The sequence below is a fragment of the Manacus vitellinus genome, unplaced genomic scaffold (assembly GCF_001715985.3).
Source record: "Manacus vitellinus isolate BGI_N305 unplaced genomic scaffold, ASM171598v3 scaffold_50_pilon, whole genome shotgun sequence".
NCBI lineage: Eukaryota > Metazoa > Chordata > Aves > Passeriformes > Pipridae > Manacus > Manacus vitellinus.
Window position 1 is genome coordinate 4,633,919 of NW_021940612.1, and position 144,179 is coordinate 4,778,097.

Sequence of the window (144,179 nt, forward strand, 5' to 3'; positions counted from 1 at the left end):
GACCCTGCTGAAAAAGATAAATTTTGGACCGACCTGTGCCGCCTTACCCAGAAGATTCCTGCAGATGATAAGATCATTATCCTTGGTGATTTCAACACCAGAGTAGGAAAGAATTTTGAAGCCTGGAAAGGAATACTAAGCAAGCATGGTATTAGAAACTGCAACAATAATGGTCGACTTCTGCTAGAATTCTGTGCAGAGCAACAGCTCACCATCACTAATACTATCTTTCAGCAGAAAAATAGTCTGAAGACAACATGGATGCATCCCATATTCAAACATTGGCACCTCATCGATTATGTCTTGGTGCGACGGAGAGATGTCCGCAATGTCCACCAGACCTGTGTGATGCCCAGCGCAGAATGCCAAACAGACCATCCACTGGTGTGCTGTAAACTCACTCTTAAATTCAAACCTAAAAGGGGCAGCATCCCAAGGAGGAGACTCCAAGTTAATGATCTCCAATCAGCCACAGTGAGAAACAAATTCCAGGATGATCTTCAAACTAGGCTTGAAAATCATTCCACAGATACTACAGATCCCTCTCCTGAAACACTCTGGCACCATATGAAAAACAGCATCCAGCAGTTCTCTGAAGAAATCTTAGGGTTCTCCCTCAAGAAGAACAAGGACTGGTTCAATGAAAACAATCAAGAGATCCAGGACTTGTTGAGGAAGAAGAGAACCACCCACCAAGCACACCTTGCACTACCATCCTGTCACGCAAGAAAACCAGCTTTTCGCATCACATGCAGCAAACTCCAACAGAAACTCTGTGACATCCAGAACAAGTGGTGGATCAGTCTAGCTGAAAAAACACTATTATGCGCAGACACGGGTGATCACAGAGGATTCTATGAGGCCCTGAAAACAGCATACGGGCCTACATATCAAGCTCAAAGTCCTCCACTCAGCACTGATGGTCAAACACTTCTTACAGATAAAACCTCCATTCTGAATCGATGGTCTGAACACTTTCAGACTCCTTTCAGTACCAACTGTGTAGTCCAAGACTCAGCCATTCTGTCCATCACACAACAACCAGTGAAGTATGAATTGGATATTGCCCCCACTTTAGGAGAAACCCTCAAGGCCATACAGCAAGTGAAAATTGGCAAGGCAGCTGGGACTGATGGAATTCCACCTGAAGTATAGAAACATGGGGGCCTTCCACTCCATGCTAAATTTCACGAGTTCCTACTACGCTTTTGGGAACTAGGCAAACTACCATCAGACCTTTGAGATGCAGTCATCATCACCCTATATAAGAAGGAATTAAATCAGACTGTTCAAATTACGGTGGTATTACTCTGCTCTCCATTGCTGGCAAAATCGTGGCAAGAATACTCTTAAACAGACTAATACCAACTACAGCAGAAGGAATTCTACCTGAAAGTCAGTGTGGTTTCAGAGCCAACAGGACTGTAAGAGAAGTGTAGGGAACAGAACAAAGGTCTCTATGTAACCTTTGTTGACCTCACCAAGGCTTTCTATACTGCGAGCAGAAAAGGTCTATGGCAGATTTTGGAACACTTAGGTTGTCCCCCCAGGTTCCTCAAAATGATCATCTCACTTCATGAGGATCAGCACGGCCAAGTCAGATATGGCAACACACTTTCTGAGCCCTTTCTAATAACCAATGCCGTGAAACAAGGCTGCGTTCTTGCACCAACCCTATTCACAGTCTTTTTCAGCATGATGCTCCAAAGGGTCACAGCAGACCTCGAGGATCAGGACGGTATCTACATTCGATATCGTACTGATGGAAGCCTTTTCAACCTAAGGCGACTGAGGGCCCACACTAAGACCTTAAACCATCTTGTCTGGGAGCTGCTTTATGCTGATGACGCCGCCCTTGTTGCCCACACAGAAGCAGCTCTGCAGCGTTTAACATCCTGCTTTGCAGATGCTGCTGAGCTCTTTGGGCTGGAAGTCAGTTTAAAGAAAACAGAAATTCTCTGTCAACTGGCACCTCAGGAAGTCTTCCATCATCCCCATATCACCATTGGCCAATCAGAGTTCAAATCAGTCCAGCAGTTTAATTACCTGGGTAGCCTCATCTCCTTGGATGGTAAGATTGATGGGGAGATAGACAACAGGTTAGCAAAGGCATATAGTGCCTTCAGAAAGCTTCATAAAAGAGTTTGGCAAAATAAACACTTGAAGAAAAGTACAAAGATCAGTGTTTACAGAGCCATTGTGCTCTCTACTCTCTTATACGGATCTGAATCATGGGTCATCTACCGCCAACACCTGCGACTCCTAGAACACTTCCATCAACGCTGTCTCTGCACAATCCTAAAAATCCACTGGTCAGATTATGTGACCAATACATCTGTTCTTGAACAAGCAGCAATCACAAGTATTGAGGCCATGCTACTGAGAACACAGCTGCGCTGGGCAGGGCATGTCTCCAGGATGAAGGACCACCACCGCCTCCCTAAGATCTTGCTCTATGGTGAATTTGCCACCAGCTGCTGCAAGAGAGGAGCCCCAAAGAAAAGATACAAGGACTCCCTGAAACAACATCTCAGCCTTGGCCAGATTGATCAACATAACTGGTCTACTCTGGCCTCCAGTCAGGAGGTCTGGAGACACACCATTTATAACGCTGCTGATGCCTTTGAGAACGCACGCAGGATCACTCTTGAGGAGAAAAGACAACGCAGAAAGAATCGTGCCTTGCAGAATTTACCACCTAAGGAGTCTTTCTGCTGTGCCTTTTGCAATCGGACATGCCTGTCTCGTATTGGCCTTTTTAGCCACCAGTGTGCTTGTGTCAAATGTGGGTAGAGACCTTTCCCAAATCTTCATCCGCGAAGCCCAGCCATGATTACTACAACATTTGAAATACATCATCCCTACCAATAAATAACGTATTCGCTGGATTCTCAAGTATTAACTAGTAACAGTATGCTTCAAACAGACGAAAATTGATTCATATTGCTCAATTTCTAGCAATTAGTTTAACTGAAGATGACAGACATTAACAGGAAAATTTCCAAAAACTTTTGCAAAAGGCAGCCTTCAGGAACTATGAATTATCCACCCCTAAGAAAGATCAGATATTTCCCTCTTTTTACACAGATAACTGCTTTTCAAATTCATAAGACATATAAGACACCACACAACTGTGTGTTTCAAATCATCAGGTCTTAAAAAGAAGGAGATGATGCTTAGTAGGAGACTACCACATGTAATCCATATGCACCATCTTCCCTCAACAGATCATTTCTGCTCAGAAACTTTGTACAAATTGAAAAATAATTTGGCTGTTTGTACAGGATTGCCACATTTCGGGCAGCCTGATCAAAGCTGCTGTTCTGTATGGTTACCAGACATCAGGTACGTTTCAGACTTCTCCAAATATCGAGGTAGCACACGCAGTGAGCCTGCAAATCTTCCATGCACTGGACCCTTTGCATATGTTGTACTCAATCAGTATAGCTAACACAGTAGGTTTAAATCTTTTTGCATTTTCTGCCCATGTCCTGACCACTATAGAGTGTCTGTGCACATGTACCTAGTATTTCTCTACTGAACTACAAGAAACTTAGTCTCACCCTACCAATTAACATGCCTGAGTGAGTAAAATATACTAGCTATTAACATTAGTTAAAAATAATAATTTTATGGTGTGCTATCTGTTGAATTTAAGGTAATGCAGGTCTTTTAATGTGTATTCATTTATATGTGTGTATATGTACATACATATTTGTATATATTGATGTAAAAAAATTGTAATTTTACACCTAAACTGGACAAAAGTGGTCCACATGGTCATAAAAGTAAGAAAGAAGTTTCCTTACAGGACTTCACTTAAAAATATGTATATGAATAGGACCATTTGACTACTACTCAACTTTTGAGTAAGTTAATAAGCATGGAACTACTCTGTATTTGTCATATCCACAAAGATACCCCAAAAGCAACAAGAAAAAATAATAAAGCAATTCCCAAAATCCTGAAAATTTTAGAAATCCTGCCAAGAAGAGATGAATAAAAAAGACTTACATGACAAAGTCATATGAGGCAATATGCCCAGGGAGGTGGTGGAGTCACTGGTCATGCAGATTTTTAAGGAAAGATTGGCACTTAGTGCCATGGCCTAGTTGACATGGTAGTGTTCAATCACAGGTTGGACTCAATGATCTCCAAGGTCTTTTCCAACCTAATTGATTCTGTGAATCTGTAATGTATGAATCCAGAGGGGGCAGATGGTTGGCTAATATGTGAGTTTAAAAATCGATAGCTGTCATCAGTTTCCAGCTGACTTGCCCCTTCAGTTGGAAGAATTAGTCCAAAGGGAAGAAATTATATGTCCCACGGTCCTGTACATATCCCATGTGTGCAAAACCAACAGAAATCATCAGTTCAGACTGTGCTCAGTTCAAAAGCTTCATTCAGGCAACTCATGAGACTGACCTTCACCAATATTTTCACCCATTGCCCAACCACCATCAGAGAACTTTCTTGTCCCTTGAAGTCAGGCAGGTGCTGGAATCAAGACTGGATTTCATGAGTGAATTTTAATTCATTCATCTTCATTGTACACTGAGGACATTCTGAAGTAGTTTAACAAACTCCTTATTAAAAGGAAAGGCAGAGAACATTTCCTCCTAACATTCCTCTCAACAAATCATAGTAAGAAATTTACTGTTGAATAAAATATATTGACCTTCTGAGATATCATCTGCCTCCTCTCCTGCTAAAAAGGTTTTTACCTGAAACTCAGATCCATTACATTTCAGAAGAAACCAGCATCGATATCTACATAACTCTTAACTTCATTCACAATTATTTTTTATTTGCTGCCCTCCACCCTATGCAAACATCTGAGGAAAATCACTGGCCACTGGCTATAAACAAAAGACAAATATGTCTCATCAGGCCGAGCTTCTCCGTTCTCAGCATCACGCTTATTAGCAATTATGAATGGAATGTCAGAAACACACATACAAAAACCCCAACAGATTTAGATGTTTTCTGACTCCATGTATTAGAAGGAAGTTCTAAGGTGGCAAGGTTGCTCCAGAGTACACTTTGTCTAGGTAGTTAAAAAATGTCACAATTCATGCCCTAAATTTTTCTCTTTATTATTTAGCTACCACTCAGCCAAGATTTCCTTTAATTGCAGTGTGACATATGCATTCTTATACCTTACTGCCAAAAAGTTTTATGTAAATTATTTTTTTGGTTTTTTTAACTAGTAACATGTGTAATGCACAGATGCAGAATATACTCCTTCCACTTCTTAGATTTGCGTATTATAAAAAATACATAAACACTGACCTATTGCAAAAATTAGCTTGTTTTCTCTCATTCTCATGCATCTTGTTGCTTTATTTCCCCAAATATCATGTTAACAAAGCTCTTACTGTTCATAAACACTATGTTTCACAGGGTTTGCTATTCTTCGTAGCAAATCATTTGAATCTAATGACTGTTATATACTCCCAAACATAAAATTCAAGGAGGTAGACGTTGAGGTCACACAGCATATCAACAAACTGAAATTTATAAAGCCAGGAAATAAGATATTCATACATTCAGTTCTACTCTTCCAGGTTTTATTAGCTCTGCTACAGCACAGAATCCTCACATAGAAAAATATGTGTGGATTTAAATTTAATTGTCAGATAGTAACATACTCAAGCAGAACTGATTCATGTTATGACTCTGTGTAGTTTCAATGTATAACTCATAAACACAGCTGGAATGAAACTTGGTCTCTCTCAACTGGATTTAAGTAAAGAAAAGAGGAAGTAAATGGACTATCAGAGATACTAGAGAGTAAGGAAATTAGTGAGATTTTGCCTTGTCTCTTGATTTGTCTCAAACCCATGGCCAGGTCACTTACTCAAAGCTCAATTTACATTTCAAAGTTCTGGCATAGCTGTTTGTTCTTGGAGTGTCCATCTCCAACAAGCTGCAGTGATTAATGCCCTCAGGTAGACACAACCCTGCTGTCAAAACCACTAGTTTATCACCATAACCATATGACCAGGTTATTCTGCATAGGATACAGCTTTATTCTGCAAAACAAGCACAGTTTTGCAGTAGCTACATCCCCATTTCAGGAATAGTTATGAAAAATTTTCCAACACAGTGCACACCTTTGCTGAGATACATCAATACATTAAGTCAAAAGAACTGCACTGTCAAAATAAAGTGATAATTTTACTGTACAAGGTCATTTGAACGGCGGTTACCTTTTACCATTCTTTTCATCAGGATATTTAAAGTGTCATCAATAATCTGGAATCCCTTAGCAGAAGTACCCTGAAAACTGAAATGCAAAAAGTAAAATGTATTAAACAAAAAAACCAGAAGCTGACAATTTCACTGGTTTCAGAAGATCAGACTAATTTACTCCAGCTGCTTCCCCATACTTAGGAGGCATACAGGGCACGGGAACTGGACACAAAGAGGCATTGAAAACTTTCAACTTGAGAAATATTTGGGCCCCTTGTTTTCAGTCCTATAAGCAGGAAGGCTCTAATGGCTCCATGCAAAAAGAACATACAGAAGGAAGCAGTACCACTGAAGTGAGAGCTGATCACAGAATTCTCCTATTCCCAAGGGTGGGAATGGATTTTAGATCTGGAAAGTTAAGAGTGAAAATTTGTTATCTGTCACCAAACTCTCCTTTTGTACATAACGAGTAAAACTCCGGTATAGCTGAAAACCAAAAACCAAGTCAATACATCAGATTTTTAAAACTTATGTCACTGAACAAAATAAGATGCACAGGTGAACTTTAATAGCATGTAATGATACTACTTGATTTACACTTTTTCTTAAACATTTCTCCTGCTAGATAAGTGATTCCTAAATAGGTAAATCCTTCCCAGCTACTTATCCACAGAGGTAAGCTGTTTAGAAAAGGTGCTTGCATGCTGCAGGATTCTGATTCTTCTCATCATAGGACCCCTACATTCAATATCTAGATATAAAAGGAACAAACAACTTCGTTGCTGAACAGTGCTGAATGATTTTAGAGGAAGGCTTTGACAACGTTTATGTCATTAAACATGAAGTTGGAAGAATTCTCAAATTATAATTCTTATCCTCCTGCTATTCTTGAAATGCAACTCTTCATCCTCATTTTAATATTTGTACAATTAAAAAATCTTTTATTGCACTCTAGATTTTTTAAATAGAATTCTAGTAGCACATTTAAAAATATATGTATATATATATATATAAAAACCTACATACTTAGTGCACTACATATTTTCTTTATACAAAGAATATGTCTAGATGTGAAAAAATGTCTGTGTTTGCAGTAGCTTATGTGTACATGTTTTTATATGTTACAAAACTAAATAAGTATTTCTGTAGGTATGAATAGGGTGCACCTTAGCAAAATATCATCTATTTATTGGTGTGGCTAACTGCAGCTGAGTTTCACTTCAGTATGAGTTGAAGTTCTTATGCTTGAGTGTAATATTATAGCAATGCCCTTATACTCTATATTCTAGGCCAAAATAACGTCTTCATTAATTAAAGTCACAGATGTCGACAAGTAAATAATGGACAGCAAAGATAATTTTTGTTTCCTTGGTCTACTATTACAAATAAAATGATAAACTGAAAGAAGCTGGTGGATTCATATTTGGTTCTATCAATTTTAAAAGTTCAAACCCTCAGATATAAGTTGAAAGCAGTTTTAATCCAGTTAAAAATAAATTAATTGTAATGAATTCTATATTCCTCTCCAGCCCCTCTCTGTTTGTGAACAGCAGGTCTAGTGGAGCCCCATCCCCTGCTAGACCTGCTGTTCACAAACAGAGAGGGGCTGGTGGGAGATGTGGTGGTTGGGATCAGTGCCTGCCCCTTGTCTTCCCCTCACAAAGAAGTTGTGACTGCAATGAGGTCTCCCCTCAGTCTCCTCTTCTCCAGGCTGAACAGACCAACTGACCTCAGCCACTCCTCATACAGATTCCCCTCAAGGCCCTTCACCATCTTGTTGCCCTCTTTTGGACACTCTCTAAGAGCTTAATATCTTTATCATATTGCAGTGCCCAAAACTGCACACAATGTTCAAGGTGAGGCCACACCAACGCAATCTCCAGGAATATGACTCAGTCTTTCACAAATCTAGTGGACATCTTGCTAATGCAGGTATTGAAGATCAGCTGCAGCAAAAGCAACCTAGTTAACCTTACATCTCCAAGTGTTTCCAGCATCAAGGTAATACTTATGGTAAATTTTCAGAAATTCTCTCTTGTGTAAAGTCCTTGTGAGCACATCTACAGCAAGGAATGCAGTACTATACTAGGGGAACAACTGATCTAGCTATTAATGAACTGAAACACCACATTGCCATGCAACAATATTAGCTTATTTACCAAAAAGCTGTATAATTGCATCAGCACAATGCTGCATCCAGGCTAATTAGCTCTAACCATCAGCCTATTTAGCATAGGACAGAGCCATGCTGAAGTGGCTATACTGATTCTAACTTCTGAACTACTAATCACAGCACTACTACACAGTGTACACCAAACAATAGGTATCATTTAAATATATTTAGCAATGAAAAATTCTAGAATTCTGTCCATTCCATAAGTATGTGTAAAATTTTTAGAAAAACTGTTTTTCTTGCTTTTCAAAACAGACATTTTTAGTAAAAGGCACATATGAGACTATTGCAAAAAATAATTTAAGGATTTAATTTACTTTGCAGAATACTGATTAATTTGCATGATGATTAGGTGCTATAGCAGATTTTAACATCTCTTGGAATCATGTCAGTTTGTTTCTCTTAGAAGGTGAACCTATGGAAGGGCATTTCATAAATGAAATTTTGTTTCTTCACGTAGGGTGTTCACAATGCTCTGTCTCCTTTAATACCACTGACATAAAAGCACCAGTCACTTCTCCGGTTTTATACTATCACTTTCTGTAAAGTGTTAGTCCTAATTTTTATCTGCATGAGAAAAAAATGTAATATTTTCTGCTGTTTGGTAAATTCCTGTATTTGTTTCAAAATGTTCTGATAAAGTTTAGGCTACCATGTATTTGCTCAAAAAGTGAACCTATGTTAGCAATTTCCTCTAGGATATATTTCAGGCTTGCATAAAGAACAGCTCAGCCTTGGTCATGCTCTGCTTACTTCACCAGAAAACGAACATGTTCACGTGGCTCATATTGACTTCATCCACTTCCACTGATATCTTTGATATCAGCTAATTAATTCTGCACTGTTCAACAAGGTCTGTGTATCTGAGCTAACACAGGAAGCATAGTAAAAGCTTTCAAGAAAAACTCACTATCTAAAGTACACTCCTCAGGTCATACTTGAGAATGGATTCCACATTCCAGATTTGTATTTTGAATTACCCCCTCAACACGGTCTTGATCTGTCAGAGGTTTCCATCAAGGCAGGGGCTTTCTTGACTTGAAAAACATTTTCTTAATCTTGGTCTTGGATGGATTCTAACTCCCAAGATTTCACTTTATTTCTTTTTAGCTGTGACTCTTTACTTTGAGCTGCACATTTGTGAAAGTGCTTTTTTGGTTGACTGACTTACAACACACACAGAGGACATCACCAAGGCAAAATCTGAGCAGAGAGGAACCTGACTTACTTCTGGCATGTATCTAAATACAGTAATCAAAATACTTGTAATACATGCTCCAAAGCTAAGGATTTGTTATAGCATATGCTAATTTGATGGTTAACTGCTGAAAAAATGACCCTTAAAAGTTCAACATTTTCCAGGTTACTGAAACTTATTGCTAAAAAAGGGCCCCCTGGAAAGTTCAGTCCTTGTCTGTGTTTGCAGCACATTGTATAGCAGTGCCCATAGCAACTGTAAAGAACTACTGCTCCTTGGCAAACTTCCACACAGGCCTGCCCAAAGCAGTGGGTGAGGCAATGAATTAATAAATGTCCCCTCCCCTTCTTCTCTGTTTTAAATGTTGCTTGGCTGATGATCCCACATCAGGAAGTACTCAGTATAAATACCTGAAATACAGTTTGAATTAGCAGCTTAATATCAAAAGTGCTATACAATGCACAGCAAGAAAAAAAAGGAAGGCAAATCTTCCAGACCAATAAAGAAAGGATTAAATTATTGCACTTCGTTAAGCTCAGTGCACAAGAGGATGCAGAAGAAAGAAGTGCAAAAATGCAGAAGAAACAAGTGCAAATATACAGAACAGATGCAAAAAATAAGTCATATTTTAGTTGTGAAAAGGAAAATTCAAAATGAAACTGCTCAGTAGTGGTAATTTGTGACAAAGTGATCTGGCATGGAGGGCAAGGACACCAGCTGCAATAAGGGGATAAAGGGGTTGGAAGCAGGAATGCCAAGGACAGAAGAACTCCTCGCAAGGGAATAGTTTCCCTTGGTGCCAGAATAAGAACCAAGCCCCAGAGTTATCTTGTAGACCATCCTGGAATCACAGGCCTTTGGGAAACAGAGCTGGACTGGGGGATGGACCCACGGCCAGGCAGAGGTGCCCCATGAAGGTGCACAAGGGAATAGTGCTGGTACAAGTGTCTATGAGGAATCTGCTTGTGAAGCATCTTTGTAGACTTAGTATGGAACCATATATTACAGTGGGATTCACTGTTCATTAAATTTTTCTTTCATATTTTCAGCACAAACATGTTTAATACCCCTTGAAGGGTACCATAAAAATTCTCTAACAGTTGTCAAAATTGTTTTAAAGAAGTTACTTAAATCTTCAACATGCAATGGGTTCAGCTGGTAGAACAGTTCTGCTAATGTACACCAATCTACACGCTGCATCCAACTAAAGCAATACAGAATAATTTCATATAGCTTTTCGTATTATCATTATTGCATAGATCTTCAATGTAGAGCAGCCTGAGTTTACACTCTCCTTCAAAACTGTCCCACAGTCTGTTCTTCTAATGGGAAATATTTGAGGACACTGTTTAAACAGCCATTTTTGAGTTGCCCATTTTCTCCATTTTAGGCACTTACAGCTTAGGATTTCATAATGTCACAAAACTATATTAAGATCCAATTATGCCCTCTTATTCACTGTCCTTCGCTTCAAGCATCATTAAGCAAATTGAGAACAAAGCTAAAATACTTTACTTAATCATCCAAAGCATATCACATGCATGTCAGGTGGTGTATAAATAGCACAATGTCAATAATAAACTTCATTCACAGAAGAACTCGAGTCTGCTATTTCTCACTATGTGTATTGTCTTACTCTAAGTTAATCACCTTAGTGTCCTTTTCTGTGTGCCAAAAGTCACTGTAGGATTTGACAACAAAACTTAAAGCAGTTAAAAGTAGTTACCTCCATTAATTTAAATTGCAGCTCCAAAAAGAAGATACAAAACAGATTCTGTGTTAAGTGACTTGACAAACCTTAGCTATTTCAATTAGCTGATTTAATCTCCTTCTTCTCATTCTGTGGCGTACATCAGGTCAAACTGTATATAGAAATCACTGATAATGTATAAATTATATATATAGCATAAATGACTGTATATATAAATTATATTATATATAATATATTGACAAGAGACAGCTTTGTTTAGAGATTATGGCAAAATTCCCCAGTCTGCATTCATGTCCACAGAAACTACTGGTATGCCAAGACTTGGCCAAGAGAACCTCAAAATCCAAAAAGTTAAAGCAATAATAATTAATTTTTTTTAAATATAATACTAATTATGAGAGATAGCTTTATATACAGAAAAAGTATGGATTGCTCTAAGGTTGTGGTGTATATAATTTGCTGCCAGAGTTCAAGAAGCATTTGGACTATGCTCTGAGGCACATGTGATTTGTGGGGTTGTCCCGTGCAGAACCAGGAGCTGGACCTTGATGATCCTTGTGAATGCTAACATATATTAGAAGATTTAATTGACTACAACTTAATAAACTCAAGAGACACACAGTCCCTTTTATCTAAATAATGTATACATGAAAAAGCACTTTGCTTTCTAGAGCTTGGAACTCAAAGGTTTTTTTCTTCTAATATTACTACCTCTATGGCTGTTACAAATATATATGTATATACATCCATTCATGGGTTATATTTAGGAGAGTTTCATGCAAAACTTTAGACAAAATCCTCAAGTTTTGTTAAGACCCATTTTCAACTCTTTCCTTAACAAGAGGTAGGGAAAAATATAGATGGCCTAAACAAGCCAGCTGCTTTAAACAGTCAAATACAATTTAGTCACTCAAGTAAAACCATTTCCTAGAGGACTATCTGATTACATGATATTACTGCATGCTCAGTCTCCAAATCCTAGCCTGACAATCACTTCAGAAAATCACATTTATCATTTCTACAGACTAATAATTATTATAGCTAAATAACTGGTTGGGAACAAAAACAGAGGGTATGAGCTAAGCATTAGAAGCAGAAAAAGGCTTGATTTTCAGGGACATAAACTCTAAACACTGAAGAGCAGGAATTATGGAGAGACATGCCTCCCACTCCCCTCTTGTTGTGTGATGGAGTATTTCAGAGCCAGCTGAGACACTATCAAAGAGCCCAGAGCAGCTGTCTGCACTTACGACTACTGTGCAGCTAAATGATTTAATTATTTCTAGTTCAGCCTGATGAGATAGTATATTTGTCTGCTTATAAAATACCCATGATAAGCTAATCTAGATCTGCAGTTTTTCTTAAAATAAAGTAGTTCTAAATATAAAATACATGCTAATAACACTAGTGACTGAAATAACACACAGCTGCTGAGTAGAGCAGAAACCAAGAATCTTCACATCTTAGTGCATTCAGAATACTAGCTCTGCCATCCTGCTGTACTTTTTATTCTAGCAACTGAAGGGGATTTTTTTAAGACCCCTGTTTATACTACTATGAATCTTTCTGTCAATATCGCCTTGGTGCTAGCAGGAAGATTTTTAAGTAGCTGTCATTGGATTGGCTACACCTTTTTATTTCCCTATTCTTAATTATGCCAATTAAGATAGTGGAATTATTAATGTGAAAAGTACAGCCATCAAACATATGAATACAGGAATGTATGCAAATTTTAAAAATAAGAAATAAAGTACATAATTGTATTGCCATCATGGGCTGAATATGATTTTATATAAGTATGAAATGTTAAGGCAAGATAAAGGCAGGCTAACCCTTAAAATTCCTTCAGGTCAGAAAATAGTTTCAGTTATAAGAGGCTTCCTGGCAGGCTAACAATGATTAGCATTATTTTCATATTTGCTAACGTTGCGTATTATTAGTAACAGAGTACTGATAGCATGAAAATGTATGTACAGAAGTATCTACTGTCAATCATAATAGTATACCTTTATCAGTCTTGAAAATGGAATACATATCCTGTCTTTGGAAGTGCAGCATAACACTGCATCCTCACTAGGTAGAAGTTGACAGCCTTTCTTATGTAGTTGACCATGTATAACTGAAAAAACCTCACTGAGCTTTGAAGTTTTGGTTCTTCATGACATGCACGACAACCAAAGAGGACTAAAGCACAAGAACCAAATGAAAAATCCCAGACTCTGCCTTTGGTTTTTCCATGCCTGCCTGATGAGTTGGGTTTACCTATCTGTACGTTTACCTATAGTTAATAGTTTGTGACACAGGGCAAAGATTCTGCACAGAGGCCTTCTTTCTCTGTCAGAAGCTCCTCAAATGATACATCTGGTGTGAGCCAGGACGTGCATGCCAGCCCGCAGGGACTCTCTCACCCGCTGGTGCTGCTGACAGTGCTGCCACCATCTCAGAAGGAACAGCACGCTTGGTTGCTGGAACATTTTTTCAGCACTGCTGAAATGCAACACCTGATGTTTGTTTGTGCAAGGTGCAAGTATTTGCTCAGGAATTTGCTGTAGGAACATGACATAAGCTGTGACAGAGCTACCTGCAACAGGTGACCTACAGTTTTGTTTGCTTCTTTAGTCACAGCCTTGAGTTTCTTCTTTTTTTAGAAGCCAACTCCCATATTAACTATTCAGGTCATTCGGTGCATGTTGGTTTTCTTTTGCTTTGTTTCTGAACTGTTACTCTTTAGCCTCTGGATAAAAGTTTGCTGTATTTTTATTTATTATATTTTTTACTTAAATTCTTAAGAAGAGTGAAACAGAAATATTCATTCTCAGTGAAAAATCTTTAATTTTCTTTTTTTTTTTTTTCTGTGATAAGTTAAATCTTCCCATGTGTGAAAGATTCTGGAAAACAGTACAAACAAACTGAAGAAACCTGGGTTCACTGACTAAACCTAGCCATAAACAAAAATTAGTGGCAAAGATCTGAATCCAGATGTCCCTTATCACAAACCTGGAATTCCCCCACCTACATATGCATATGAGTTCAGGTGGTCAAAATCTCTGCTGAAGAAGGAGAGTAAGAAGACTTTTTTATTACAGAAAACTCTTTCAAATAATGTCTGTCATATGTAGGATATGGATTAGATATAATGGGATGGCAAATATTTATGTGTTCTTTTGTAACAATAAAAGCAATTCTTTTTCATAAGTGTACACACTTATGTACACATTTAGCTGCTTGCTTAGGGAAAAAATTCAGCATAGACTCAGTAAAAATCACTTACTCCTCCTATAGGAAATATCAACAAAACTTTTGCAGGGACAGTGTTGCGTTGCATTTTACACAACACAGATAATTAAATTATGTATCTAAGTGCTACACAAATAATCCTGATCTATCTGGTTGCTATTCCAGTTGCTTATGTGATCCAAGAAGGCTAGAGAAATGAGTAAATGGGAATCTCATTGAGTTCAAAAAAGGGGAAGGAAAAGTCTTTTATCTGGGGAGAAATAACCACATGCACCATAACAAGCTCTCTCCCCACTCTCTACAACTGGGAAGAAAACTGAGACAAAAAGACTATGGATAACACTTTTAACATGAGCTGTCACCATGCCCTTGCTGCAGAGAAGGTCAACAACCACCTGGGTTGCATTAGGAGAAGCATTACCAGCAGGTTGAGGGTGGTGTTCCTTCCTCCTTACTCAATGCTGGTGAGAGACAGCTGGAAAACTGGATCTAGTTCTGGGCTCCCCAGTACAAGAATGACGTGTTCATACTGGAAGTGATTCTTCCCCTGTACTCAGCACTGGTGAGGCCACACCTGGAGTGCTGTGTCCAGTTCTGGACCCCTCAGTTCAAGAAGAATATTGAGGTGCTGGAGCAGGTCCAGAGAAGAGCAACAAGGCTGGTGAAGGGACTCAAGCACAAGTCCTATGAGGAGAGGCTGAGAGAGCTGGGGCTGTTCAGCCTGGAGAAGAGGAGGCTCAGGGGAGACCTCATCACTCTCTACAACTTCTTGAAAGGAGGTTGTTGCCAGGTGGGGGTTGGTCTCTTCTCCCAGGCAACTATCAGCAAGACAAGAGGGCATGGTCTTAAGCTGTGCCAGGGGAGGTTTAGGTTAGCTATTAGGAAGAATTTCTTTACAGAGAGGGTAATCAGGCATTGGAATGGGCTGCCCAGGGAAGCGGTGGATTCTCCATCCCTGGAGGTTTTTAAGAAGAAACTGGATGTGACACTTAGTGCCATGGTCTAGCAACTGCAGCAGTAGTGGATCAAGGGTTGGACTTGATGATCTTGGAGGTCCCTTCCAATCCAGCTGATTCTATGATTCTATGAATGACTCTAGCAAACAGCCACAAAGGAAAGTGACTGCAAAGCCTCCGCCCTTGGACATATTGAATACCCAGCTCAAGATGGCCCTTAGCAATCTGCTCTAGTTGGCCCTTCTTTGAGCGAGGACATTGCATGAGGTAGTCTCTGTATGTTTCTCCTACTTCAGTGACTGTGATTCTGCATTCAGCCAGAGGCCTATTTACTCTCCCAGTTCTTCAGGAAGTTCTCTGCATTTTACTCTTTATTAAGACTTATCTTAGCAGTATAAAGAATAAAATGCTTAGTTGAAATAATCTTGTGATAAATGGAATGACACTACTTGGTATGTTTAAACCTACAAGCAAAGCACAGAGCACAACAATTTGTGAATGCTCTTCAGCAAGAATATGTAGACAGTAGAATAATGCCTCTCCAAAAGGATGGAGAATAAAGGACTAGGAACATGTGCAAAAGAATGAAGAAAACAAGCTCATAGATGACATGTAGAAATCATATACGTTTGAATTAACAACTTTCTGAATTACGTTTTCAAGGTGAATATTGTGTGTTCGGTTGTCCAGAGTCAAGCTTTCCGTAACTTTGTCTACCAGATAGCAGAGGTAATTGGCAATAAAGGAAGGGTAATAGTCAATACAGACCCACAGGGTCGAAATCCAGTGTGGCAAGAAAGAAACACAACGTGATTACAACCAAACTGTGGGATGAATCACTGGTCTAGTTTTGTACTAGTTGAATATTCCAAGGCATATGTGTAATCCAGTTCCACTTTCTAAGCTGATAAGAGACAAACTATGCTTCCTTTTCCCCACTTCATATTTGTTCATGTAGAAGTGGGATGGAACCTACTAGAACATCACATTTAATTCAGAGAAGGGAAACAGGAAAGAAATAAAGTGAAGAATATTGAGCAATTCCAATGCATCACTTCCTCTTTAATCAAAAAGCCATGCTTTTTTCCCGTTCTTAATTAGAATATGAAAAAGGATTTTAAATCTATTTTCATCCCTCCATGAGGTTCAGTAAGGCGAAGTGCTAGGTCCTGCACTTGGCTCACAGCAACCACATGCGGTGCTGCAGGCTGGGGGAGGAGTGGCAGGAGAGCTGTTCAACAGAAAGGGACTTGAGGTTGACAGCCAGCTCAATATGAGCCAGCAGTGTGCCCAGGTGGCCAAGAAGGCCAATGGCATCTTGGCCTGTATCAAGAATAATGTAGCCAGCAGGAGTAAGGAGGTGACCATTCCCCTGTACTCAGCACTGGTGAGGCCACACCTCTAGTGCTGTGTTCAGTTTTGGGCCCCTCACTTCAAAAAGGACATTGAGGTGCTCAGAGAAGGCAACAAGGTTCATGAAAGGTCTTGAAAACATATCTTGTGAGGAAGAGCTGAGGGATCTGGGTTTGTTTAGTTTTGAAAAGAGGAGGCTCAGGGGGTGTCCTCATTACTCTCTACAGCTACCTGGAAGGAGATTGCAGTGAGGCAGGGGCCGGTCTCTTCTACTGTGTCTGCAGTGAGAGGACAAGAGGAAATGGCCTTAACCTGAGGCAGGGGAGATTCAGATTAGATATTAGGAAAAAATTTTTCACAGCTGGGGTGGCCAGACATTGGAATAGGTTGTCCAGGGAGGTGGTGGAGTCATCATCCCTGCAGGTGTTCAAGAGGCGTCTGGATCTGGCACTGGGTGATATGGTTTAGTGGTTTAGGGGTTACAGTGGCAGTGCTGGGTAGTCAACTGGACTGGATGATCTTAAAGGTCTCTTCCAACCTTGATGATTTTATGATTAGATTTGCCTCCAGGGTAAATGCTGATCTGATCTGAGGATTTTGAACAAAAAAAGCAACAGACCTTTTACACATTATCGTATTGCTACTTTGATATGTTACAATTCAAACCACAACTATGTTCACAATCATACTTAAGTGAGTTACAGTACGCAAAACTCCAGCTTGCTATCAAATCTGTAAGTTTTCCATGGGCCAAACAGGATCATATTGCCTGATTTGAAAACCAAATCAGAAATTCAAATGATACAACAGAAACAAAACTATGAAACACACTATTTCCATAAAGAATATTCTAGACTAGAAACTTCATGTAGGCTATTAAATAAAATTGATATTTAGTCATCATATCAGCTGTGGAGCTTAAAAAAGGCAGTAAAACCTAATTTTAAAATAAAGCTCTTAATCACAGCTCGCTATTCCAAGAGTCAGACGAGTAAGGTTCTCTGTGAAGAAAAACAGAAAGGAAATTTTAATACTCTTAGATATTCAACAAACTCATCAACATACACATATATGCCTCTGCAAAACTCTTTTTAATGTGTGATCTGCTAAAGCCACATGAAACCCCAACAACCTTGAAGGTGAAATCCTGACTTCATTGAGATCAGTAAAAATATTACCACTAATATTAATGTGAATCCACAGTTTTGTTTGTTTCCAAGGTCCATCTGAGTCTGGAAGGCACAGAAAAATTAAACTAGCTCAGAATCGGGGAACACTGCAGTGCTGTAAGATAGTCTTAATTCATATGAAATATATAATTTCATTTCAGATGAAATTTAGCAATCAAGATGTCATTCAAAAAGATTTGTAATATTTTTGTTTGCTTTTAAACTTAAAAAGCACAATAATGTTGATATTTCATATATATTTTGCTGTAAATCTATATCTGTATGAATTTTATTGGAGTAAAAGAAGTAGTAATGTAAATAGCAGGAAATCTAGTCCATCCATTTTTCACTTCGACTATCAACTTCAAACATATAGTATCCTAGGTTAAATGGAAAGGTGCTCTCTTCTCTCTTTTACAAATTAATGCAAACATTTGTCTTCCAGAGTGTTCATGCAGTCAAACAAGGAAATGTTGCTATCATCCTGCATGTGAATGAGTATATTAATAAGATCTGAGTAAGGGTTAATCACAAAAGCATTTTTCAGTGGTCACCTCTGTAATCATGAATTCCTCTTAAGATGAAGGAACTTTAACAATGCCTTTCTCAGGCTGAAGTTCTCATTTGAAAAAATAAATGCTTTCAAGTAGATGCTATTTTTAAGTATTTTCCTTGAGTACTTGAACCCTCAGAATCATCTTGCTACTTTTTTTACTTTAGGAAACAAGGCCATAGAATATGCTACAAGTTAATAAATTGCAATTTTAATGATAAGAAAAAAAGAAAGGATGAAACAACTGAACTGACAGCACATCCAAGACTGACTTCGTATTTCCAAAGGTCAATTCTCCAAGTTAATATAATCAATGAAACAAATTCATTCAGAAGCTGCACTTAGGACAAATTTTCCCAAGGCTAAATTTACAGGAGATGCTTTAAAAGCAAGACAGATTCCTTAAAATCTGAAGATTCCACTGGGTTTAAAGCTGCTAAGGTGAATTGATACAGATTATAAAGAATTACAGTTCAAACACTGCATTCTTGGACTTCACCCTGATGTTAGTCCTTTGCAGAAATAACGCACCTAAGCAGGCTGACTCATATTGAGCAAATCAAAAATAAATCAGAACTCACAAGTCATATGATATCATTTTTCAGGTTTGCCTGAAAACCCACATTAGACCCACCTTACTACTGATGCAGATCTTCCACTTCCTCCCCCTTTGGCCATTCTGCTTATGGAGCAGGGGACACAGAGGTTCAGATACCAAAAGAGTCAAGAAAAAATTACTATTCCACTGAGTCTCTCCTCTAACAAAGGGTTCCTGCATACCTGATGGCCTCAGGAACAATATTCACATCAGCAAAGCCACTGGAGTGAATCCAAGCAGTTTGCACAGCCCATGTGATTCCAGCAGAGCAGGTGACATGAAGCACTACAAGACCATTAAAAAGACAGCTGAATAAAAATGATAGCCAACAGTTAAACATAGGAAAATTCCTGTAATATTTACAGAAAATGAATGATGTATATAACAAAATAGGGCCCAAATGAAATCTCTAATAAGTTAAATGTCATAATATGGTTTTGTACAATACAGCAGATATATACCTATAACTAGGCAGTAGTTAGTTATAAGCAAGCTATGTAAAGTACAGCAGGAAATAAAAGATGGATTACAGGGGAGACTGCACAGAAAAACAGGTCTTCTTGTTCAAAAACTTTCTTGGAGCTCCTTACAAGAAAGTACTTACTCACCATTTCACAGACTAAGTTTTCCTTCTATGTAGTTTTTAAGACCCAAAGACTTGACATTCCCGGTACGTATTAAGGGTGTACGTATTAAGGGTTTTTTCTAACTATTTCTAAGTTCCTCCACTGTTTTCTATTCTCCACTTCTAATTTAGACAACAAGAGTAATAATTACTTTGTGCATTTTTACCTTTTAAACATTACCTTTGGGCTGATAAGCATTTTCCCAGTTGCTAAAGGTAAGAAAAATAATTAATTAACATTTGAGTCCAAATCTTAACTGGTACAGCAAGAAATGCAAGCTAGACTCGTGTAAGTTTTTGAAAAGCAATGTAAACCAAACAATATTCACAAACTGTTTACAAATAATATGGGCACAGAAACAACACCTAAAAGCACGGAAACTAACTTCATCTTGTAAACACTATCTGAACAGTTCAGAAAATTTTATTAGGCTTATTTATAATAACTCTTCTTAGAAACTTGGTTTCCTGGTTATCATTCACAATAATTTTCAAAGCAAGCCTTCCCACATGCTTTTGCTTGAATCTTCTCAAATATTCTTTGATTTTTTCTTTCTTCCTAAAATGAAGTTTAAAACCAAACCTCTCTGTCTCAGGTCAAATTCACTTATTTTTTGTGAGTACATCCTGTTCTTACCCACTAAGTATTAGAAACTGTTACTTTTGTATCACCTCAAGGCTTTTTTAGGGACTAACAGGACACCAAGACAATTTTATCCACTATAGTTTTTCCATAAAATTCGAGAGAGCAGCACATAAATTGATGCAGGTGAAGATCTTCATTTTTGACCATTTGGTGAAATGTAGCAGAGAGCCTTGAACTATCCATGTGGACATGAACAGCAATGGCAGGAACTTTTCAAACCAAGCTTGTCAGTGAAAAACACTGCAAGATTTTGGTCTTTTTTAAGTAATTAATTGTTCAAGAAAAAAATTCCCTTATAAATTTTTTCATCTTGGCATTTCATGCCTTATCAGCTACACAACTGAATTGTCTTCATTTCAGTTCTCTTTTTTTCCCATGTTTACTCTCTGACACCGTGTTAACCTATTTTCCAACTTGGTATAAAACGCTGGAGGTCTCCCTTCCTGCTATACACTGCTCAGTAGCAGCTGCCTACACAGAAATGCAGCTGTAGTCATTAGAACCTTTTAGAGTAATCAATAAGGTGAACACATAGCAGAAGTCATCAGCCCAGAATGGACAGATTTCCCTTCTGTGATGCTGCACATCATCAATGTCCCCATTAACTTCCGGGACACCTGAGCTACAGCAGTCCTGCAGTGAACTAAAAATGACCCGTGATTATTTTGTACTTGGTACAATAAGTGAGTTCAAATGCACAGGAGGGGCAGGGCAAAAAGTGACTAAAGGTCTCCCATTTGAATGAACTGGAAATACCTAAGCTGTGGTTAGCCTCATTTATCCATGATACCATCAGGCAAACATGATTATATATTTAAATACTTTTCCAAGCGGGGTTGAGAGGCATGGCCAAAGGCAAGCTTGATCTGCAGAGCAATGCATAGTGCCAGTGAGAGGGTCATTACAACCACAGGAGCCCAGTCCAGAACTTAAATGGAGCTTGCTCTCACTTTACCTCACAGACATAACACTATATGCATACTATATAATGTAAATAAATATAGGGAGATACGTGTGTCCATGTACCTGCAGAAGTGGCAATGGCAGAGCTCTGAGCAGGATGGCTGTGCAGTCACAGCCCCATCCCCTCAGAATGGTGAGAAGAGATGCCACTGAAGACCTTTGATATTGTGTTTCCCTGAACTGGTGTAAAAGCTTATTCCCAGATCAACAAAACCTGAAAACCTTTTTCCTAAAACTATAAATACCTAATTCAAAATTTTTTGCAAATATTTCTATAGTATCCTTTAAAAAACAAAGAACAACAACAAAAACCTCATACAAACAAACAAAAAGACATAACAAAAAACCCCAACCAATACCAGAATCCAATTCCTAAAAAAGTGTTTCTGCACAGGGTAACTTCATATGGATTATTCTGTAATGCCACAAGAGGACACTCTTGAACACCTTTTTCTTTTAATGAGTGCTTTACAAGTCATTTTGTATTCAGTGGTAAATACAGAGGTCTGATCCCCACAACCCAGATCATAAGGACAATTCTTCGTATTCACCCAGTGTTCCTGAAGTTTAGATTTCAGGTAGCAAATAATTAATTTTTTTTTCTATATCTGCTTTAAAATTTTGTAAAAGCTGTAGCACTTTATATAAGCTGGATCAGCCTGGGTTCTTAGAGCTTTTTCTTATATTCTGCTCATAACGTTTCTCTGAAAGCATGAAACATATTTTACACTTTAGTTACAATATTGTTGGAATCTTTCTCTTTCCATATATATGTAAAGATTTGGAACCAGTACTCATGTACCTTGTCTTTAATTGCTAGAAGCAATTAGACATCTATACTTTTTTTAAAAAGTTACCAAAAATTTCATTTTGAGGAATGTAAAACTGTGTTCTTAAAACTAGTGGTTGTATTAAAAGTATTGAAATAACTACAATAACCTTGCCTTATCATTGTTTTAGGGACATTAGGTTCATGTTTTCTAGATAGATGTAAGCAAGTGATGAGCATATGTGAATTATACATTAAAAACACTTGAGCTGATGTAACCCAATAATCAGTTTGCGACAAAAGCAACACAAGTAAATAAAATATCTTGCTTCTTTATAGTCAACTCTTGTAGAACAAGAGTTTACAACAAATACATAGGATCTACCTCCATTCTGCTCATTATATTACTTGCAGTAAGTCCTGTGGCCTGAACAAGAACAAAAAAAAAACAGTTAAATGAATTAGTTTCTTCATACATACATCTCAATAATAAACTCATTAGAAAGAGTAGAATTTAAGATAGCTGGGGATGCTGGTTATGTTTGTATTAAGCATGTTTCATTAGTAACTTCATTTTAAAGTTGTAATGAAGTTGAATGATACTGTTATCCAAGCTGAGTAGGACTTTAAGGCTATTATAATGGTCAGTTGATTTGGGGGAGGAGAGGAATGTCAAATTGTTATTCAGTTGGGGGGGGAGAAGAACTTCACATTGTTATTTGGAGGCACAAAGTTACACATTTAACTTTGGCTTTCATTGTAGCAGCAATTAAGTGGATGCAGGAGACCCTGATTACCTTAGCCTTGACCGGTATGTCTGGCTCTGGGATATTTTGCTAAGTCTTGCTTGGGTCCTCCTCCCATCAGTCAAACACTTGGATAAATGTAGCTGCAAATAGGACTGTAGTCCTTACTCTGTATATCTTTGGAGAGAGTATAAATACCATAATTATGAAGGCTTTCTTGTGTACATTCAGAGCTATAAAATATTTTCGCTAGATGTGAGGTCTGCTTTATTAACACTCAGTAATGGTTACAAGATTTTAGATTTGCTATATTCCTTTCTCTAAGTTGTTATTTTGTGATTAATAACTTCAGCCTCTTCAGGGCAGTATCTTGTGATTTAGAGTTCTGCTAATCACTTTTGCTAAACACTCTTCTTGATGTCCTGCCCAGGGAGTCCTGAAAACACCAGAAGTCAATATGCAAAGTAAAACCATAAAGCCAGAGCCGTTACTCAAAAGTAACATAGGCACCCACAGAGCCAAAATCTTTGAAACAGATGCTATTTTACTTTATAAAAGTCCTGAGTGTGCTGGATTATAGGATAATTTTCCATAATTGTAGATTTTTAATAAATATGTAAGTAAAGTGAGTGCTGCAATGCAAGTCATAAAAATATGCACACATTAACCCACTGTAAAAAATTGCACAAACTTCAGCACACAATATTGAGGAATAAGTTGTACATGTTTTACAGCTCAGGAGAATTACTAGTCAAAGTACTACTGAACTTAAAGGGATGAGAAAGAAACTGACAACTGTCTCTCACTTTAATGTTATTAGCTGTGCTTATTGTAAATAAGAAGAATGAGAAGGAATTAGACATTTTAATGCATTGCCAAAGATTTAGCCTGCCCTGTTAGTGACAAACACTGCTACAGCTGTACTTTCCCTTAAGGCAGGATGGCCAAACTGCAGTTCACAAACAGTGTAAAGCTGGTGGTCATGCAGCCAATGGGCGGGGCTGTGGAGTGATGTGGCAGCCAGTGTGGACGTCGGTGCCTGAGAAGCCCCTGGTGCTGGTCTGGCCCTGTCACTGCTCTGCAGCCCCCCAGGAGTGGCAGAGGGACAGCTCTGCAAATGCAGTGCAGGAAGCACAGCCTCTGCTGTGGAGGCAGATGAGTCCCCACCTGATCTCAGAGTGTTTGTAGTGCAGTGTTTGTAGTGCTGGGTGTTCAGGGACTGCACACATCTGCACAGGGGCAAGAGAAGCCGGAGGGACCTGGATATGCAGAGTGTTCTGGGGACAGAAAGGGTGGACAGAGCTATGGGCTATACTGAATTTCAGTGCAATGGTTTGGATGTCCAGGATGTGTACTAAATTACACATGAGAGGTGAAAGAGGAAGAGAGGCTTTGGAAATGAGTATTTTGACAGGAGGAGCTTGGTTCTTTGTCAAAGGGGATTGCCTAAATCAGAACAGCAAAGGAGACATTGATCAAAAGGACAATATACACACAGGAGTAAGTCATAAGTATATGGCTGGCAATAGAAATTGTTTTCAGTTTCTGAGCTCCCTTCCCACACAAAACATGCCAGCTATGCTACTGTAAGGGTACTTAAAATAGCATAGCTGTAGGGCAGTATGACAAGGGCACTGCTCGCACATTAGAAGAAGAGATCAGCCCTTCCTCTGAGCAGTTCACGCTCTTTAGAGTCATGATGTTTTATCTCATTTTTGAGGTTCCAAAATAACTTTTGGGCAAAGCAGTGTGTGTGGGAGAGGACAGGGGGAAGAAGGCAAGAGAATTTTCCATCCATCTGAGATAGAGACAGTTGTGCAGATAGAATAATGGTCTCAAATATATAGTAAGTAAGTGATCCTTCTGGTGAGCTGTCCAAAGAAAATACAGGATAGCTATTCTGGCTTAACAGTAAGCTGAAATTGCACAGAGAGATAGGCAGCTATGAAGCGAAGTTGACTCAATCTGTTTTTTACTGGCAGTTGATGTTTATTTTGGATTTAAGCCTATTATCACAGCACAGAATATATCCTTACATCACCTTTATTTTTACAGTTCCCTGTGGACATACCAGGATCCCAGAATGAAATGGCACATGCCATCAGCTAGGCAAAACCCATAAAGGAATAGTGATGGTCATGAGAGGATCATGAGGCTGTGCTACTGAGTTTGGCATTTCCAGTGGTTATACATCTTCTGAGTGAGGATTACAGCTGTTGGCTTAGATCTCAAGAACAAGATTAAGCAAAGTTTATGCTCAGAATAAACTGAGCTTTGCAGAAGTCTTTTTTGCCATACCTAAAGTTTATATCTTTGTGTCCATCCAGCTCTATCTGTGTGAAGAAGAACCTGAATATTTGAGAACCTGAAGATCTGAGAAAAAAATGGGGACATATAAGGTGACATTGAAGTTTTTAGTGCCAGGTTCATTGCACTAGAATTTAATTCAAAAATACCTGCAGCCCTCTCAAAACTTCTCTTTAAGGAGCTATTCATGCGCATAATACTGAAAATCAGGAAATACTTTAAGGTGGTTTTAAAACCAGACTTTTCAGGAGACAGTACATGCAGTAGAACTTTTCATTACAGATTTGAAATAGGACATATAGTATTACATTTGAGAGGTTTTCTATCTTCTTCTGTCTATCATCTGTCCAGAAATACATGCCCTATTAAATCAATATATTTAATTATTCTTTGATCAAATCAATATTTATTATATAATCAGATACTTTTTACTTATTTATTTCTACATAATTAAGTAGATTCAAAGAATACACTTAATTATTCTTCAATCAAAGAAATGTAACATATTTCACCTTGATTTCTAATCCATTTAAACTTGTTCCCTTCATCTTTTGTAACTAGCAGTTAGTAGGTGGCATTTGTTCATTAGGACATGGATGAAGATTCTAGGGAGATACTTTGATTCTCTAGAGTACCTGCCATTTCATGCACTCAAAACACCTATCTTCATTGAAATGAAAAGTGAGCAAAAATGGGAAAGGTCAGAATGAAATAAATAGAATAAGTAATTTTTCAAGCATATGTTGAATTTTTATTTTTATAACTATTTTTTGTACTCCACCACTATATGATGCTGAAGTAGAAATTAATGTCTTATTGTTCTTCAATGTAATGCACAAGCACTGAGCTTTGGTTGGTTATAGCAGGAAAACTTTCGTGATATGTTATGCCACAGCTTTAAATTCATACTACATCCTTAAGCATCACTTCATAGAGACAGATAGTGCCCATGATTTCTAGGAAGTAGCTACAAGACCTGTAAAGGGCAAGCTGTGAATTTTTGTAACAGTGTAAAATAAAATTGCTGTAGGGAGTTCATTTGGCTGAGATGAACATCAATAACCTACCTTAAAAGAAAGCAACTGCAAGCAAGACAGCTTCTAAGTGTCAGAACATCTCCTTCAGATTGCTAAGGACAAGGTTGATGAAGAATTCAACTCTGTAAAGGGGCAGAGTGAAAGATGTAAGACTATGGGATCAAAGTCTTGTAAGATGGACATCTAACAGCTGAATCAGCAGAGATTACAAGGTGACTCAGACCCTCTTCCATGTGGAACAACAGCTTTAAGAAAATCTACAGCAAATCCATGCAAACAGAAGAGACAATTATTTCCTTTGGGATTTAAAAACAAACAAAAACCAACAAAACCAAACAAAAAGTTAAGAAACATACCTTGACTTCCAAATAAAATTTCTTACCTACCAGTGATCTCCAGTTTGGCCAACACAGCTGTTGTCAAGTTTCTACAGCAACCATTAGCACCAATTAATTGCACTGATTAATGCAGCCGGATTTCTTCAAATGCACATCTGGCGTGACATTTCAGTGAGTCGTAATTTTAGAGAAATTTGCAGGTAATTCATAAAGAATTCATGACAAATGCTGAATTTCTACTGAAACTAGAAATATTTTGTTTCATAAACACTAGTTTCATTGTGGTAAGTACTTCAGAATGCAAACAGTGTTGATATACTGTGTTCTTATGTTAAAGCAGGAACACAAACTCTTTTAAGGCTGTGTTATAAGCTACACCATTTTAACTGAATCATTAGGTCTACCTGCACTATATAGTCCTGTCCCTTTACATTTCAAATTGCTGGAGTCTATGTAGATTTTCTTTCTATACAGTACAGTGATATGTGCATCTAAGTGTTTTATGTGCTCAAGAAACTGCTTCTATTTCTCTTAGCTCCCCAAAATGATATTCAATTGCCTCACTGCAGACTGTACATTTCTTACCAAATACTTTTGCACTGTCTGAGCTCCAAACCAACTCAGTGTAAGCAAGCTCCCTCCAAAAGGTGCACAGCTTTGCTTGTATAAGAGTCTAGCCAGACCTGCCTCCAAACTATTGCAGCCACAGGTCACCACGAGGGCCTGACTGTAGAATCAGCCTCTCAATTTGTATTCTGTGCACAGCAATTGTATTTGGGGGCAAATGCAAGACTCTTACTAACTTTTATGTGGTAACTAGGCAGACCAATAAGCTCTTGATTATGAACCTAAAGCTACATTAATAATATCTTATCTTAAAGTACTTTTAGTGTCTCCCCAGTTGATGAATAAAAAAAGCATGCAAAAACATTGCAAAAGTTCTAAGAAATCTGTACTATACTATGTACTATACTATGTACTATATACTATACTATGTATTTCTTGACAAAAGCTGTTATTTATAGAACATCTTTTGACCACAAGAACTGTCATAACTGCAGAAAGCTTTTCTCCAGTGTAATTTTATTAGGGATTCCTGCCATCATATCAACATACAAAACAATCAGGATGCTGACATATAGAAATGTGAAATTCACCGTACAAAGATAAGGCTCAAGTTACAGGTATATTTTCCCCTTACACTCCATGAAATAAAACCATTTTTAATTCTTCCCAGAGTTGTGTTTATAAATGGTAGACAAATCACAAAATAGATTTCAAGTACATAACATTTTACAATATAAACCAAGCACAGACAGAAATACACAATACTGTACCTATAGATGCTGCATTATCCAAGTCTGTCATCCTTACTAACAAAATACGATACTGCTACTTTCTCTGAATATACCCAACTATACCCTTCTGTGCATATGACATGGTCCTGGCCTTTAAGTTACAAGAATCCCATGACTTTCAGTTAAATTATGTTGATAGACCAAAGAATATCAGGAAGGAAGGGAAGAATTTTAAAAGGCCAAGCCTGAATGCACATGGTTAGTAAATGTAAGGATATGTGCACACACACTTGCATTTAATCCTACATAAAACTTCACTGCACTGCAGATTAAGTTTTCATGCAACTGAGCTATTTTCTGATAGAGTTAAATCAAGCATTACAATACTCCTACTTCTGGAGTATTCAGGGACAAGACTATAGGATCTAACTTTTTTTTTTTCTAAGTTGTTGTCAGACTTCATAGGAGCCTGTATGGAACAATGTCTCCACAGTGCAGCAGGATGTCAGCTCTCACAGCCTTTACTAGTCAAAACACCTTTTGTGATGCCTTTGTTTAGAAAAAATGCAAGTGAATTATTTCCTGTGAAGACCAAATATCTGGTTAGTTCACTCACCATTTCTATTAGGCTGAATGATTATTACATCATGGGAAAGGATCATTTAGCTGCAAGTAGCACAGTAAGAAATACATATCAAATAATTAATCAATAATGATTCTGCTGGGGAACAGATTGGCAAGGACAAGGACATGAGAAAAAAAGCAGTTATTTAATTTAGCCTTTGTTGGTGGGGAAATGAACAGCAATCCAAAAGTTTTCAACTGAGAAAAGGAACTCCCAAGCCCTATAACTGTTCTGTTGTTTAAAAACTGGAGAAGATTAGAAGGGAAGAGAAATCCTCTAAGCAAATCTAGATACTTGCAAAGTCTTACATGAGAAAATCAAGCAAAACCAATTCGCTGATATTGAAACTAAAGGAATTTATTCAGTAGGAATTAGACATCTGGTTATAATGTGTTAAATGTGTTAAATCTAATAAACTAGCCTCAAATACGTCTCCAATTCATAAATATCTAAGCTGGAGTAAGACTTTGAAGCCAAAATCAGAGCTCCCTAGTTTAAACAGGAAACAAATCTGCACTAAGACAGGGAAGGGAGACGAATAAAAACTTCCTAGTTTTAAATACAACCTCTGTGATATATTTGAGGGCCTTCAAATGTTCTCAGCATTGACAAGATTTTTACTTAAGTATATTCTCTAAGCTACATTGGAATACCTTTAGATATACAAATCCATGTTACACAAAACAGCATTAGATCTTGTAACTTGGCTAATAGTAACAAGGGTAAGTATGCTGTCATATGTGAAAGGAAGCATATTAGTATACACAAAATTTGTCTTAGATATTAGTAATAACGGGCATCAAGGATGAAGATGCATCTCAAAGTGTTTAAGCCTTTAACTGTGAGCCAATAGAATACTTTATGTCAACTGTACAGCCTAATGTTTTGCTTTTAAAAAGGAATATGAAAAATTTATTCCTTTTCCTCCTTTTCCTGTTCTTTATAATTCTCAAAAGTAAGTCTCTCACCTACTGATTTAGTTTTGGCTCTTTTTTTTTCTTTTTTTTTCCTACTTACTATTATTGTCTTCCATGTTATGTACAATAATCTACATTTAGACTGAAAACTCTATATCCTTCTAAATGTACTTGGACTATCTTGTAATGACTTTCTACAGCACTGATAAAGTGGAACACAACCTAACAGATAAGCGGAAGGATCATTTCAGTTCTGCTCACTTTCACAAGCTTTACAGCAGTGCCTTTCAGAACTTCTCCTGTGTACTTGCTGTCTTTCACCTCCCCCAGGCAGCCTCTACTGAACTTGAGTGAACTTTCTATGTGTTTCCCAAACAGTCCCTCCGTATAGAGATACATTAAACTCATTCATTCTCCAGCCAATAGTTTAAAAACAAATAATTGCTAAAACACTAAAAACACCCTACATGCCCTTGTGTATTGTTCTTACCAATGGGTACATTTAAATAACATCATAAGTTGTCTTTTGCTAAAAATTTACCAAAGTATTTTAAACACATAAAAATGTAAAAAACAAACAAACAGAAAAACAAACAAAGACCAAAACCCAGCATAAACATTGCTTGTATAGGCATTGGTTAGAAGAGATTGTTGCACTAAGGAGTATATTCAAAAAGATTTTCTTTCAGTATCATCAGTTTTAGTGTCATGGATTGAAAGGTTAAGGACAATCAAACTTATTGTGACCCTCTCTTATATAATGTAATAGATAAGCAGGAATTCTGAAATGTAATTAAAATAAAGCTTCTTTTTGGTTATTGAGAGGTGATTGTATAAGCCTGTAATGAAAATGGCAATTTATATATGTAAAGGGAATTTCAGAACCCGAAGAGTCTGTAACAAACTGCATATGAAGGCAGCTATCAACTGATGGGTCCAGGGGCATTATGGAAAGCTGGAACTAACTGAAATTTTGAATATAGCCCTTAGTTATATCATATTTATGCAAAATTTAAAAGCTGCCCAGCATATCACGCATGAAGTTTATTTTGCAAGCCACCCACTGCCTAAGGGGGCAGTAATATTCAATATGAAACTGCTGAAACTCCGGCGTCTGACGGATTTCATGGAGGAAAGAGATTTGAAGGTCCGACTCCAAGAGAACAAGAAAAAGAGGGAACACAAACAATAACAGTCCAAGGCCTACAAGGAAAAGTCTGGAGAAACTCTTCACAAAAGCATTCACCTCTATGTTGCCCATTAGAAAGTCATAGCTCCACCTAAGCGCTCTCCGAGCTTCTTTCAGTTCTTCCTCCTCTGCAATTAAAAATGCATTTTCATCCACTTCAAGTTCCTCAAATGAATCTGTATCATCTTTCTCATTTTCTGCTCTCAGACAGGTATCAAAAAGCATGTCAATCTCATGATCAACAGGGGTGGGCAGTAAGCTGGCGCTAGGACTGTATATCAGTTCTGAGATGGCTAATGGTTCCTCTTTCATCCTCTCTTCCTGTTCAGTGTCAAGATCAACATTCTCCTCAGTATCCTTAATTGGGGAGCTTGAAGTCACAGGTACTGAAATCTCATCTTCCTTTGACAGTTGGATACCTGAAAAAAATGAGATTAAAACAATGATCCTAATTTCTGGTGCTCTGGTGGCAAAACTCAGCTTTCCAATAATATCTAACAGACGTTTGAAAAGAAGATTCTGCAATAATTTTGCATGTTGAAACCAGTCCAAACAGCAGAAATTGAAAAAACTCTTTATGAGGGCATCTTTACAACACTGCAGTACAACAGATCTGCTTAACATTGTCTGATGCAGCTAATGGCATAGTGCAAAACAGAAAACAGAACAATTTATTTCTACTGGCAATCTGACTTCTGCTATGAATGGATGCCTACTACATACGTGAATTGGTGCTATTTGGTGAATAATAACAACAACCACCACCTACGTTTATTTCTTTGAGAAGAATGAGTGTGATAGATAATAGCTGAGGTTGAGAGCTTTTAATAGGACATGACATCAAAAATAGGCACTAGATTATCATGATAAATTCATTTTAACAGTAGAGAGGACAAAAGGAAGGAAGGTTAACACACGATATGAGGATTAGGTATCATTGAAATAGAATGAAAATGCCTCACCTGTTAAATAAGCTCCTTCTTATGTCTCAGGTTTTTTTTTCCAGTCATCTAATTCTTCATACTCAGGAGTCTCTTTTCTCTCTCCTCTTTAAATTTTTTTCTCCCCTTTATAGACCAGTCTTTCTTATGACCCCACTCTCTGTCCAAGCTCTTTCCTCTCAAAGCTTACTGTCATTTTTCCAGCCCACCACTAACAGCAATAAGTCTGAAAAAAAGTCTAGCTGTTTACAGCTACATCAGCACTGCAGTGACTGCTGTTAGTTGTCAGTTGCAGGAGAGGAACAGAGGAGAGATGGGCACAGACCTCCCTTACAAAGTGGTATTAAGACACTCTCTCATGGAAATTTTTCCTTTTACATCTTCAAAATGACCCAGACAGATATCTCCCCCTGTAAATTGTTATCTTTTCCTGCTCTCTAGACCTCACTGGTCACACCTCCAGGTGAGGATGCACATTTTGGCTAAATGACCAAAAAGACCATTTCTGCTTCCTCTCATTTCATTCCTGAGCAAGGCAGCTTGTAAAGCTAACCCAGGAAAATAAGGGGTTTTCTTATCAGGTTAGCTATCTGATGTTTTTTCTGCCTGAAGTGGCTTGTCATATATTCCCATGAAGGCAAGGATTATTACTAGGGGGTGAAGAGAGAGAGCAGGAGAGCTCATTTTCCCAGCAGATGTGCAGAGCTGAAATGAAACCTTGTCCTCAATAAAGAAAATTCAGGTTTCTCCTCATTAATTTAATTTGATTACCTAGCTAATAATTCCTTGCCTCAACTACTGTGTCCTCTCACAGCCAATTTAGAAATTCATCACATTTCAGCATGAAAAATGTTTTCTGCTAGAACTTAATGGTTACATGAGTCTTTACATTAACAAATACACTTGCCACAGTCAACAAGGGGAGGACACAAACTGACTGAAACTAGACACAACAGCATATGAAGACGAGGAAGTAAGAACAGAATTGGGGGATCTTTCTCCTAAGCATACTTTAGCAGTAGGTAATGCTGGATCATCAAACCATACTGAGTCCCTTGAGAGTGCACTTCTGATACCTTAAAATAGAGAGGCCAAAATTTTTAAAGTCTGGAGCCCAAATACACCTATCTTTAGATATGAAAATACTGCAATTGCATTTTCAAATGTGCTTTTCACTTAACAGGAGTAAAATTTACTCCTGTTACTTAGACACTTCAAAATGGTTTAAAGAACCTAATTTTATTCTCCCAGTTTTGAGAATCCTGGCCATAGGCCTCTCTATACCTGCTTAGGTGCAAGGTCAGTAATATATCTTCATCATGTTTCTCATCATAGATAGGACAGCTGCAGCTACCGCAAAGAAAGGACACCCCAATTTTTGATTCTTGAGCTTTCTCTTCTTCCCCAGAGTAAATTCCAGCATGCATATAATACACAGTGAACACGAACAAGATCATATTAACTTTCATTAAAACTATATTTTTCTCAAATAACTGGCAAACTTCTGACTTTGAGATTAATTTGCTGATAGCAGGCAGGAGAGGAACTTTTCAGATCAATGTTTCCTGAAGGGGCTGTATTAAAATTGAAATGTGTTGCAATTCTGAAGTAGACATCAAATTGACATTCCACTATTTAATTTCAACTGGTAACAAGAATTTTCAACTCTTTATGTGTTGTTAAGACAATATTAAATCAAAGTAACTGCATTTTACATCAGCCATTACAAGTGTCAATAAATTATATATAAACATTTGAAAATTTAAAATGGGCATTAACTGCTGCTGCAAGCTCTTTTCCTATTAAAAAAAATATGTAAAGCTGTTCTTTTTATTCCTTTATATTCCCCATAACACCGCAACATTTCTTAAGTCTAAAACCGAGGAAATAATTGGCTATTAACCACAGTCAATTAGATTCCACAGTAAAGTTCCAGTCACGTTACAATATACAGACAAGTATGTTGGGTGACTTATATTTTGATGGTGTCAAAAGACACAACTGTAACGTCATTATGGCACATATAATTTATGGCACATATAAACTTATGCAGGCACAAGTACATATTAAAGCACTGAAATTCAAAATCATTCAAGAGTAATGAATGATTATTCATTATTCCAGTAATAATGATTATTACATTATCCCAGTAATACAAATTTAAGAGAAGAGCAAGTTTTTCAGATTATTTACTTTTTGAATACCCTTCAAGAAAGCCAGCTATCTGAAGTAATAAAAATAAGCTAAAAAACCCCAAAATTTTCAGTGTTCCAAAGAAAAAAGAGAATATAAAAGCTAAAGCAAACCCAAAGCCAAAAACTCTTTAATTACTCTACAACGCTGTTTCAAATTCTTTACTCCTATTCATATACAACAATTATTTTGCTACTTCTCTTATAAGGTATCATTTTATATATTTTGTTGGCAAGATTTTGAAAAGTCTACTATTCCTTTAATAATAGTTAGAACTTATATTGTGTTTAGATTTAAAAGAATATGAATTAACTGTTAAATTACCTTTGAGAAGAACTTCTTCCTTCCATTCTTTATTTTATATTTTTACTGGTAATTTACATTACATAAATCAGAATCACTTAATATAGATTACAGGAATATCAAATAAGTTAACTCAGTTTTATTTCTGATATTATATTCCCATAGCAAAAATTTGCTACAGTTTTCTGGCAACCGGACAAACTTTACAGCGCTAGAGATCTCATTCTGCTAGCCAAAATTCAGTATTTCCCTTCCACCAAATACTGGGATTGCTCCAAAACTCTAACTTGCGAGAGCAGACAGGAACATGAACAGCTGAATAAGACATGAGATTACTCTGTTCATCTGTTGTGAACATGAACGTGCAAGATTATCAGCTGCTAGTATTTCAAAAGGGGCCAGAATGAGCAGCTGAGGATTAGCAGGATGAAGGGCAGCTCCAGCTCCATCATTCTTAAGAAGGTGCAGTTGCTGGAAATACAGCACCCCAGAAAAATGTATCCTCTGCTTATTAAAAAATTCAGTTCACAGATCGTCTGGTGGCCGGATATCCTTCACACAGCTTTACTTACCAGACATGCAAACACAATTGCACATCCGTAACAGCTTTGCATAGTGGAGAAAGGAACAAATGTGAATATATGCTTATTTTAAATAGAGAAATGGAAAATAGATACAGCCCAGAAAGAACAGCTCCAGGAACAATTCATACATACACATAAACAAATAAGGTCAGCCAGGCAATTAGGACAGATCCTTCCTATCCATTTTACTACTTCCTCTAGAAACATTGTGTATTCCTTTGCTTATTTTCAAGTTGACAAAATTTACATGTACTATGAAAAGAATCACCTCTTAGAGGGAAGGATCAAGTGACTTTCTCACATAAGCAAAGTGCCTAAATGTCACCAAAAAAAAATGTAGGAGAATGAAACAGAATCTAGAATTGCACTAAACTCAAATATTTCCCTACACAGGATCTATCTCAAAGCAGGATCTCCATCGCAGCCAGACCTCCTGCCCTCAAAAATAGGAGGTAATAGATTTGTACCATACCCACATCCTGTGCCCATAGAAGACACCTGTTCTAGCTTTGCAAGGAGAGTTAATCAATGACAGTTTATAGCAACTGCCTTTTAGGTAGTGACTTGGCCTTCCTGCTGGCCATTACTGTTTGTTTTAGTTTTACGTGAACTTCTAGAAGGGAGCAAAGCTCCCAGTTGCCAGTTCACATCAGTTGCATGTTCTGTGACTCTGTGGTGTTACAACTCACCTCTCAGCTGTGTTGTGTGTTTCAGTGTTCAACTAATGTCACAGCTAGTGCAGCCACTGGAGACAACTGCTCTGCTTTTCACACGCCACAGAGGGCACCAAAAGCAGAGAGACAGGAGCAGAACAGAGCATGGAATACAGCAAGCATTCTGGGATGTCTGCTTCCAACTTCCCTCTTCCCTGGAAGGAGCTCAACCCAGACTTGTTGACCCCCTTCTAGAACCAGGATTAAGGAGCAAAAGGATCGAATGGAGTAGGAGGGAGAGAGAACTGGTATCATGGGAGAAGGAATGAGAAGGCAAGATACATCTGTCAGCAGCTGAGAGAAAGAGCGGGACTGGTGAAGGGACTGCAACGATTTAGTATCTAGCACCAGACAAAGGAGAGTGAGGCTGAAAAAAGCTGGACACTGATGTGAAAGCTTAGCACCCAAGCAAAAGGGCAAGTTGGACATTTCAGCATGCCCACTCAGCTGGGGTGAGCCCTCCTGGCACAAGTCAGCATTGTTCTGAAGTGGTCACAATCACAGTGGGGTTTTCCCAAGGAGTTATACCCTGTGCCATGAGTTTTGCATAACCTAAGTCCTCTCTTTAGGTGCTGATACACAATTTTGGTATGCTGAAATACATATTTTATGCATTTGTACCCCAAAGGGAATAACACACTACAAACACTACAAATAAATCAAGGGGTTTAAGAACCATTGTAGCCAATGCACTAATCTGTTATGATTGGTGTCATATTAAACCAACAAGATGACTTGTACCTATTTGAAGCCAGTATTTAACCTCTCATATGTAAGAATATAAAGTAGAAATCAATATTAATGCTTTTAAATGTTGCTACTATTTTTGAATAAAGGGAATTAGGTGCCTTCTCACAGACGCTTGTTTCCCCTGAGAGATGAATTCAAGAAGCAAAGGCAGCCAGGAGCTACTGCTACTCAGAGACATATTGCTGCAAGAAGCAGCTTCTCATATATCTGCTACACTAAGTGCTTTCTGATTTTCAGATGCCAAAAGAGTGAGAACATTCTAGTCTTTGCCAGGACTTAGTTAATTCTTGCCATTAGTTAATTCTTTGAATAAAACCTCATTTCTGAAATGAAGATTCAATACAAAAGCATAGGTGCCTCATATATAGGTGCATAAAAACTGAAGTAATTCAAAAGTAATCAGTACCAGAGTATCAAAAGTAAGCAGTACCAGAGAAAGCATGGAAAAACAAATTTTAAAATGGCTTATGAAATTAAGGAAACAGACATATTCATTAATTGAAGGGCCAATTGATCTTTGGCAAAGTGATTTCCTAAAGAAACACCACTTTGTTTTGGTTGCAGTCTGAAGCAATACTGAATATTTTTTATTCCTTGGGTCACACTCCTTTTATGTGTAGTGAAAAAGAGCTGAATCAAACTCTGCCCATGTCCCACCTTCCTCCACCACCCTCAGTACTTTATGAAATTATTCAGTATCTAGAGCAATAAACCAAAGACATTTACAATATGGCAGCCTCAACAGCAGTAAAATGCTGAGCTGTCTCCACTGCTGTATTCAGTTCATATTCAAAATCTGCTACTAGCCTATCTTAGTTTTGTCAGAAATTATCACTGTTTCAAAGCATTTGCCCCCGCCCCAGTCCAAAAAATATACAAGGTCAAAATTCCAGTCCTTCATTTGTTACCAATTAACAAATAAATCCCCAATTTTGTCTAAGACAATACAATAAAAGTCAAATTTAAGCTTCATCTCATTCATTCTCCATTTACAACTTTGTTCTTATCAGTAATTTTTCCTTATTCTCTGCTGTACTTGGTCCAACATTGACATTTAGAGTACAACTGCCTTTGCAAGACACTACTATTAACATAAGAAACTAGGGGGAGGGGGGTTAAAAAAAGGGGGTTGAGTAAAATAAATGTAAATTTACCAGCCCTTCTGGCTGTGATCTTGGAGCCATGCCGCAGTAATCGAATGCATACTTCCTTGTTGCAGTGGTTAACCATCCGCAAATGTATGCTTCTCTTCGTTTGGATTTTTACAAGACATTTCACCATTTTGACTATTACTTCCTCTTCTCAAAGTCTTCTAAAAGCTCTGACCTTTTATATTAAGTTCCACTGAGTTTTGAGAGTCATTCTCACTGAATCAAATGACAAGCTTCTAATATGGCCAACAAAAATATCCCAGTAGGGAATAGAACCAGAAGTTATTTTTAAACATTTCCAAATGTCTCATAACATACAATACAAACTTTCACAGCATCCATCTCAGTTAGCAGTTGCTAGTGTAACAGCTGAACCACACACGCAAGCATAAAAATATCTAAGGCATCAAAACATGATGCAGTGAAAAAAAGAGTCCAGCATTTACAGTCTGTTTTTCACAGAATAAATGACAGTATCCCCAATATTTTTCTAAACAGCTTCAATTTGGCCAATGATGTCAGTTCCCCATCACTGTCTGGAAATTATTTGTGGAACATGTATAGATACAAAGAAAAATCCTATGCTGTGCTTACAAACCTTAGTCACAAGGCAAACCAATGAGATGAGAATGTTGTCATAAGCCTAGAATGAAAGCCAAGCTGCCTGTGTATAAACAAGAAGAAAAATTTCTAAGTCTAGGAAAAATTTCTCTCCTTACATATTTGCTCCAGTTCCCACAAGTGGACAACTACTGGACACATTCACATGCACCAGAAAGAAGAGTTGCTTCAGAAGGCTGGGCACTTCTCTGTTCCTGTCCAGTTGAGGTAAGCAGGTCCTTAAAAAAGCCATGACGCATGTATGCTGGCTGGTGATAACTCACTCCAGCTGGAAGCTGGAAGACAACCACATTACACTGTCCTAGTGGGAAAGAAGTTCTTCTGGGTACACTGAAACCACAGAGAGAAGATAAAAGAGTCTTCTGGTGGGGAGGTAGTCTCTCACTTCCCAGAATATTCACTTGTAATGTCTACAACATCTTTGTAAATGGATACAGATAGCACAAACATACATATTCTTCATGAGTCTTCATTACCTGATGTCCTTGTTCCCTCTGCATGAAAAAAAATCAATGACATGCATGCAAATATGGGAGGGGGAAAGGGGTAGGAAAGGGGTTCCTGCAAATATATATTTTACACCAAGCAATTTCTCCCGTGAAAGACACCTGCTTCAATGGAGCTTCTAGAAAACATCCTTATGGTGGTTCCTTTCCTCTCCTAGCCTGCATAGTACAAATACTCAGATGTGGTCCTGTTTACTCCTGAAGAGCAAACATTTCTCTCTTCCTTTCCTTCTCTGCGTGCACTTTCATGCGAGTGTGAGCAAATCAACTGCGCCTTCACTTTCTATGTCCATTTTATCACCACTTCAAAAGTAAGATTTTGTCTGCTTTTCTCATCTTTATTCTCATAACTGTTGTAGCAACCAAAATAGAATCACTAAAATCTCACTAAAAAGGGTTGAGTACCCAGCTACAAAACCTGGAAAGCATAAATTCTTACAGAAGTCTAACCACCAATGTGTTCAATACACATAGAAAAGCCTAAACAAGGACACAAGTGTCACCTGGACAAGGCTGTGAAATATTTCCAACATCTGAAACATTTCCAAATGCTTCATAATGTACCTTACAAACCTTCATAGCACCCATCTCAGCTAGCAGTGGTTAGCATAACAGCTGAACCACACAAAAGCATAAAAACATTCAAGGTTACAAAAATTAGTGCAGTGGAAAAAAAGGCCAGAATGAGCTACTGCATATCCATGTTGATGAATAAATATGTATCATTTATGTTTCATGTGACCATGCTCATGCAAAAGAGAAATGACTGTGTGATTTCAAGTTGCTTTCCATGAACCATGTATACGCAACTAAGAGAGATTTATGTTGAAATCTTACAACTAAATCAACAATTCCCTAACTCTACTATCTGTCAGCAAGAGTGCCTACAAGAAAAAAAAAAAAAAACAAAACAAAAAAAGCAAAAAAAAACCCCCCACAAAACCCCCCCCAAAAAAACAAAAAACCCCAAGTTGTTCCTATAAAAGCTCCATATGCCTCTCCTCTACAATCAAAGCTTACAGAGCTCAGAACTCACACACAAACAACTAGACTGATGGTAGTGTGTTCTCATTTCCATAACTGAATCATTAAGGTTGCAAAAGATTTTTAAGATCATCAAGTCTAAACCCTAACCCAGCATTGCCTTGTCAATTAAACCATATCCCAAAATGCCGCATTCACACACCTTTTGAACACTTCAGGGGTGTTGATTCAACCATGTCTCTGGACAGTCCATTCTAATGCCTGACCACCTTTATGGTGAAGAAAGTTCTAATATCCAAACTAAACCTCCCCTGGTGCAACATGAGGCTGCTTCCTCTTGGCCTATCATTTGTTACGTGGGAGAAGAGAAGACCCCACTTGGCTACAGACTCCTTTCAGGTAGTTGTGGAGAGAGATAAGGTCTCCCCTCAGCCTCATTTTCTCCCAGCAAATGACCCCAGCTCCCTCAGCCACTCCTCAGAGGACTTCTGCTCCAGACCCTTCACCAGCTCTGTTGCCCTTCCTGGACACACTCCAGCACTTCAATGCCTTTCTTGCAGTCACGGGCACAGAACTAAACACAGGATTTGAGGCACAGGCTGACTAGTGCCGAGCACAGGAGGTCCTTTCCATGGTCCTTGCTCCATGCATAGTTGAACACATTATGTTTCTTTAGTACTGCTATAGGGATTCTGTGGCTGCATTCTTTTACCATCTGATTTGGGTGAGACAGCTTTCTGCCAGTCCTGATCACTTGGCAATTATTTTGCAGGTGGTAGTTCATTATCTGGATCTTTTAGCACTAGATGCTATCAGGGCTTCACATATTTGAGCAAACTGTATTGTATTTTTAAAAAAAGGCAAAACCATACCTCTTGAGCCACAGGATATTGAAGGGGTTTCAACAAAGTGATGAAAACTTCTTTTAAGTCACATGATACTTTTGCAGTCAGATTTCATGAATGAATTATTTGGCTAATAACATTGACTTTTGCCTTTGGAACAACAAAAGTGAAAGTATGCTTCAGTGGGCCCAGTCATATAGAGAGACACCAATGCTGTTTCGTGTGTGTAGCAGACTAAAAGCAGTCTTTCAGTTGAGTCTCAGTGCAGTTGTGTCAGTCTCAGGGCTAGATGTCTCTCCCCTCCCCACCTCCTGCTCATGCCCTTACCCTCATACAGGACCTTGCCTGACACTCTGATGAGCCACTCAAAGGTTGACTCAGGCAGTAGCAGGGCACTGTAAAGTTAAGGGGTTGTTGTTTTGTTTTGTTGTTGTTATTGGGAGGGAGGGGTTAGTTTGGGGTTTTTTGTTGTTGCTCTGAATTTGTTTAAATTTACTTTTTTTTTGAAACTCCTTCTCCCAGATCACTTTGGGGTGATTAGTGATGGTGCAAGGGAGAAGATGGGAATCCACAGAAGTAGATTAAGTACATGCTGGGGAGAGAGCCAACATCAGCGTTAGAGAACTGTGAGATAAGTTCAAGCTGCACTTGATATTATAGCCAAGTTTGCTGCAGGAAAATATTGTAAAAGGCAAAATACTGTTAACTTAGCAGTTGATGATATTTAACTACACATAAAAGATTCTACAGGAAACCCAACAGCAAATATTTCTATTAACTCATAGTAGTAACAACAATCTGTCTGAATAAAAAGAAATAAGATTTTCAACTTACATATTACAAACATTTAAAACAAGCACTGTCTGTTGAGCCTTTAGCAATAAGCCACCAGTTTCAAAAAATGGATTTCATTGCTTAGAGTTGTAAGTGAGGTGCAGCAGTCTTATAAACAGCAAGCTGTTGTTACTCTGCAGTGAGGGCAACTGCCTAGCAGAAACACAGCGGTGCTACTTGGCTGCAGGAAAGTGAATTCTCAGATATAAGTATTTCACAGCAGAGGTAAACAAGTAATTGTTAAAATTAACAGCTGCTACTACTGATTATAACAAGCTATGCACACAGACTAATTCACCCTGTTCTCACTAAATTCAGTGTTAAAACGCCAAAGAATGAACAAAACATGTTCATACAACTATTATAAAATGAAATGAAAATGAAGATACTTGCTCAGCTGTTTTCTGTTTCCCATTTCCCATTAAATGACCATAACAAGGAATCAGCAAGGTCAAATTTCCCAAATTCTGAAGCACTTAGCTCACTACATCTCAAGCAAAAACCACTGTCAGGTTTTCTTGGTTGGCTTCCTTTTTTATTAGGAAGAAGGCAATTATCCTCCTTTTAATTCACATCATTCTTTGTAATGACTGGATCTCAAAAAGAAAGGAGTTAAATGTGATTTTTAAAATACCAATAAATAAATAAATACATGGAAAACCTTGTTCTACAAAATGCACTCAAACTGAGCTTCCAATAACATCCCTTTTTGTCAATGGGATTAAATTAGCAGAAAATCCTTCCTAGCTGACCTTCAAATAATGTCCTTTTTGTCTGTGGAATTAAGTTAGCAGAGAGCTTTTCATAACATTAAAACAGAAAGAAAGAAATGTAAAAGTAAAGGGAAGCAAGATACCTAGCAGTAAACCGACAGTTTTCACTGCAGTCACTATTTAGTAAAATGGTGCTATGTTGAGGTTATTTATTTCCTAAGATCCTTTTGCCCAGCAATCTGAAAGAAGATTTTTGAAACACAAATCATAACAGAAGTAACCTTCTTCACAATGAATCTCACATAAGGCTTGTGCACAGTTTCTGAGCATGACATGTAGGGACATAATGGTGTACTAAATGACATTACTAGATTTTTTCCTGCATCCCTGAGTCACTAGCACACCTTATTCCACATGTTTTATAACAAATATTGGCAGGAATTGGGTCAGTGACTCACCTTCATCTAGTGGAACATCTTCCTCCTCACAGGGAGAAGGAAGGAGAGGCTGCAGAGGTTCCATATTGATTATGAGTTGCTTGTTTAACAAGGGAGAACTTCGGCTCTGGGTAATGCTGGTTCTAAAAAAATGGGGGAAAACAGGGCCAGTTTACTCACAGGGAAACAACTGCAGTCCAATAGGTCTAACTTCAGAATCATTTTGTGTAAATTACACTAGGTCTTGAGCTATCATAACAAGCTTTCCACACTGAACACTGCTTTCAGTCATGTTATGTTGCACCTTCAGCAAATACAAACTTTTCAACATCCAAAGGGTAGGAGAAGTTTTGTGCTGGTTTAATTCTTTTACAAAGCCTGACTTCCTTTCTTCTTAGGCAGGATCTCAGTGTGTTGCTCCTCTCCACAGTGCACAGCATACATCAGTATTTGGCTTCAAGGAAGGGGGAGAGGATACAAACAATTTTCCTGACTTTGTTCCATTGCTTTTAGAACTGGGTAAAGGATTTGTTATGGTTTGAGCACTGCAGACCAAAGACTAAAGCAGGAACAACTTCATCCCTTCATTTACAGATACAGAATGGTCTCTCTCATTCCCACATATCCCAGACCCTGCATCTACACCAAGCCTCCAGGTAATCAGGCTGGTTTTCTTTCTTATCTTACTTGGCACTAAGAGGCTTTCCTAGTAGCAGGTGTTTGACATTCTCGGGAAAGTCTCATGAATGCTGTTGATCTGCTTCAGTCATGAGGCTTATTAGCCTATTATCACTGAGAATATAAATTGGCTCTTTTGAATAACTTATCTAGGACTTACATGTTACAGGCCTGAAGCAAGAGTCCTGCAAAAAATCTGAACCATTATAATATAAAATATTTACTTTTGACAAAAACAAAGATGAAATGGAAGAGGATTCTACTTCAATTTAAATATAGCTACAGTGCTGAAGTTTCACAACATGCATTTCAAATTTGCGCAAAGACTCAACTTAGAATTTGACATAAACAAACTAAACAAAACACCTCTTGCAAGTCAAAAGATGAAACTGTGTGTTGCTGAGAGGTTAGGTAAACTTGGAACACAGATGTCCAACTCTAAGCTACATTACATGTCATTAAATATTCTGTGAGAATAAAGAAGGTTTTCTGCTCAATTGCCACGATTTCTTGCTCCTTAACATACACTCAAAGATACTTATATCCTCATTTACATTCTCTGAACAGTCTCTGATAACTATTTAGTTTATATTTTGTCTCAGTTTGAGACAATTTGGAGGGGTGGAGACCTCAGACAGAAGTCTCTTCCCTTGGATTCAATACTCCTGTTTTCTTCAGTACAAAGAGAGAGACCAAATACCCCCAGATCTAAGTGAAGACATAACTCTTTACCATGAAAAATGCTACTAAAAATACTGATAAAACTGGGTTAAACCAACTGTTGAGGAGAAAATTCCCAAGCTCTGACCAACAGACCAAACTGAGATGGCAGTTGGCCTCCCACACATGGAAAAAAACACATGGCCACAGAACAGAGACAAGTTGGCCACCTCTCCGTGTGGTTCACCTCTCCCACACAGGAAAAAGCTGGCAAGAACAGTTTGAGAGTCAGCACTGGCAGGAAATGGCAGATTGCTGGGATTACATAACAGCAGACATTTGCGTGGCACTGCAGTGAGGCTGCGGTGCTGGTACAGGCAGTCGGAGCAGGGCTGCGGATCCCCCGGGTGACTGGAAGGACCCGTAAGACACTGTTGGATCTAGCAATGAGACTTTGCTGCAATTTCAATGTTCATTGGTCAAAGTAGTGTCACAGACCTGTTGAAGTGGTGGACAGGTCCGGATCTGTCATGGTGGTGGTGGAAGCCCCAAGTGGGTAAGGGAAGCTCCAAAACTCAAGAGTTAAATATGCTAAGGTTCAGATGGGAACACCTCTGGTACCTTCCCTGAGACAGGGAGGTCTATCTCTGGCTGATGTAATACTGTGAGTCATGAGATACTTCGGGAGTCTTTGACACCTTCTAAGATGTTCCAGCTGTCTCTTAAGTCAGTGCAACTGAGTCCATTATGGCCCATTATGGTTCATAAACAAGAGATAAAGTCCTTCAGGCTGGGTGTGAATGTTCTGGGGAGTTATCACAGCTGAGTCACCTCTGTAAGGAAAAGAATCCCACCTCACAGGATTTTCCTTTTTCCTTATCTAGTTTAACACCCAGCTTCTAGCCTGAGTTGTTGGATGTGCACGTCTTCAGCCCCTGGCTTGAGTGGCCACTCTGCACGTTGTCAGCAAAGCATGCTGCTGACTGAGCCATCAGCACCAATAGTCCAGTCTCTTACAGCACCTGGCTGATCACTGCAGGTGGTCAAATGTTTGAGTTATTACTCACTAGCAGTTCAGTCTTTTTAAAGAAGACAAAACACTAAAAAGGCAAAAAAACACAGAAAAAAAGAGAAAACAAAAGGTGGATACCAGAATTTTTGTGTAACTCAGGACAAATTTGCTCTGTCTAAAGAAGGGTTTCATTCAGATTATTGTCATTACAGTCACTCCAACCCAACAGTACATCCAAAGGCTTGTTATGCAATCCCTGGATCTTTGTGCTTGCTGTAAAGAGTTCTCAAGCAACTCCCTAAATAGGATTTGTGCCTGAGGGCACATATAATGCTTCTACTCCATACTCATATACAAAGATATGCCTCCTTCAGGCATGCCCTGGAAGCAGAATACTAAATTATTCAGTGCATATTTGTCAGAAGAACTTGCCACTGCATTAATCCTGCATGACTATACACTTCAACAGTATAGACTCAGTCTGTAGTGCCTTAAGTGTAATATACAAACACAAAGATACTGAACAGTACCGCCCTCTCAACTGCATGTTTCTTTTTCAATGCAGACAACTGAATTGACTTTGAGGGTGGGAGCACAGGGAGAGAAAACTTCATATACGTTTAGATACACATATATCTACCTTCAGTCAAATAATTTTCACTTAATGTTTTGTATCTAAAAAGCTACCATTTCCTATCTTCAAATCTTTTTTCATAGAGGAACTTGTTTCTAAAATCTGCTCTTTTTCTGAGTTAAAAATTTTCTACACTTTTTCCTACTTGTGCTATTAGAAGGACGTTTCTTCCTGTACACTAAGTTTTAAATAGCATGTTTAAATACTTAAAGCAAGGAAAGTAAAATATAAGATAAAAAATAATTTTACGTGAAAATCTTTTCATATAAACCCCATTGAAAGTAGACAATAAGATATTTCCTTATTTGAACAACTATTCTCATTAAAATATATTTGTGTTCCCAAGTATTCTATCCTGCCTCAATGATACATCTATATTTTGCCTTCTGTGTTCTCATTCAACACATTCTAGACCTTCACTTACTCCATTTTAAAATGTAATCTGGAAAAGCGTCTTCAAAAGCATCCCTGCGTGGCCCTACTAATTAATTAAATTCTAGGGTTGGACAACACATTATAAATATTTACTACAAATATATTCCTACTCTTTAGTAAAGAGAATTCACTTTTATCTCAAATATAGACAAAATAGTGATATTCAATTAAAAATAAACCAAACTCACACACCCCAACCCTGAAAAAAAATCCCAGCAAAAAAAAAAGGATATGTCTGTAGAATGCTCAGAAAGTTAAGTAACCTTTTTAAAAAAAGGTTTTAAATAGCTTTACCTGCTGGCCTCTTTCTTCTCTTCTGAAGTCCTTTAATCAGGTTTTTAACAATTTTCACTGTCACTACAATGAGTGATAAGGACCTGAAAGCAGTAGTTTGCTTGCAAAGTCTAGCTGCTTATGTCTTATAAGCCACATTTTTTTCTGAAAAAAAAGATTCTCTGATTTGTTTTTCTCTTTACTGAATGAACTCCACACTTTTTAATCTGACTGCACTATCCAGTATACTTTTAAACATATATAGAACAGAACCTTTCAAACAAAACAAGAACTAGAAATGAAATGAGAGTGTACTTTTCTGTCAGGATCATGTAATAACAGTTTACAGTATAACACAAAAATGATACAAACTGTCTATCTGACTGATTGATTAAGCCCAGTTTCAAAGCAGCACAGATTAGGTTCCCTTGTGTAGGAGAAAATACACTACTGTCAGAATTTTGTAAGACTGGTAACACATATTTCCCAAGGCTTTCATGCATCATTATGGAAGCTCAGAATGACAGCCATTACACCTGAGAGTAAAAGAAAGAGAATTTCTCTGCAGAGAACAATAATTGTCCTAAGTCCTTAAACTTTAATACTGAATATCAAGACATACCTGTGAACTTCAGGAGGTTCCCTCTGGATTTTAGAGCTTGCCTCCACAACCTCTTTGGCTACTTTTCCACTGCATTAAAAGATGATATAAATATTCCAGTAAGATATATGCCAAGAACTACATATACATGAACAAGTAAGTTACATTCAGAAAAACAAAGGGGAAAAAAAAAAAATCCTATGAAGTGGATATATAATGTCCCAGAATAAAATTGTGCTAACTACTTGCCTGTAAAGCTACTGAAGAAAAAGTAACTTTTTGTAGTAGAACACTAAGAGTGAGACTGTACTATTTCTTTGATGCACTCCTGTTTCACAGCTGCCCACTTGCAGGGGGCATACAATCTCTGCACTGGCCACACATCCTTGTTTTTACAGAAGCAGCAGCAAAAGTGGAGCTGTCTGCTGGTGAAACTGCTCTTGACAGAAATGTCTGTGTGAAGACTATTTATTTTGTAAGTGACACTGAAGAGACAATAGAAAATCTTTCAAATCCTGACCTCAAATAAGTGTGAACAGACCCTTCAGCAGGAAAATCCCTCAATTTGGCATGACTAATTGCTCACACTTTCTTACTTTCTGAAATGACTTACTGTGAACAAGAAACAGCAAACACCCACCTATATCGAAATCTACTGCCTTTAAAAAATATCTTGCTGCTGGACATCGTTTTGATCTGACTGGATTTTGCATACCTTGAAGAAAAAGAACAGAGGCTCTCAGATTTTCTTGGGTATGATAAGCAAAAATGAACAAGGTAAACTACAAGCTTTGTTATTTTTATACCATAAATTAATCAAAAATTGACCTTTCCAATTTTTTAAGGCCTTCATACAAAACTAGGATATTGAAGCACACATAAAATAATTCAGATGGCACAGAGTGACTGAACATCAAAAAAGTGATTACCTGGCCAGGAAAATGAGAAAATTAAATGCAGACATTTTCTGCATCTCTATGGACTTTTAATCTCAGGAACAAAGAAGGAAAGACTGCGGTACACCAAAAGCCCCTAGGACATGTGTCCTAACACCACCATGTTTGAGGGAAAATATGACTACTTCCACTTTCCCATAGGAAAACAAAGAAATAATAAAGACAACTACTATTTTCCCAAAGTAGTTGCACTTCCTATGTCTCTATTCAATCAACTTCTTAGTAGCCTACATCATATCCTACTGCTTCTCTCCAATCATATTAAATCCTCTCCATTTAATATTATTACAAATCTTCATTTCATTAAAGAGGTCCTCTTGAAAGACCCACCAAAATTGAAACATGTGAATATGATTTTAAGCAATCAGTCATGATAAAGAAATAAATCCATTCCCTGAAAACATTTAGAAAGTAGAAAAACATACTAGAGAAGCAGCCCTGCACACACCAAGGTCAGAGAAGAATGAGTGGGAGGAGGTGCTCCAGATGTTGGAGCAGAGTCTACCCAGAAGCCAATGGAGAAAACCATGGAGAAAGAGGCTGTCCCATGCAGCCCATTACAGAGCAGATATCCACACTGCAGCCCGTGGAGGACCCTTTACTGGAGCAGGTTCACATGCTCTCAGGGAAGCTGCAGCTTGTGGAGAACCCACACAGTAGCTAGCTCCTGGCAGGAGTTGTGACCTGTGGAGAGGAACCCATGATGCAGCAGGTTTATCCTGTGGGCCTGCAAGCCCATGGGAAGAACCCAGGCTTGAGCAGTTCATGAAGGAGACTGGAGCAGAAGAAAAGTGTGAGAAGGAAGGAGCAACAGAGAGAGAGTGTATTCCCCATCTCCCTGAGCTGCTCAGGGCATGAGGGACATAGAGCAGTTAGAAATGAAGGAGTAAAGCTGAGCCTGCAAAGAAACGTGGGGGGTGTTTTTAGTTTTGTCTTTATTGACAATTTGAAGTAGAGTAAGAAGGTTGCCCAGGTCAAGCCTCTTTTGCTTGTGGCAGTAAATGGTAAGCAATCTTTCTGTCTTTATCTTAAACTGTGAGCAATTTCATCTTATTTTCTCCCCTTAACCTGTTGAGAAGGGGCACTAACAGAGCAGCTGGGTAGGCATCTGGCACCAAGATCAAACCCCTTACACTCATGTATTTGTGATTAATATTACAACCATTTAACAACAGGAGCAGAGGGGTGATATTCCTATGAGTCTCCCTCAGACATCTTTACTTTGAGCACTAATTTCTCTCCTTTAGGTGCAAATTGTTTCCTACTCCCTATTTATTTCTAGTAAAGTAAAATAAAACCACTCAAACAGCATGCATTATTTTCCTACTTGTCTATTTCAAATTGAAAACAGTTCCTGATAAACATTATTTTAGTCTTTCTAAATAGACTATAAATAGACTTTACATAGTCTCAAACACAGTAGATATTAACATAGAGAATTATCAGATGTGCCACCTCATACTTCCTGTTTCTTCATAAATATATCAATTGAATAGATTATATATTATTGTATCGGTGTTGAAACAAAAGAAGGATGGACTATTCTCCAAATTAAATCAAATTATTATCATCCAGGTTAGAAGACACATTCTTCTTACTTAGTTATTATTCATCATTACAGCAGCCCCCTGCTGTTCCTATGTGTCAACACAGAAACAGTAATTTTTATAAAATACGCAAGAGTCTGTAAAGAGAAACTAAGTAGCTAGAATAAAAGCTACATGCCTAAAGGGAAGCATAACTAAACAGATCTAACGAAGTCAATGGAAGATAGAAAGAATGCCTAAGAGCTTTTTAATGGGAATTATTATCAGGTTCTCTTTTAAGGAATAGAAAGGTAGATACTCTTTTATTTTCTTGTCAATTTATACACTTTTTTTGTGTAACAAGATTGCTGGTATCTTTCAAAATGTACCTAAAAATGTCTTCTTTTTAAAATCATAGCAGAGAATTGTTTATTTTTCAATCAACTCATACTAAACCTTGGATTTCAAGTGGAAGAACAATTACTGGCAGAAGACCCTTGAGAATTCTCAATACATTCAACAGCGGGGCAACAATGTTCCCAGACATTGTGCCATACTATGTCCATCCAACATCACACTTCAGAGCAGCAAAAATAGTGCGCTGGAGAAAGTATAATTATTCACTCCAAAATCCTCCTGACTCATTTAGATTTTAAACAATTTCTAATACTGGCTTGACATGAAATAACATTCCCAATTAACTTGCATATTTTCTGTTTGCATTTTGCATTCTGTTTATGAAATGGAACATTTTACATTGAACAATCTTCTTCTCACATGCACTTCTTTACTTTCAGTATAGATAATTACTTCAGGTTTACATACTTGTAAAAAGCCTGGTTCTCCACCCCACATTTCCATAGATGCTTGCAAGCTGCTGGTGTAGACGTATGGAATGACAGCATAGCCTTTTTCTAAGTGCAAGGAAAAGAAAGCAAATTAAAGTAGTGAAAATTTTGAATTCTCAAAGACTGAAGTAGCTGTACCTGACAGCCTCACCATTAACTATATACACAGAAGAGCAATTTTTCCTGTGTAGGTTCAAATGGTGGTTCACCCACAGATGTAGAACCCCTGCAGAGCTGATACTTAAAACAGCCCAGGCAAATTTTTCAGAAATAAAAGGAGATGCTTGGAGGGGGCAGGGAAGAGCATATGTACAAGTGGCTTGTGGAATAACTGTATTCCGGTCAAAATCAAAGGAGGAAAGTCTCTGTCTTCAAAAATCTACAGTGCACAGTTGTTGCACTACTTACCACCCACCTCTCCCTGTTCCCTACCATTTGATGTCCTGCTGTCAAAATCTTCTTGCAACCACACAAACAGTTCCTGATAGCTCTGACATTATTTCCTTCCTTCGTTTTCTTTCCTCACCTGCATTCAAAACCTTAATCTTAGACTACATCACTCCAACCTAGGTAAAGAACTGATTATAGCATGCTGTAGGCAAAAATCTCCATGATTTCAATTACAAGAGCCCAATGATATAACTCCTAACTACGTGGGACAAACTATAGCCTATTCAGCTGATCAAGATTTGAGGACATTGTGCTTATCCAAAAATAACGCAAATTGATCCAGGTGTCAATGCTGTCCTAGTTAGAACAACTGGGACCAGTTAATCACTGGATGGGCGTAACCCAAAACCTTACACCATCTGCCCATAGAGCCTGACTGACCAGTTCATCATGGTATCGGTGTAACCCAAAACTGTGTATTCTATAGCCTTCCATGCCATTTCCCAGAAACTGTTATCAATGAACCATTTACACCTTCTGCACATAGAGCCTGACTCCTCAGGCTATAAACTAGGTGCTAAGAGGCCTGCGAGACAGGAGTTGCTCTTGTACTCACACTCATTAAGGAAACCCCCACCCTGAGGGAGGTACTGAGCATTCCTGCCTGAACTGGAGGATATATAATCTTGGAGTCTTGGGACTTTTTTAACCACTCATGGGATTCAGAGGAAGACTGCAGCTCACCGCTCTCAACCAGACTGCAACCACGACTCTCGACTGGACTGCAACCACCACTTTTCAACCAGACTGCAACAGCACTCTCACCAACAGGTTTTCCCCTCTCCTTTTACTTCGGACTCAGGGAGGCCCAAAGAACACCACTCTGCTCATGCCCCAGGGTGCTGGGTTATACATTTGGGTTTTGTGGGTTAAAACCAATTGTTTGTCTGTATAATCATACTTATTGTATTATTTTATTAAATTGTTATTCTGACATAATCTCTCTTTTGAGTTGAGTTCATTTCCCCTGCTGGTTTACCTTTAAACCAGCACAAATGCTCACTTGAATTTTCAATCATATACAGTCATCTTCTGTACTTCAAAGTGGACGAGTACAGCATCTTAAATGAATTAAATCTTTGACTCCAAAGATGACCAAAACCATGAACAATCAACATAGCATGGCATGAATGTTAAATGAAAAATGTTTCAACCTTTTGCAAATTAGACATTTGTAGTGGTTTGGGTTACCCCTGCCTCAGGCCAAGACAAACCCATTCGTGGGATTGTCTTTGCTCAAGGGCCAGGACAGATAACACCTGAACTGAAGGAGCAGTGAAGCCCACGGAAGACCCCTTTGCCTGCGTCAAGGGGGCCGAGGGAGCTTGAATACCTCCCTCGTGCGTGCTGGCAGAAATCCAGCTATCAGCTGCTGCATGTGGAGAAGACAGACAGACTACTGCCTCAGAAGATGCTGCTGCTTAAGGACTGGAAGGGATCTGTCCTTCTTTCCCTCCTGGACTTTTATTTGGAGGGGAGAAGAGATCTGATATTGTAAATACATATGTCATGGTAGAGATAGTTGTGATCGTGTGTATAATGTGCTATGGTATTTATTTGTACAGTCATTGTAATATATTCCCTTTCCCCCACTTTGAGTCTGGTGTGTTTTGTCTGGAAAAACCCATCTCACATTAGGTTGAGATGTGGGAGGGGGAATGGAGCTAGGGGATTGGATTTTGGGGCTATCTCAAACCATGACAACATTCTTTTGATAACAGCAATTTAACATTCATTAATATTCTATATTTTAGTTACAATATGAAGTACAATTATTGATTGTTTAGAAGTTGGTTTAGTTTTAAAATTATGTTATGTCTTAGCGGATCTTAATCAAATAGAGAAGTTTTGTAAAAATATTAAACTTAACCTCTTTCTGAGCTCCAAACACATAAAAAGTCTTCCCTTCAAATTTTAGTTTATAGACATCACACCTAAAAAGAGAAAAAATATTTAAGTACAGGAAAAACAGATAGTTCTACTAGTAAGAAATGCAACTCGCATGCAAGTTTCCCTGATTCCCAAAGTCAAGCACGTTGTCAAATGACAAAGGGCCTCTACAGAAATCTTACAAATTTTAGCATTGAAGTATCTAATATTCCAATCTTCTTTAGAGGACATAAGCCCACAGTATTTCTTTTATATGCCTATGCACATTCAAAGAATTAACTTTGGCTGCTGGAAAGTGAAGAGGAAATCAAAGGTAGACAGAAACTTACATTTACACTCTATTTATGACACAGTTTGTGAATCCTCTTAAAATCTTAAAATGTCTATTGTAATTAAATTGAGGGAAAGATAATACTTTTTTCTCTATACTTACTTATACTTATTTATTTGAGGTTTCATATCACACATCTTAGTAATTGACTACGTACTACAGAACACAATAGGAAGAAAAAGAAAATGTTTCACAGAACTTACTACAGAGGCCTGATGAGTTGAAAACTTATGTTAAAATTTCATTTAACCAAGGTTGAAAGCTCAGTCTACATATGGAATAACAGAGCACCATAAAAAGGCAAGGCAATGCCTCTGCTTAAATTACAATGGAAATTTCATCATTACCAGAGCTGAAATGAGAGATAGTGGGGCTTTTTCATAAACTTCTCTAAAAGTTTTGGATGTCAGATGAAATGGGAATAATTCTGCAGGCAAGGACAATGCTATCCCTGAAACTATAGCAAGAGTTTTGCTTAACATAAACAACAACAAAAAACATTCCAGCTTATATTACACTGAAAATGTAAATAACGTAAATTACATTGAAAATAAAATCTCAAATATGAAATTGGATTTTTACAGTGTAATGCAAATTTCAGCTAACACTAGTTAAAGTTACTAGTACTCACTTCTACAACTTAGAAATGAAAGAAGCAGTACATGACGATCAGATAAACCTCACCACACAACCCCAAACTCTAGTGTAACACTGAGATAGCTTAATGGCTTTTCTTCTATTGCAATTTCATTTGTATCTGGTTTACATGTCAATGGACAAAATAAGTATACCTAGATCTCCAGGAGGATATGTTGTCCTTAAATAACCTGGAAAACTAAGTGCTGCGGAATTACTTTCCCATAGCATGGTGGACAAATGCTTGGCAAGGGCTATTCTCTCCTCTGTGCACCATAGACTGACATCACAGTAAAATCATCCTTATGCCAAAAGCACAAACCACTGAAGTACTGTGATCAGGGCTACCTGTAATTAACCCCAGGGAAACTGCAGCATAAATCCAGGATTGCAAGTGGTTGGCATTTGACAGGCACATCCCCAGAGATCCACAGGGATCCACAACTGAATTGTACAGACAGGACTATACTGACTTTACACCTTCGAAGATTTCAGGTTATTCAACTATCAGGGAGGTTTCTACAGATATGCAGTAAAAAGTCCAGCTCTACTTTAAAAACTACCTCAGCACTTTTTCACCTTCTGCCCATCTTGATACCACAAGACAGGCTGAAAGCTCTGAGATGGAACACCCATACCTAAGTAACTGCTGTGGGCACCCGTGTAACAGCAGGTTAAAAAGAGATTTATCAACAACTAAGCATGACTGCTCGCTGTGCACCATACTTCTGAGAGCATGGCCAGCTGCATTTACATCACCTCCAGGAGTTGTTTTACCTCTCCCTCAAATGTGGCTGGCTGATGCTAACCAATTATGTTTTATAGAAGCATAAAAGAACAGCAAAACCAGACAAACCAAGGACAACTGCATAAGTGCCCACTTCTTGAAAAAAAAAGAGACTAAAAGAAAAAAAGAAACTTGAAGGCATTCTCACCTCCTCCTCTGCTTACTGAGTAAGTTCTTTTGTAGTTTTCAAATTGAGGTTAAGGAAAAGAGGAAATAGCAATATTTTTACAAGAGTCAAATAAAGGTTAGGGTGAATTCTTGTTAACTATTCCAGACATCTCTGCCAATAAGCCTCGTTGGTGACTTACAGCATAGCTGAAAAATCAACTTACTCAATTTTAACATTCACGTATTATTTTGACTAATGCACCTCGTGGAATAATTTTCATTGGAGGATGAATGAGACCAAAGTTGTTGTTGTTACTATTATTGTTTTTATCTAAAATCCTTTGAAGCAGAAATATGATGGGGCAAGAGAAGGAATATTCACATGGTCCTCCTTAAAGACAACATATGTAGGTGAAGATAGTAGGAAGAAGAAAAGACACAGGAGAAAATACTCCTACTTATTAAGATACATTTACTTCATGTACTTACCATTTCAACAAATGAATTCTTTTATTCCCCTGGAAAACTACAAATCCTGCAGCTGTGAATCCTAGAAATGTGGTTGTCCCAACTGAGTCCTTGAGAGAGAAAAGGAAACATAATTTTTCCTTCATCTAGTGAGGTATTTCTTACTGAGACCATAAATCACTACCCCCCTCTAGACTACCTCTATTTTGTTCGCCTTTTTAAAATAAATTTTGCCTTCAAAATGTATATTTCTAAAGATAAAGGGCAGCTCTTGGCAATACAGGCCTCATTTATTTCTAGGCATTTAAGTGAGAAACAGCATCTTAGGCTTTTTTTCTATCTACCTGTAGCTGATAACAGGGACTCCTGAGGTATATTTACTAATTTTATTGAAAATATACTTCTGTTTATGTCCCATTCTTAATGGGCTGACTAACTATGAGCCAGGGATTTGTATCTGCTTCAACACTGATATTTTTTAAGATTTCAGAATACATTGTTCCTCTGCAAGATGTTGTGTTGAAAGTACTGCTGACAGACAGCATTTACTACTATAAGCTTCTGGTTTGTGCTCAAGTATTCTTGAGTATTCTCAAGTATTCTCGAGTACAAACAAGAAGATATGCTGATACTTGTCTTTCAAATAGAAGAGACCATTTTAAAATTTTAACTCTACAATAAAGGTTCTGGCTCATCCTTTTTGATTAATGATTCGGGTGAGTTTTGTATCCATTGGATTTCCTGTCCATCCCAAATTCCATACCCTCATCTTACTAAAGATAGTCAAGTTTACTGTGCTTGATGTTCCACCAACAAAATAAAGGGGAATTGAAACAGGGGTGGTTCTGGAGTAGCAGCCACAGCACCGGAAAGAACACATCATAAGGAGCCAGCAAAGAACCTTACTTTGTAGTTTGCTGCCAGAAGACAGACAAATTTGCTTTAAGCATGGGTCACAAAACTTCTGATTGTCCCCACACTAAAAGCCCTGTTACACAGGTAAAGAGGAAATTCTGAACCAGTTTTGCCTCTGTGCTAAGTGCCAACCTAAGTCTGGGATGTCCTTTGAAAATCTCCAGTATAGTTTCAAACTAAAATTTACTGTCATTGACTTCACTGAGCTCTGAACCAGCCCATCTTTCACACAGGAGCACCATTCCTGACAAAGTATATACAACATCTTATGCAGCTTTGTGTTAGAGCTGACTGCTTAAGGGCACTAACCACCAGCACATCTACCTGAACAGTGTTGCTGTTCCAACAGATGAGATAATATACAAGCCAAAGTAAAAGCAGCAGTTAAAACAAAAGCAATTAATACTAAAAATAAACACTGCAGATTATGCAGATACAACCACGTAATTAAAAATGCAGGTATAAAGGATAATCAGAACTGTTAATTAAAATCACCTTCTTATAGAGGATCACAAAATAGCAAAGTGGGGGGTGGGAATAGGAAGTGGGTTCTCCCCTTTGTACATCTGGTTTGTTGTTCTTCGTAAGATTTTCATATTTTGATGATGTTTGAAAAACTGATCTGCCAAGGATTATCAATTTTTTGCACCCTCTGGACAGAATAATGCTGAATCCTGAAAATCCTGGCAAACAAAAAGTATTTCACACCTAGAGTGCTTAAAAGAGACCTTTGCATTAAATGCAAAGAAATTATGAAGTATAATCAAAGCTTAATGTCATGACACTCTATTAGATTCTCCTATGATGTTCTGTTTCCTCTGGAGAAAACTTTCCTTTGACTGATGCAGTAATGTCAAGCTGTCAGTGTTCTTCCAAGTCTTAGGCATAATATAGAGTTCTAGGGCAGGTTCTTTAATAAATTACTCACTATTTGTGCATGGATAAAAAACCAGAGCTAAATCAATTTCAATAATGGGTTTTAAGTAAATATTAGTAAAAAGACACTTCATTAAATGTTAGTAAAAAGACTGTTACCTTGCATGGATGCGGATCAACACCGTAAGTTTCCAAAGAATATGCTTTCAGGAGCAAGTTGAATTCAGCAATAGCTGGGCTCTGACCTCTGAAATTACAAAAGAAATAGCAGTTTTAGAGCAAAAAGAAAATAGGAGAAAAAGATTTTTTGACTGTAGAGTATAAATGCCTAAAAACAGAGGAAAGTTTTTACTGACATTCAAACTATTTCAACCATGTTTTGCTTATAATAAAAAGATAGAAAACTTTACATATGTTTTCTTCTTCTGAATTATACAGTGTCCAATGTTTTCAGGTAAATCCTGAAGTTTTTTCTCAATCTCAAGATAACAACAGTTAGCCAGAATTGTCCAATATTTCTTTTCTTTCCATATACAATCACATCAGCCTGAATATTAAATAAATCTCAGCATCTTTTTTCCACAAACTCTTGCTCCTCAACTTGTTTAAAAGGATTGTGCAGATTAATACACATTCCTTCAGCGCAGGGCATAAGCATGACAATCATATTACACTGTCTACTTAGATGCATGCCTAATTATAGCAGTGCCTGCTACCAACATCATAATCTGTCAGCATTTCCATTTATACACCCCTATTTTTAGGGTGTCTATAATCCACAATGAACATATGCTAAAGACTGAAACATGGCATGCAAGACTTGAGTCTTCTAGAGTCTTTTAGAGTCTTCTAGAGTCTTTTAGAGTCTTCTAGAGTAAGTTTTGTTATTAGACTTTTGCTAACTCCTGCCATTACAATAAGCTCTAATACAGATTTAAAATGCCTGTTTGAAAGCAAACTGTTTCAATTATTATTTCGTTTATGTATCTGCATAACTAGAGTACATGATTCTGATACATAAAATGGTTTTATGACAATGAACAGTACCTAAGACATTTAGAAAGCCAGGCCTCAAAAATCTCATGCAAATTATAAAAAAAAAAAAAAAAAAACCAACAACAGTAACTAAAGAAAAAAAAAATCCACAGTAAACAAATTTTCAAGGAACATAGTCATGCTTTATCTTATGCCTGCACTTTAGAGTCCAGCCTCACACTATGATCAATGGGACATGGGAACTGACATTTAAAACTGCACTATGGGTTGGTGTAGCATAAATTCCCTGTAAATCTGTTATTCCCCGGTAGCTGGAAATCAACAAGCACTGACATAAGATATTCTGTATCTAGCCTAAAGTTCAGTTTAACAACTAAGACAACACCTAGCACACTCGTGGATATCAGATCCTATTTTGAACCTAATAGGATGACACCCTGTGGCAATGTAATAACCTTTTCTGTTACAAAGTTTTAACTATTGCTAATTTTCACTGTTCGCCATATCCCACTCAATCCCATGATATTTCTTGGGCTTCTTCTGTGTTTATTTTGGATCTCTCTCAATATTACACAACCTTCATTTTATTTAAGGCCACATTTTTGTGGATATTTTGCTTTTGAAAAAGAACCCACACAAAACCAAAGAAAATACCCCATGATATTAGAGATGTGGCCTTCTTTCTCTTTTTTTTTGGTCTCTTCCTCACCTCTTTCCAATGGAGAAGAATGTGTATCAAGTGAAACACCAAGAATTACAAATAGATATTTACACAGTTAAATGCTTAATGAAAAAGCAGCATGAAAGCAGCAAGCAAAAGAAAAATGCTTATTTTTCCCAGTCAACTTCCTGGTAGCTCCACTGAACTTTTTCTCCATTTTCAATATTAATAAGTCACAACCTTGTGTTTAATCACAACTCTAAGACCATAAATGACCCTTAAAAAGGCAATAAATTTGTTTCATGTACAATTCAACTGCACCTGACAGAACTAATTGATTAATTAGACCTAAATTACCTAGAATACTTATGTTCCATAGTGAAAAGCCAAACAAATAGATGGTTTGATTGCTTATTGGATATTGAGCCTTACAAAAATGTAAGATTATAAAATGCATCTTTTATCCAGCTACCTTTGCTGCTACAAAGGAAAGTAGTCAATCTTCTGGTTTGAATGCACCAAAAAGTGACAAGTAATTTGTAACAATGTGGTTTGGGGGTTTGGCATATTGAAATGGGGAAAAATATTACAGAGACACATTAAAAAAATTAGCAAGCTCTCCCCACCCATAGCCTCTGAAACTATGGTGGTTTTGTGCACATCAAGTGGAATAAGATGTGGCACTTGGAAAAAAAATGCAGAAAAGATGGACAAATTTGATCTTATCGGATTACAGGCTAATCAAATGGCAACAGTGCAAAGCCTTAAAAGAACATCACAAAACACAAGAGTCAAGAGCAATATCAAATGAAAATTACTCATTCATCTCTTCTCAAAGGGTTAATATTTAAGTCTTGATAATACGCTTTTCGTCTGTAACTTAGTAATGAAAATTTTCTTACTAAATAAAAATATAACTGTAGCAAATCCTATCAGCAAAGTCAATATTTTTTTACCAGTCACTGATCAAACATTAGATATGGCTTTGATTTGCTTTGTTTAAAAACCTTTAAGCTTTCTACATGTAGCAAACATCCTTACACAAGAATTTATAGAGTTTCTTAGTATATGTGTTTCAATTATTGCCTCTTACAGTGGAAAAACAGGAAATATTTATGCATTTTGCTGGTTTGTAACTCAGTTCTCTCAGGAAAGTCATGTCTCTCTGTCAGTGCATTTACTCCTCTTAATTTATTTTTCAGTATATATTCAACATTAAGTAGAAGATATATTACCTTTCTACACGTTGCAGCCACTACCACACCTGGCTGCAGCACGGTGAAGTGCTGAGGCCTGAACAACAGGCCCTGAGCCAGAGTTGGCCTCTAGATGGACCTTCCAACCTAATGTTATATTTAGTCATGTATCTGCTTATTAGCCAAAATTCTATATAATCCTTAGTAACATCCATAATACTATGCCTGTGTAAACATGTATGCTTGTTAGTAAGGTATACTGGTATACACTTAATTAGTAAAGATTTGTATTTGCTATGAATGTATCCATCATTCTGTGTTTAGAGACTAGTCCAGGCCATGGAGGTAGGCAACCGGCCCCACTCAAAAGTAGTTGGTCCAAACTAACTCCCTTGATTTTCCTCTGAGCCCTGGCCAGGCTTTGGGGGAAAACCTAGGAGAGAAGAAAGCTAGATATTTTCTGCACCAAATAAGTGATGTAAGCTTGTTTTTTTTACCAGTATAAAAGCTGGACCCTCTCACAGCAAAGACAGAAGCCTCACATGCGAGTGGACACATTATGTAAGATTTCCCAGTTACTGGGAGTGGTTCTCCAACCTTTCACTGTAATGAGGGCTCCCAAATTGATGTGCAGGTCTGCATGCTGATTATGGTAATGTATTAAATGGGGTAACTGGTGATGTATCTTTCTTAATCACCAGAGACACTCTCTATAGTAATGATTAGGTGCATTGATAAGTTTATCCTTTTATAATTCACTGCTTCTTTTGTAATTCTTTGCTGGTTTGCACTATAGTAAATTTATACACTTGCTCTTTAAAGTTGGTGTCTGTGTTTCTAGTGTTGGTCCTTGCCATGGCAAAGGTTTGAACAGGACCACTAAAAAAAACCACTACCAAGAAAAGTTTCTGCATACGATACATACAGTAAATGTGGATTACTTGTGAATTTAGAGCTCCACAATTATTAGCTACAAATTTATGATTCAACCTAGGAACCAATGTCCCAGATAAAATTGAATGAAACAAATACTTCATTAGAGGAGTGAGAAGTCTGCAACACACTCTGTTTTTAACTTCAGGCTCATGAGAAGTACGCACTAGAGGATGTAAAAGCTCTGTTTATTCCCCACAGGGTCCCCAACTCTGAAGCACTTCAAACACAAGAAAGTTCAACAGGGTGTGTCACAGCAAGGGTTTACTTGTTTTGCTCGCTGCCAATACCAATTCACTCCAGAAGTTTCTCCCCTTCACACGTTTACTCTAGTCATGAAACTCAGTGAAAGTTATGGATAAGACAACACAGGATTGAGCATTAATTACTTTTAATAAAGAAGACCATATAGCAATAACAGCAAAGAAAAAACATTTTTAATGCTATTGTTGGTTTCCTGCTTCCTGAATGACATTAGTAAGGTCACTTCATTTGTCTTCTCTGATTCTCTTACTGACTTACAAAGTGCGATGAGATACTACTATTAACATACTAGTAATAATAACAATTATTTCCACCCATTTGCCTCATCTCTATGTCAAGCAAAGGTACTTGCAGCAGAACACAACAGCAATACTTAGTAGAGTATGTTCCATACATGTTTCATTTCTGGGTATGTATGGTTTGTAAGGTGTTTCAATGTAATAAATTGAAAAAATAAATAAATACATACATAACAATCTAGCCTCTAGAAACATTACATATTTACCTCCATGAAAAAAGGAGAAACCAGCCATAACATTTTAAATAACATAGGCTCAGTCTCCATCAACCGCTTTTTGCCCTGCCCTTCAACTGTGGACATATTTTACTGCAGTCTCAGGAGAGACCACAGTGACAATTTCAAGAGAGATGTCCATCCATTAAATATTCTCCTTGTTATATCCCAGATCTTGTACAGCACATCCCTCAGCAGAACAGGGTTATCTGGGTTTCCTTTTAACCTAAAACAGAGACAGAACTCTGCATAAAGCATCAGTGTGTTTAGCTACACTGTACAATGATCACAGCACTGCTTACTAAGTTAATGAGGTTTTGTTGTTGTTTCTTCAAATCTTTTTACATGTGGTTGAGACTCCAATAGCTATAAAATTATAGTGCTAGAAGTCTTGGGCAGTTTTTACTTTAAGCTCAGAAGATTTTGGCACATAGTGGAGATGTTTTTAAATAAAGCCTGTTTGCTGATGTTTTTAGTCACAATAATGGTGCTAAGGAAGACTGTATGGTATTGAAACAAAAGCACTGTGTTTATTAGTTGTAGTGGAAACAATAGCACAACAGTGGTGATATTTTCAAAGAAAAGCACTAAATGAAGACACTGGTAAATGAAATGGCATTGTAGGCCGTGGTTCAGGTCATCAGAATAGCAAGGTCAGGCTCAGCACATTGCCCAAGCAGCAGTGCTTTTCCCCAAGAACTGCCTGGCCTGGCATCAAGGGGAAGAAAGCCTTTAAATGGGAAAAAAAACCATGTTCATCTAGCAAGAAAATGAACTGCTGAAATGTTGCTGGAATATACTAAACCTAAAAAGCTGCAGAACAATTAAATACCAATTTTAATTTTACTGCATTTTTTTTCTCTCACACAGATATAAACCAAGTAAAACCCAAATAAATCACTTTAAAACAATAACCAAACTCTTTTATGGAGTTTATTAAATGCTTATGGCTTTAATTTTACACTATGCATGCCATAATTATATGCGCCACTTATGTAATTCCTTCTACCAGAACATTTTAAATTACTGTTCTGCCTTCAGAGATCAAAATGAGATGGTATCTCTGAAGTCTGTGTTCAGATATTTGTATTTCAACTCTACTCTATAAATTGATGCAGTGACATAGAGACAGCTTTAAGCTTATTCAAAGATAGAATACGTTTACAGAACAGATGCAGTTTTAATTTACCTATTGTTAATTTAAAATCTATTCCCATGATACAGAGGAATCTACTAAGCTTTCTGGGTTTATCATGGTGATTAAAATTTCTGGTCCAGACACACCTAGCCCGTAAAGCCTTCCCCAAATAAAGAGGGAGGGAAGGCTGTAGAGTATTTGCAGGAAAATGGACACTTTGTGAACAATCCATATTGCCAGTTCTGAGGAGCAGTAGGCCTCACTTGACATAACTTTGGAGGTTATTAAAAGAATAGTTTATAGTTGCAAACTGTGTGAAACTCCCTGTGTTTATACTTGCAAGTTGTGTGAAAACTGTATGTTTATAGTTGAAAGTTGTGGGAAACTGGAGATAAAGAAAAAACTGGAAAGTCCCAGGAAAGTCCCTAAAGGCAGATCAATAGGAGGGACTTTGGGGGCACGAATGACGACAGGACGCGTGGACAGAGCATCGGGACCTAAAGCTAAAGCTATGAAACGCGGGCACAGAATGAGCTATCCAATCACTTCGTTGTAATCACATACCTGGAAAAAGCTGACTGTATAAAAGCTAACTAATTTAAATAATAAATTGGACATTGTTTGATCATATTGATCATCTGTGCGTTGTTCCTGAACTCTTGCCGTCCATAGAAGGCAGAGGGGGCAGAGGAAATAGGTCCTTTCAGCTGCTAAAGAAATCCCTACACTGCAGAATTTCACACAGATATCCGAAGATAACAGCACGCTAAGTGTGCAGAACCTGAATCCAAACAGGCATGAGACAGGCAAAAACAACCATATCTGTAGATCACGATTATGACCAGTCTTGGCAGGGAAAAAAAGGTCAAAAAAAAAAAAAGTCACATGCACACACAAAAAATAAATCTTCACTAAAGCTAAAAAATTATTAATGTTGCAAAAAAATTGCTGCCTTTTTCAGTTCTAGTAGATCATCCTTTCTACTGAATACTTCTTGGAATTCCATTTAAAAAAATCCTATGTGTCCATGTATCTTTTCAGTTTTTCAAAAGAGGAGGGAAAAGACAACTCTTTTGCCTGTGAAGTTGCTTTCTCTAGATTACCACTACAACTGCATCTTCCATTAAATTCCTGCTCACTCAAAGCTGTTCCTCACCATAAAGCTTCTGGAAGTATTCTCTGTGCCATGCAAACACCAATCCAGCACCTCACTTATTATTTTCATCTCAAAACAACACCTCACTTACTATTTTCTAGTTAGCGCATCCAGAATAACAAGAATGGTTCCTTGATTTGAGTTCGTTTTAAGCACACTTCTATCAGAAAAATATGGTTCAGGAGAACAAAGCTTTGAGGAAAGCAGCACACACAGAATCTTTCAGGAAAAGACTAGGTGACTAGATTCCAACTATGTCTCTAATTCATCCAAATTACAACTGATATGAACTATGGAGTGAAAGAAAGAAAACACCAGGAAAATGTGGCAGAATTAGAAACAAAAAATTATTCTCCCATTACAGCACACAACGGCATTTTAATACCAGATTGCTAACTTGGAGAGAATTAGTTATTTTAAAAGTTGCAGTGACATGCCAACATATGGCCTGGTAGGTAAATCTAAATGCCTATGCTGCGAGACTGTAAGTGAGGCAGCATTGGCTATCAAAGCTGAAATGAAGAGAGCATTCAGTGCAGCCAGGGCTGTAATGTAAGTGAGGCCCTGAGCAGCTATCACCACTGCCTGCCTGAGAACTCCCACTACATATCATTGTCCCTCTCAGTTCTCCAAGGTCCTCAGTATACTTTATATAGCTAGGAATTACAAAGACTTTGGCTTCTTAGGCCTGGAACTCACCTATCCCTGCAGCAGCCCAAATCCTGCCTCTTTCCAGATGTGTCCCTCACCTCCATGTAAACCTCAACATATCCTCAGTCCCCAGCAAGTGGCTTCTGTCTCCTGTAATATTACTTGCAAGTTTTGGAGCAGCCTTCCAATAGGATTCCCTTCATGTATAGCAGGCTGTTAAATGCCAGTGTGATTAGGATAGTACAAGGAGATAAATATAAAGCATAGATAATTGTGCTGCCAGCATTAAATGCATAAAACTAGAAAATATATAGTCTTAATTGCAAGAAGCACTTAAATGGAATACCAAATCCACCTTATTCTGGACTTGCTAAATGTGAATTTAGTTTTAGCACTGTACATTTAGCACAAATGTATTGAACACCATGCAAGAAGTTGATTTAATTTTGAATGAAACAATATTAACATGCACAAAGAAAAACACTTTTCAGCAACTGCTGCCATGTCTTCTAGGACAGCCTCCCAGATCGCACTCTGATAGTAGCATTGGAGTTATGCTTGCCAGTGGTCCCATTGGCAGATCCATGTCTGCAGGAGAAAGCTGGATCAGTGGAAACCAGGATATCCTTTACTCCTGCTGCAACCAGAGTCAGAGCACACATGGTAACTGATGGTATGGCAAGGGGAATACAGTAGGAGTCAAAGAAGCAGAGGAAAGTTAAAAGTGCTTAAATCCTCACTGAGAAGTTACAATGTAGATGATGCAGCAAAGGATAAAAATGTTATATACCTGACAAGTCCAATTTAAACACCACTTTTCATTTAGCTTTGATCAAACTCAAGCATTAATTTCCTACTCTGGTTTCAAGAAAATACTCCCTTTGGCTTAAAATTTTAAATTGCTTTTGCGATAGTTACTGTCAGAATATGGCAGTGATTTTGCAGCCTCAGAGGAAACCTTTTCTTCTCCCAAAAGGTGTTCTTTCACGTGTGACTTTTGCAAAAGCTGGAACATTCAATATACACAGTGGAGACAACAGACAATTCAGTAGCATTCTGACATCTTGAGACTGTATCCACATTGGCCATCCCAGGGCATAATAAATAACTTGTGACATATGGGAAACACGGGAAACAGGAAATTGAATAGGTCATGCACCTCTATAATTTACTTGACAATTTACTTGGGTCTTTCAAATAAGTTAATGATGTTTTACATAACATTTTCATATATAAATTACATGGTGTAATATTTCATATCAGAAATAAGTAAAAATGGATTGCTAGTTGTCATGGTTTGAGAGCCCCAAAATCCAATTCTCAAGTCCAAGCCCCCCTCCCACATCTCAGCCCAGTGTGAGATGGGTTTTCCAGACAACAAATGAGACTCAAAATGGGGCGAAAGGATTATATTACAATGACTATACAAATGAATATTATAATACATTACACACACAATCTCAACTATCTCTACCATGATAAAACAGTATTTTCCACTCTCAGAGCAGCAGTGTCTCTAGGGCAGCAGGCTATCTCTCTCTCTTCCATGCAGCAGCTGTAGCTGAATCTCTGCCAGTACACACAAGGGGAAGGGGTCTCCAAGCCCCTCTCGGCCCTTCGACTCCAAGCAAGGGTCTTTTTCTTCCATGGGCTGCATTTACCAGGACAAAGGTCACTTCACCACGTCATATCAATGAAGTGCAGAAGCCTTCGTGATGGCTTCGTGATCCCCTTCAGGGGATTCAAATTCCCTCACAGAGCTCCTGGGCTCTGATCTCAGGCTGCTAGCTTAGTTTATCAGCAGCGGGGCATGAAGCCCTCCTCCGCATTCCTTTGGTTGTCCTGGTCCAGCTCTGGGAAGCCTCGAGCTTCTCAGTTCCTCTCTTTTCAGTGCTGTAGCACTCTAAGACTGTTTTCAAGTAAGAGTCCATCATCCTCCTCCTCTCTAGGAGGTCTCAGAGGGGTTTGGGGAGTTTGTTTCAGTTCTTACCCAAACTCTCTCTCTCTCTGTAGAGCTTAGTTCTCTCTCTGCTGCTGGCTCTCTCTCTCAGACAACTCTGTGTCTTCCTTGGCTGCATGCTGTCTCTGCTGCTTCTCTCATCTCTTGGCTCTCTGCCCTCCATACGCTGCTGCTTCTGTCGCTGCTCCTACTGTTGCTTACAGTGGAGAAACTCCCAGCTTGTCAGTCACAGACCTCAGTCCAGTTTAACACTGTTTCCGAGTTACTATGACCCACACCCGGGGGCTGGGGAGCCGTGGCTCCCCAGAGGGGCTTCTGCCCCTTCTCCTCATGGCTTTACAACATGGCCACTCTCTCCAACAACAACTACTACAACAACAACTCTTCTTTTCCGGTCTGGGTGATATGTTTATATTTTGCAAGAGTGCTCATTGGTTCAACCTCAAGGGTAACCACCCCCTGGGGGTTTACCATTTTATAACTTCAGGGGGAAAACTTTTCCCCCCACCACACTAGTTTTCAGGTGGGATAAAAAAAAAAAAAAGCTTGATTTTCAATCACTTTCTTCCAAAAAACAAAAAAAAAACAAACAAACAAAAACCCAAGCAGAAACCCAAAACAACAGGGAAAAAAACCCCACCCAAACCACACCAAAACATTATTCCTACAAATATAAATTCCCTTGATAGGGACTTATGTCCATTTTCCCTTAGGAAATCTCGGTATATTCAGGTGTCTGGCCCGTGGAAGCTTGATATCAAGTTCATAACAAGGTATTTTCGTCTTTTGTTTTGTCTCTGTACCTCTCCCTTTCTTAATGAGGGAAGAATAATTAATTAAAAGTCACAAGACAATCACAACTCAATAAACCTGCTATGCATTTCTGTTTGTCGCATTTACGTTTTTGCAATTAGCTGCAGTAGAAAGTCACATAAAAGGTAATATTTTGCTAAAATGCAGTGATGTTCTCACAGCCACAAAGGATAATAGGGGCATCATGTCATACATTTGCTTTCAGTAATTAAAAAAAAAAGGGCTCTAAATGACCCCTAATGAGTCACTAGGTCACTGGAAGTTGACACAGTATTCTACTGCTGCTTCCCAAACACTCCCTCATGATCTTCTTGTTCCTTTCTAAAGCCAAATTATTCCATCATGCTGTAGGGCAGAAGAAAATATGTGACCAGGCCTTAAGGATGCTGAGACAGGATTCAGTGAAGAAATTACCTCTTTCAAGCCATATGGCTTTAGTTATATGGGAATCTGTTGCACATAAGAGATGTCATAATATTTGTTTGTTTACGCATGTGAAAAAAAACCAAAGAATCAGACTCACAGTGCTGAAGCTCAGAGGTAACTATTATGAAGGTAGCCGAATGGCAGCTAGAATAGAAGGGCTCTAATCTCACCTGTTCTTCTCATATTTTAGCTCTGAGCTAACACATCATTTGAGTATCTTATTAAAAAAAGGCCAGGAACCTCTTGCAGCACTTTTAAAAATACTCATTGAGCAGCACAATATTAATTTTTATCAGATAATTCAACTCGCTGAATGCAGCGAAAGAGATGTGTAAATCAGTGCCACACAGAAGGTGGCAAACTCAGTGTTTCTCTGAGTAATATTTTCCAGCTAGATATGTAAATCTTATAATCTAACACTGGACCTGTCTATATATAGTTCATTATGTGGCAGATATATTTTATTAATTTGTACTCCTAGAATAGAGATCCGTGGAATTAAATATCTGGAAAATGTAAAACTTCTATGTGATAGTGAGTGTCTGATATGAAAAACATAAGAGGATGATCAATTTGGGGAAGACAGAACTACAGGGGGAAATTGCCAAGTAGTAGCTATCCAGATAACTCTGAAACTGCCTTTGTTCTCTGAAATCTGGCAAATAGGTAAGGCATAGCAGGTACTGACACAAGCAAAAGAAAACAGAAAATAAAGATGACAGTTCTTGAGAGCTGCAAAGAGCTACAAGCCACTGAGCCTAAAATTCGTACCACATAAATTGGTAAAATATAGAATAGAAAGAGAATTAAGGAACATATACATGTAAGTGGGGTATATGGCGAAAATTCTGCTATAAATTATAGTTATGCCTCAATTTTTTGTAGGAACCAGCAGACCCACAAGCAAAAGAAGTCAGCCTGATACCATCTGATTTCCAAAAGGCAATAATTAATAGTGTCCCTCGCCAAGACTACTGAAGAAATTCAGGGGACATCCTCATATGCTGAGCAACTATTGATGGGAGGGATTCAGGACTAAGGGAATCCTAGAGAGACCTGTGCAAAAGTTTGTAACATTTACTGTCAGGGGTTCAGGCAGAATACACCAACAGGAAAGAGGGTTAAAAAATGAGGTAAAAAATATGTCTAGTTATTCATAACAAAGGAATTAGCTAATTAAGTTCATAATGGATGGGTAAAATTACACATAAACAAACAAACAAAAAAACCAACACAGGAAAATACATCTCTCCTAGCATCATGAAATATAAAACCCACCAGCTTTGGCCTATCACCCTTCCTTCCCTCCTTCTAAGTTTAAATAAAGGACTAGCCTGTTCTTTAAAGACTGAATTCATAAAAGTCTTTTCAATTGCACCCTGGCTTAACTGATGAAAGATATTGTTTTATGAAGGTTGAATTTATCCTTTGGAAATCTGCAGACACCGCATGGAACAATACTGAAAGTAATTCTGTTTCCTTTTTTAAAAGGCTTTCACGTTTTAGACTGCTCTAAAAATATTAGATACAACCATGCCATTTAAAACATCATTCACCGAAAGAAACACAAAGAAATTATGTAGGTTTCAGGAAGGAGAAAACAGAAGACACATTATTACTGGCAAACTTATTGTCATGAATGTTGTACTTCACTTGAAAAACATATTTGATAGGATTCTGGAAAAAAAACGTATTTGAAGTTTTAACTCCTCTGAACAGGAATTTTTCTCTTTTTTTTTCCAAATGCATTGAAACATAAAAACAAAGCACAGGGGTTTTAAACAAGTGCAAAAGACCCCACAATCTTTCAATAAAAACTATCCTTCTAGTTAATGTAATAATTGTTTGCTTTCATTTGATTTTCTGCACCTTCTATTCCTCTTTGGATTTTCTGAGGACTATTCTCAACTAAGCGAAATGCTGAGGGCATCAAACAAGCTATCTTCTCGACTGTTTTGCCTGTCATTCGCCAACAACCCTGAAGAGGGTATAGTTGCACAACTCACTGCTACTTCTCTCCTGAAACACATTTAACTTTGGTATGTGACTAGACTAATCCATCTTTCTCCTTTCCCCCTTGTTAGAGTATTAAAAGTTTAGGACAGAAAAAGACATGCAGAGAGCTCTGGATCTCACCTCCTTAGTCTTACAAGGAATTTACTTAAATACATTTCTTTGCAATTCACCACTATTTTAACAACCTCCAGATAAAATAACTTAATTATAGTTTCAGTCGGGTCAATATCTACTGAGAATTTTATAATTGCACTACAGACAGAAATTTCACACCAAAAGACATGTGATTCCTAAATGAAAGATGTTATTCCACAAATCAACCAGAGCAGCCCTCATAATGTGAGCTGCTCCCATAATCAGACATACATTTCAAGTAAATGACGTCTAAATTACCAGCACTCAGCTATGATTAATAAAGCAGAGGAAAAGAAAACCCCCAAAGCTGAAACCACATTTTCAAATACAGCATAGTAGATAGCATACTGATATAGCATCTATTATAATCTATGGAACAAACCCTCCTAAGTTAACATACACTATTTGAAAACAGATAAAAGTATTTCTTGGCTGTCTCTTTACTAAACAGCATTTTAAATTACCTGAATTCATTTTTATGCATTTCAGCTATTTTCTTCTCGAGCTTTTGTGACTGCTTAGGAAAAATCCTAAAGTCGCTGATATAGTCCTCTGGGTGTTCATCAGGATCATAATCACCAAGCTCAGCTAAACACATCCAAAATACAAAACAGAACAGAAAAATCCAATTGTAATATTAGTTAATAGGGAAAGAAGTCAGTAAATGCAGTGTAATTCAAGATACTTCCATGCTCAGTAAGAATCCAGCATCTCTCAAGAAATGCTGCTTTAAAGAAGTGACAGTTAACTGAAACAACAAAACCCTTATAACTGCCACTTCAGTCAATGAGTTTCAAGTGAAGTTCATGCCTTATTAACTGCTGCGTTAATTAGCAATAGTAAACTATTGCTTTGAAACGTTTTTACAAAGCAGAAACATGCTTTGTGAAACAGATGAATAGGCAAACTTCCCCCTTTGAGTATTTATCATTCTGTTAGTAGGCAGAACTAAAACAATGCACTCCCGATTCACCTCTTTTCCACGCGATTTATCCTCACTCGTATGAACTGATCTCATTCTGTTCCAGCAGAGAAACACAGGCCATAATGTTATTTAAGGTACCCCACAGAATTTGATTCCTCTTCTAAAAGATGTGTCACTTAGGTACCCAAACATGGAATTTGGTGTTTTAACTTTCTTAATGAGACTGCTTTAATACCGTCTAGACTCAGCTTTGGTTTGGATATGCTGTCTCATAATGCATTAAGAGCTTAATTCACATAAAGGCAGAAAAATGGGAACTTCCACATATATGATGCCCGTAATCAGACATATAACTGATTATTTCTCTATATACAATTCAACACATATGCCTGAATTTGGTCGTCAGGAAATGCTGGAGAGAGAGAGGGAGAAAAAAAAGATAGGAAAAACAAAATAAAATTTCCTTCTCCTTGAAGTACGTCTTCTATTTTTGACAGAGATTACACAGGTCTTCTTTACCATAAGAAAGAGCACTGAATGACACTTTCTCTGCTTAGTTCAAATGGAAAAGGCTACATTTACATTCAGAATTCAGAACAGAGTTTTGGTTTGTTGATAAGTGGAGTCTAATATTGATGTCATACTTCTTCACTTAAATGCTAACACAATTTTTGGGTTTTAATTTTTAAGTTCCAATTTGGTTTTCATTGGCTAAGCGGCTGAATTATTTACAACATTTTAAGTGAATATCAATGCAGGAAAAGAGTACAACTGAAAAAAAAGCTCAACAAAAGTTACTGGTAGCTATATTCACCCAACAGTTTTGCATTGCTCTTTTTATTGAACACACATATGAGTGAAGTATTTAAAAAAGGCTCCTGTTTGTACTTACCTTGGACAATACAGGCACCCAAGTAGGCAGCATCAGAAAAGGAACACAGCAAACGGCCATGGAAAATGTCCCTTTTTATTTGTAGATATAAGAGGTATCTGAAATATAATTAAAAAATTCAGAGACAATGTCACATCTTTTTGTAACAGATTTAACATATCAGTGTGAGACCAGCTGCGCAACTATTCCGGACTTCTCTCTTACTATTTTAAATGAAAGGAAAAAGAGGCAAAGCACAAACACAAGGAAAAAACAGATGTAATTAAATTTTTTTTTCAATAACAATGAAATAATGAGAGCAAAAGTAACAAAAAACCACTAAGGGATATCATGGAGAGTGCTTTAATTAAAATGTAAAATTATGATGCTCATTAGTAATGTGAAAAAATTATGGTAACGTGAGCTGTTTTGAGCATCCCTATTTTCATTATATATAGGTTTACACAAGAAAATCTGTCTCTTGTTGTAGACAAAATAGCACCCTGATGACAGTGGGGAGGACTTTTACCCCTTCTTTTTTTTTTTAATCTGCAAAGAATCCCAGATGAAGTTTTGAGGCAGAAGCAACTCCTAGAGCCCTGTAGAGCAACAGGCATGATCCCCCTGCCTGGGGGTCACCTCTCCTATTCTTCTTTTTCTACTGGGGAGAACTGGGGAGAAGAAGAAAAAAGGCTTCTTCTACCTACAGAGCAGCTTTATTTCTAATAGCAAGTGGAGTGGCACAGCTGCGAGGTCACAACTTTCTCTTCTGCTTTCTCTCCTGGAGAGCAGTTTCCCAGAGACGGACCAACTCATAGCCCTGTGACTCACTCGCAGCTTCTTTCCTAGCCACCTAGATGGTTACAGCCACACCATTCACCAGCTTCACCCCACTGGGAAAATAAACTAAACATTGCTTTAACTAGACAAAGTCAACCATCTAGAGGGTGCTATCAGACCCAGTGGCTTCTGCAGACCTTCTGGACGTTCCTTGATGCTGTCAGTTCTCTCCACCCTTGAGCTACATATGGTGTAGCCAATAAAAATGTGCTTTATGAATAATACTGATGTCAGAATATTTTTCCCAAGTTACCTGGTTCTATGTGTACTACGAGCTCCTGCACCAAGAACAAGCCTGGAAGTATTATCTGAAGGACAAGAGAAATTTTCCTCCTTGCCTTGGATTATTACAAAATGCAATAAGTACAATACACTTGTCACTGAGAAAAGCAATATGCTCTCATTGTTCTACAAGAACCTTGCCCTTCAAGACTTTTTTTTTTTTTTGCATCATATTTTTTCCCCCTGTAATCAGTGTCCAGTAACAGCTCACTAATTCAATTCCATAATTTGGTACAGGTAGACCCTAGAGAAAGTATCTGCATCAGGGTGAACCAAAGGCCTCAGTGATATGCAATAAAAATTCTTAATCTGCAATCACAGTGTACTGGAAAAGGCTCAGTATACTGATGCAGATACCATATAAAACTTGGGCAATTGAGCAGTCCCTATCTGAAAACTTTTTGGTAAGTCTTTCCAGGTTGAAAAATTGGGATGTGGTTCTCCGGAGTGACCATTAGCTTGAGGCCAAAGTGTGCTCAGCTTTTAAGTGCTGCCAAAAAAAAGCCACCTACAAAAGGCATACCAAGATTTCAGAACATGGTTTGCTAGCCAAGCTGTGAGGTCAACAGATCTACTTGTGGCATTTCTAAGCAAACAGCTTGTTGTTGACCAGGTTCTAAGAACGTTGATGTCATTATAAAATTCCTGCATCAATAACAGTCTCAGTTATCAGGAATTTATACTAGTTTCTTGCTTAAGCCTGTTTTAAATATGAAACTATCGTAATTTGTAAAAGAAAAAAAACACCTTCAAAGTTAGCTTTGTTACAATAAAAATATATACTCTTTAATCTAAATTGTCACTGTATGCATTTTTGTCAATTGCATGAAGCTAATTGAAATGTATTATCCATTCACTCCAGCTAAATCACTGGTTATGCAAGTTGTTCAGCATGAAAAAAATAATTTAAAAACCAGATCACAAAAAATTGCAGAAAATTTCCACTGCTGTAAAGTTGCTACTGGGAAGGACACTTTTTGGTATCTTAGTCAGCTCCATGGACAGTGGGATTGAGTGTATCCCCAACAGGTTTGCAGATGACCTCAAACTGTTTGGTGCAGTCAGGGAACGAATGCCATCCAGAGGGACCTTGACAGACTTCAGAGGTGGGCTTGTGCAAACCTCATGAAAGTCAACAAGTGCAAGTGCAAGATCCTGCATCTGTGTCAGGGCAATCCAAGCACAAATACAGGCTGAGTGGAGATGGACTGAGAGCAGACCTGAGGAGAAAGACTTGACGTTGCTGGTGGATGAAAAGCTCAACATGACCTGGCAGTGTGCATTTGCACCCCAGAAGGCCAACTGTATCCTAGGCTGTGTCAAAAGGATCATGGCCAGCAGGTTGAGAGAGTGATTTTTTCCCTCTGCTCTACTCTGATGAGACCTTACCTAGAGGTAAGCTCTGCAGTTTCCAACACAAGAAAGACGTGGACTTGCTGGAACTAGTCCAGAGAAGAGCCACCAAGTTGATTAGAGAGCTGGAGCACCTCTCCTATGAAGACAGGCTGAGATCTCCAAGGCAAGAGGGCAGCCTGGAACAAGACTAAGACAATTTGGAGTTCTTTCAAATGCAGAAAATATATGCTTTCTTGACTGAAAGCCATTGTTGCAACCTTTGCCAAAGGTTGGCTCAACTTCAGACATTCCTTGTAATCCTCATATAGTAATTTATGGTCCAGGTCAAGACCTATAAATGCACTCCTTACTCCTGAGTTCAGTAAGGTTTATGCATGTACTTAACACTGCATACACTTACAGAAATAACTTGCAATATCAGATCTGATTATGGTGCTTCTGGTGTTCTTCCACCATGGCTGTTTTTTTCCAAGCCCTGGAACAACTTTATGGCCCTATTTACAGCCCTAAGTATTCAAGCTTACCATCAAGCTAGTAAATGCATACTTCAGTGCTTACATATTTACAAAAAGCTACCATTTCCATCTATTATCTGTTCGCAATACAGATGACTCAACTCCAGGTCAGCCAAGCCTTTCCTGCAACTGCCGATGGAGGGCCAGCAATATCTTGTTTATATGCAGGCTTCATGGCCCTCATAGACCATGTTGCTAATTGCTTAACAGACAATTTATCTATTTTAAGATGTTCAGTGAGGCAAGAAAGCTTTTCCACAGCCAAACTTTGTGTTTGGCCACATAGTGGTTTTTCTTGTGTTCAAGTCACTTCATTCAGTTTATTCCCATAACAAATAGTTCTCCCAGAGTTGCCACAGCCTTTACAGATGACAGATATGGTCGTCTCCAGAGATCCAGAAATGCTTCAAAAATTATTATTTCATTGTGATGTCTGACTTTGACTCACTGCTCTTTCCCATTCTACTGTGCATACTCAGGTAGAATGGCAGGAGGCAAATGAATATGTTTCCAGTAATTCTGGTTTAGGTGCCCTTCTCCCCCAGAAGAATTTATGAGTTCTTCACGAGTATTATTCTGAATACTAAGTTTTCATTCTGTCTACTACAGAAGATATCATTAAGTACACTGCAGAAGCACTAGTTTCCTGCCAAAATCTAGGAAATTAAACTAAACACTAACAACTACATTCTAGTATGTAATACCACAACTAAGAGAACATATTTTCTATGCTTTACAGTGTCATGTAGAGAAGAAGGCTGAACATGAGACAGCAGAGTATCTAGGTGGACAAGAAGGCCAGTGGCATCCTGGGCTGTGTCAAGAATAGTGTGGCAGCAGAACCAGGGATTCTCCCCCTGTACTCGACACCTCAAGTACTGTGTCCATTTCTGGGCCCCTCACTTCAGGAAGGACATTGAGGTCCTGGAGAATGTGCAGAGAAGGACAATGAAGCTGGTGAGAGGTCTGGAGCATAAGGTGTCTGCATAGCGGCTGAGGAAGCTGGAGTTGTTTAGCCTGGAGAAAATGAGGCTCAGGGATGACCTTATCACTCTTTACAGCTACTCAAAAAGAGGTTGTAGCAAGGTTGGAGTCAGTGTCTTATCCCAGGAAACTGGTGACAGGACAAGAGGACATAATCTCAAGCTGCACCAAGGGAGGTTTAAGTTGAATATTAGGAAGAATTTCTTCACAAAAAGGGTGATTAGACATTGGAATGGACTGTGCAGGGAGGTGGAGGAGTCACCATCCCTGCAAGTGTTTAAGGAAAGACTGGATGTGGCACTTAGTGCCATGTTCTAGTTGATATGGTGGTGTTCGATTATTGGCTGGACTCAATGATCTGAGAGGTCTATTCGAACCTAACTGATTCTGTGATTCTGTGATTCCGTGATAGAAAAAATAATTATATTCTGTAAAATATATTTCTTGCCTACTTATTAATATTTGAGAAGTATTTTGATATCTTATTAATTAGAAAAACCACCACTCTATTAGCTACTGATAAAACACAGAGGTTACAGATCTTGGAGTCATCACAGACAGCCTCTGAATTCATCAACTCAGGCGCAGTGGCAGCCAAAAACAAAGCCAAGAAAATGTTGGGCATCATCAGGAAAGACATTGTGAAAATAGCAGAGGGACTTTCAACTTTTTGCCACTATTTAAAGCCTTGGAGTAATCACATCTTAAATGCTTTATTGAGCTCTAGTCTCCGAATCCTGAGTAGGACATAGCTGAGGCTGATTAACAGAGAAGAAGAACCAAAATGAGTGAGAGGATAGAGCTTTCCTTTCAAGGAGAGATGGTGACTAAGAGGGAGCTAAGAGTGAGTCTTATGAAATCTTGAGGGTAGGGGGAAAGGCAAACACAGAATTGCTATTCACTGAATCCTGTAATACTAGAGCTAGGGGGAAATCTGTAAAATCAGGAAATTACATAAGGCAGAGGAAAGATTGTGACATAGCAGTGAAATAATCCATATTTGGTTAATTCCACTAGCTACTCACCCATGCCCTCTTCTAGAACTGTTTTTTTTTTTACAGTGATCATGGATAACTGCTGATACAGTATTTTCTACAGCATTTTAGATCATTCCTTGGGGACTTCAAATGACTTTATATCCTCTTGTTTTAATTATGTATAGAGAGTATAATGTAGGGATTTGGAAATAAGGAAACATGAGGCCTTGGGATGCTTTATTACATAAGAAATAGCAAGTACTGACTTATTTATTACCTAAACAAGAACACTGAAAATAACTAACATAGTAAAAATCTGTGCCCAAGTATGACTGGTCTTTGGATCTATCTGTTCACACTCCCTTGACTATCCACATTCTGTTCACACACAGCATCTCAGGCTTTCCCAGCAGGGCTCTGACTTTTGATCAAGAATAGTGAAGAGAAACACAGAACAAAAATATCTCTTCTTTCTAGAGAGTCTAGCAGGATGTTATAGATACAGCTATATATGCTGTAGATTGAATGACTTCTGCAGTTAAAACTTCCTTCATTGCAATTTTGTATCTTTGCATACCATGCCAGCAGTATAATCTTGACAATCATAGGGAACTCTAGAATATCCTACTTTTCTGCACACAGTTCCATGCACATAACAAGAGAAGACCTCCTCTCACCATCAAGCTATCATGCTTTCTGGAAAAAACAGTGGGAATTAACAAAAAAAGATTTGAAAACATATAATTATGAGAAAAGGATATTAATAGTAATACCGAAAATGTATATATTCAAGGCCTTTACCCCAATCCTGTCAGTCAGGAAGCAGGCCGCTGTGCAGATGCTGATTTAACAAAAAAAGAAACTGAAATTACGTTTTACAGGTAGTGTGGCAGGGAACAAGGGAGATCTAAAGACCTGGTGTCATGTTGCTATTTCTTAATTAAAAATTGGTGCTTATTATTCTAACCAGATATGTTCAGTGAAGACAGTTGAATGCTGTTTTCTGAAACTGAAGTACTTTGTTCTGACTTCACATTACCTGTAAGTGCTAGACAATCAAATCTAGAAAGCCACAGATGCATCACTCAGGAAAACCTGATATCTGCCACATGCTATACATGAAAGAGAAGTCAAACTCTCAGAGATGGCCACATAGAGGCACAGAGGAGTATCACTAAAGCTGAACACATCTCTCTATTTAAAAGACTGTACAAACCGTTCAAAAATCCATATTCACTGTTTGTGTTGCAATCTGCTGAGACTCTGGTGCACATTCAGAGGCAAAATCATTTGAGAAAAATAAGTTCAATCCTTGCCATTTTCTCATTAAAAAATTTTAAAAGGCATTGGAAAAATTGCCTAATTAGTTTAACTATTAAAAAGAAAAAATGTGTCTTTTTCTCAAACATGTTTCTAACATGTGCAGCCTCAGTGCCCCACTGTGGAAACAGTATTTCCAAAAATAAGGACAGATCTAAATCGATGTTGACACCAGTTAAGATCAGCTGAGAAGAACAACTACAATTTGAATTTTGTTGAAAAGTTGGGGTTTAGGCAGTCTGTTACTAGAGAAACAATAGAGATCAAGACAACAATACCCACAGCCACTGAAGTTATATCCTGAATTGCTATCCTAACACCAGTTGACTCTAGGGAAAACAGAGACCAATGACCATACAGAACCTCCTTCCATAGTGAGAGGCAGAAATTTTGCCCTCAGAATTTCTTCTTTAGCCATAATATCTCATAGTGCCTTAACATCCAGAGGTAGGCACTGATTTTATTTCAAAAGCATAGCTTTGGAAGCAGTTGGTAATTAAAACAAGGGAAAATGAAAGTAAACAGCTGGAAGGGTACAACATGACTGGCAAAGATTCACAGGCGTCCTTAGCGGTGAAATGAAATGCAGTGACAGGAAAGCATGTGGCACCCTCCATTGCCAAAGGCATGTCTGGCCTCTGAACTTGCAGTGTACACACAATTTAAGAATCCTACAGGGTTTTTTTCTATAATATCATAGACAGAGGGATAACTTCAGCTAGTTCATTCTCCATTTTCACTTTCCGAAAATAGTTCCACCTGTTAAACCACAGAGGAACTCAAGGATTACAGTCCAGCACAACCTACTAAAGGTAGAACAGAAATAAAGCATCAGTAATCTGAGGTGACAACTGCTCAATTTTCTTCCTGCAAGTCATGTCTAAATCCTAAGTAGTAGCTCTATCCATGTTATACTAGTTTCACAGAAGTCAAATCTAGTTTCACAGAAATCAAATCATTTCCCCCATACACACAGAGCTTCGTGTACTGAATAGATATTTTTTTACATCAGATATTTCAAAGGAAGAGTAGGAAAACCATTGCTTTTTAACACCTGTAAGTCTCTCTGATGTTTCTAAGGTGCTTCACTTATGCATTCCTATAAAGTTTTTACAAAGACTGCATGGACCATAATCCACACAAGGGATTAACCACAGAGTTAGTTAATATTCTGAACCAAAGAATGGTATGGCAATGTGACAGAATGTGTTACTGTATCCTAATTTCTTTATTTAAATGGGGACTACAGACGCCCATCAGATTTCTACCCAGTTGAAGAAACAAGAGAGCAGCTCTGACATGCAAAGGCACAGACACTAACAGAAATGCAAAGCACTATTACTCTGACTCAGCTGACTGTATATACAGCTGTGAAGTATATATGGCTTTTAAGTCAAAAGGGTGACAATATTAATATATTTTCAAATCATCTTAAACACACATCACAACAAATGTGATTGTAAAGTGAACAAAGCAGAGCTAAAAAAAAGGCAAAACAAAAATCTATCAAAAAGCAAACTAGCTATCAAGGTTTCATGACTGTCCAGTCAAATGCTAATGAACTTTTGCCTTCTTGAATTTCATCAATCATTGCAATTCAAGAAAAAAAATTAACTCCAGCCAATTGAGAGCATCACCTTGAATCTGACCCTCTGCTTTATGTGATGAAGGAAATTCTCAGAGGTGAGTTACATGACTATGTTTCACTTGCTCATTTCAGGAGCATTTCCTGTATTTTGTGTAAGAGACATGAGCAGAGACAAAACAAAGCTTCCCAAATAGCAAGACTGGGAAACTATCAAGCAAATCAGATACAAAAATGTGTCATATCCATGATGTGTCATACTAATGATGTGTCAAATTATTTCTCCTTTTCAAGGTTTTAATCATATTAGTTTTAACAAAAGATTGTAACCCATTTTTCATATAGCAATTTGACTTAAAAAAATTCATTTGAAATGTTCCAGCAAAGACTAAAACATACTGACAGCACAATACACTTCAGTGAGCCAATTCTAGGTGCTTTGCATTTCAATAAAACTTCTCCTAGGAGGGTATCCAAGTAGTTTTAAAAAAAATCAATTATTAAAGCTCTTGAATGAGAAAGGTCAATAAAAGTTTCTAGTCTGACTCATAAAAAGTAAAACGTTCATCCAAGGACAAACAGTAACAAATAATGAAAATCCACTGACTTCCTGGTTTACAACATGATCACTCAGCTGAACAGTTTCAGTATTTCATCCAAGATAAACAGCTATAATATGAATGGCATGTTCCAGCTGTTCTATACAAACTATTATCTTACTATTCCACAGAATGCAAGCTGTTCCCAAAACTTCAGTAAGAGAGCAGTGACAATCGAATCACCCATATTTATGGAGTGACTTGGCATAAGAATTTTCAGTGCTTGGGGAAAACATCAATGAAGAACTCAAAGCAACAAGTGCTGAGAGCACTCCATTCTTCTGCAGCAGGCAGGTTTGTGGCCTGCTCATCATCATGGCCAGTCTTCACGAACAAAGATTTGGGAAAGGTCATTACCCTTCGAGCCTGCGCAGTGGATTTTTTAGGTGAGACACAGTGTGCGCTGAACGGAGCCCACCCTTTAATCCTGAGGTTCATCTGCCGGGGCCGAGCGAGCTTGGACAGTGGCAGCGAGGTCCTCAGGACGTAGGTTTGTTTAGAGTGACCTTCTCTTAGATGGATGGCCTTACAGGGCTGACGAGCTCCATCTGCCCGGAGGGGTTCCCTGACCGGGAATCAAACCTGGGCTGCAGCCATGAGAGCGCTGCATCCTAACCACTAGACCACCAGGAGGCCCACCCTGTGGCCTGCTAACAACGTGGTAAAGCATGCATACAGTCCTGCATAGCTGGTGCACAGATCAAAAGAGCTGTTACCTTCCTACGTTTTCCCCCCACATACATTTCTTGAAAAATGCCCAGAGCAACACCATATTTTGAACTGGTTAACAATGTACATTAAATGCACAAACAAACAAAAAATACCTGGTGAGCTCTTCTTTAATCTTCAATGGTTCATGTGGGTAAAACTTCACTCTAAAGCACATGGTATATGGTGGATGAGCTGAAACATTATAAAGAAAAGGAATGAGAACAGTAGCAATCAAACACTGCCTCAGCCACTCTGAAGGAGTGACTTCCAAGAGTCTTAAAAAGTAGCCAGTGTAATGGTTAGCTGAGGCAGAGATTCAAACAAAAGCAGTAAATATTATATATGCTCTATTTTGGGATGGGTTCTTTTGGCAAATGATAAACAGTAAGCAATGATAATACTAAAAAGATTGAAGAAACCATTTAGTTAATGAAGCTAAAGACAATAGAACTATTTCTGTTTCCAGTATTTAATAAAGTTACAGTACTTAATCCTGAGCAATGGTATCAGTACCAGGCCCCAAGTATCATACTTTCGCAAGAAAATGGTAAAGGGAAATGGAAGGGGAAGGGGCCCCTCAGCCACTTTAATTCACAGCTAAGTGAAGGCCTATAATATCCCATCTAGTTTTAAAAGTCTTTAGTCTTAACATATACTCAATGTACACAATGTACTCTACTCAATTTTAACTTTCCAAAACCTTGAAGAGATGGTGCTTTTACAGGACAAAAAGAAGGGAAGGCAGAAGAAAAGGACAAACAAAACTACAGAGAAAATGGAGGACAACAGCAGGTCAAAGAGAGAATCATTTTTATTTATTGTAAACTATAACAATAATCACTAAGCTACCAGAACACTTTAATATACCATCTCCTTTAGTTTACTAGTGCACTGGCTTGTACAAACTGCATGTGCAAATGAGTTCATAATCAAGATATTCTTCAAGCTACTCTGACTGCAGTATTTACATGTATGCTGCAGTGTTCCAGAAACACATCTCTGTGTATCATACAGTTTCATGTGATATCCAACAGCAACAGAAAATAAAAATGCATTACATCTGTTGTTATGGTTGGTATCTTTTGGAAGGCTCAACTGTTTTTTGAGGAAGAAGGAATATTTTCATCTTTCAAGACTTCATATTGTACTTTATCTAAGTATGTCAGCCTCAACCAAAATTGCTGATTTCACATTTTTTCCTTGTTTAAATAACTACTCATTTAAGACACAAGAAGGAATGTCAGAAGGGATGTAGATAAAAAGATGAAAAATACAGGAAAAAAAAGAAAGCAAGGAAACAATAACAAATATAAATTAAGAGGAAATGAAGATAGAAAAACAACCCTTAATTGCTCTTTAGAAATGGTTTGAACTTTCACACTAATTAAATCTGGACAAGGCCTCTGAAGGCTAGAAATGCTCGGACTGCTTTCTCTGGGTTTTGCAACTGCAGAGTTGTCTTGCAGTGACTGGAAATAGACTGAAAAAGAGAGTACAGTTATGCCTTCCCTGCCCTGTAATAGCAAACTACAAGGTAAACTGAATTCAAAGTCCCAGAAAGGAAAGCAGCCACCCAGAAGATCACTAAGGAGTCATGTTGCCTGGAGAAAGCAAAAGATAACTGAAGTAATCCTAAATGGTTCTATCTCTTCTCAATAACCTTCTTAAAACAAAGCAAGGGAGAAAAACCTGCATTTTAGGAATACCCTTCCACTTACAAAATATTATAGAAGAGATGATCTGAACTAAATAAACAAGAGTTCTTCCTCAGCAAAAAAGGGACTCCTAAATGTCCTGGCAGATTAAGAATTAGTTTGTGTTTGAAATTATTTCTGCTTGATTGAACAGCTAATGCATGGTTCTGCAGGGCCCTAGCAAATATGAGCCTACAGCAAGATCCTAAAACGTACTGAATTTTACCCAAATTTTTGGATGTCAAGGAAACAATTGAAAATTTGGCTATGGCAAAAAGAAAGAAAGAAAGGAAATAATTAGTTATATTAGAAAAGCCACACTCTGGCAGTATGCAACAACTGTATAAAAATAACAGCTGCCCCATACACAAAGAGTATCACAGGGAGGAAAGGATGGCATACACTGCCCTATAGAGATAGCCCACCTTCATAGGAAAGGTTAGAGTAAGAAATGTTTTACTTGTAGTAGAAGAACAGTATAGAGACTGTATAGACACCAATGCACAGAATATGCAGATTTGCAAAGGCAGTTTAAAGCCTATTTTCCACATCTTTTCCTAGAATCACACTTCTCTAACAACATTTCTCCTCAGAAGTGCAGCAAGCAATACAATACAAGGCTGCTGCAGCCCACTAAGCAGAGGTCCTCTCTGAGAATCTGCAAGAATGGAACAAACCAAGTCTGGAATTCAAAGAGTTAAAAAGCATATGATCGCCTCCATCCAATTCATCTCTGGAAATAAGAAGGTGCCCCGCAATTACAGAAGGAACCAGGATCCTCTGTTCCTTTTTCCCAGTTAGAAAACCAGCCACAATGAACACATGAATGGGGAAGGAGGGAACCCTCAAAGCTATACACTTGTCCTTTCCATCTTAATTTTAAAATGGATCATAAGCTTAATGTTCTTCCAAAGACACATTTATGTAAATATTTAGCAAACCTTTGTCTTACAGATTTTACCACACTGGAGAAACACACACAAGAACCTTATGTTCTCTCATTTACTTTGTTCTCAGAGTGGAAACCAAGATAGGCATTGAATTTTATCAGCTCAAGAGATGAGATTGTCAAGCGAGACAATTTCTCAATTCCTTGAAAATTACTTTCTACCACTTATACATTAAAGTGGAAACAGTAACAACAAACTTTCCCAAAAGAGAACTCAATTAACAGAAGCACATTTCATCAACACAAAACTAGTGTGCATATAAGTCAGTTTTATAATAGCTATTTCTTATAAGCCTTTTCTTTCAGAGGGGTCCTTTATCTGTCAGATAAGGAGCAGCTGGCATAGTGAAATGCCCAAGGCTTTGTCAGAATTTCCTACCATCAGTTTCCTTTCTCACTAAAACAGATTCACAATTACAATAATTTCAAAGGACTTTAGCGTGGAGAATAATGCTGATAGCAATAGAGCTATTAATTTGCCAGTTTATGTGCTAACAGCACATAAGAGGTGAAGGCAAAAGAATAAATAAAATCATTTCAATGAAATCAAATGCTGAAACCAGTCATGATCTAGACACTTATGAAGGAACTACACACACAGTGTAGAAGATTTCCAGGCAACTGATTGTACATTTTTAAAGTTTATTTCAGTTGCATTTAACTAATACGAAGTATTCAATGTACATGAAACAGTAAGGAACTCCCTAAATTAAACCCAAACCTGTGACATCCTGACCAGAACAAAGAGAGATATGAGAGCTGCCTCCCTTGGCACAGACACCAGTAAGTAAGAGACTGAGTCTCACTTGCACTCACTTTTAAGCAAAGCCCACAAGAAAAACTACATATTCATATCACAACTCTTTTCATAGAAAGAATCTGAAACAAGAAAAAATATTTATGTGTGCTGGTTTTGGCTGGGGCAAAGTTAATTTTTTTCAGAGTGGCTAGTATGGGGCTGTGTTTTAGATCTGTGAGACTGCAACATTGCAGAAAACTTCCTGCATTTCTCCTTGATGTTACATATTCTCTGAACTATAGTATCCTACTAAAGGTCAATGAAATTTAAAAAACAAGCAAGCAAAAATTACAGCCAAACAGTCTACATTTTCACTAATGTTGCAGAAGGATCTCTGAGGAACCCTAAGACATATGCCGTTTTTTCCATGTACCTCTTCCCTCAGCAAATGTTTATCCATACCACTTGCTGAGCATGTTTAAAGCAGACTGAATATTACTCATGTTTTTATGCATAAGAGATACCTGATCTATCATAAATCTCAAATTATGGGGTCTCTCACATTGCATTTAATTATTTACAGGTCAACATAAGGTAAGGTGAATTTATTTATAATAATGCTTTAAAATGTGTTATTAAATCTTCATAAGGATCACAGGTACAGAATACACAGCATTCAGATTAGTGTATGAAGAATAACACAAAACTTCCTGTTCTCATTTTGCCTGTATTTATGAATCTCAGATTTAATTAAACCCTATTTTAGATTTGTAGTGAGATGCCCATTCATTCCACCTGCTTTCACATTTTAGGACAGCATTAGAGATTAAATAAATCATCTTGAAAAATTCCAATGACCTGACACAGGAGAACATCCTTTTCGCATTACTCACTAGGATCACAGAATCATAGAATGGTTTGGGTTGGAAGAGACCTTAAAGATCATCTAGTTCCAACCCTCCTGCCATGGACAGGAACGACTTCCACTACGCTAGGTTCCAACCTGGCCTTGACCACCTCCAGGGATAGGGCACCCACCATCTCTCTGAGCAACCTATTCCAGTACCTCACCACTCTCACAATAAAGAATTTCTTCCTAATATATTCTCTAAACCTACCCTCTTTCAGTTATGCAAGGCAGCAAAAAAACCATGGAAATTTTGAACTCCTGCACATCAGACCAACAGAAATTATCCTGTTCCACTGTCATCAACAACAAAACTCATAGCTAGATATATAGCACAAAGCAGGTTATAGGATAGCTGTATACTTACTATACAGAATAACCTTTGAAATTAATCAAAAAACAGCAAGAAGGAAAGTGCATGGTAAAACTCTGTTCTTTACTTAAACATTAGTGCTAATGTGACTCAGGTTTTACACCGTAACATTCCTAGACAGAAAATAAGTATTAAAAAATGTAAGATGGCCAAATACAGAGATTTACTGTCAGCATCTGAGAGAGAACAACAGTATATACAAAAACATGCAAAAGAACAGAAAAATTTATGTGAAAATCTCTTTATCTATGTGGAGGTTTGACCCCAAAAATCCAATCTCCAAGCTCCCCTTACAATTTGCCTCAACACAGAAGAGAAGTTTTCAGACAGGCACAACTCAGCATGGGGGAACTATATTAAAATTTATTACTAACACAATAAATATTATAGAAACTAAAAAGCAAATAAATATACAGTATTAATACAATCTCCACCACCCCTGGGGGTCCTCACACATCAGTTCAGAAGAAAAACCCTCCAGGACAATAGTTAAAGTCTCTCTCTCATTCGGGTATCAGGGAAGGGGTCTTTTGCACCCCCATCAGCTCCTCAGCTTCTGCTGAGGTCTCCTCCTAGACTGCAAAGGAACATTTACTTCACCAGGTCTCCATCACGAGGTCCAGGGAGTCAGCTTTGAGTCCTTTCTCCCTGGTTCGTGAAGGTTCCTCCCAGAGAGTAAGATGTTCACTCTTTCCATATTGCAGGGTTTCTGGGTCTTGCTCAGTCTTTATACCCCAAATAGTTTTCACCAAAAGTCCTTACCCAGAAAAGGCCTGCTTAGTTTGGTTTTTCTCTGTCTCAGCTGCTGCATCAGCTCGGCTTCCACATGTCACAGGGAGGCATTCCTCCCCCTGCATTCCTCCTTTGGTTTTTGGCTGCCCCCGCCCAAACCTCATGTAGGGCCTCCTCCAAGCCCCTCAGCTGTCTCTCATTGCTCAGTCTCAGCTCAAGGTCGCTACCTCTCCCCCACCATTATGGGGGGAAGAGGGTAGCAGCGAGATTGCTTCGGTCTCCCTCCTCTGCCTGGAATTCTTCCAGCTCTGCACGATCAGAGCTGCTTCTCCAGCTCTGGACCACCCCTCGGCCCATCTCTGGCTCGGCTCCAAATGCCGTGCCTGCCTGCCGGGGGCTAGCTCCAATCCCCTGGCTGGACTCTCAAGTCCACACCACCGCCTCTTCTGGGCAGTGGGGAGGGGAAAAGCCCCCTAGCCTTCGGCCACAGGCATCTGGTCCAGTTATAATACTCTCCCGGGCTCCCTGCAGCCCAGCCAGGGGGGAAAAGAGGGCCTGGCCCCCTGCAAGGGGCCCTCTCACCTCATAGCTTCCATTCTCTCTCTCTCTCTGCCAACAACTTCCTTACAGCTGTTGTAATATCCTAATTTCACAGAGGTGGAACACAGCTCCAACTGGCTCCTCATCAGAAACTCACCTGGGACCAACCACTTCCAGCCCCTCTGGGGGGGAGGGGGTGGCGGCTCAAACCAAGACAATCCAGAATCACAAAAATGCAGCTACCTTAAGCATTTTTCAGGAAAGTTTTCTGACACACTATTGGAAGCACAGTGCTCACAGCTACTGATTATAGGTCAACAAGTGGCTTCAACCAGTACAAACAAGATTGGCAGTGGTTCAGGACATTTCTCAGAAGCTAAATTTTCCCCTCTCAGGTAAAATTAGTGGTACAAAATGGCTGAGGTACAGACCTAGACTTTACACATCAGGTTATGACACAAACATTACAGTGACAATGGAAAATGCAGAGGTAGATGAGGAGACAAAAAACATATCATGCCTTCATTCTTTGTGTTGCGCCAGAACACATTTAAGTATGGTTTTATATGTGATAAGGCAAAATATAAAACATTTTGGAAGAGTCCTCCTATCATCTCCCAGTGTTACTTAATATGAACTTAAAGCAATTTTTGTCAAAGCTAAAGAAATTAAAATGGTAGTACATCACACAAGAAGCTGTGGAAACTTTAGAGCTTCAGACATACAACATTCCATCTCACTGACAGAAATGTATAGTTGCCAAATTATAATTTCTGTACAACCTAACTATATAGAGGGATTGTGCCTGAATGATTCATGTAGTATCGAGGTCCATGAAATCTAGTACCTACTAAAATCTGCATTAGAACACTACTACCAATCAATCCCTTTCTGCTCCGAATATTTGTCAATAGTGAGCTGAATGAAAAAATACACTGAAAACCTTGCTACTGTGCAGCACAAATGTAGCTGAGCTCAAGCACAGAGCATTTTCAAATTTTTTTCTGCATATAGAATCATAGAATCATAGAATCGATTGGGTTGGAAAAGACCTCCAAGATCATCGAGTCCAACCCTTGGTCCAAATCCAGTCCATTTGCTAGATCATGGCACTCAGTGCCACGTCCAATCTGCGTTTAAAAATCTCCAGGGATGGTGAATCCACCACCTCTCTGGGCAGCCCATTCCAATGCCTGATTACTCTCTCTGTAAAGAATTTTGCAAGTACTTCATAATGCAAGTACTTCATAATCCTATGTGAATCTAAACATTCAACCTAATTTAAAACTTTTTGAATCATTAGTATTAGTACATCCTACTATTGAATCAGAGGAAATAAAAGTCTATTCTTACAAAATAGATAATTTCACTGTTTCCTGAATTCCTTACTGGCAAAGAAAGAAAATGAAATATCCATTTAATATAGTCACTATGAGTAGCTTTCTGCTACCATTTCTCCCAGAAGTCGCATGTACATAATGTATGTTCTACTTATTAACTAGGAGGACCTCTGGCGGCCTAGTGGTTAGGATGCGGCGCTCTCACCGCTGCAGCCCAGGTTTGATTCCCGGTCAGGGAACCCCTCCAGGCAGATGGAGCTCGTCAGCCCTGTAAGGCCATCCATCTAAGAGAAGGTCACTCTAAACAAACCTACGCCCTGAGGACCTCGCTGCCACTGTCCGAGCTCGCTCGGCCCCGGCAGATGAACCTCAGGATTAAAGGGTGGGCTCAGTTCAGCACACACTGGGTCTCACCTAAAAAATCCACTGCGCAGGCTCGAAGGGTAATGACCTTTCCCAAATCTTCATTCGCAAAGACTGGCTATGAAAATTATTAACTAGTCACTTCATTGCTTCAAGTTTTTACACTTTCCATCTGCTGCTAATTGTCACTTGTGTCACCTGCGACTGGGATGCTCTGCAAATGAATATCAGTAATTTCTTCTTCTGAGTCTAAACCTTTTCATAGTAAACGGAATATTTTTAGATAAAATACAATTTAACCTTGTGCCTTTAGAAATTGTTTTGTGTTCTACATTAATATAGCCTATTTTTAGAAAAATTAATCAAAAGGTTCCTGATTCCAAATGGTTACCAAAACATCCTGTGGGACCAAAAGATACACTTATGCATAATCTACATGGATTCTACACATGTATATGAAATATACATATATATATATATATATCTTTATTTTGTTCCTTAAGTGGTTATTGTAGCAACTGAGGTCCTTCATCTGTGACAAAACACAAAGTTAAGTTACAATATTATTAAACTGAAGTTGCCAATCACATAGTTAATATCGTGTCCTAAATCTAAGGCTGATAACAGAACTCCTCTGTTAGCATCTCATTCTCCTCCTCTGCTTTCTTAAGACCTTTTCATAACAATAAATAACCTCATGCTAGCTGCATTTTATTTAGCTTTTTTTGCTATGCGTTCATTTTTCAGTTTTTAGAGTTCTGATTAGGATTCTATCACAAAAGCCATACATGTCCTCTGATTAGACCATCACATCACTACATCTATGGAATTATTGGACTGACATCTCTCACATCTAGGCAACATCTATATGCAGGTAGAGTTGTCTTGAATAAATCAAAACACTCTCAGTGCATCTGTTGGCAGAGCTCCTGAATATGTTACTATGCAAAATGCAACAAGAAGAATGAGCTCTTATGCTTTCTTGGGTGGAAGCAGTGATACAAATGCAGTTTAGATGATATATTCAGAAACTGTTCTACTTCTGATACACACTGAAAGGAAGAAAGATATTAAGATAATTTCTATTTAGTACAGTTCCTCTTTTTTTTCCTTCGCTAGCATTGTTGAGGAGCATGACCTACTTTTTGTTTGCCATTCTTGAACTTAATTTTTACTGGATAACACTCCAGCTAGCTAAACACCAGTTCACACTGAATATGCCAGGCATACATGTGTATGTGTATATACACATGTATGCACATGTTGCAATACTGCTGCATTAATGGAAGAGTTCTTTTAAGTATCCCAGTCAACATCCAGCATTAACTGGTTTTGCGTATTGGAAAATATCTTAAGCCTTGTCACATTTTAAAGTAAATACATTATCTCCTACACAAAAGGCACCTTGCGTATATGCTTAAAGCAGAAAACAACTGTATACAAAGCATATGTGAATAAATTCTCCTTCATTTAATAAACTAAGTAGATAGTTAGATAAGAGCTAAGACAAAACTTCCAAGGAACTAAGTCAGGTCTCCAGAATTGACAAATAAACTGTCTTCTACTGCTGGATATAAACTTTTGAGTACCAAAGTAGTTCTGTTTCCTGAAGAGGTCTTCACAGTTGTCCTATTTAATGGAAATGATAAACTAGACTGTAACCTTTAAAAAGGATAATTAAAATAACGAATTCCTATTTTGAGGACACTTTTTAAAATAATGATCCTTATTTTCCCCCTACATGTGGCAGGAGCTAACCACTTAGCTCACAGTACTTGAGTTTGCTGGACTATAAAAATTACCTCAAACCCTTTCTCTGCATTGTCAGGAAGCAAGGGGCAGCAGGAAGAGGGAAAACTGGAAAAGACCCAGAAGCAAATTGCTACGCTCCATTTTTTATTGCCATCTCCCAGTGGCTGATTGTGTCTGACTGAAAACGAAAGCCTGAACATACAGGTTTTCCCACTAGATCTCCCACTCCACACAATGCCTGCTGGCCTCCGGCTCTAGCCTTGAGCGGTAAGGAAAAGTTTTTGATACGCAGCACAGCACACTGTGAGATGGTGAAATGAAGATAGCATGGAGTTTTTAGGACTGTGGATAGGACATGAAGGGCCTATTTGCACCAAGAAACAAATGAAACAGAGTCTAAATTACTGCATGGAAGCAAAATAAAACCTTTGGACATTTCAAAATAATTTTTAAAACCTGAGCTCTAAACACTTACATTTCATTTGCTTGAAGATGGACTTGTTAGGCTCAAGCCAGTGCTGGAAAGGCAAAGCAGAGAGCAGAGGTTAATATGGATGGCAGTAGACAAAAATATCCTTGTTTGTTACCAAAAAATGAGAAATAGGATTTTTGTTTCACTGAGACATACATAAATGGGAAAAGCACCTCTATACAAGAATTGCATTGTATAAGCACACTTGATGTCACCACTGCCTATAAGATGGATGTAGCTGATGTAGAAATAAGAAAAATATTTCAAAGATGCATTTGAAGGTGACAGGCTCTAGTGCTAAGCTTGGAGCAGACATGTCAATCTTACACTTTAAGTAATTTTTTTCTAGAAGAACGATCGTATTGGACAGCAGAATAGACTACTCAGAAACTTTAACAGGATCTGTTCATTAATGCTGTCTTCTACAGTTCTTATAACTGAGGCATGTATAAGTACTTTATTCTCAGTCAAAACCCTCAGGGCAGAAGTAATTGTTCTCTTCTAGCAATAATTAAAAATCTGAAGGGAAAAAGAGTGCATTTTTCCAGGAAATGTTCACAATATGGACAGCCAGTGCTCAACAGAGAGATATGGATGCTTACCAGTAGGTGCATAACTTTCCAGTAAAAGAGTGATGGCAGGGAAAGCGGTTTTTTTGTTTGGTTGGGTTTGGTGTGGGTTTTTTTATTCTCCTGGAAAATAAACTCAGATTCTTCAGTAATGAAAATCTAGGCTCACATTCTATCTAAGAGCTTTAGCGCATCCCTTGCTAACAGTAGCTGAACCATTCAGGAGGATGTTTTGATAGACAAAAGAACATGCTGATATTCAAGTGCCCCTTCTGACCACAGCCAATAGCTTTTGTATGAGGATTTTTCCTGTAAGCAAAAAATCTCCACTCTAAAATGAGATCTGTGCTGCAGACGCAGCTGGTCAAAAGGCGTAGTATTCAGCTTTAATAAGCATAATCAACACGGGAAGGCCTTGCACTAAGGGGTTTCATTTTTAACCCTTTCATTCTAGCTCTAAAAGCCTATGGTTTACTGCAAAAAGAAAACCTACCATTTATTAAAACATAAGTAATACTTAAAATATCCTACATCAGCTACCATTTTTCCTCATAACTTATAGTAATTCTTCTACGAAGAAAGGCCAAGGGGATATATTTGGAGGAGCTGTAGGAGCTGCTGGAAAATTATTATATTTTAAATTATGATATCTCAAGAGTTCAGTCAAAGTCAGGATGACTATAAATTAGTTTTCTGAAACAGAACTTCCAATAACACAAATACCTTGAAAAGAACATTTTCAAATCTCTGCAGTGTAGAAACTCTTGCATAAAGTTTACGGAAGTACTGGAGATAAGCACTGAAACATACTTCTGTTTGAAGCTCACTTATCACTGAGAGACTGATATGGAACCCCAGTATTTAGAAGACAAACACCACAAAAAAACCAACAACCCCAAACTCCAAACAACAACCACAACAAAAAACCCACCCTATGCCATTTCTTTACCTATTTCCTTTTCCCAGTATCTCTCTTTTTTGGAGAAAAGATGAGAGAAACAGAATTGAGGCAGCAATGACTGTTTCACTGACCTACTAGAAATATCTAGGTCATTTCATTCCTTTCTTAGATTTTACATATACATTATTGATATATTTCATTCTGAATAATAGGTGGTGAGTGTTGATCATAAAAAGGTAAAGGCAATCTCATTTAAGAAATCCTATACACTCCACACTGCTTTATAGATACATAATCCAGAATGAATTAACAGATAAAAAAACAGTCAAGACACACAGACATGAAAATTTTTTTTCCTTAACCTCTTCACGCACACACTCCACCTCAACCAGGCTCATGGCAGTCCTAGTTGAAGATTCAGACAGCAAAGAATCAATTAGACACTGAGTCATGATGTACTGCTCCCGGGAAACTGAGAGTTTAGAGGTATTCACTATTTTCATATAGCAGAAGCACAGCACCATTTTATTATATTTTTTGAAAGACTAATCTGAAATATAAGCAGAGACCAGATCAGCATTTAGAGCTGTTTGAAAAAGTCAGTTACCTATTCTAAAAAGTCAGAAGTAAAAAAAGTCAATTTGCAAATATGAAACCCTCATAATTCACGATATGAAAAATGAAAGAGCGGAGACATGGATGAAATTCCCTATTCAGTGCACCAAATCCCCAGGAACGCAGATTTACCTAACATGTCTAAAAGCAAACGTTTCACTAAGACCTGAGTTTCATGGGTTAAAAACTGATTTGAAAAACACTGAACAATTAAGCAGTGTACTTGCTTGTGGAGGTCACGGTACTGACAGGCACTTTTAAGAAGCTCAGATTTCTGTGGTGACCTTCTGTTGGTGAAAGATTGCAAATGTGCACACAATTTAGCTGAATCTTCCAGAAAACTGATCAGTTACTTTATAATTTGTGGAGATTTTCAAAGACACAGCAATTAGGTGCTTAATGCTCGCTGACTGTCACAGGAAGATAAACGTCTAGTCATAGCTAATGCTTCTGAAAATAGCCACACCTATATTTGTTTGAATATTTCAGTTCGAGTTTTAGGAAAGATTTTCCCCTGAATACTTACTTATCTTCCAGCCTTACAGCATTGACTATTAATAATTAATACATGTGCCTTATCTCTGCTATAGAGTGTCCAGGCTATATTTATTCCAAGATTAATTAGCTGTTATAGCTAGGACCAGATTAAGGTTCCCATAAATCAATCAAAGGGTTTCTGCAGAAACTTTAACTTGAAAAGTGTCTGGTTTTCCAAAATGCTTTTTTTATGTAGCAATATTTTTTTAACAATTTTCCTGAAAAAGTAAAAAAAAAAAATATCTGATGAAAGGAAAATAAAACATTTTGAGTTCGCTTGTCAGGACAAATTTTAGAAGCATTTTACATGTTCAACAGCAAAGAAATGTCATTAAAACTGTATGCCGCTCCACCTTGTGAGAACAGTTCATAGGTGTTTTCCACTCTTTATTGTAAGACTAACGCTTCATAAGACAAATAAAACAAACAAAACTAGTCAGACGTAAAATTGGAGCTAGATACAAGAATCTTTCATTCCTCTACTAGCAGTAAAATGTGCAAACTAGGGAGAGAAAAAAACCTCCAAAACTTTTATACAGTTTCATTTTTTGCCTCATGTATTTGACACTGTAGTCCATAAAGGCTGCTTTAATTGGATGATGGCTTACAATCTCAAACCAGGTTGGCTTTATATGTGATAGTACTTAACAATTATCAGAAATAATTTCTGCAGGGGCTGATCCTCTTGTTTCACTGAGAGCATGTTAGCAATATGGTTGTTGCCCAATGGGGAAGAACAGTTTGAATCCTAATCCAGCTAACGCATATTACCAAACATTCATGTTCAGCACTAATTTCTAATCTTTTTGCCAAAAGAGGTTTGGGTGGCCACTGGGTATCTCAGTGATCAAGACAGATGTCCTCACAGAAGCAGAAGGCAAAGAGAAAGATACCCAGAGATCTTCAAGGTCAGTCATGAGATACCTAATGAGTCTTGGTGCTTCAAGTGCCAGTGGTGAGTAAGATAACTATTCTGGGTATCACTTTTGGTGCTGGAATCATAAAATATGCTGAGAATTGCCTTCTGACTAAGATTTCGTTGTGATTGCATGCTGCGTTTCAGACTGATGCTATCTTTGCTTTGTAAATAGAGCCTTCACCTCTGATCAGCCTTTAAGTGGCACTGAGTGGTCATTAGCGAGGCCAGGTGTGTTCTTGCTTACCCACAAATGCTGAGCAGCTGATGTGGTATCAGCTTTCATAGCAAATGCTCATGGTGAGCAAGGACACCATGCAAGGGTAAAAGCACCATTCTGGAAAGTCAATTTAACTCCACAAACACTGATGTGCTTTTAGTAAAGGGACTGCAGCCAACAATTTGTTTCAAACAAAGCCATTCACTGAGAAGCTCTGAGAGGACTGAGCATGGTCTCAATAGAGCACAGGGTAAAGGGCTTAAGAATTAGAAATGGTGAGGAAAGAGGACGCAGCCATAGAATCATAGAATGGCCTGAGTTGGAAGGGACCTTAAACATCATCTATCTCCAACCCCCATGCCATGGCCAGGGATACCTTTCACTAGACCAAGTGGTTTAGACCTCCATCCAACCTGGCCTTGAACATTTCCAGGGATAGGGTACGCACAACTTCTCTGAGGTCAGTGTCTCACCATCCTCAAAGTCTCCCCTCCTCCAAGCCAAGAGGTTTTTTGATTTAGTCCCCTGAGAAGCAGTTATGAAGGGGTAATCAAAAGTGGCCAAATATTGTGAATATTTAAATCTCCCTTGACAAGTAATACTTAGCCAAATAAAATTAATTTTATTTAAACTTCAACCCTATATTAATCTTGAAAATTAATACTTAACCTCTTCTTTTAATGGAGAGCATAATTAAAGTAAATTTTCTTTAGCCTCAAGGTAGTGAGGCTAAAGGACCAGGTTACAGCCTGGGAAAAAAACCAAAAACAAATGAACAAACAAAATAAAGTAACAGTATCCAAAGATGATGGAAACTCTGAGAGGGAAATTAATTGGATGCCCACTCTATACAGGCACAACAGACGCCAAATGACCCAGGGCACACCGCATGTCTCCTTCTTCATGCGCTGAGCCTGATACCATTTTTTCATGGTTTTAAGAACCTTTATACCAAGAATATCAATGTTGTTCTGATGTAGCAACAGAGCTGCTCCTCTGTACTGCTCCCAAAATCAGGACACTGACTCTGTTTAGTGGTATGCTAAGCAGGAGCAAACAAGGTACATCACTATCACAAAAATTAATCTGATTCAGAAATAGTAGAATATACTAGAACAGAATAATTTGTATGATTATGAACTGGAATATATTAAACAAATTTCCAAATTATCACTCTGTTAATCCTTCCACACTAAAATATTCAGAGGAACACCAATACTATATGTTGGAGAGCTCAACTTATCCATAATTTCTACATCAGCTGAACATGTGGCCATAAATTCTGCATATATTGATGTATGTATGAGCCACCGCATGCTCAGAGACAACAGTTCACAAATTGATGGGGAAAAAAAATCTTTGTTTTTATCAAAATAGCTTGCAGAATGGTTTATTTTACAAGTTTATTAATCTTCACACAAAATATTTCAGTTAGTAGCATTTCTGCTAAATTAAGTGTATATAAATATATATATTCACTTTGTACTAATATTCATTTCAGTCCAATTCTTGTTTAGTACCTGAATGCAACTCCTCTGGTAAAAGCAAGCTACCATTTAATTCAACACTTTGTCCCTGAAAATGGACTGAAGCAAACATTTGGGAAAAGAACAAGAGCAATAATTCCCATAGTGCTCACTGGGCCTTTTACACCAGCCTCTATTACAATTTTTTTGTAAGTCATTGTAGACTTTCACCAATTTGTCTAAACTCCTATTTTAATACTTTTAATACTTTTTTCATATTTTTGACAGCTACCATGAATTTTATGACTGGGTATGGTATTTTAAAACTGTTTCTCAATACCAATTGCTTTATAGTTTATTTTTGCTTCAGTTCTGTTGTAAGAATTACAGGGCATTCTTTCCCTGATCACTTCCTCCAAGGCACTTTACGTCATATCTTTCTCATTCACTTTTGCTCATTCTCTTGCTCTCACTCCTTCTCTCTCACTCACCTCTTTTCCTAGCTGTATCATTCGAGTCTAATCCACCTCTTAATGTATTAAATCCTTTCCTACTTGACATAATTCTCATGGCCTTCTTGGTTCCTTTTCTAGTTCTACTATATTTTTTTGAACCAGCATGACCTGAACATCAAGCACTGTCACAGCAAGACTTTATGCAAACACATGTAACTTCTTTGATAACTCTGTCCTGGAGGAAAGATTCATATGCATGGAGAAGGACTAAAATTTTTATTTATCTGTGGCTCAGTCACTCTAGTGTTCAGTCTATAATACTTCTGCTCTACCCCTTCAAAGAAAATAGAGAGCTTCCAGACAGATCTTTTCACGTAGCTGTATGGAGCCTTATGATTCATTACACAAAGACATAACTTCATTAAGCTGAGCTTGCAAATTATCTGGTGTGTCTTTCTCCCAACCTTCACCATTCTCAACTTAGGTTATCAGATTAAACAAATATTCTGCCTAGGTAAATTGGAAGTGATGTACTCTAGAATCCAAACGGGTCTCCCCATCAGCCTTACTAGTGAAATAAACATGCAATCTGACAAAAAAGCTCTCTCTGTTTAGAATTGCCCAGCGGTTTTTACCACATTTAAGACTGAGAGCAAAACGAGAATTGTATCTCCGACAGTTCTTTAGAGGGAAACTGGCAGACATATCGACAAATTCATACTGCACAGTGTCATCTTTCTAGCAATGCACCAAGCCAGGCTCTGTGCTCTGGGGAAGTCAGAAAATCCCGGTGTACTCAGAGCCTCCATTCAAGATCAACTGCACAGAGAGAATGTATTCACAGAGCAGTTTCACTGATTCAGAAGCTTTGTTTGCATAATGCCAGGCAGAAAACCACTGCATTGCTGTGCTGCTCCCAGACAGCCCTGCAGCACATCCACATGACAAAGCATCTTAATGCTTAAGGTCTCAAACCTTTCTACAGTGACAGTTTAGACTTCACAGTTGCTTCAGGGTCCTACAAAGCCTTTTCATAACACTTCCAAGCTATCCTATGGGTACTTTCAAGGTATTTCTGCCTAACTACCAACTCATACTTTCACACTCAAAAACATAATCATAAGCATGTGTTCAGACCAACCCACCGAGGGTAAAAAAAAAGGAAATACATATTTCCAACTTTAAATCACTGCTCAGGTGTCCTCCTGAAGAGACTTAAAGAATATATTTCACCACACTAATATCTTCCTTCAGTTCAATCTTCCAGTGCCCTCAATACCAATGACCTCCTTCAACAAAGTGTCAGCTCTAGTGACAGATGCTGAACAGATGCATTGTATCATTTTATTCTCATCTCATACCAGTTCAAAAAAAACCAAAAAAAGGATGTTCAGTCAACCCAGGGTATCTGGCACAGAATAAACCATGCTGCATTTCCTCGAGGGTAAGAGTGTGGTAATTGGCCCCAATATAATATCTAATACATTAAAATATACCAGTAAGTAGTTCCTTGAGTAGGAGAATCAGTAACAGCTCCTCCATCTGTGTTTCCTGTTTGAAACTACTAAAAAGTGCAAGCTCCAAATGATGATTTCTGTGTTCTTACTGTGTCTCTGTTTCAACTACTTCTAGATTTCCTGGAGTGGCTTTGCCCTACAGCATTTCCCACAGTCAGAATAATAATAGGGTTCTAACCACCATCTTGCAGTTTACCTTCTTGTAACCACACAGGAACCTAACATTTGAGAACTATATGGAATCACAGAATCATTAAGGTTAGAAGAGACCTTTAAGACCATCCAGTCCAGTTGTCCACCCAGCCCTGCCTCTGTAAACCCTACACCACTAAACCACAGCACCCAGGGCCAGATCCAGATGCCTCTTGAACACCTCCAGGGCTGGTGACTCCACCACCTCCCCGGACAATCTATTCCAAGACCTGACCACCTTAAGAGTGAACAAATTTTTCCTAATATCTAATCTAAATCTTCCCTGTCTCAGTTAAATCCATTTCCTCTTGTCCTCTCACTGCAGACACAGCAGAAGAGACCGGCCCCTGCCTCACTGCAATGTCCTTCCAGGTAGTTGTAGAAAGCGATGAGGTCCCCCTGAGCCTCCTCTTCTTGAGACTAAACGAACCCAGCTCCCTCACCTGTTCCTCACAAGACATGTTTTTAAGACCTTTCATGAGCCTTGTTGCACTTTGCTGAACACACTCCAGCACCCCAATGTCCTTTTTAAAGTGAGGGACCCAAAACTGAACACAGCACTAGAAGTATGGCCTCATCAATGCCGCATACAGGGGGATGATCACTTCCCTAGTCAAATCTGACCAAAACTGGCTTAAAAAGTTACTACAGCTGAGAGTCAGGGAGAAAGGCAATGTGATCCCAAATACTTAGTTTTCTCAGAAATCCACGTGAAAAAATCAACAGTTAATATATGAACATTAGGAACTCCTCTGTTCCCAGTGGAATATCATTACATATAAAATGGCATACTGCAATTTACTACATACTACTAGGATAGTCTTGACATTTCTGAATATATCCTAAGGCACAGTCTCCCTAAAGGAACATCCAAATGTGATGCAAAAAGATAAAACAGCAGATATGATGTAGAACCTAGAGTCTTTAACTGCTAGATAATTTGATGTCATTGTCATTATTACTCTCCCGTATACCCAAAGATACAAAAAAAGCTATGCCTTCTTTTGTGTCTCCCATGCCTCCTTCTTTTGTGTCTCCCAGGATTTCTTTTCTGTTCTGGAATAGAAAATGGAAAACTATAGAAAATTTTTAAAAGTTTAAGTACGCCCAAAAGATACACACACATTTACTTATGTAATAGGAAAGGATTGTTATAAAAGTGGGACTGAGGGGAAAAAGGAGTGTATACATTATAACTTACTTGAAAAATAACCTATAAAAACAACGTGTTTTCCCACATTTCAAAATTTTGTTCCAATATAAGACAATTAGCTCAATTATCTACCTTTTTTTTACATCTGAATGTTCTAAACAGAAATTTTGAAATATTTCATTTGAAGCATCTGAAATATTGAAACAGTCAATTTTTTAAATTCTCAAACTCAGACAAACATTTCAACACTCCTAAGTCAAAATGCTACATTTTGGTAGCATACTCTGAAAGAAGACATCTATGGTGAAATAAAGCAGGTATTTTTGCCTGCTTGGGCTCCCTCAATAAATTACAAAACAAAAGGACTGTAAATTAGCTTTTGGAGCAACTCTGAAAGCTCTGCACAAAAAAATTTACATATGAATAAAAGGGAGCAAGTATCACTAATAGACTAAATGCCAACAGGAGTAAATCTGCATAATATTTAATATATATGTATGTATGTGTGTGTACACTATATAATAATATACTATTATGTCATATAGCTTAACTATTCAAAGAGCCAATCAAGAATAATTCACTGAAAGCCAAAGTTAAATGCATGATTTCGGCAGTTTCATTTGGAATCATTGATATAGCCCTTTCTGTAAAAAAACAGAGACTGTTTGCTGTTGAATATAAACTACAGCAGAGGCTTTCAGCACTTCCAAGAAACTGGGCAAAGCACGTACAACAATGAGTTGTACGCTACCTACATCAGAATCAATATTAAGTCTCCTAAAAAACAGTTATGCTTTTTGGTTGCAGTTCCTATTACATGCATTTTGGAAGAACCTTCAGAAGATGGTGCCTAGTCTCTATCTTTGTCGGCATTTAATATAAACTCCTTCCATAAAATTATAGAGAATTTTCTGAAAATTATTTACAAATCTAGTGTAAAAACTTTGCCCCACTACCTCTATTATGTTGTTCCAGACAGTGCAGCTCTCACCAGTTTAAGAAAGCACCTCCCTTGCATAAATTTTCTTTTTTTTTCTACTTTACAATCTGATGCATGTATAACCATATCTTCTTAGCCTTTGTTTTCCAGCACGTTATGTCCTTCTTAACATCCTGTCATAAATAACTTCTCCATTCTCTTTATATTCTCTCTGTATATACTGCTTCTCCTTCTTTCCTCTTTCCCTCCTCAGTTAAATTGACCTTTCTTAAATGCAGATATCTAGATCAGAATAGCTGAGGTCTCATTAGGGTGTAACAACATTAATACTTTCCTGAAATTTAATCCTAAGAAAAGGTAAATAAATTTATCATTATTTATCATAGTCACATCATGAACTAAAACCAGACCAGTCACTATGCATTTTATACATTATCCCGCATCTCTTTATTTGTCTATGGGGCACTGAAGTACAATGTCATACACATTGTTAACTGGTACAGGATGAATTATCACTTTCTTTTCAGTGGGAACACTAAACTGGGGAGTGCTGTTCCTAAACCATGGCATGAGGCATTTACTGCTGAACTTTTATCTAGCTACAATGCCTAAGTTCCTAATTATTCATAAAGTCTCATGCTTGTTATACTACTAAGAGATCGTTGGTTAGTATGTTACTTTAAGATCAAAAAAAAGATCGGAACAGTCTTCTGCTGCAGAAGTTTCAAAATTCTTCTGCATCTGAGTAAGAGGTATTTATGCATCTGTATGCAGAAGCAAGATTCATGTAAGTGAACCTCTACAGGATCAGAGATTCAGAAGAGCCAGATGACATAAAAACAAAATTACTTTATTATAGCATTTGGTTAAAGTTTTAGTCCTTAGGATGGAGTCTGTGGCAGAGGAAATATCCACTCTGAGGAAAAGCATTTTACGTTTAAATATTAAGACGTGCAATCTTAAAAAAAAAAAAAAAAGGAAAAAACCAAACAAAACAGGACAAAGGGACAATAGAAGATAGTGCACATAAAAATAGCTTATTTTGATGAATTGTAACATAAGAGAAAAATACGTTTCTTTCAACTCATCATCAGAGTTTTTGAGTCTGTATAAAGAAATATCCCTTATGAAGCCTGTCCTAATTCACAAGATAATTTAAAATAAAGAAATAATATCCAAGAGAAGTTATCCATTTGCTTAAAAGCATGAGAACATTTAAAAATGCATGTATGGAAAATGTAAGTTTGATAAGTTGGTTGATACAAGCCATCCTACTACTCAGGATGGCTACAGTATTCTCAGTTGTTCGATATAAAGGGGAATGAAGACTTGAGATTTTTTAAGTAAGAACATAATTTGTTTCTCAAAATTGTCTTTTGCTGCCAACCAAGAGAAAATTTTAGCTTCCTTAAAAGCTATAATCTTCCATAAACTTAACATCAAATTAGATATACTATAAGATATAAACAAACAACTGCATAGTCGAGGTGGATAAGACACTGCAGAGAATTTGAAATATGGGAACCACGTAAGGTAGGCTATAATAAGAATCACAATGGGGTTGAGTTCTTAGAGTCTTTTTCTGAAGCATAACTTTTTTAAAGTATTCTGACTAAAAAAAAAAAATCAAAGTTTTTTTTGTAATAAAACAACCCCTTTGATTGCTGTTAAGTAAAATAACTTTTCTGTAGCTATTTTTGAGTGATGTCAGAGAAAGGCCCAACAGAAGTATTCATTAAGTTCTACCTAATTATAGTCTAATCTAGCACTCCACCTAATTTTCCCATCAATTCCAACCAAGTGAACACCTTTGTAATTGCTATGTGTGTGCAGAATTAAGAACACTGGTCAGAATAACGGCTAGTTATTTTCATTTTAAAAGGGGGTTGCAATGGAAATGATTTGCTGCAGCTTCACAAAGCTGTTGCAATTCTATAAGGTTGAGCTGATGGTGATTCCCAAATTCTGATGATTTTTGATAAAACTAATTAGGGTGTACCAAGAGATATACAGCAAAATGGTTTTTTCCTCTTATAGCAGTTTCAAACTGGTGATTGTTTCCAGATATTAAATGCCAGTATATGTCCCCAAGATATTTAAAATCATATCTAAGTCTTAATCTTGAGACCAGCAGGATGACACAGTAAAGGAGTTCTGAATTTCACTGTCTGAAGACTTCTGCTTCCTGAGTTGACCATTCTTTCCTACTCTCAAACAGTAAAAATATCTGAAGCTAAGCAGGGGATAGCAGTAGCAAATCCCCTATAAAACACCACCTGCATGACAGGACCACCTTACACCTAGGAAAGACGACTAATCACTGCCCACACAAACGCCTAGAGTACAGGCCTATAAATTTTATTGCACAAATGCAAAGATGGTCACAGGGAGAACCAAACTGATGAATCCGCACAACTTGACAAATCATGTCTGTTTTGTGCATTACAGATTTTAAGTCCATACAACCTGTAATGAGTGGAACAGAATTTCTCCTTTTAGCTGTTAAACTTAATAGGATTTTTGCCTACATATCCCAAGAAGCATACTCTATAGAAAACTAAAAATCCCAAATTCCACTGCACTGCCAGAGCCTAGAGCTACTCTGTGCTAATTCTGTTTCATGCTTATAGATTATTTCTAGCTCAAGTGCCCAGGAGAACTACACAAATCAGAACGTATCAATTTACCCGAAACTAAATAGATGAACTGAGGGGAAAATTAAATTAATAATGACACTTTAGGAACAGCTACAGATTATGACCAGAGTATATATCCTCAGAGATACATAACTTTGCATGAGAATTTACATGTTTATTGAAAAAAAATCAATTTAGCATTACTTAAAAGCAAATGTAGTCAGAGATCATATACATACCCTCTGCTTCTCAGGGTCAACATATCGAATGCCAAAATAGTCTTTTTCCAGCAAGCTGTAATAGTTGCAGATGTGATCTATAAGAAACTGACCTTTGGTTTCCCTCTGTAAAAAGAGAAATAATTGATACATTATGTTGAGTATTCTGAACTTGCTGTCTACAAAGTCTAATCAAAGTGTCAAGGCAAATGGCACATGAAATTTGTTGTTATTCAGATGAGGACAAGGATTTAACCATTTATCTCCTCTAAAAGATGGAGGAGATTAATGATTAATACACTCTCTGAATATTCACAAATTCATTGGTTAAGAAAATATCATTACTACTCCTATCTCAGAAAAACGCATGCTGCTCTAATAGCCACAAATTTATAATATTTAATATATTACTAGTAATCATATTTCCACTTGCTGATATAATGGCATAACAGATACTCACTTACATATAGAATTTCAAAACAGTGTGTGGGTTTTTTTGTATGCCCCAAGTCTGTAAGCAGTTTTGGCAGTGAGTATCTTACTGGATCCTTATACAGTGCCCACAGCAAGACAGACTTGATCCTTAATTCGCAGTCAGTACAAGGAAAATATGCCCAAATGACTGAAAGAGATGTTTTCATTTTTGCACTGCTTCTGGGTAAAACATTTCATTCTTTATTTCTGCTTTCTTCAATCCCAATACTGTGTTTCATTTCTCCTTTATCTACTGCCTAATATGGAGATCCTACAAGAATTTTCACATTTCTTCTGATCAGCTGATGTGAGGGTTCAGCTTGGCTTTTTTTCCGAATTGTGATTTGTGTCAATATTAACACAGAGCTAAACCTTTTTGCCTAAACCAGCCCATTCCAAGCAGACAAAGGTGCTTTACCATGCAGCAGTGTCAGGTCTCTTTTTTCCCCTCTATCTGTCTACCCTGGTCCCACACTGAGACACCTTTGCTGTGGACTAGGTAGTGCGTTCTATCCTTAGCTGACATGAAACAACTTGAACTCACTTCTTTAATGTCTGGTGAATAGAAAGTACACAGGACATGCAATCATGTTATATAAAAGATATTACTTAACTAGCCTTTCTTTAAAAACAGGCAATTTAAGCCATAAACAGGATGGCAAGCAAAAGGGAAGAGAAAGCTTTTGTATTTCTCAAGGTAATTTACAAAACTGGATATTGTTATCATCTTCATTTCACATAGAAGCAATTGAGACAAAACCAGCACCATGACCTGTCTGAGGTCATACTCTAAAGGGCAGAGAAAGCAATGGCCTCAGGTCCACCACTCTCTGGTGAGACCTGCTTCCCACAGGAAAAATGAGACATGCTTCAAGACTGGAGAGTTAGAAAATAATACAATACATGAACAACTGCTTTCTTTTCCTATCTTCACAATTAAAAAGGAGTTCTGACGTGGATACCGTTGCTTGTCTTTTCATTTCCACCACTAAACAAAGAGATAACTAAATAAAAAGTACCCTCAGTTAAGCAACTTACAGAGAGCTGCACTGCCCTTCCAGTGTGCCAAGGCATTCCCCGCCATATGGACCTTCTCTCCTCTTGAATACACTTCCAGCCACAATGGAATTACTAGTTTCTCTACAGATTTCTCTTTCCTACTTGTGGAGGCCTTAGCTTCAATTCCTATTGTGTAAGCCATCTACTTCCACTAGTCCTATCTTTTTCCACCTTTTATCTCCTATATATTTACCCTGCACTAGGTCCTATACTTTTCCATACTCTGCTTCTTGCCTGGAGGATATCTCTTGCCTTGTCTGCACCATGGTATTTCTATAAATTGTTTGCCTATTTTTAAACAGACATTGTCAAAGGATGTTAATCCAATCTGTCTATTCTGTACATGCTCATGCAACCTCATGCTTGGCACCGTGCACTGCTGCCTTTTCCTGTGTTACATAGCTGCAAAGGTCTCCTTCTGTAATTGTTTCCTTCCAGCCCTGAGAAACTTAAAAATCAACTTGTTTGTCATTAGGAATGGTTAACAAACACACTGACATTTATTTGGTACTGTACCCAGTTACAAGTATTGGGCAGCCTAGTGACAACATAGAGAAAACTTTCCTCAAAATGCAAAGTCCTACCAAAGACTGAAAAGTGCAAAAAGAAAACTGTCATTCTGCGGCTGACAAAAAAGGTCTACATTTACACAGTCGCATCTCAATAAACTGTTTTCTAATTGAAAAGCTTATAGTCTGCAAAGTTTTGTGACTATGAGAGACCATCAAAACATTATGACAAAATTGCACAGTGACATTTCATTACAGAGGCAAAAGAAAAAATCACGAACACACACACATGACATTTAAGTTGCACATATTTTTAAGATTAATCTACAGCAAACTAAATAGAACTCGGAAATAACAGCTATTGACTGTTATTTCAAACATGAAAACAGATTTTACTAACAACAGCACATGAAAGAAATCCTTCTCATTTGTAAATGAGGAAACCAGACTAGTCATATTTTCATGTGACAACATTAGAGGGTGTTAGTGGAAGAATACTCAGCAATACAGTCTTCTAATTTCTACAGGTTTGCACTCTAATCTGTTCATTTTAAAAGTCTTTGCTTGACTAAATAATCACAAATTCTTTGAGTTCCTGAAGAAGCTGATAGAAGGCTATGGCAAGTACGGTGTTTTTTAATTCAGTAACAATCTTCCCTTTCTGAAAGGAATTGACGCCCTAGTTTTCTTGCTTGGAAGATAGACGATAGAAATAAACCAAACAAAAAAGAGCAGACGAACAAAAGCCTCCAAGCTAAATTCATGCTCTAGGAATCTTTAAGCCTGCCATGGATAAATAAGAGAGACTAGTTAATAATCTCACCCTTGGTTACTATACACATCAGTTCACTGCCAGATATTAAATAATATTCAAGATGTATAAAAGTTGCTAAATTGGCACATACATAATGTAATGAGTGTTTTCACAAGAAATACTGTTGCAAACATTTCACTCTTAATGCTTTTTAAATACCTGAAATTTGAAAAAACTCAGATCTTAGTTGATCCACAGAGGAAAATACTTGATGTGGAACACAGCATGTCAAGTCCGAATTCATAATACATTGTGTGACAAGTAGGATGGGCAATTGCTGCTAATTTTGTTTTCTACAAAAAACATACATAAACACTTTCTACACTTCTCTAACAATGCTCCAAATTCTCCTGATCCTTAGAAATTGATGATCTTTCTCATCTCCCATGTTCTTATTACATATTACTACTTATTACCGTACTATAAAAGAATATATTAAATTCAAAGTTTATTCTCATTTGTGAAAGAATATGGATAAATTAAATTAGAAACTGCCAGTCATCCACAAGAGAGCAGAGGAATGGATTTAGGTCACAGGATAATGAATATAAAACATTGCCTGAAATTTCAGACATTTGCCATGTAGCTTTCCAATTAAGGAATCCTTTTAAACAGACAAACAAACAAACAAAAACAATCCCCAGACCCTTCTATATCAAAAAAGTACTTTGCAGCAATTCAGAAAAATACTTTTAATACCATATTTTAGGATGTTTGTCAGAACATGGAAAAATTACATCATTAAAAAAAGCCATTATTTTCAAACACTACTGAAACATGTCAGCCACAAACAAGAGGAATCTAAAAGCAAAAATTAAGTCATACTTTTAAAATTTTCACAGCTCGAACCTTTGATAATTTTACCACAGTTTACCCAGAAGTCATCAACTACTCTCCAATACAGAAGACGTATGCAGGCAGAGACAAGAGTCACAAAAGTATACGAGCAAGAGATAGGAAATGTCCTGGATTGTAATCAATACAATGTTTTCAATGAAAGAATACCATGTTAAACAAACCACTTTTTTCTAAGTCCATTAATTGAAATATGTCTGTCTCAACTGAGATATATTTTCCTTCAGATTTTTGTAATCTATGCAATGGCTTTAAACAAAGTCCTGTAATGTAGACATTTCACACACTCAACAAAAAATAGGCTTTTGGAGATTCCTATAAATAATTTGAGGAATTACTCCCTGATTTGTTTAGATAAATTGGCACAGACAAGATGAGTATGTTTTTCCTAAGGCTGCATTTGAATATCTGACCTTAATACCACTGAAATCCCACAACAAACCTCAACACACATGCAAGGGATATAATGCCATGTAAATGACAAAATCCCTGAACACAGAAGGTCAGCTTACAAATAACTTAAACTCTGCTTTTTAAGCTGGGTCAAAAGTTTTCTATTGAAACATAAACAGATCAAACTAAACTAGCAGATGTTGCAAAAGAATTAAGCAGAACAAGGGACATTCTCCACTCCAAGAAGACACAAACACATGCTCATACAGAGTCTTCTATTGATGGACTCACAGGACAACCTGAGTTTCTTCCTTAGTAAGACACTGCATAAATGATTCATTTTACCTACCAGACACTCTTCCATTTCTGCAACTCTACAAATTTATGACTGAGTAACACGATTCCTTGGTAATTTCTCTGTTATAGAGAAACTAATCCAAGCAACCTTTGTTGCTGTTGAGCAGTTTAAGTCTAACACATTATCCCCATCTCATGCTTGCTGTGGGGATTTCTTATTTTTATTCCTAATTTCTTTATGCAACTTAAAAAACAAGGGAGATTGTATCTTGTTCTGTCAATTTAACCATTGTCCAATGATGCAAAATGAGACCACAAAACATTTGTAACCACTTCACTAATCTGAAAGTGAGAAGAAAATCATTTATAGCAGTTTCAGATCCTGCATTCAGTGAAATGTCTTCCTTATTTGCATTTGCTTCACTGTGGAGTTCTGTGTCTATTTATCTGAATGTTGTCACAAGGAAGAGCAAGAGTCACAAGCAGATTAAACACAACGCTTCTGCTCTGTTATCTAACCACTGAAGTCCTGCCAGCTGTGCTTATCTCTGTTAGGAAGCCACTGACATTACTAAGAAGCAGTGCAGAGTCATAAACACAGTATTTATTTGTACTGGGGATTTGTGTTTTATTTGTGCTAACAGTTCCCAACAGTGACCCTCTGTGTAAAGCTGGTCACATAATTAAGTGCTTACTTGAGTGTAAAGCCACTCAAAAAGAATTTAAAAAATAAAAAATAATACCATGTATATTAAAAAAAAAATTTAAAACCACAATTAATCCAGCATTTCTGTTTGAATAAGTGGAAAGTCAGGCTCTCAGGCAAGGCAAGCATAGTATCTGATTTTTTATGCCTGTTTTCTTTAGTATGTAACATATTTTGAAGTCCTATGGATGTAAAAGAATTAAATACATGTATTTGAGAACAATCATAATAACACCATTGAATGAAAACTAACCTAGGCAGAAAAATGGACAAGTGCATCTAGGGCTAAAATAAGTAATTCAAAAAGCACTGAAAACTGAAATAGATACTTCTGTTGACAATACTTAAAAAATTATAAAAAACCAACAGAGCTAAGCTATGTCTTTGACTGCCACATCTCATATTTCTGAATTCTCTTTGGATATCCTCTTCCAGTGATGAGATCATATTTCTTCCAGGCTTTTCATGAGAGAAATAACTTGAATCCCAACGGGAACATATCTTCCATTCCATCGACAATTATTCTATAATTCAGTATGGGGTCAGCTCTCATGCACAAAAGTATGGCTATAAGAAAGACATCTGGGAGCAACTCTCTGCTCATGTCAGTTTTGAACCAGCTGTCATCACATTTGCATTTGTTTCCAGTAGCACAACAAACATTCACTAAGCATCACTTTTGGAGTGGGGATGTACCATGGAAATGGGACTCATTTAATATCAACCCTTTGGAGCTGATAGGGAGGAGGGCTGAGGGCACAGAGAAGGAAAGCAATGCCTGAATTTCACAGTATCTTCTAGATGAATTTTCTGCCTGATGAAAGTTCTGCCTGAATAGTCACATCAAGAACAGAATCCTCATTCTGCAACAACCAAAAGCAGTGAGGTAGAATAGGCTTAGCTCCAAGCTGGCAACACTGGGCCATCCCTAACCCTGACAACCTTCAACACGCTGTGCAAATTTCTTATGGCTCCTTAGATTTATGGATTCACTGAAACTACAAATTACAGCAAATACTCACAAAACAGATACACAGACAAGTTCTTTACCATTTTTGTTCCATCTTTGGAAACAGCAACAGGAATATCTGAAGAAGTTTCACAAGAACTAGACATTGCATAATGCCTTGAAAATATAAAGAACAACATGCCTGTTTCATTCCTCAATTAAAATGTTATAACTTTTTAAAAGGGATTCCTCTTATAATCAGCAACCTATTTTAAAGTATTTGAAAATACTTAGGGTAAAAAAAAAACTTAAGGGAAAAAGAAGCCACAAATCAGTCTCTGTCACTGTTTCATTTGGGCAACAAATATACAAATGCATCTCAAAGATAAAACAGAAAGGAAAGAAAAAAGAAGAATGTCCATGCTGGGAAGAAAAGAAATAAGGGGTGAGCAATTTCGAGGCTGAATGTGTGGATGCAGCTGTGGAAGCTCTATCAATCTTAAACGAAACTGCAGGGCTAAATGTACATGGCATTGAAAATTTAACCAGAAGTTACTGCTCCAATGAGGTCAGAAACATGCTTGTCAAGTTCCTCTTATCTGCTAACTCAGTTGGGAAATGAAGAGGATCATTTGAGGCAACTTATTTTTCTTTAGTTTTGCACTATTCACTTGTGAAAGATGGGCAGATTTGTCCATAAAAGAGCATCTTTTTACCCTCTCTTGAATTAGAGGTTAGTGTATGAGGATAGTGATCCAATAATAAAAGATGAAGGGGTAAAAGAGATAAGTACACCACAGAAAAAATAACACAATGCCAGTCTCATGCAATAAATACTATCCTAAAGGCAAAATATATGGAAAATGAAAATTTTATTCTACAGGCAGCAGGAGTGAAGACAAGTAACGGCTTTCACACAATCAGTTCTTGACCTCAGTGCTGTTCTGCAAGTAAATTACTCTGACCTGTGAGTAAATTACAAATGATAAAAATAAATATTTATAGTTCACATACTGCAGTTCTCAAAAGTCTCCGCCAGTCTGGCAGGCAAGCATTGAAGAAACCACAAATGTGACATTCATTTACAGGGCTCATCATCATTTTCTGTCCTTCTGCACATGGGCAACACTTAGCCATTCAGGTTCTGTGTCCCTGAAGTGGCAGCCTCACAGAAGGCTTGCAGCATTAACTGCTCACTTCTGGTAACAGCTTCCATTAGCACAGCAGTCAATGCCATCTGAGGCACTATTGATTTCTTAAAAGGATTTGAGTCCTTCTGTCAACAAATCTATTGCTTTATTCAATATCCATCATTGTTCTGCAAAGCTAACTCTACTTTCTCTCTTGCATCCTCGACATCATACCACATCTAGGAAAGTGGATGAGAGATTTCAAGGATGACTTGTCAGCCCCCAGCTACAAAGCAACCTAAAAGCCAAATCAGGATTTTGACAAAATTACCTAATGTCCCTCAGTACAGATGATGGTCAACAATTCTCCCCATGCAATACCTGGCCCCATACAACACTGAATCTTCTCAGTGGGTTCAGCAAACCCAGAAAAAGTACTACATATTTGGGGGGGGGGGAACAGTTTTCCCCCTGAAGTAATAAAATGGTAAATCCCCAGGGGGTGGTGACCCTTGAGGTTTGAACCAATGAGCGCATTTGCAAAATATAAACATATCACAAGCAGACCAGAAGAGAAGGTGAGGTAGTTGTAGTTGTAGTTGTTGTAGGAGAGGTGGCCATGTTCTGAGGCCACGAGGGGAAGTACAAATCTTTAACTATACTATCTTTTCTAACAGCATGCCCTTATTTTACAAAAGGAGTACTTTAAAAAAGAAGAGCAACCAAAAATACTTGTAGGCAAATAAGACCATTCCCTGAGCACAAGCAGAAGAGAGAATCAGTGTGGTGTGACACAGCTTAGTTAAGCTGCTCACAGAAAAACAACCAACAGGGTTGTTGCAAGAACGCCCCTTCACAAGTACATTTCAGAGCTCAGCTGAACCCCAACCACAGTAAGGGTCATGCAGGAACAACCACACCCTTTCCACATGAAGTGGGAGAATATGACCACAGCAGAGAAGGGCAAGTTGAAAGAATCAATGAGTAGGGCAGGGGATCACCTGTAAGCACTAATACTGGCACCTCAGCTGGCCTCCTCACCACAGCTCCCACCAGCTTGGGGTTATTCCCGTGTTCCTCTCCTTGCATGAGGAAATACAGCATGAATGCCTGCAAGCATAACATGGGATGTACATGCACTGGACGAGAGCAAAGGAGGAAGAAAAGGAAGATCATGGGATGTAATCCTTAGAGGGAGAGATTTTCTAACTGCTGAATTAATACCCATTGAAAAGGCTATTAGAGTGATGTGCAAGGCTAAGATCTTACATAATGAGTAGAATACATGACTAGATATTACAGAAATTTGATCCATCATTGTGTGGATTATTCCAGAATCACAAACCAGTTGTGTGATTGCCAGTGGTCTGGCAACATCATCTCTGAAGCACACCAAATCTCAACAAGTGCTGCAAATCACAGATAATGTCTCCTGACAGACAAGACCCTCAGTCATGATGAAGTCAACATCTCACAGCGAACCAACTGAAAGTGTAACTTGTATGCTAATCTGATGTGATAAGGGCCTAGATGAAAACTTTTGGCTAACTGAGGAATCCTCACCATGCTATGCACTTGAACTGTCATACATATATGACAGATATACCATAGATACCATTGATAGACATACCATAGAATTGTGTTGTTAGTGCCTCAGAGGACACTTGTCATAATACCTACTGCAGGTCTTCAAAAACGTTATTATGGATTGCAAGAGAGTCATGATGCACAAAAAGGTCTCCCACATTTTACTAATTTAGAATTCATGACAGGTGTTTCTTTCCATTAGTCACCTTGCTCATCTGCACCAGGTCAGTAAGTCCTTTCTGAGTAAACTATTTGGTCTTTACCAGTATTGGAGTACAGTCACTCACTTTTCCCATGTGCCTTGACTGAAGAAATTTTGTAACTTCAAGGATCATGTTGGGTCATTTCCCATTCAGCAAAGTGTTTTATTTCATTACTCTCTTTCAGCAAACTAAAGAATAATTTTATCATGAGACACTATTTCCAAACTGCTCAACTAGTGCTTTATAGACACATGTGGTTAAATATATTTTCCTGCCAGAAATAATTACACAGAAAAGATTCTTTCATCAATACCTTCCCCCTCCCCTTTAATAATCCCAGCCGTTAAATACTTGATTTGAAGGAAAACAAACATCATTAAATTTTTGAGATTAGACATCCAAACTTCAGAAAAGCAAATTTATGATAGATGGAAAATATTGGAGAAAGAAGTCCTCCAGAAGCATTCCTTGGACATAGAGCCTACACCAAAGCACCCCAATGATTTAATAAAAGCCAGCTATTGGCATCAGAGAAGGAACTCTGTCTCATACAAGCCTCTGCCTCTTTGCCAAAGAAAAACTCCCAGTTCACAACTTTTTTTGTAGTAGTAGGGAAAGCTGGATTGATTTTTTTTCTTTCCTTCTCTCCTTCTGGATGTTGTTCAGTCCTTGAAGGACACATGAACTGCCTCATTAGCACTACCTAAAATAAGACCTCCATTTGATAGTGTAGCCAGAGCAAACCTTGCATTTGTAATCATCACCTCACAAAATTACAGCTATGGTTAGTCTTTTTTTCCCACTCTTTTAAGAACAATTATAAGAATCCAAAATTAAACCAAGTCTTTTCCAATTTTTTTTAAATATCACCACAACATACACAACACATTTTAAAAAATTCAAATGGAGGGCTCTACAGACTTGTTCCATTAACCACAGCTGTAAATGAAGAAGATAATAAAGCAATACATTTTACAGACTCCATAATTGTTTCACCATTACTAAACTCCATTTTTTCTCCCTTACTGTGTCAGATTCATCTTCATCTTTCTGTCCTGTGCCCAAACTTCCTGTTCCCACAAACTCACCAGAAATCAAAGGCAAGCTGACCTCGCCTTTTACTGTTTCAGTAATTGGTCTGTTTTTCACATCTTTCAGTCATACAACATATTGACAAACTATTAAAACGCATCCTTTCTGACTAAGTTGGGAACTCACCACACTTTTTTCTTCTTAGCAATAGTTACTCTTGCATCTCTTTTAAGATCCCCACTCCCAAAATAAATCCTAGGATGCTGCAAACATTTCTTTACACCTAGTAACTGGAAAGCAAAAGCTTGAATTACATACCAAATCGCAACTCGCTTTTCCCAGTGCAGATTCTGATCTTACAGAAGCACAATATATGTCTATTCAGAACACAGCTTGCTATCTTTGGTATTTGTAAAATTTTAGCTCTCTGTCAAAACCGAATGAAAAAGAAGGAAAAAAATATTTCATAGTGTATATTTAAACATTAGGAGTTTTCAGATATGTTCCACGGTGGTTGGCATTTGAGGAAAGCATTGAAAAGTTAGTTTATTGCATATGACGTGGAGGATGTTTATCCACACTGACCAGTTTCCCTCAGCTATCCACATTGCCTGTTACACTGAACACAAAACTCATTAAAACAAGAAAAAAGCAGAGTAAGATGTTGAGTAGGATCAGCTGTATTCATTTTACTATGTGAAGCAGTAGATAAGAAAGCCATATAATGGGACCAAATTCTGTATCCAATTGAGCATAGTTCTCCTAAGCAAATTTCTTCAGAAAAGTCAAATTCTAACACTGAAAATTAAAAAAAAAAAAAAAAGGAAAAAGAAAAGAGGAAATAAATGTGCCTTGTTAACAGGTATTTAAGCATCAAAACAAATTTTTGGAGATAAAGTCCTGTTCTCACACAGGTGGTCAAGGGGATAGGGGAGACCTGACAAAAAATTATAACATACAGTAACTTTCATAAATATATAGTACAGCTGGTTCCTAGGTCACCAGTTGCATCAGAAGGGTCTCTTTTCATATTCCTGTCACATTTAGAATAGAAGCAGAGCCATAGCAAATGCCAGGATGAAAACTAACCAACTTGACAAAGGAGTGAATAGCTTTGAATATTATTTCAAAATAAAAAAGATAAGTAAAGTTTCTTTTGCTCCTCTCACTGTTGAAAAATCTGTGCTTAACTTCTTGTAATTTGGAATCAAACTAAAGCTACATTCTTCTTACCCAGGTCTTCCATGAGTACAACAGGCTTACATAAAAAAAAAATCTCTTAAAAAGTCTCTTAAGAAAGAGCTAGAGGCAGTGCAAGGCTCACACGCAGATTTTAACAAGCAAAGCTCTGACAGCTTCATAGCTGCTCTGCCAAAACTGACTACAAAACCTCAGGATACAGTTGTTTTATAATGAATCTCTTTTTTAAAACTGGAGAAGTTACATAAATAAGCAGATGACACCAAAGAAGAAAAGATACCTTGTCTTACAGCACAAGGCAACTTCTTGGATTTCTCTTTCTGCCTGACTCAGTGATGCAAAAAGGACTTTTGGGAAATAAACCAAGAAACAAACCAGTATGGGAATTGGCAAGAGAGCAAGGAGACATTTCAGTGCCCTTAAACCCTCCTTGTGGGATGCAGCAACCATCCTTAGCCATGTGCCCTAAGTACAAGAAGAGCAGCAAGCAGAAGGAAAGTAGAGAGCAGGGAAGACCACCACCAACTGCACTGCTGTCATTAACTCAAACCCATCCATCTTCATGTGTTCTCTGAAGAGCCTTAAAGAAATGATTGGATTCACAAATTGATCGAGAAAGTACTGGAGTTAAGCATAACCATATCAAAGACACATGAGACCCAGTAAACCAGGATATATTCTTCTAGATAAGATGGAAAATGCCCTTTCTTCCAAGGCATTTAAACCTTAGTGTAAGAGTCACAACCTGCTGTTATGCTGCCCTGTCTCACCACCCGGTCTCCTCTAACCCTTCCCATCTTCCTCTTCACCACACATTAGTGGGTGTCCAGCCTCAGTCCACCCAGATATGTAGCGCACACTGAGATACCTGGCAGCCAGTGCTCTGAAGTTTTGTCTTCATCGCCCTCTCTCAACAGAAAATAGAAACCCCAAAGTAAAAGAATATCAGTTTGCATGCTCTGAGCACTTGACTGTAAGTCTGAGTTATAGGCATGGCAGAAGAGCACACACAAGTGGTCAGTGGTGCACCGATGTCAGAAAGCCCCAAACTACTGAAGTACACAGCTTCACAGTGTGACTTCACAGTGTATTTCAATAATTCTATACATGATTATCAATTTGAACAGTGACCCAACTGAACCCCTGCAGTACACGCCGTCATACGTAACTGTCCTGTAGAGCAGCAGCAATTAGTCTTGAAATATTTAATTAAGAATCTCTCATGGCGATGGCTGATAGATAAAAAATGGTGACCGTCATTATATATTTACTTATTAAAGGCACTTCCTTTTCTAGCTTATACTGCATCTTTGCTACGTCTCACACACATTTTTTATACCTGTATATCTATATACACACACACATACATGTACACACTCTATACAAAAATATGTAAGAAAGATGTGAAGAAAAAGGATTAAAGTATTCTAAAATTAGAAAATGCCATTAGAACATTTGACTATCTGCATAACTTGGAATATACAACTTTGTCCCATTAATGTCTCATACTAGTCAGGCTTATTTTTTGTCATACTCAATAACTGCATTTTTTTTCTACAGCACGTCTTCAGCCAAGGCATTCAATCTTGATTTAAAGCTTTAAAAAAAAGAAGTTGAAAATATGCAGATTCTGCTGCAGGTTTATTCTACTGTATTATGAGCTTTGCAGAACAAACTTGGAAAAACCCCATGCTTCAGCTGAACTGGTACCACAGAGCACCATGATTTCCCACAAATAGCTACCTATCTAGAAGAATCTCTTTTGATCAAATGGATTTAATGAAGGACTGTGATCTATTTGACAGCATTCAAAAACTGTTATTTTAAAAGGTACATATGCTGTCATATTTAATAATATTCACTTTATCACAAAACCAGAACACATTCCAAAGTTTTAAGCACAGCTTTTCTCAAAAAATTTTAAAATATAGTTTCATCCCTATTTTATTGTGTCCCTAAAACGGCTGTGGGCAGCCAACTTGAAGCACTATATTGGGTGAATTTATATAATATATATAAGGTGAATTTTTATAATATATATATAAGGTGAATTTTTTTACAGATCAACAGTCTTAAAATACACATACACACAACCTATGTCAAACATCTACCTAGTTCTTCAACATCACTCTTCAACATTATGTAAAACTTCACCATCCCAACAGCTCCTGACATACTGAGCACCTGTGAAGTTTATAGGTATGCTTTCAAAGAAAGAGTATGAAAGGGACAAAAAGGTATCAGAAAATTAGGAACATCTCACACAATAGTCAGTTCAGCTGCCTAATTTATACTGAAAGCCATTAACTTGCTGTATACGCAATTTTAGGTGAGAGTTACAGGCTTGCAGTTTCTTATAATGGTGGGGCAAAGCCATTATTTGATGCAAGAGCAGCTTTCCCAAGTCCAGTGAGTTTTCAGCCCTTTGCTCAAGTATAAATCTTGTCACCATGCCTTTTGGGCACCCTCTCCATCCCCAAAAGCACCTCTGCACAGACTTGTGCAGACTGCACACATGGCATTGGACCTCAAGCTCCCAAAGTCCACTGGTTTTCCTGCCCTGCTGCCTACTGTTCTGCCCTCCAATAGCTGATGTCAAGCTAGCATCAAGCAAAGAGTAAGGGGTAGGTATATCCTTTTTATACTGGCACTGGATACACTCATTTCCAGTAAGTTCATGACAGATTAGTAAAACAGAAGGCAGGCAGGCAGCTTGCCCTGGGATGGAATTGCGCACTCCCTCTCCTAAAAACATGAAACCAGATGTCAGCCCTGGCTCTGTAACTATCATGGTTCTTATCTCACTGTGGCACAACTTTCTAATGTTACCCTACATCAGGGGAAAAAACAAGTATGGCTGCTTCCTCCTCACAGAATCAAGGGAAATTGTCAGAGCCATACACTGAATGCTTAAGCTGGATTTTATATTTGTAAAGGTCCCTAAAAAAATCTCAGCTGAGAACAAAACAGAGAAAACAGATCCTGCCTGCAGCAAGTGGCAATTTCACCCACTCTAGACTTCTTGTGGCCATTTCAGACTCTCCTCTCTTTTAATTAGAACATTTCCCAGTTTACTTCACCCTCCCTTATCTGCCACTCCCAACTACAGGTTCTGCCAGAGAGCTTTGAATTTATCAGAAAGAAAAAACATAAAGATTCTTCAACTGCAAAAATATTATTGGATAACTACACTGTGCACATGAGAAAAAAAAAAAGAAAGAAAAAAGGCAAGCAAACAAACAAACAAAGCTCTGATAGATTAACTTAGAAATTTTCATACTTTTTTCAACTTCTTTCTCAAATCACTGAAAGAAAAGTTACAACATGCCAAAACAAGTGGTACAAGGGGAGCAGGTCTCAAACTCTCAACTGCCCTATCAGGTAGCAGCCATGATACCCTTCTCTTCTTTCACATCACCCTCGGTTAGGGGTAATACCAGGGGACTGACGATTACAGTTCCCATTATTGAATTAAAATTGTTGTGATATTTGATCTACGCCTGAACGAGTTGTCATAAAAATGGGCATGAATCTCTGGATGAACTTTAAAAAAAAAAATTAACATGGAAAACATGAGCCTCAAGCTGAAGGAAATTCACATATCCCCTCAAAACACCAGAAAGTGAAAAAATAGACCAAGAGTATGTAAATACAGTTTGCTTTTCTTAAAAACCTATCTCCCCCTTTTGGGAGTGATTTTTTATGTGCTTGTTATTGGCAGTATTGGAAAAGAATAGCAAAAATGCAGCAAATGAATTAGTGCAACCAAAACAGTATCAATAAACTATTAGCCTTAACAGCATCCTACCAGGACTACATAAATTAGATTCAACTCAGTTTTTCTCTTGAACACAGAGATATTAATCTATGTCAAAGACAAAGTTTCAGCTTTCCTAATACAATACTCTTCTGCCTCCACTGTGAAAAAGCAAACATCTAAAGATCATTTGCATGACACATCTAAAATTTTAAATGAAAAAAATGAATACATTTATTACAGCATTATATCTGATCTAGGAATCAGCTCACTGGACATGTCTATCTCGTATTGGCCTTTTTAGCCACCAAAGTGCTTGCAACAAACGTGGGTAGAGCCCTTCCCAAATCTTCGTTCGCAAAGCCCAGCCATGATGATATCTGATCTAGGAATCAGCTCACCACACTCTATTGGGATGGCTTAATGAGCCCAAAGAATAAAATATAAACTCACAAAAACTGTTTTGCTATGAAGATCAACCTTACTTTCAACTGCAACTGCAAGACAACACAGAAAACTATCTCCAGTCTGAATGCTACACCAAGTGTATAAATAGTCTTTATTCTGATAACCTATGGCAAGTGTCTGATAATCCTTTCCATTTAATAAATTTTAGTTCTTGGTAATAAAAAGTTTAATCGCAAATTGCCTACACTTAATGAATTATGTTTTGACAGTTTTCTGCCTTAACACTTGCTTTCCTAATAATTTCTCTCCTCATGTGCAAAAACAGATGTATTCCACTTCCTCACATTTTGATGCCTGTTTTGCTACAAGGAGGAGCAATGTACTTCCAAACCCTATTCTATTGTATTCTTCTAGAACTAAACACCCAAAAATGCAGCAAGAAAAATATCTGTATCATTCAGCTTGATAATCTAATCATTCATTCCATCCACTTAACACCAGTCTTTCAGTTAGGAGGACAGTCTTGCTTCAGACTACCCTAAACAATGAATTAGCCCCTCTGCAGAGGGCAATTCTTATTAACTATTCATCTTAGTAAGGGACCAGTGATTGTATCCTGGCAATGTAAAAAACATAAGTATTATATAATCTAACTTTTCTGGAAAGGAGCTGCATTAAGGATGTAGCAGGAAATTTATCTGATAACAGCAGCATCTCATGGTTGCATAGTACATTCATGGAGAACATCTAAGTAATAAAGTTACATATTTGTTTTCTCTTTAAGATCAAGTTTATTTATTCAGAATAAAAAGGCAAAGAGCAGCATCAGTGAATGCCAGAGCATATCTGCTCTCACAAACATGACTATGGAAATACAGTAACTCTTTCCTACACATTTCCTAAGTTAATAAAAACCCTAATCCCACACCAATCCAAGGCACCACAGGGCAAAAAAAGGCAAATTGGGAACATTCTTACCTACACTGGCTTCTCGGAGAAGTTCACAGAAAATTTAAGGTCCTATTCAGATCACAGTCACAGTGGAACATACCCTAAAGATCACACTAAGGAAATACAAACATTTTTATCCCCTGCCAGTCATTTGTGTTACAGCCCAGGACAGGCAGATGACTCCACTGCTAAGACACTATTACGCAGGGCACAGGAAAGCAGAATCATCCCATATAACAGAGGATGGAAAGATTACAGGGGCATTATAGGATGCGTACAGCAACAGACTCAGCTCCGAATTGGTAGAATTTATTGGGACTGGCTCTACACCAGCTTTACCAGTGAGATGGTGGAATGCAAAGATGACCTACAAACATTCAATACTAACTCACTTCTGGTCATTCCATGACTAAAGCATGTAATAGTGAGAGTGACAACTGAATCAGCATAAAACAACATCCTGCTACCACCTCAGAAACACCAGCTTCTGGGCTAGCAACACACACATTAAGGCTACCATGACAAATTTTTCATTGTTTTCAAAAATGCATGTGTGAGAAGAATGTTGACAAGTTCATTAAACCCTTCTAACTGAGTAAATAATATAGCTTAATATGCTTTCAGATTACATTTTTAAAATACTAGTTGGAAACATTTTTTTAGGGGATCCCACCTGCAAAATATCTTACTTTAAAGTTATTTATTAGAACTCTTGGATCCCATCCTGAAAATCTCATTAGCTTTTTGAAAAAAATCAGAGCTTAATTCTGCAGGGGTCAAATGCTGCAGTAACTCCACATTTGATGTGGAGGAATAAATTAACAGCTCAGAGGAGGAGAAAAGCAGAGGAGGCAGGTACCACACAGCATTTTGCAGTCTCAGGCTAGCATCTCAGCCTACAATGCAAGCTGCTATTCGCACATCACAAAAAGGCTCTTCCTGCTAATCTGTGGAGCTCAAATCTGTACACAACTCCTAAGGTCAGATAAAGAGTTCAGTGCATAAGTTCTTTTGTCTTGATCTCAATAGAGTTCAATGTATATGTAACATGAGTAAGCCAAGGTCATCCTTTCTTGTGTTTCCCTTTGTATTAACATGCTTATGGATTTTTTTAATCTCTCTTTAAATTTTTTTCTGGTTTCAATGTGTTAACACCGCAAAATGGCAGCACTACCCATCACACAGACTTCTGAAGATCTGAAATACATTTACGTCTCATGGTAATATCACATGCATACATCACGTGGTCTAAGGAAAAGGTGTAAAGAGGGCCAGACTTGCAGAGGGGAAGGTGTGTGCCCAGATACCCTGTGCACTTGCATGTCCTCTGTGCAGGAAAAAAACAGAAAAACTGTCAGCAATCACAAAACTCAGTAGTAGCACAGAGGTGTACACTTGAAAGAGGCAGGTCAAATGCATACAGCTTTTTATGAGCACCTATCCAGCAGCTAAGAGGAGAGTGAAGGTTCAGCACTCATTGCATCCCAAGACACACATGGAACTACCAAGGATGAAACAGCTACTGACTCTGAATTGCTGGATCCCTTGAACTTACTTGCAGCAGGAGCCTTTGAAAAGTTTACTATATTCCCAAACAAAAGCCAAAAAAAGTAGGTTTGTTCCTGGTATCAATGGGTAGAATCATGGGAAATTACATCACAGTTCAGTGAAAGTAGGAAATTGAACTAATAGAACAAGAGGAACAATATCTTCAAGGCAAAAGGATTGAGTAAATTATACAACAAAACAGAATGTTTCAGCCTCAGTTCTCCATTCTCCTTTCATGGATACCAAAGACATCTGTGTATTAATGTCATTATTATAAAGTTTAATTTTAAAGTTTTCTAGATATGAAAAAGCTAATGAGTTACTGCTGCATTTCTGCTCATTAGTTCAAAAGTAAGCGATCAACAAGTTGCATAAACCTTAAATATTTTAAAAGTAGCAGGGCTAGAAATTTTCTTTGGAATTTCCAAGGAAACTGAGTAACATAATCGATTTCTATTTTGCACAATTCTTACTCTCTTTGATCTTTCTCTTCAGGAAATGCCAGTCTTTCCTCTTTACGTTTTAGCATACCTAATACTACCAAAGACACTTAAATGAGAAGGTGCACATACTAAAAAAATCAATCTACAAGAACTTGATATTGATTTTCTTTACTAAAAAAAAGCAAAGATCTTTTTATTTAGCCCTTTAATAAATTTAGCTAATACATCACTGAGTATTTATTGAACAGTCATTGTTTAAACCCACAAATAAAGTCATTTAAATAAAGAAACGAAATAGGAAATCCACCATTTTGAATCATCTAAATGAAAATCCAGCATTGAGAATGATCTCCTCTTCTGGTAAACAAACATGATGGGTTTTGCATGTATGATTTATGCAGTAAAAATAGTAAATTAAATGCTTTCCCAGTTCAAAGTAACATTCTGGCCACTACTGCAGCTGTGCCTCCAGTGCACTGCTGCTAACAGGAACTGCCCTATGGCTTCACACAGTTTAGTGATCCACTTACAACTGTTTCTTCCTCAATTCTCCTCTGCAAGACATTGCACAAAGAGCTAACTTGGAATAGCATACACTCCACAGATCATGGCAACTAAATGCCTTACTCTGATCTCAAGAGCAGATATCCTTTTCTTTAACTGGAGACTTAGCACTTGTAAATACCTTTAAAAAATGGACCAAAAAAATAAAACCACCACACAAAGACAACAAGACCAAAAGCACCCTACAACAACAAAACCCAGCTAAAACTGGATTTGACATTAAAAAGGTGCCAGGAAACTGAAATCTAGAACAAATCATCAATCAAATAAAGAGCCACACAAGTGTACAGTGGATACCGGAATTCTGCTTGGATCACGCTTGTCCCTGCTCATTACTTGTCCCTGCTCATTGCGGGGGGTTGGATTATTACATGGCCTTTAATGGTCCCTTCCAAATCACACTATTCTATGATTCTATCATGCTATGATCATAATCTACTTTAAGCATCTCTTTTTATAGCAGAAGTGACCATTATGGACAGGCAAAAGAATTGAGCCTGCTACTAACATTCAGCACATTCTTCCCATGTTCACTGAACTGCAACAGCAAGATTCTCTTCTCTGTAGTTTTAGGTAGAATTTGTAATGGACAGCCCTGCTGCCAGCATGGCCTCTTTCCACATTTTCATGCTCTATTATTACTGAGCACTGACACTGACCAGTGATGACTTGACAGCACTTACACTTACAAAAACACAAGGAAATCTAATTACAATATGTATTTACAAGAGCAGATCAGAAATACTTGCTCCTGTCATAGAAACTGACAGTTCCAACCATTTTTACAGATCACAGCAGTCCGAGTTAGTTTTCCTGAGGGGAAACTAACAATGAAAATTTTGTAAATGAGGTCTAAAGAGTATGATTTTAAAATATACGAGCAAAATCAACCATACATATTTTTCAAATTCTTAAGACCTTATATTAAATACATATTGCAAGTGAAGACAAAACAAGCAAAATGCCTTATTGGGAGTTCTAGAAGGGAAGTTCATCATGACCCTTACTTTAAACTATTCAGCCATCACAGTTATCTACCTTCTCAGTGCAGGACTTTTACTTACCTTCTCCAAGAAAGGTCAATTTTCTTTTTTGAAGAAATGAACAATTTTCTTTAGAACAATGAGAAATACTTCCTTCCTGATTGAACACATATCTTTTCCTTAGCAATCCAGAGAAGGATTAAAGTAAACCTAGCATTCAATCCAGTACACACCGCTAGGCCAAGAATTTCCAAACTTACCTTGAGGAGTAATGCTGAAGAAGATAGAGATGCTACTGGTTTCAGAAGGGTTCTACAAAATATAAATATCGATTCCTGGAAAATCTGCTTGGGAATCCCACAGTCAATAGGTGATCATCAGTTTTCAAAAATCTGACCTTTCCTACATAATACATTAGAAGCATATGGGAGGTTTAGAGTGGTTTCTCAAAGTGTTCAATTCAACTGAATTTGAGGTCAATTGGAAACTATTCCAATAAGAAACAGAGTAGAGCCAAAAAACAGATCATTAGCAGGGAAAAGGGCTGAAAAAAATGTCTGATCACATTTCAAGCCCGATAACATTCTCTGTATTTTTGTTTTATATTTACCTAAACAAATCCCCTCCTAACATTTAATCCTCACTGCTTTTGCACTTCACATGGTGATGCCAGAAACCTGATGCTTCCCTTTGATCAGTGCTTGTCTAAAGCTGAATGAAAAATGGGCTCAGACACCTAGAAAAGCAACAAGATGGAAGAACTTGAGGGAAAGAAGGAGGAAGAGTAAACATTCTCCTTCCTACTCTGTTTTTCTCATTCAAAGGGCACAGAAGTGATAAAGCTTGACCTAAAGGAATTCTATGACAACATGCTACTGTGTTTCAGGTTGCTTTCCCAGGGATCAACGGAGCCTAACCCAGGTGTAGGAGGAGGTTCAGCTCCCTTGAACAAACCAGGAGTTACTCCACAGCCTTTGTCCCTGCACTACACCAATGAGCTAGCAGCATAAAAGTCCCAAACAGGCAAGGGCAGCTGACTAGAATGAACATCAGAAACATGCCTTTGTGATGAAGAATAAATGGATAAAATAAATAAATAGATCACCTTCTGCCCAGGACTTCAAAGCAGTCACCTACGCTGCACTCCATGGCCATTCAGAATGGCAGGCACAGTAGGGATCATGGTCACCTGGGATCTTCTGTTACAAAATAAGGTGTCTGCCTCCGGAGGTAACAAAGCAGATAAACTGCTTTCAGTTTATCTGTCTGAAAGCAAGACACATATCATTACTGACCATAAATCATTACTTGAACAGATATGCATACACATGCTCATACATTGGTTAGTTTTGATTCATTTGTAGCGCTACAACTGTATACACTACCAAGTTTCTTATCACTCTCTTTTGTTTCTGGTTAAGATACAAGGGCTACAAGACGACTAGACATCAGCTGATATCCTCAATTTATTTTCCAAATTCTGGTAAAGTAAAATATTGTCTTCTGAAAATACCCACAAAAATTAGGCTCACAAACAGCCAGTAGTGTAAAATATTAAGATCACTAAACATCTAAACAGTCAGGAAGACTTGAGTTGCAACTTAAATCTTCATTACTTCATCTGAGGGAAGTTTCTTTTACTGCCAAGAAAATGGCCACAGACCTCCAGAAAGTCACACCTGTGCAACATTATGGGCATGTAAGCAAATATTTCACACAAGAGGGGAGAACTACATATTACCAAGTGGATTTCTTTGCCTAACCTAGCCCTAAAAGAATTTTCTCTTAGGTACACATGTAATTGTTCTCTAGTCAGTTTGTCTCTACATCAGGCTTTTTAGGCCTGTGATTAGCACTGTAGCAATGACAATACTGTAGTATAGAATACAATGAAACTGACATCATGGCTTGCTGTGCTCTGGACAGGTTCTCAAAAATTTGCAGTCACTGTGGGAATGCAGTGAAAGCCTAAAGCAAGAGAAAATGAAAGGCAGAAAAATTCTCAGTGCCTGTTCCCTCAGGGAAGTAAGATAAACAAGAGAGAAAAAAAAAAAAGTGAATTAAACAGCCTTATGGTTCATCAGAGGAACTCAAAGGTTGTCCAGGTGGGAGTATTTCTCCCTCTTCATGTTCCCTCCTCCTCTCTACTTCTACATTCACCATTCTAAACTTTTCTGTACAGAGAGATTGTTTAGCATCTCCTGCAACAAAACCAAAACCAAAACCAAACCAAACAAACCACCAAAAGTGGTTTGTAATTTTTCAACTTATAGGCCATGCACCATATTCCTATCAATCTGTCCTACAGTTCGCAGATTTACAAATAAGGAAGCACAGTCATTCCTGCTGACAGAAAATGTCTTTAGTAAAAACATAAACACAAATAAAATATCGTAGAAAAGAGGTTTGCCTCTTTTTTTTAAATTATTGCTTAATACATTGAGATTTAAAATGAAATAGGCAACTTCTAAGGATTTGAACATGGGAAGAGTAAACAGTCGAAAGAGTCTTTGTATACACCTGAAAGTTTACCTCTTAAACTTCTATAAAAGTGGTTTCCTCAAAGATGAAGAGTTCAGCTTGTGCCTTCAGCTTCAGCAGATTGTGAACCATGACATTCCTTGGTAAAGGCAATCTCTACAACAGTGTACCTTCACAAGATCTGTATGCATCTTTATGCAGAAGTCAGGTAAACCAGGGTCTCCACACTTCATTACCAAATTGGCCATACAACACAACATTGCAGAAATGTATGATTGTCTCAGTTTGAAGAGACTGGAATGTTTGCTAAAGAGGATGAGTTATGAGACAAACCAAACTCCTCTCTCTCAGCAACTGTAAATTCAAAATTAAGGGGCTTTAATCGAGGAAATGGGGAAAAACCAGATGAAAAAACAACCCTTTATTAAAAGATATATGTATGTTGGCAAGAACAGTAACAGAACACAAAAAAACTAGACAACAGTCCTGTACCCAGCAGTCCCCTTCAAACAAAAGAAAGCCTGAACACTTCTCTGTCCTTCAGCGCATCCTCACCGTGGCCTGCAGGGGGCGCTGTCGGGTCACTGGAGGAGCAGAGCCTGCAGTGCTCGGTGTTGGCCTGCAGGGGGCGCTGTCGGGCTCTGCGGTCACCATGAGGGAAGGGGCTCTGGGGGGGTCTCGGATCGCGGGAGAAGCTGAGGAGAAAATGGGGACCCTTCCCTCAATGGGAGAAAGGGGGAAAGGAAAACAGTTCACCCCCACAAAACTCACTGTTGTCCTCAGATGACGGTGTCCCAAGACTTCTCCTTTCTTCTCCCGGTGAGCACAAAAAACTCTCCGATGAGAATGCAGCAGGTCCAGGCTGGAGACAAAGACAGCCTGCCCACAAGTCGAGGCCAGCAGTCAGGGCTGACCAGGGTGGGAAGCCAGAAAGTCCGGCCTCCAGGCCTTCTCTCCAAAAGCACCCACGCAAGGCCCCCATCTCTGTCCCAGAGAGAGAACTCTCCCCTCTGAGGAGTGCCAACAACCCCCCAAAACTCCTCTCTACCTTCCCCCAGCCTCCGATGGGCCATTCGTTAGGAATGCAGCTTGGCTGGCAAGACCCTTTGTAATGCTAATCACCTCCCTTTCCATTCAAACTCCGTCTTTCCTACAGTGGGGGCAGGGGGAAGAAAAATTCTCCTGGATTTCTGACCTATAACAGTGATAAAGTTCTGTGGTCCTTCATTTTAGAGCCTAATACAAGGCCCCATCATTGTCACATCACACTTTGAATAAATATTAATAGATACATTTCTTTTGTAGCATCTTTGTGATGGAAATTAGTACAACGCTTCCTATTTCGGCCAGAAAACCAAGATACTCTGAGACAGTTTAAGAAACTGAGTTTGGGAACCTGAGACTGACAATTTCACTGGCTCCTGGTGAAAGCAAGTTCAGTACTTTGCCTGAGCACGACTCATTCACATAAATAAATATATATCCCGAGAATGTGTGAGTTCCCAGTTTTGAAAAACATAGCCGTGGTACTTTGGAGTGTGGCTTTTTTCCCTCTGAGGGGCTTTCCTAAACTTAAGGTAAGTGAATTTTGAGAGATACTCTCTGTACACATAAATCCTTCCTTCGCCTCTTCTGTCTCTGCTACAAACCAGTTGCAAGGTAACTACAGGAACATTTTAACAGGATGCCAACAGAGACAAATACCTCTTCCTAGGCAGTGTAGGTTTGTATTTGCTGCTAATTTTCTCAGTCTCACCCTTCTCCATACCAGTTTTGGACCCAACCAGCTCAGGGCTGTTAATACTATTTAAAACAGGTCCCAACAGACTAACATTTTGTAGAAGTGCTAGTTTGTGTCCTCAGCTGACAATCCTGCATGTTTCTGCACCAACCTCCTAGCAGAAATATGATTAGCCTCAGCCCACAACTTTTATTCATCTTCATCCCATTTTTTTTCAGAAACATGCATGAACAAGGAATCTACTGCCTGTTAAAAATACCACAGAGGTTGCATGAAACAGGAATATAACAGAAGCCCACTGTTCTTTAACAAGGACTGTAGAGGCATGTGTCCCATTGCTCTCATAGAAGCTCTGCCAAACCATTTTGGGGAGAAGGGAGAAAAGCCACCCACCACTCATTCAGCTTCCCACTTGCATACCAGTTTTCCAGTGTAAGCATGAGAAATTAACTCTTGTGACCCTGTACTACAGTGATGCCATTCAGAATATGGAGATAAAAAACTCTATTTCAGGTAAATGCAAACTTTATAACTGCTTCAGGTTTTACAGGTTCTTTTAAAATAAAACATTACTGCCTATAACTAAATATTTTACATACTGTAAAATAGGACCTTAGCACAAAGAAAACTTGTATAAAAGTTCAGATACAGAGGTAAACTAATTGCATTCCTAAAATTTACTGAAATAAACCATTAGTAAACAAATATTGGTGCCTAACAAGGGTAAATTCACTAGCATAATTATAACATCAGTATATCAGAACTCAGAGAATACTCTATATGTTTTAAAATACTTAGTGTCTTTCATTCCAAATAGTCTTTTCCAAAGAACACTAGTATGGAATTTAAAGGCTCCTTTCAAAAGTAGGATTACTGTACATTTTGCAAAAGTGCACACTTGTAAATTACCTCAGAGAGAGTCAACATGAAGCGTGGGGTAGAATCAGGGTGTGTAGTCCCACATCAGGAAACATAAATTTCTAAAGGGAGATAAATAGCTTATCATTTTCAAATCTGTAAGGTGGTTACTACAGAGGAGTAGCCACATCAATTTTTGTGAGAGGTGTAAAATGGAAGGAAAAACAAGGTGGCACAACTACAACTTTGACTTTTGCTACTTGCATGTTTTCCTTTTAGTCAACTGCTGAAGAAAATGCACACTATTTATGCTTCCATGCAAAATCACCTACACATAACTAAATTCTAAGCAGGGCATTGATATGCTTTAAAATCAGGCAACTGCTTAAAGGCTTATTAGAAGTGTCTCTCACATAGTTTCTTTAGCTGTAGACCCAAAGCTCTTATTTTTCTGCCTCCGACACCAGTTGAAAGTACAATTATTTTTAACACACACAGTTTCCCTTCCCTGTTTGAAAACACAACACAATATTTTTGCCAGGTAAAGTATATTTAATGGCATAAGGGACAAAGAAGCTGGGAAGTACAAGCTTTACATTTTGATGATTCCTTGCAATTAGATAACTTCTTAGTGTCGAGTGAGGTTCTTTTTCTGAAAAAGAAGAAAAAGGCTCCAATATTTGTTGTTTTAAATCTGCAAGGAAAGCAAACCTCCCCATCCCAGACATAAGAGGTTGAGAGAATGGTGTGCACTAGTTCCAACACATTTCATATTTCAGATGTTATGTAGGTAATATCACTTACAGAAAAGCAGAAGAAAACACAGGAAACAATAGTGAAATGGTAGACAATTAATCATTTAATCAGATAGTAAATTGCAGGTGTGTAATTACTACCATACATAGCAGCATGTACATAGCAGATTCTCTATCAATTATAAGGTATGGAAACAGAATCAGCCCTTGCACAGGACAGATACTATTGTGAAGTGTCATAAATCAAAAAGTTACTAAATATGTACCTACTGCAGCAACAGAAATAACTATGGCATCTACCTTTATCACACAAGTAAAAGCTACATAACTACAGAAATATCTCAATGTATTAGCTCATTTACTTCTTGCTTTGAATTTTTTATATTTTACTGATTTTGTTCACAATGGCATATTGCTTACTGTTCTCAAATCTTCCATCTTTTCAAAATCAAAGTGAGTTCACTCCATCAATCCAGGTCAAAACTGCACAAGTATTTGGACAGCCTTTAATTGGAAAGTCCTGTGGTAACTCATTGTCTCAGTACAATCATACTCAAGAAATGAGTGAATAAGACTGACAGTGAGGCTGCAGTTCAAAGGTAAAAATAACACTTTAATTTTAATTATTTTCCTAAAAACTAAATACACTAAACTGGTAATTTAAATAAAAAAGGTTCACCCTTTGCAGAATGCAATTAAAAGTTTGCTTCCATAAAATCCTGCATGTTAAGTTAGCATCCCTGTTAACTAGTCTGAAGCTAACTACCACTAAACTAGTAAGATCCCAGATGCTGACTTCCATTTCATTTCTAGTTTATACTGTATCCTTTCAGCAGCTTTTTGGCTTAAAAGCTACTCCAGACTCTACAGAAACAAGTTTATAGTTCATTTTCAAACTACTATATTTGGCAAATACGAATTCTTAAACAAGCTACTAAATCCTGAGTTTCACTTTAAGACTCAATTGTACAGACAGTGTCTTATGTTTTGTCTAATTTGGCTAGTACACTTTATTCTAACTCAAAAGTTTGACATTCCTGAACCTATTCCTGTGCACCAGCACCAGCTCACTGCAAACAGCGACTCAACTTCTGAGTCAACCTGTGAAATATCTTTGAAGACACATACTGTATCAAAAACACTAATATACATCAACCAATAACAGGATTAAAAATACATCAAAACAGAAACTCTAAATATAATGAGGCTAAAGAGGCATGTCATTCCTCCCCCCCTCCTGTGCTATCATAAATGACTATATGCAAAAAAGCTCTGTGTAAGTATGGATGCAGGAAATATTTATCCCTTGCAAACACATGGTGAAACCCATATGTGTACAAACCCTAAGGCATCAACAAATCATCTGAGAAGCACGGTCACATCAGACTTCCCCTGACTTGCACATGTAAGAACTGACAGAGGCAAGAGGATGAATGATTGTAGAACACTCCTCCTATGAACACTAAAAATAGTTTTCAAAATACTGCATAAGGTCTAGCGAAGAAAAGGGGGAAATGAGTATCTATTTTAAGACAGAAGAACTTTGTTTCTGTCAATGGTGATTTCCAGAACAAAATTACATGAAGCAGAACAGCCTTCTTAAATTTTGAGGCACTGTTACTGGTTAATACAAGAAATATTCAAAGCACATGTTAATTTTGATTATAGAAAAAAATGTTATCCACTGTATTAAAAGAGTTTCATATGCAGCATCTTCATCAACTTTTAGTAAATATTGTCACCATATGATTATAGAAAAAAAAAGAATATGCAGTACACTAAATATTCCTCTTGTACTGCACTTCCAAGGGCAGGCAATACATGCTGATACCATTACAATAATTTTTACAACCAACCTCAATTATGTTTGGTTTTCCTCTTCTCCCCCACCTTTTCCTTTCTAGTGGAAGCAACTAGAAGTTAAATATTTTGCATTCTGTCCTAAGAACAGCAGTTAGAGAATACACAACAAAGCTAAAAGAAAAGTCTCGCCAGCTCCACTCATATTCACCATCGTATCAGTATTAACAGATATCACAGTATCCTCAAATCATAAAATATTATTGTTTTAATAAAATAGTAACATGGAAGAACTTTGCTTTTAGCGCTCTATAGGCCTCCTAGTAGCTTAAAGCAGTTGGGTTTTCACTGCAGAGTTTTATTGAGGGAACATTTTACTTGTTTAGCATGTAGCATGACTGGAAAAGCTCAAAAGAGGGTTGATTTTTTCTTTCCTAATAATGGAGACCCACTACATTGCTTCTGCAAAGACTATTAGGTAGGATATTTTTCTCAACAAATTGCTTAGAAGACTTGCAGACAAATAAAAAGCAGAGAACACTAAAATGGGTTATGAGATAGTAATGATGATGTCTGAACATAGAAAGTAGGTGATATTTCCTTTTCATTCACAAAGTTGCACTTACCCATATATGTCCTTATTGTCTCTAAAGATATACTGCTCAGCAGTTGAGGACTCTTTTTCACTCTAACACTCCAATCATTTGCAAAGCTTAAAAGCTACTCCAGACTCTATAGAAACAAGTTTATAGCTCATTTTTAAACTATTGTATTTGGCAAATACAAATTCATAAACAAGCTACTAAATCCTGAGTTTCACATTAAGGCACAGTTGTACAGACAGTGTCTTATGTTTAGTTCCTTAATTTTGTCTTTAATAATTAGTACACCTTATTCTAGCTCATAAATTTAACATTCCTGAACTTATTCCTGTGCATCAGCAGCAGCTCACTTCAGAACCTCAGCTCCATACCTGTTGAACCTGCAACCAGGTCAAAGCCAAGAGGTTGGACGGCTCCATGCATCTCCCTCATCTGACCTTTCAGGATTAAAAACAACGTAGAGACCAGAGCTTCTCAAAGCAGGTCTCACAGACATCCACAAAAGGTGCCTGCACATTTGCATTTAAGTTTCCACAAGTCATTGTAAGAGATATTTCTCTAAGGTTACTAGGTGTAAAGGCTGGTCAACAGTCCACTGGAGTTCCAGCAGGACAAAGCCAACAAATGCAGACACATTTCCATATTATATTGTGGGCTTCTGAATTTTACAGATCTGATCCTAACAGCAAACACTTATTATTTGAATTTTAATATCCTGATAGACGTGGATTAGAAGTCCACCTTTCAAGTTGCTTTAATATCTATAATTAGGTCTAGGAACATGCTGATATCATAAAATATTATCATTTGGGATGGATTGTCATTACTTCTCCCTTCTCTTTTTACCCCATTCTAGCATTGTCTACTACAAAAAAACTTTTTACAAGTTTTTAAAATTAGATGTTAATTCTTGCTACGGAGTGGTTTTTTTATAGTAGGCCAAGAATAGGCAAAAGTCTTCCCAGTTGATCCCCTGGCATGTGACCTTCATGGGATCCCTCATGCTGTGATGGCCTACTACAGCTATAAGAACACTGCATATTCATGCAGAATTTCCTACTTGTGCATGATCTGCCTGTGAGCTTGTCATCTGGCTGCCCTAAGAAATGGAGACTGTGCCCGCTCACAGAAGCAGTTCCTCAGCAGGTACGCTTTCACTGTACCACCAATTCTGCCAGTGCACATACTGAATGTTCTTGAACAGGATTCCTGGGAGGGCTTCAAGTGAGCTGGTCTGACATCCTCTTGCCTTAGCACAGCTTCTCCTCATAGAGCTGAACCATCAGAATTTCAAAAAAATCACATAGACTAGGAGCTCAATCCAGATGCTGTGGTATAAATTTTACTTCAGTAGAGAATGAGCCTTCTCCCAAGGTTCAGTTCTCAGCATTTCTTCCTCAAATAGCTTTCTTTGATGTCAAGAAAGGTGCCTCTGTCTGGAAATAATTTCCTGCTTTAAAACTCTATCTGCTCCTTTTCCCTGCACATACACACACATGCACAAACACACACACATGTGCTTTCTCTCTCTCAGTCTACCCTTCAAGTCCTTTTCGACATGTTACAAAATACAACAAAGCAATCAAAAAATAGAAAATAATCTGAAATACAAGACTAACAGCATCATATAAATTTGATATAATACTTAGCATTACAAAGAAGTAAAACTCTCTAGCAGTAGCTAGAGTGCAACAATCAGAGTGTAACAATCTTTTAGAGTAAATCATCACTTTATAAAATAGTTTTGGGACAATCACCCCAGTCAGCAGCCAAATTCATCTTTAGCTGTGTTTCTTCCACAGAAAAACAGCAAACTGACCTTCTTTGGGATAACCCATAAGCACTGATACAGGGCATTCAGAAATCTTATTTTTCCTCCTGCAGTTCTTGCCATCATGAATCAAGTGTGATCATCTGGAAGAGCAAACCTCTCTTTGGCTCTTATTTTGTCATAAATACCGAGTCATCATTATAACTGATATTACCTTGCATCCTCACTCTCCTCAGTACCTCTGTCTGATAATCTCTAAAGAATGCTCAAATAGTTGGAGCCCTGGTGCAGTGCTATGGTGTTTCAATCATGGCTGGGCTTCACGAATGAAGATGTGGGGAGGGCTCTACCCACGTTTGTTACAAGCGCGCTGGTGGCTAAAGAGGCCAATTCGATACAGGCATGTCAGGTTGCAAAAGGCACAGCAGAAAGACTCCTTAGGTGGTATATTCTGCAAGACACAATTCTTTCTGCATTGTCTTTTCTCCTCAAGAGTGATCCTGCGTGCTTTCTCAAAAGCATCAGCAGCGTTATAGATGGTGTGTCTCCAGGCCTCCTGATTGAAGGTCAGAGTAAACCAGTTCTGTTGATCAATATGGCCAAAGCTGAGATGTTGTTTCAGGGAGTCCTTGTATCTTTTCTTCAGGGCTCCTCTCTTGCGGCAGCCGGTGGCAAGTTCACCAGAAAGCAAGATCTTAGAGAGGTAGTGGTCATTCATCCTGGAGATGTGCCCTGCCCAGCGCAGCTGTGTATTCAGTAACATGGCCTCAATACTTGTGATTGCTGCTTGTTCAAGAACAGATGTGTTAGTCACATAATCTGACCAATGAATGTTTAGGATTGTGCAGAGACAGCGTTGATGGAAGCGTTCTAGGAGTTGCAGGTGATAGCGGTAGATGACCCATGATTCGGAACCATATAAAAGAGAGTAGACAGCACAATGGCTCTGTAAACACTGATCTTTGTACTTTTCTTCAAGTGTTTATTTCGCCAAACTCTTTTATGAAGTTTTCCGAAAGCACTATTTGCCTTTGCTAACCTGTTGTCTATCTCTCCGTCAATCTTACCATCCGAGGAGATGAGGCTACCGAGGTAATTAAACTACTGGACTGATTTGAGCTCTGATTGGCCAATGGTGATATGGGGACGATGGAAGACTTCCTGAGGTGCAGGTTGATAGAGAACTTCTGTCTTCTTTAAACTGACTTCCAACCCAAAAAGCTCAGCAGTATCTGCAAAGCAGGATGTTAAACGCTGCAGAGCTACTTCTGTGTGGGCAACAAGGGCAGCATCATCAGCATAAAGCAGCTCCCAGACAAGATGGTTTAAGGTCTTGGTGTGGGCCTTCAGTCGCCTTAGGTTGAATAGGCTTCCATCAGTACGGTATCGAGTGTAGATACTGTCCTGATCACTGAGGTCTGCCGTGGCCCTTTGGAGCATTATGCTGAAAAAGATTGTGAATAGGGTTGGTGCAAGAACGCAGCCTTGTTTCACGGCATTGGATATTAGAAAGGGCTCAGAAAGTGCATCACCATACCTGACTTGGTCGTGCTGATTCTCATGGAGTGAGATGATCATTTTAAGGAACTTAGGGGGACATCCTAAACATTCCAAAATCTGCCAGAGACCTTTTCTGCTCACAGTATCAAAAGCTTTGGTGAGGTCAACAGAGGTTACATAGAGACCTTTATTCTGTTCCCTACACTTCTCTTGCAGTTGTCTGAGAACAAACACCATGTCTGTGGTACTCCTGTTGGCTCTGTAACCACATTGGTTTTCAGGTAGGATTCTTTCTGCTATAGCAGGTATTAATCTGTTCAAAAGTATTCTTGCCAGGATTTTGCCAGCAATGGAGAGCAGAGTAATACCATGGTAATTTGAACAGTCTGATTTAATTCCTTTCTTCTTATACAAAGTGATGATGACTGCATCTCGAAGGTCTGATGGTAGTTCGCCTAGTTCCCAACAGCGCACCACAAACTCATGAAATTTAGCATGGAGTGTGAGGCCCCCATCTTTCCAGACTTTGGGTGGAATTCCATCAACCCCAGCTGCCTTGCCAATTTTCACCTGCTGTATGGCCTTAAGGGTTCCTCCTAAAGTGGGGGCAGTATCCAATTCATTCTTCACCGGTAGTTGTGTGATGGACTGAATTGCTGAGTCTTGGACTACACGGTTGGGACTGAAAAGGGTCTGAAAGTGTTCAGACCATCGATTCAGAATGGAGGTTTTATCCGTTAGAACCGTTTGACCATCAGCGCTGCGTAGAGGGCTTTGGACTTGGCGTGTAGGCCCGTATGCTGTTTTCAGGGCCTCATAGAATCCTCTGTGATCTCCCGTATCTGCACATAATTGAGTTTTTACAGCTAGATTGATCCACGACTTGTTTTGGATGTCGCGGAGTTTCTGTTGGAGCTTGCTGCATGAAAGATGAAAAGCTGTTTTTCTTGTGTGACAGGATGGCAGTGCAAGGTGTGCTTGGTGAGCAGATCTCTTCTCCCTCAACAATTCCTGGATCTCTTTGTTGTTTTCATTAAACCAGTTCTTGTTCTTCTTGAAGGAGAACCCTAAAGATTCTTCAGAGGATTGCAGGATACTGTTTTTAATATGGTGCCAAAGTGTTTCAGGAGAGGCATGTATAGAATCTATGGAATGGTTTTCAAGCCTAGTTTGAAGATTTGCCTGGAATCTGTCTCTCACTGTGGCTGATTGGAGATTGTTAACTTGAAGTCTTCCCCTTGGGATAGTGCCCTTTTTAGGTTTGAACTTCAGTTTAAAGTTAGTTTACAGTGCACAAGCCGATGGTCTGTTTGGCATTCTGCACTGGGCATCACGTGGGTATGGTGGACATCGTGAACATCTCTCCATCACACCAAGACATAATCGATGAGGTGCCAATGCTTAGATCTAGGATGCATCCAGGTTGTCTTCAGACTATTTTTCTGCTGAAAGATAGTACCAGTGATGGTGAGCTGTTGCTTCGCACAGAATTCTAGCAGAAGTCAACCATTATCATTGCAGTTTCCAACACCATGCTTGCCTAATACTCCTTTCCAGGCTTCAAAGTTCTTTCCTACTCTGGCATTGAAATCACCAAGGATAATGATCTTGTCATCTACAGGAACCTTCTGGGTAAGGTGGCACAGGTCAGTGTAAAATTTATCTTTTTCAGCAGGGTCAGCTTGGAGAGTTGGGGCATATATACTAAAGAGGACAACGTGTTGCTTGTTGTGTAGTGGAAAGTGTAGGGAGATAATGCGGTCAGAATGACCTGTTGGTAGATTTTCGAGTTTAGGAACAATAGAATTTTTAATCATGAAGCCAACTCCTGAGAGATGCTTTTCGGTTCTGGGCTTACCTGACCAAAAGAGTGTGTAACCGGCACCATGTTCTCTGAGGCTGCCTTCCTCGTGAAGGCAGACTTCACTGAGAGCAGCAATGTCAATGCTGAGACGTGACAGTTCATGGGCAATTAGGGCAGAGAAACGCTCAGGATGTCCACTATCCACAGAATCAAGCATGGTTCTGATATTCCAGCATGTGAGAGTTAATTTGGCTGTACCTTTGGAGGCAGGTGTATGTCTTTGTCTTTTGATCTTTGTGCAACCGCATTGGAAGAAGATGCCCGTTGGTCTGCAGTTAACCAACCGGGTGAAATGTGGAGATGAGCTTTGTTTAGGCCACCTTTTCTAGGCCCCTCTCTGAGTGGAGCAAGCAGTGCTGTCCTTGAAAAGGCTGCTTGGACATTCAGGGTGTTGCCCCAAGGGACTGTCATCTCTGGTCAGTCCCTAATGACCAATATCCTGAACCACCTGCATGCAGGGTTGGGTCTGCAGCTTCCAGTGCACCTTTCACCCGCCATTTTGACCCTCGCCCATCGCTACAGGGCTTTGCAAATGTGAGTAAGGCCTTCGAGCCTGCGCAGTGGATTTTTTAGGTGAGATGCAGTATGTGCGGAACTGAACCCACCCTTTAATCCTAAGGTTCATCTGCCAGGGCCGAGTGAGCTTGGACAGTGGCAGTGAGGTCCTCAGGACATAGGTTTACTTAGAGTGACCTTCTCTTAGATGGATGGCCTTACAGGGCTAAGCGAGCTCCACCTGCCCAGGTTTGGAAATTAGAGTTGTCCTTCTCCTAGGATGGTTGCCAAAAGGCTAGTGAGCCCATCTTGCCCATGGACATATTATATCTGACCCTTCGTTTTTGACCTGTCTGGCATGGGAGACCCTGCTGACGGCACGTATCATTGCCAGCATAGCTCGCAACCTCATAGGGGTACACAGCCTTCCTCCCCATTGAGATCCCATGGCCCACCAGACCCCCTCCCCCAAATTGGACTGGTAAACTTCTGTGCGCTCGGAAGTTCTCCTCTCTTCTCCCCTCCTCCGTGGCAGCCGCCGGGAGCCTGCCAGGAGTGGCCAGCCGCTGGGGCCGGGGGCTATGGTGTTTATTAATATCATAAATAATAAACTCACATGACCCAGATAGCTGAGGGTTCAACCACCCAAATTTGTTTATTGGAAGCAAACAACACCTTTAATATGCCCTTTAAAACAGCACGTGATTCCCCTGACCAACCACCATGGGGTATCTCACTGCCCATGTGTATTGGAGTACATTTGGGACTACAACTCCCAGAGTGCCTCATCTAGCATCCTTAAAACACGCCTCCTACGCAGTGCAGTGACACTTGTAATGAAAGGATTAGAGTTAAAGCTCTACCTGGAGTTACTGAGACTGTGGTCTGTAATCTCACTAAACAAAATCCAAATGAAGAATGTAAGGCTCCATACCCTAAACTGTTTTGAAAGGTGCCAACTGTTTGGTGTCAGCATTTTTATCTTCAGCTTGGACTTCAGTATTCTAAGTACAGAAATCAATTTGGAAGGTCTGTAACTTCTAAAATTTTAATATATTCCTGGAATTTTAGGTTAAGAACTGGTCTTAGCAATATCCACTAGGCAATGAACTTTACAACACAAGATTTCTTATTTTCAGTTCTATTTTCTCTTCCTCCTACCTTCATATTATTTCATATGTCTCTTCTTGCAGAATTAATGGAACTAAAGCAAATGTGCATTCCAGCTGGAAATTTACAATCACAGCTTTCAAATGACATGCTGCGTTAATCTCCACTCACTCTAGATACAGATGCTAATATCAGCTAGAAGTAAGTTGAAATGACAAAGGTGAAAATATGAAGTAGTAGTCATACTGACCAATTTTGAAATAAGACCATTTTCCAGTGCATCTTTCTGATGTTTTGATTATTGAACTCTTCTCACAGACCTTCTCAGGAATGCTGGAAGTTACACATGCAATGCCACTTCTCAGAAAATATGCAACGGCCACTTGAGACCATGACACTTCATCAGCAACATTTCCTGATTCTCCAGTTAAGAGAAGCTGCACCTTCTCCTTCCCTTAGACGCAAATGCAACATTAGCAGTAACAGCAAGGGATTCATCATTTGGCATATGCTAAAGTAGCACAATGCAGTGCCAAACAAAGATACTCTGAACAGGACTCTTCTGGTAGAAATCAAAGGATTGCTTGGAAGAAATCCAAGTTTCTACTACTGGCTTAAAATTGGCTATAGTGCACATCTATCTAAGAAAATTCAAGTACCAGCAAATACTGAACTAAACAGGGTGCCATTTCAGCAGTATACAGACTTAAAGTGTGAGGTGGTTTGCAACTGGAAAAGATAAACACACCTTATCTTTTATAACTTATAATTTTATCATTTTTACCACTCTATCCCTCTAGTTTTTTAATCATTTTAGTTTTTATCAATTTCTGTATCTTTATAACACTGGCTTAACTGACTGTCGTGGTTTAAGCCCAATTGGCAACTAAGCACCACACAGCCTCTCGCTCACCCCCCAGCGCACCCCCACCACAGTGGAATGGGAAAGAGAACCAAAAGGAAAACTTGTAGGTTAACATAAGAACAGTTTAATAACTGAAACAAAGTGAAGGATAATAAGAACAGTTTAATTTTATTGTTTTTAATGGATAAAACCCTGGGAAAAACTTGAGGTGCACAATACAATTGTGCCAGACCGATGCCAGATACCATCCTTGAATCCATATTGCCCCCCTCTTCCAGGTAACTTCCTAAATTTTTATACTGGACATGGTGGTCTATGGTGTTTGGCCAGTCTGTGCCACCTGTCCTGGGTATGCTCCCTTCCAGCTTTTTTGTGTATCTCCTCACTAGCAAAGCAGAATAGACTGAAAAAGTCCTTGACTTAGCATATGCACTACTTAAGAACAACCAAAACATTAGTGTATTATCATAGAATCATAGAATATCCTGAGTTGGAAGGGACACACAAGTATCAATGAAGTTCAACTTCTGGCCCTGCACAGGACCATTCCCAAGAGTTACACCATGTGCCTGTGAGGCTTGAACTCTGGCAGGCTTGATGCTGTGACCACTTCCCTGGGAAGCCTGTTCCGGTTACCTGCCACCCTCTGGGTAAAGAACCTTTTCCTAATATCCAACCTGAACTTCCCCTGACACAACTTCAGGCCATTCCCTTTGGTCCTATCACTGCTCACTGTAGAGATCAGTGCCTACCCCTCCTCTTCCCCTCATGAGGAAGTTGTAGACTGCAATGAGGTCTCCCCTCAGTCTCCTCGAGGCTGAACAGACCAAGTGACCTCAGCCATTCCTCGTAAAGCTTCCCCTCAAAGCCCTTCACCATGGAGGGTTCGTGACCCGGATGCACACGACGGCCTTGGATTTGCAAGCAGCGGAGACCATGCTGGATCTTGGGCACTAACTATATGTATCTTTCTCTCTCCTCTTACTTTTCCTCTCTCTCTCTCTTTCTTCTCCTAATTTCCTCTTCTTGAAATCTGGACAACTTAAAGTTCGATGGGTTAGAGTTTGGTAAGTCAAAACTTTGTGAAGTGCCTTACTTTGGATGTTGTTTTAAGATTTGCCAGTTACCTTATTCTATCTTAATATTCTAAAGTTTACAAGTTATTCAGCCTCCTGAGACTTTTGTTGTTTCTTCCATGCACCACCAGAGCAAATCTAAGTACCCTTCCCCTTTAAACTAGCTGAGTGAGCCTGGGGTTTAACATAGGACATTTCAGTTAATCTTAGTAGTACATATCTTGCCTAGCAAACAGCATTTTAACCACGCCTGTTGAGCTAAGGAAAATGAGAAAATTAGCTTATGTGAAATACAGATTCAATGAGATTAGTATTGTTTTTTGACAAGAATTACACAGCAGATGTTGTCTTTTGCTAACATGCAACTTGGCCACAGTTCAGCTGGTCATGTCTGTGGTTTCCCATATGTTGTATTTTATGATTCTGTTAAGGAGAGAAGCTGACTAATACAGAGACTTGACCCGCACAGCAGCACATCTGACCCTTTCAATGGTTCTTTCCATCATCCCTCTGCAACGAAGAGAGGTCCCATTCACATAAGAGGGAGGACTAAAGTTGACTCTAGAAAAATGGGCTTCTGAAAACTGCCATGAGGGTAGTAGCTGAATTTTAGCTGGGCATTTTCACACCTTGCCTCACTTACAGGCGCAGCTTTTATTTATATACTACTGTAGTAGACTGGATCACCAAAAGAGCAACAGGTATGCATGAAGCTAAGAGAATTAAATCTTAAAAAAAAAAAAAAAAAGGCTGAGGACTAATGTATCACAAAACCTTTGACTTTCCCACCCATGTTAATAACATATATTAAACTCAAGAGACCACACAAGAAGACAGTGCAATAAACTGCAACAATTGTATCCTACTGTTCCATGAAACCACTTACAGAAAACAAGTGATAACACACCATTTTGTAAGAACTCATCTTAAAATATAGTGGCAATTGCATGTACTAAGTATGTCAGGGTGAGCTGGTAGCCTTAATAACAAGCTCCTCCTTGCTCAAATGGATGATTTGTCTGTAAGGCCACAGCCCATTCAAAAAATTAACAACAATTCTAAGATTTTCTAGATCTATCCAGGAAGCAGCAATATAATAGCATTGTCCCATCTGTGTATCATCTCAGGCACGTATAGACTGTAATGAAACTTGCATAGATCCCTAAGCATTTGAAGAATGTTAACAAAATATTTCAGAGCCAACTAGCCACACTGTAGTACATCTTGACACCTATGCTAACATCTAACTGAAACTGAACGGGTGAAGCAAGAAAAATCCATCCCAAGGAGAATGCAGTTCTTGCAAATTAGCAAATGAGCATCTCTATGTCCCTCTAGAATCCCACATTCCGTGGTTTGAGTTGGTTAAAGGAGTAGTAGGAAGTGATGCCAAAAAAATAATTTTTTTCTTTTTGAGAAAAGAAACAAGAAACTTTTTTACAAATCATCGAATCAAAACTAAAATGTTAGTTTAGATTGGATATTAGGAAAAAATTCTTCATCACGAAACAGACTGCCCAAGGATGTGATTGAGAATACCACCCCTTGAGGTATTTAAAAGACACACAGATATGGCATTTAGGGATATGGTTTAGGGGTGGACTTGGCAGTGTTAAGTTTATGGTTCAACTCTATGATCTTAGAGGCCATTTTCAACCTAAACGATTCTATGATTAAGTGCAGAAAATACCACTAATGCAGTTCTCTCATAACTGTCCATATGATAAAATTCTTAAGTGTACAGAGCAGTTACTATCAAACAAGGGAACAGAAAACCTCAACTCAACAGCCCAGACATTTAAAAAAAAAGAAAAACAACTCTTTTGAAAAGATCTTGAATAAACTGACAGACGTTAAACAGGAAAACAATAAAAAGTTGCAACCTACCTTCTCTACATTGCTTTAAAAGTAGGTGCTTTTCTTTTTAAGTCCAGTCTCTGACAATAGCATTATATTCTACATTCTACTTTATCTCTTACTTTTTTTGCTTTGTCTCAATCATCTTCTTTCCTTCTTTCCATTTTCTCCAAATAAGATTTATCAGTAAGAATCATCCCAAATTACTAAAAGGTATTACAAAGAAAGCAGAAAAAATATAGAAAGAAAGGAAAAGTGAAGGTGACTGGCAACAGGAGTGGACTATATATTTTTAACTATAATGCTGTTGTATGTTGTAAAATGACAGCAGTATCTGCCAAGTAGTGTAAACACAAATCTAAACCTCCTACATGCACAAAATCCCACATATATTTTGAGACGTTTTTCAAATTAATTCTTCCGCGTCATGAAAGCAGTGGCTGATGTTGAACAATTTTATTTGCTTTCTAGTTGCTACTGCTTATGTGTTTCCAACATGTTAAACCAGGCATAAAATTATTTTAAATGGCAGATTCTGGTCCACAGTCAGCTTGTACTTTGTCAAGGCTCCACCAATGGCCCAGATACGCAATGCCTCTTACATTCTGGCAGGAAATTCGTCCCCCGCTCTCCCAGGGCTCTGGGAAGTAGATGAGACATGCTGCTCCAGTTTCCAATTGCTTAGAAAACATGCAGTGCCTTTTGGCATTGTAGAGCAAGAGTCAGCACACAGCAACTACTCTCTGATGCCTGTCCTTGTCAACAGTGAATTAATCAAGGTCTACTTTCAGTAGAATCAAATTAATTACGTAGTTCTTTGTTAACTATGATATTCACAGAGTAAATATCTCAATGTCCAAGGCAGTAGAAGTCATAAAATAATCACAGATCTTTAGGACACAAAATTTTCACCCAAAACCTGTGAATGGATCTTGTTTGGGAAGTTGGTCCTTGCAAGCAACTCTGGTGCTACATCCAGCCCTCAAGAAAGAAACTTTTATAATCTCTCTACAAATTGCTTTTTGTGAGAGCTTGCATCAAAATAAATAAATAAATCTTTGGTTTTTTTAGGGAAGTCATCTCAGCTTCAAAATGAGTTTGTATGCAGGCAGGAGGAAGATGGGTTCGAGGAAGAGCAAGAGAGTGACAGGTTAAAAAAAGGTCAAATATTGACATTGTCAATAGTGGCTTCAAGTTGAAAAGTCACAATGATGTGCTGAAGGACGCAACAGCAACTGAAAAGACATATTGCAATTGCAAAAAGTGAGGTCAGAACAAGTCCAGGCTCTGAAACTAAGCCATACAAGTCATTAGTTTGCTGTCACTGAAGCAGGTATTATGTCACCCTGTGCAATGGAGTTGCAATGGTTGATGACTGTTCAGCCCTCATATTTGTCAAGGTCTCTCTTCAGGGTCTCTCTACCTTTGAGGGAGCCAACAGCTCCTCTCCATTTTGCATCATCGGCAAACTTATTTAGTATACCTTTGAGTCCTGTGTCCAAGTCGTTTAGGAAGATGTTGAAGAGCACAGAGCCTACAATGCAGCCCTGCAGAACCACAGGAGTGACAGGTCGCCAGTCTGATGTTCCCTCATTTACTATAACTCTTTGTGCCTTCTTGACTTTGGACATTTTGGAATCGGTTGCTCCTGTGCTCTTTGGAAGTGGTGCTTAAAAAGTGTCCAGCACTGATGGATCCCAGCACCTCCAAAAGCACTTTCCCAGGGGACCTCACTAACTAGTTCCCTGAGCAGCTTGAAATCGGCTTTTCTCATGTCCAGGGTTGAAGTTTTGCTGGCACTTTTTCTCCTGTCAACAAATATTTTAAACTCAATTGCCTCGTGGTCACTGTGGCCGAGGCAGCACCAATCACCACTTCACTCATGAGACCCTCGCAGTTAACAAGCAACAAACAGATCAAACACTGAACAGCCACAAAACAAAGTATTCTAGGAAGGATTCTGGTATATTTGATTATTTATCCACAGATTGACCATAAGGGAAAATATAGATCTTGAAATATTACATATGAATGTGAATATTTTGTCTTTTGTGAAGATGTCATGGCTAGGCTTCGGGAACAAAGATTTGGGAAGGCTCTACCCACATTTGTTACAGGCACACTGGTGGCTTATGAGGCCAATACGAGACAGACATATCCGATTGCAAAAGGCACAGCAGAAAGACTCCTTAGATGGTATATTCTGCAAGACACGATTCTTTCTGCGTTCCCTTTTCTCCTCAAGAGTGATCCTGTGTGTGTTCTCAAAGGAGACAGCAGCGTTATAGATGCTGTGTCTCCAGGCCTCACGACTGGAGGCCAGAGTAGACCAGTTATGTTGATCAATATGGCCAAGGCTGAGATGTTGTTTCAGGGAGTCCTTGTATCTTTTCTTCGGGGCTCCTCTCATGCGGCAGCCGGTGGCAAGTTCACCATAAAGCAAGATCTTAGGGAGGTGGTGGTCCTTCATCCTGGAGACGTGCCCTGCCCAGCGCAGCTGTGTTCTCAGCAACATGGTCTCTATACTTGTGACTGCTGCTGGTTCTAGAACAGACGTATTGGTCACAAAATCTGACCAGTGGATGTTTAGGATTGTTGTGAAGATGTAGTCAGCGTGTAATTAAAAAAAAAAAAAAAGGCCAACAATTGAGAGTATCCAGAAAATGGAAAAGCCTAGAAACAAATACCTCTGGATAATTACAAATTAGGAATAAATTAGAGGACCAAGGTTAATATAACAAGATTCCATAAGATCTGGTGCAAGAATTATCCATAAAGCATAGAGGTAATGGCCTAATTCAGATTTGCTGAATTTCACCAGTACTATGTTGCTTAACTTTCAAGCATTCAGTATCACTTAAACCAATAGGTCTGTCCCATTTTTAAAGACCCACTTGTATTCTAAATATATCACCAGACATAGTAAAGATACTACAATGGAAAAATTTCCAAGATATACTGAAATAAGAATAATATGAATCTCACACTGAAAAACAAATGTTCCATGGATAATTTTTTTTGGTGGAACTTGCTCACTACTTTACAATAAAAATGTAAGCACATCTTAATATTCAAGCTATACCCTGAGACATCTTACAGTGACTAAAATGGAAATATATCAAATCTGTGCTTTGTAACTGGGCTGCTGCTGACTTGAGATGTCAGAAATGGTATAAATACAACTAAAACCTTTTTCCAAAGCATTCTGTAGTCCCAAAGAAAGAATATCCATCCAATGAAACTGATAAGGAAACACATAA

General features: G+C 38.3%; 1 protein-coding gene across 2 annotated transcripts; it reads right to left on the reverse strand.

Annotated features, from left to right (window-relative positions):
- Positions 1–27,640: 27,640 nt before the first annotated feature.
- On the reverse strand, positions 27,641–102,408 carry FRMD3 (FERM domain containing 3). Of its 2 annotated transcripts, XM_029962899.1 has the most exons (13): positions 102,304–102,408; positions 89,951–89,993; positions 80,200–80,278; positions 70,939–71,036; positions 69,586–69,709; positions 56,422–56,509; positions 54,493–54,581; positions 52,122–52,185; positions 49,779–49,867; positions 47,112–47,186; positions 46,493–46,561; positions 42,200–42,321; positions 27,641–31,022 (listed from the first exon to the last, which is right to left on the reverse strand). In XM_029962899.1, exons 2-13 carry the CDS (start codon positions 89,955–89,957, stop codon positions 30,427–30,429), a joined length of 1,500 nt encoding a protein of 499 aa, XP_029818759.1. In that variant the 5' UTR covers positions 89,958–89,993; positions 102,304–102,408; the 3' UTR covers positions 27,641–30,426. The 2 variants fall into 2 exon arrangements, with proteins under 2 accessions (XP_029818759.1, XP_017936453.2); XM_018080964.2 differs by lacking the exons at positions 89,951–89,993; positions 102,304–102,408 and adding an exon at positions 85,349–85,417.
- Positions 102,409–144,179: the final 41,771 nt, after the last annotated feature.

Coding starts and splice junctions, on each gene's coding strand:
- FRMD3 (XM_029962899.1), bottom strand. Junction 49,868..52,121: donor TGTTTGGAGCTCAGAAAGAG/GTTAAGTTTAAT, acceptor CCTTGCACTTAG/AAAAAGGCTATGCTGTCATT. Junction 47,187..49,778: donor GAGAACCAGGCTTTTTACAA/GTATGTAAACCT, acceptor TTTTTCTTCAAG/GTATGCAAAATCCAGTCAGA.